Source organism: Struthio camelus, chromosome 18 (assembly GCF_040807025.1).
Source record: "Struthio camelus isolate bStrCam1 chromosome 18, bStrCam1.hap1, whole genome shotgun sequence".
NCBI classification, from domain to species: Eukaryota; Metazoa; Chordata; class Aves; order Struthioniformes; family Struthionidae; genus Struthio; species Struthio camelus.
The window spans coordinates 12240861-12380107 of record NC_090959.1 but is presented as its reverse complement, the minus strand read 5'-3'; the positions used below and the strand labels follow the sequence as shown (position 1 = coordinate 12380107).

General features: G+C 39.3%; 3 protein-coding genes and 1 long non-coding RNA gene across 8 annotated transcripts; 3 read left to right on the top strand and 1 right to left on the bottom strand.

The window, feature by feature from the left end:
* The first annotated feature begins 923 nt into the window (after positions 1 to 923).
* Positions 924 to 10453, top strand: LOC138061498 (uncharacterized). The gene is made up of 3 exons (XR_011135298.1): positions 924 to 1426; positions 1519 to 1602; positions 9708 to 10453. It is a non-coding gene; the product is annotated as an uncharacterized lncRNA (long non-coding RNA).
* A 13289-nt stretch (positions 10454 to 23742) lies between these two features.
* Positions 23743 to 112075, top strand: LOC104150028 (uncharacterized). Of its 5 annotated transcripts, XM_068912453.1 has the most exons (21): positions 23743 to 24029; positions 24876 to 25010; positions 28816 to 28988; positions 64550 to 64671; positions 65151 to 65406; positions 77898 to 78002; positions 80343 to 80429; positions 83528 to 83701; positions 84845 to 84993; positions 86934 to 87110; positions 87707 to 88133; positions 88330 to 88492; positions 92539 to 92650; positions 97241 to 97331; positions 97940 to 98026; positions 100514 to 100666; positions 102595 to 102724; positions 102855 to 102887; positions 104974 to 105077; positions 106245 to 106328; positions 108684 to 112073. In XM_068912453.1, the coding sequence occupies exons 5-21, from the start codon at positions 65371 to 65373 to the stop codon at positions 108786 to 108788; spliced, it is 2217 nt and encodes a 738-aa protein (XP_068768554.1). In that variant the 5' UTR covers positions 23743 to 24029; positions 24876 to 25010; positions 28816 to 28988; positions 64550 to 64671; positions 65151 to 65370; the 3' UTR covers positions 108789 to 112073. The 5 variants fall into 5 exon arrangements, with proteins under 5 accessions (XP_068768554.1, XP_068768550.1, XP_068768552.1 ...); XM_068912449.1 differs by lacking the exons at positions 23743 to 24029; positions 24876 to 25010; positions 28816 to 28988 and adding an exon at positions 80819 to 80977 and having other exon boundaries at positions 108684 to 112074; XM_068912450.1 differs by lacking the exons at positions 23743 to 24029; positions 24876 to 25010; positions 28816 to 28988; positions 64550 to 64671 and adding exons at positions 67585 to 67616; positions 80819 to 80977 and having other exon boundaries at positions 65201 to 65406; positions 108684 to 112075.
* On the bottom strand, positions 43766 to 45983 carry MC3R (melanocortin 3 receptor). The gene has a single exon (XM_009684007.2). The coding sequence runs from the start codon at positions 45573 to 45575 to the stop codon at positions 44598 to 44600; it is 978 nt and encodes a 325-aa protein (XP_009682302.1). The 5' UTR covers positions 45576 to 45983; the 3' UTR covers positions 43766 to 44597.
* A 12892-nt stretch (positions 112076 to 124967) lies between the features above and the next one.
* CBLN4 (cerebellin 4 precursor) lies at positions 124968 to 133085 on the top strand. The gene is made up of 3 exons (XM_068912825.1): positions 124968 to 125258; positions 126992 to 127108; positions 129873 to 133085. Exons 1-3 carry the CDS (start codon positions 124968 to 124970, stop codon positions 130068 to 130070), a joined length of 606 nt encoding a protein of 201 aa, XP_068768926.1. The 3' UTR covers positions 130071 to 133085.
* The last annotated feature ends 6162 nt before the right edge of the window (positions 133086 to 139247 follow it).

The window sequence follows — 139247 nt, the reverse complement described above, 5'->3', positions numbered from 1 at the left end:
CGTGTTAGTGCTACAGAACATGGTTTAGTATCTGCAGGTTAGCTGTTCCTCCGCACGATGCCAAGGCTTCCCACAGCTGCAGCTTTCCGAAATGGTGGCTCCCTGCCATCACAGACAGGGCCGCTCGCGGCTGGGGGAGGGTAGATGCTGTGTAACAACAGTGCTGGGTGGAAATATTTAATGACTCCAAATGTTTAAGGTCTGGCTATGAAATACTTTTCTTCTCTTTTCCTAATTACTAGGCCTTTCCTTTCCAAGCACATTGTTGTTTTTACAGTGGAGTAAGCATACAGGGCTCAGTACAATAGCAGAACTGTGTCTGATAAATAGGAGGTTTCCCCTCCGGAAGAGCTTGCCATTTAGGAGCACATGCTGGAGCTGCACAGGACAGCACTGATGATACCATGCTGAAACAGCACTCTTGTTGAGTGGGGTGCTCCACAGAACAGATGGGTTTGTTTCACAGAGTATCTTGCAGGAAGAGAGTAACAAGCTTTGCATGCATTAGAATAGAGTCTGTTCTGGGAGAGCAGCACGCTGAGTTCAGGGGTTTTATGCTTTCTTCAATTCTTGCTTCATAAATCTAATCTCTCTCCAAATGTTTTTTTTTTTGAGGAACAGTTTCCCAGAACACGATTGCACATATTTGTTACATTCTTTTATTACTATTCCCAAGCAATTTGCTAATGTGCTTTCTCTGCCTATTTATACAGTAGCACTTAACATCTGAGTAGACAATGATATTAAACACAGCAGTGCCCTCATCATAGCATGCTACAGGTTTGGCAAATTTTGTCTGAATTACAAAAAATACCAAGGACTGATTGTGGTTTCACTCAGTAAAGGAGATGTCAGTTGCATTCTGCTGGTGTGGATCATGATTCGGCTTTTGATTTAATAACTTTCTATTCCTTTAAAGGCAGATCGATTCTAGCAACTCTGCAGAGTATCAGCTGAAATCATAACTGTAAGTGTTTGTTATGAAGGAAGTGCTAGGAGCCTTATTTCTGTCTGAGGATTCCCTGAAAGAAATACGTGGGCAGATGCAACAAAATGCAGGTGTGGTAGGTCTGGCACATTTGGACATGCATTGGCTGTGCCTGTGATGTATAGGTGATCTGCACATGTACAACTGACGCTTCACTATTTTTGTCTTGCAGACCCATGAGAGCAATTGCGTAGTGGAGAGCGCAGAGCTGCTCTCCTCTTGCACGTGCTTTATGCTGCTGGACATCTAGAAATCCTGGGCAAGTGGAGAAAAGAGCAATAAGTCAGTTGATGAGGCATAAAAGTGCAGAGAAAAAGAGACAGTAGCTCCATCCTGCTCTCTGTAACTGACTAAGACAAAGGGGAGGAGATACAGCCCAAAATGTGCTTCCCCACAGACACACGTTTGCCTCATCCTGGATGTGAAGATCCCTCCGTAGTATGTACATCAACCATATATTCCTTGCATGTCATTATAGGCAGCTCTTTTCACCTGCAATAGTAAGACTTGTAGCCGTCTCCTATTTGCAGGTTCCACCCAGTGGTTATCATCTGCCTGAAATCTTTAGGTATTCCCAGGACACCTAAGATGTAATGATGAACCTGGAAGTACAGGTAATCCTGATGGTGCAATTGAAATGCAACTTGGCAGATAAAAAGCTCAGGAGAAGGCTGGTGAGCCCCAGAACTCACTTGAAATTTGTGGGGCCAGTGGGAGAACAAGACCTTTTCAGCCTTTTCAGTGCCTTTAGTCTAATGAAGGGCCACCTTGAACTTGTATTTACTAGTTGTTAACATGATAGAAACTGTGACAGGACTTGACATTATATCCGTCACCGTGGGTGCAATAGCAATTGAATGTGAAGCAATCCGTTTTTTGGTTACTGGATTTCTTTGTTACGCTCATATGGCACGTGTATCTTTCATGTAAATAAAGAGTACCGCTATTGGATTTAGTGAAGAACAGGACTGACCATGGTAACTTTCACTTTTTAAAATTAATTCAAATTGTTTTATTTTTCTTTGATAATTAGAATATCAACCTTCATACTATGTCCACTTTTCAGGCAGGTACATTATTACATAAATGTACTTTTTCTCTGTCATTCATTTTTCTGTAAGTACATGTATATCGCAATGTTTGATTTAAACTAAATATAAGATAAATTGAAAAAATAGTTGCTACAAAATTGCTACCTGCTGAAATATTTACAGATCCCCAAATTCTGTTTGATAGTTCTGAACAAGTGCACAGTGTACCAAGATGCGAACCTCAAATTGAGATAGTATAGGAATCCATTATTTTAAAACTGACTTTGTAGATTTATTGTGCATTTGTTCCGCTGCACTTATCTTCTGTCTGCACCGCTGCTTGCTCTCAGCTCATTGCTATGTAGATTTACTGTAATTTTCCTTTTGTAATTTTCCAGCAGCCAGAGAATGTTGCTCTGGTTTTGTGTTATTCCTGTTATTCTTACATCATTATTGTTTATCATCAGTAGGAGTAAAGGCAGGAATTAAGAGACTACTGAATACAGTGTGACCAGAAAATGCATTTGGAATTAAATGATGCAAGGCTTTTTGCATAAGGACTATTCTCATATAATTTGTCTCAGAACGTTTGTCATACTTTTATCAGAAAACGTATAATGAAGTAACATAGGGATATCTAAGCAAGATATCTGTGTTAAAACCCTTACATAACACTTTTTCTCACATAATTCAACTTTCTAAAGTCAAAATCTTTGTTGCCATTTTTACAGTGCTCTAGGAGCAGTGACAGAACATACAACAGTATTGTATGACCTGCATTGCTAAAACTAGAAATCCATGTTCCTTTTCAATTCAATCTGTTGTCTGCCAACAATGCAGCTAAGTAATGCAGTTCATGCTCTTGTGACCCTGCAATGAGCTTGTTCAGAAGTTAAGTTCATTTATAACAGTGAACATAATTAGTAATCCGGTAATAGCTTAGTTTTAATCTCTCAGTCAGACTACAATGATATTTTGAGGATGAAGAAATCCGAGAATATTTTTAGGTTTTATACACTGGACAAGAGCAAACGCATTACAGATTTTACAAATCTTTTGATCTAGGAATAATTCGGGGATTGTGAGTGTGATAGCTGCAAAATATAATGCCCTCTAATGGGCAATTGAGAATTAGTTCCTGTCTGTGAGTGAGAGGCAACTGCTTATGCATGATGGAAACTATATCTTTTAGTATTATTACAAATGTAGAAATGCTCTGTATCATAAATGTAATGAGAGAAGTTGGGAACTGATCATGAGTCTCATTCAGAAAAGAAGCTAAGGTAATTTTTTTTAATACTATAATGAACTAAGGGCATGGCATGTGAAGTAGTTTTAAGTGACCCAGTTCTTTAATACATTGGCTTTTTCACATTATGTTCCAAAGCTACGGAGATTATGAAGATGAGATAATATGGGTAGTTGCTAGGAAGAACAGAAATTTAAATATCACTAAAGCTTTTATTAGATCTCTGAAATTAAAATTTATATCTATACAGTGTATAACACAGTGCCTCTGCATTATTCGAGGAATCTGTGTACAGTTTATAAATGTATTTGGCATGAAATTTCTGTCATGAATATCTCAGTGCATATGGTTAGCTTTCAGGGATGGATCATCTTCCTTCTAAAGCAGAAACAGTGGAAAATCATTAAAAGTTGATATTCTGTATTCAAATGGGGGAACACTGCACTGCTAGGATAGCTTAAGCCAAATGAAGCCAGTCCAGGTATGCTTTTCTGTAAGAAAGGGATTTGGAATGAGATAAATTTCCAAGCAGGAAAACAAAGAACTCAGATGTTAAAATAGCACCTTGCAAATCTTTCATACCAAGAAAAGAGGATATGTTGGAGAAAAACGAGGGAGTAGGGGGAAGACGTTGGCACGCTTTTGTAGCAAAAAGGGAAATTTATCTGTAGAACTCGCTGAGCAGGAATAAACTTGGATGAACAGGACAGAGTGAGAAAGCAAAAGAAGAAAGAAAGGAGAAGGAAAAAGAGAGAGAAAACAAAAGAGAGGAAGGAAAGAAAGAGAGAGAAAGAGCCATGTGCTGGAAGGGAGGATCTTCATTTCTTAAATGACTCTGACCCACGCCCAAAGAAGGCTTAGGTCAGTGATGAGGAAAGTAAAGTAACTGTGTATAAAGCGTGTGTGTCTGGTTTGTGGTTTATCACATGTCCCTAAGTGATAGTAAATTGTGAGTGTGACTAGGGAATGGTTTCCTTCAGTCACTAACAAATCCTTGAGGAATGGGGCTGTGGGTCCGGTCTCGTTTCTGAGTCCTTGAAATACGTAGGACCCTACATAGCAAACTACTCATTATTCATGCTAGAGGAGCTGTGGCCTATGACTTCAACCTAGATCCCTTTAAAAGCTATTCTGAGGATGTAAGGGATGACTTTTGTGGCAGCCTCTGCACAAAGATGAGTTTCGCCTTCTAAACAGAGCTTCCTCATTGCCCAGTGATCCCCTGATCTTGTTGGGGAAAACAAGCTTAAAATAAGATGAAAATACAGATGTAAGCATTAAGATTCCATGTATCTATATGACCTGTTAATGATTTCATGTGCCCTCCTTGTCGTGCACGTGGACGAGCACAAACTGTTGCAGTTGAGCAGTGAGGTCTTTTTCTCATGGAGGAAGTGTAGTCCTTTCAAGATATTTGTGCTTTATTTGATGCAACAGGTCAGCAGCTTTAATTCTGTTCTCCACAAGAGTCCTGTCCAGTAGTCTTCTGATGAAATGCTTTTTCATTTGGGTGGTGTGATGTATAGTCATTTGGATGTGTATGAGTGGAAGTCACAGTCAGGGGTTCCTGCTGGGTATGGGATTGATAGCCTCAGCCATGGAAGCAGGTTATTTGTTGCCAGAACAGATAAAGTGCAGGGAGTGGCAGTACAAGCAGCTCCCTGCCACCCACTAATGTGTTTCACCGTAACATGGAGGGTAACTCAGTCTCCATGCCCAAATAGCTCTTGGCCTTTTTGCCCCTTCTTTGTGTAATGATGCTGCCACTAAAGGCACACAAAACTTATTTTATAGAAGTCACCTGCCGGTCTCACCTTTCAGTAACTATTAACCTAGGTTACATTTGAAGCAACAGTAGTTGCTACATCCAGTGCTAGTTCCCTGAAACCTCTTATCACATACCATTCACCATTTGGGAAAGAGTTTTACATTTACTTCCAGTCACCTTTTGCGGTTTTCAGCAAAGTTTCAGCTCCTGACGTCTGTGAAGAAGGTATCATCTTCTACTCTCAGCTGGATGTTTACTTTGCGGTGAAGTGCAAACAATTCATCCAGGTAGCTGTGATGTGGCATTTGGATAAGATTTCAGCAGGCTATTTGATTTATCGTTCAACTCATCCCACTCCTCTGAAGAGAAGTGTCTGTAGTGACCCACAGCTCGGGAAAAGAGCTGTCAAGCTTTTAAAGTGGATGAAGTCAGGCAGCCCAGCAAAAGTGCGGTGTCTTGTGTTGATGAGCATAACACAGAAAGGGATACAAAGTGATACTGTTTAGTGAAGATTTTGAATGTCTGCTGCTATTACAATGGTATAAATAGTACATTGTGGAATCAAAAAGCACAAGGCCAAATATGGAGGTGGAATGGCTAAATGGCTATACTACCTATTTCAGGCCTCCTGAAGCTCTGTTTTACACCTCTCCTGATTCCAGTGGTTCTTTGGGTGCTCAAATCTGCACAGAGTCCTCAAGCTTCCTTGTTGGATTTGACTTACCGGTAAACTCTACTGATTATAACTTAGCTTCATGAGAATTTAGGAAAAAATAGGCAAGAGACGTGTTTAGTGTTTGTTTTTCTAAGTGGTCAGCAATTTCAAGTTGTTTTCACAAATACAAAAATCCTCTTCCCCATCAGGCTTAAGAACTATGTAAATGGTTGATTGATAACATTCTTTTGTTGCAGCTTGTGTCTCAGATTCTCAAGTGCAGATTTACTGCCCTTTGCTCCTTACCAGTATTGCTATAAAGCAAATTATCAGCTTATTTAGACGAAACAAGTAACGGTAGAGGGCAGATTCTCTCTTTTCTACCTCTAACTACATAATAGCGAGGTGAGATTCTGGCCAAACAATTCACTGCAATGCAATATTCAATCTGCAATGTACTCAGAAAAGGCTGATGTGAATCACTAAACACAGTTGTGAGCCCCTGTTTGTATGAGGTTACTGGAAACTGTTCCCACATTTCAGTAGGTAATACTGCTGCCCTGGGACACACCCTTTTAAAGTGAGTGATACAACCAGTCTGTACTCTGATGCATGCCAGTGAGTGTGCCTTGTAGCTTGTGAATATACACCTTTAGTTTGCTGAAGAGGTTCTGATGTGGCTAGCTGTAGGGAAAGAACCTTCCCTGAGCTTCCTCAAAGGAATGGTTAAAGGGGGCAAGAAGGTCTCTAGCTCCTGCCTGCTGTGCAGAGCCAGCATTAAGGAGTAGTGTACTCATCAGGGCCTCTGGTGGAAAGGTGGGCCTCTGTGTTTGTACCTGTATCCCTTCTGTTCTTGCTTCAGCCGAATTGCATCAATGAATTTCCTGAAACCACAAGAGGAACAGGTGCAGGAAGAGAGCGTGCCTTCATTTGGCCCCTTCTTGTGCTCTTTTTTTCATCCAGAATTTGAGATACACCCAAACTTGAAGCTACTTTTAAAGCTCAAGCCCAAAATAAGAAGTAATATAAACCATAGGTGCATTAATACATGCATTTAGTAGATGTGAGTAGCTTATGAGATGAGCCCATGGCTAGAGAGCACTATAGATGATTATAAACTACAGTTACAAACCGTCTTTTGGCCTGCTGGGCTTTCTAGCAGTCCCTAACATTGTGGAATAAATTTTTTTGTAACGTAGCACTTCCGAGAGGTTTATGTCGTGTTTACAAATGTGACTTGGTATAATGGGACCACTATTAATAGAGTCATTCTGTATAGGGCTGTCAGCTGTAAGATCTTATAAAATAAAGAGCCTCTTCTTTGGCCCTGGACATGTGATCACCCTGGTGGTAGTTGTATTACTAGAGCCATGTTACTGTATCTGGTTCCGATCATGTCTTACGGTGCTGCCAGTTATATGATCTCAACAGGAGAAAAGAAAATAGCCAGTTCTTTGGCTCTGAGTGTGTGATCACCGTGCTACTTGTCATCCTCTTCTTGTAACACTAGTTAGCTGACACAAAAACCCATCCATCATGAGTCAACAAGTGTGAATGCAGATATTCTGCCTGTTTGAGTGAAATCTTATAACGTGGTTGGCAGCTGTTGCTTGAGAACAGGCGCTGTAGGAACTTGTTTGGGGTCAGAGCCCAACATATAAAGGCTTGCTTAGGTGAATTATCTGCCATGGTGAGAAGGCAGAAAGGAAGAAAGTTGCTTGTTGTCTGATGGATTTCTCCCCTGCCAAGCACATGCTTTACGCAGTTTAGTCAATGGATGGCACTGCTGACTTTTCACAGTTGAGCTAGTTGTAGGAGCTGCCGTGTGCAATGCCTTTATGACTCATTATTCAGTTTAAACCGTGTTTGAAAACTTGCTTTTGCAAAGTGTTTACTTCAGTAGTAGTTAGGCAGCGAGCTCCCCTGGAACAGAGGGGCAGGTGCTGTGGGCCGTCGAGGAACGCTATTGGCAAATCATAGCTGAGCCCCCAACCACTCTTCACACACCACTCCCTAGTTCTCATTAGGAAAAAGGCTGGCTGTGCTACATTTTGTGTGCGGTATAGAAAACGGAGTGAGGTTGTTTTTATCGAGAAGGCCTATGGCACATTTTACTGATAAGAGTGCAACCTGCTTGGGCTCTGAGATAACCAGAGGTCGTGTAACTGTTCTGTGCTGGACTAAACCTGAGCTAATGAGGTCTGCTGAGAAAAAGCTGTATTATTTCAGGCCTGGTGCCATGCTAATGTGGTTACCTGGCTTCTAATAAAACTTGGAACAGCTGCCAAATATGATCATATCTGCTGGGAATATTTGGCAGCTACCAACTAACTAGCTGAAAGTTTTTTACTGCTACAAGAGATTCTTTCCCTGTCCTTCAGATCTACATCCAGTTGCCAAAATCCACTTTCAAGAACCACTGTAAAAAATCTGCTACGGTAGCAAGTTTGGAGGAAGGAGGGCTCAGAAGGTATCCTCAGTACTAGGACAGAGGGAGGAAAGCCATTCTGCTGCACTATTTCCCACTTTCTTCATTATCTGTTGTTCTATGAGATAATACATGAGAATTCACTTATTTATGGATTTAGTAGGTTTATGTGTTTATTATTGACTGCACCTCTCCTGAGCTCGCTAAACTCTTGTCAATTAGGCTGTCCTAAACCCGGGCTTAGTCTGCTAAATGGGAGAGAAGAACATGGAGATCTAGCAGTTTGACTTGGTAGGGAATTAAAAAGGAGAGCAGACAAAAATCTAAAACAATAAAGGTCTTGGATTTTGTACAAAGATTATTAAGTGTTCAAAGAGAAGCTGAAACCAACAAAAAACAATAAAAGAGGGAAGTTAGAAGAAAAGCTGTCTATGAACAGATTGTCTTATTATAGCAGCCTGGATGTGTTTTAAAACACAGCCTGATTCCAAAAGCTCGTAAAGAAACTTGGCCTGATAACCCTTTCCTATCTAAATGCAGATAAGTGAAGTTAATGGTGTTGCAATAATATGAAACTGACATAAATCTGTGCCTTAATTACCAGTCTGCCATAACAGCAGATTCAGTCCTATGGAAACCCTGAGTCCATATGGACTGGTCGCTTGCCTTATGGAAATACTTTCAAGATAATTAAGACAAATAATACTTTACTTCTAATTGGAGCTCAGGAGTTAAGGTATTGAACCCTTTGAAATCTGAGGGTTTTTGCTAGTGATAAGCAATGAGCAGCATTCTACACTGCTACCTGCTTTGTTCGTAGTTGTTTTGCACTCACGTATGTGAAGTATCATATTTTCTTGAATACGACATACACCACAGATAGATAACCAAACTTTACAAATATTGGCCTGGTACCGGAGTAATCAGAGGCAGATCAGCTCCTTTGCAGAAGACCAGAATCTGGAATAAATGTACCCTTTCAGTATCTCCAAGGACAGCTGGATGTGTTGCAAACTTTGTTAAAAATTAACCTGCAGGTTTTATGGATGAAAATACTAGTATGTGTATGCCTCAGCAAGGACTAGGGGAAGCTAAGAGGGCAGAGATTCATTCCTCTTTCTCCCTACACACAGCCTTCTAAAACTCCTGCAGGATCCTTGAGATTCCCACACTCATTGCCTCCCTCCTGAACCTGAATCCTCTTGAACCTTCAAGATACCATTTAGGGAGCTCCTGGTCTTAGGGAAGCTGCTCTGCTGCCAAAGCAAATTGAGTTTTGCTGGCCTGAAAGTAAGATCTTTTGTTCTCATCTTTGGAGTTACAAAATCCAATTTTGCCTATGTTATTGGGAAGCCTTCAGCTGTCTCTGACAGTACTGCAGGCAAAAGAATTGTACTGAGGAAAAAATGGGCAAAATTTGGCCCTTGAAAAATGTACGTAGTGCCAACTTTCAGTAAGTCTCCTCCCAACAGTCTCCTTCCCACAGAGAACACTACAGCAAATAGCGTGCCTCGTATCCTGGCTTTCTGCTGGGCTATAGGAGCTACTTTTTAACAACTCTATGCTTTTTTTTTTTTTTTTTTAACAGTGGAAGGTACAGAAGGTGATGCTACTTCCATAGTTGGCTTTTCAGGATAAGTTGTCTCAAAGGAACCATCCCGCTTCTTGAGAGGCTGAAAACTTCAAAGATGATGGCACAGACATGGACCTGTCATGTCATAAGTTCAACACTCAGAATCTTTAGCCGTGGCTGAAAATCAGGGCCCCGAACTCTTTTTGTTTTGAAAAAGAAAGCTGTGCAAAGGGATTGAGGATCCCAGCTTTTGCTGCTATATTACTTGCTGCTTTTTTTTTTGTTTTTTGCGATACTAGACCCCTCACCACTGTTCTGAATCAATTGCATTTGCTTGAACTGGCAAAGCCTTTTTTGAACAAAGCTGTCAAACTTCTGCTTCTAATTATGGAATTGTAAATTTGGTGTCTATCTGGGGCATATATGCTCCACAAAGGGGTATTCTCCAGGGTTTTGGCATGTTAGCATGGGATCTGCGATTGTTTTCAAACACGAGGCTATTATTTCTACTGCTTTCTTGCAGTACTGTAGCACTGCATCACAGATTTTGCCAATGACAAGAGAGTCACCTACCAAAACATATGCTGGTTGCTACTTGGATTTCCAGAAAAAGTGATGCTATTTTAAAAGATCTAACAATATATGTTGTCTGCTATAAACTTCACCAGATTAAGCATTTCTATTCTGTACTAACTCATGAAGCAAATAAACAACATAAGTGTTTATCAGCAGTCATGTGAATTCAGCTTTTAGATGCAGCCTTTGGGGTTTGAAAAAGTTACTGGATAATGCGTGAACCCACAAACATTACGCATGTGGTTGTAAGCACAGTTTCCATGGGAATAGCATTAAAAGCTATTTAAAGAATGAAAGGAAAATAAACACGTCTTTTGTGGATTTTTATGCCAAAATAATTGATGTTAAAAGCTAGTGTGAAGCAGTTCACCTGCTGACATGATGATGCAGAGTGTGTTTAATTCTGCTTTTCTTAGAGATGAAATACTTATAAGTACTTACGGTAGGCAAACACTTTGCAGAGGGAAGTTATACGAACATTTGTAACTCTGTTCTAGCTTCACTTTATGTACAGATGAACTGTACTAGCGAACATGCCAGTCTTTCCCAAGCCAGTGATTAATGTTAGCATTTAACTCTGAATGAACAGAAAGATCTCAGGCTTAGTTCAGAGGGAACTGAAGCACTTTCATTCTGAAATATTGCTCCTTCTCCTCAAATTTCTAAATGCAGTGGTGGGTATTGTCCTTTTACTGAGAAACACTAGAATTCATTAAAAGGACAGAATTTATTACGTTTAGTTCAATTTATTCATCTTTCACCATGTTAAATTTAAAATAGCTTTAAATGTACCTGATTGCCTTAACAGTATTCATTTTTTTTCAATTATTAATCAAAAGCTTGGACAAGCCCTTTCTGCAAAAGCAGCTTAACAGAAATACTACCATCAACTCACTCCTATTCCCAGTGAAGTCAAAACCATGTGTCCCATTTTTGTCACCTGAAGCTAAAGGGAGTGACATTTTGGGATATCCTAATGGAGAAAAGAAAGATCACATTGGTCTACTCTTTAATATTCCCCAGCAAATCTGAAACTCTTTTAGAAAATTTATCAGAGTGTATAGTTCATTGTTTGTGACTTTCTTCTCCTGAGGGTTTTTGTGACGTCTAGGATGGTGTATTGTTATATTTCTTGGGTATGTAGTGTAGTGTGTGGATGGACTCCTTTTTTTTTTGTTTTATAGAAAATGGAAGGACATTAGAAATCAACCTTACAAGTAACATAGGGAAATAGTTTAGCTATGACATAGCTTGGCTAAGGCAGATTCTGTTTGTTTGACGTGTTTGTGATGCTATGCCATCTTTAGAGTGTCTTAGGTGGGACTTTCTAGAGCAACCGAGTAAGTATGCTCAGGGGAAAGGCATTTCCAGAGGATACAATGGTACAGGCAGAAGAAGAAGGGATCAACCAGGAGCAAGGAGCTAGGAGACACTAAGACGAGCAAAGATGAGTTTTTCTGGATCTGCGTATGCCCTCAAGAGTGTGGAGGGAATAATGATATTGAGGCCTTCCTATTCGGAAACAGCTGGGTTAGGATGTGGAGCCTCATGAGCAAGAGTGGCAAAAGAGGTTCTCTATTTCTTTTATTCCTTATGTAAGTCTTGCAAAATGCCTGCAGTTCTTTAATAAGCAGGTTCCAGGCAAACGCTGTAGGCCTAGAATTCTGCATCTAGCAGATAGCAGAGCAGGAGTCAGAGCCCACTGCATTTGGCCTGAATTTTTGATAATAACAAAAGAATCATATTTATTTTCATTTCAGATCAAACTGATAACTGTATTTTCCTTTTCTGCTGGCAGCTGAGCTAAAATGCACAAGCCTGCTCTGTGCTTCTCAGTGATTACCTCACAGATGACTGATATTTCCTAGATGCAATTTTTAGATGTTGATAGTTACATAAGCTGTCAGAGGTGGCTTGATCTCCAGAGTGGCAACGTTATCAGCTGCCCTTTCTTTGGTTACTAGAATAGGTTCTTTGATTACTAGAACAGGTTCTTTGATTACTAGAACAGCTTCTGAGGGCAAAGAGAAAGGGGCACTACACAGCACAGGCTCTCTCCGAGTCATCTGGGCAACCTGAGAACAGAAAGGGTCTCTGTATCAGGCAGCTTCTCTGAAAAACACTTCTATATTGTCTGTGGCTGAGTTCTCTTTGTCTTTGGACTCCATAGGATGGACGTGAGTTTCTGATCTTTTCTCAGAGATGAAGGTATTCTAAGGCAGGCTTCTGGCCTGTTGTCCCCTCCATCCTTTTAAAGGTGAATCTCTTAAACAGATTCTTTCTTCTTTTTTTGTATCAGAATAAAGTCAGGAATTTAGGAGGGAAAGAAAAGATAAACCCTTTGGTCTTTGCAGTTGAGGAGAGAGTGTATCCTTAGAGTAACAAATCAGGCGTTCAGCATTCACAAATATCCTACGTTAATAAACCAGCCAGTAATCTGACAATGGGCAAAAATGGTGAAAACAGTCTGTGCAGTCCTTCTGAGTAACTTTGCATTTATAATAGGTAACTATGAAGTGCAAAGAAGGGCAAGAAGAGGGTGGGAGCAGGGGGCAGAGTCGATTCAAGAAACAGGCTGCCAGGGAATAGCTGTTGACAGAAAATATAAATGGTGAATTTGACGAGATCTGAAAAATGCCTTGTTAGTGTTATTTTAAATTAAGCCACTGAGACTGCAGTGCTGGAATATCATGACCAGGGAGATGATAAAACGAGGAACAGAAACTAGGAACATTAATTACAACCAGATAGGTCGGCTGTCTTTTACTATTAGGGGCAGTGCCATCCAGCTGTCGTAGCTAAATAGACTTTCTCACATGTCTTTGGCAGGCATTAATTTTTAGGAGCTGATAGAGCCTAGATCAATAGCTGATCTAATACATTTTCTGAGCCGCCTACAAGTAACTACACATGTGAGACTGGAAAAAAATAGTCTTAAGTTTATGGTACTCTATTCTCTTACAGCTGTTTCCCATGGGATAGGATCCTCTCGCCAGGATTTAGGGGATGCATTTCTCTGGCTAGCTCTTCGAAGGTGCAGCTTCGGTTGCACCTATCTGCTGTGTGCCCAGCCACAGGTGTAGTGTCTGACGCCCGCTCATTTGCACTGTGCTGTGTGGAGCACCATCAGGCTGAAAGTGGTCCAGTGAAAAATCACTGATTTCAGAAACTTTTCCTTTTATTATGGAAAGATATAAAAATGTGATGCTTAAAGCACAAGCTAACATTTCCTCAGTACAAGCTGCCAGACAGGGCAATTAGGGCCTGACCTTGTGGCAAACTGAGCATGTCCTGCAAGAGATGCTTAAAAAACCTTGAGACTTTTCATATCTTTATTTAGAGGAATGAGGAGATGATCAGTTCACAGGAGGTACTTCAGCAGACAATACCAATCAAATTGAAATTCTGTGCTGTATATTCATGCTCTGCAATAGATTTTTTTAAACTTTTTTAAAAATGCTAGCTAGAAAAATGGTTTCCATCTAGATTTAACAATAGGTACTCTTTGCATAAGCTGCTGGAGCTTAAAGAAAGCTTAAAAAGCACTTTATGAAATCTTCTAAATGGAATTGACTAAAGAAAAAAATTGGAATAATTTCCTCAAGAACCTGCATGATGTTTAACCTGTTAATCGACATCTGAATCTCATTTTTGAGGCAACAAATATATGCGCTCACAAATTAGGACTTGTAATGCAAGCTTTAATTTCTGTGATTAAAAATGCTCCAAAGGAAGGAAGAAACCTTTATAATTAAGAAAATGCTTAATGATAATTAAAAAACCCCCAAATTATTATTTCCTGCTGTAGACTACCAGGTACCAGTTTTATATTTTTCTTCTGTAGCTGGAGCATTTGTATATTAGTAGAGTATAAGAATGTCCTGCAGGGAAAATATTCTGCCTTTCTGGGAATTTGCTGAAGATCATGGGACACTGCTAAAATATTTCTGAACTTCTAAATGCAAAGTGTGATTTTACATTTAATAAATATTACGGAATTTGTAACACTACCATACACAATCTACCTTAATATGAAAGGACCTGATAGTTGCAGATTTCCATGCTCAGAAGTTAAGATGCTTCAGTGTGAAACCTGGCAACTTGAAAACAAAATTAGATAAATACTCTCTAATGAATACAGTTTGTGTGTGTGTGTGTGTGAGACTATAGGAAAAAGCCCAATTAACAGATTTATCCCCTTCTGATTTCAAAAGGTTCATAATTCTTCTTCACTGTCTTTCAGAAACCATAGTGTAAAGTTACTGCATGCTCCCAGGCAGCTGTTTCCTTGTACCTGAGAGGAGTTTGGTGACTTCTTGCACATTTCTTGAAACATTTAAGATAAAAAGAATTATGTGGGTGAGCAGAAAATTTGTTCTTTCGTAGAAGCATTTGGGACTCTCTCTGTAAAAAGGAAACAATACTTGTCCACTATTGTAAAATATTTTGAACTTTGTTTCTTCTTCATTCATATAAGATGTTATTTAAAAAATCAAGTTGGTTTTGTAATATGTACTCCAGGCTGTTTTATGGTTCTGGGTTACTTTGAACTGGCTGCTTTAGCACGGGAAGTTGGCATAGCTTCTTACCAGCTAACTTCAGAGAATTAGTTCAATATGCAGATCCTGAACTTTCATTAAAGACTAATTAAGCCTCCTCCAATAGTGGCTGAGCCTCAGAAGTCTGACTGGACCTTCAGGCTTTTCAGTTAACCCCGTGTGGAAGGCAGCTGCCATTTTCACACTGCATTTTATGAACATATGTCTGTTGAGGTCCTGGCCTAGTATGCACACTTTCTTGTTACTGCTAAGCCCAGTGGGTGCAGCAGAAAAATGTCTTTTCATACTCCCTTAGAGTCCAATGCAAACGTCTGAATAGGAGATAGAGTTGCTAAGGATGGACCTAAAGGTGATTCATCCATTATCAGGTACTCTGCCTTCAGCTGAATTTAGATACAGTCAGTTGAGGACAAAGAATAAAAAAATCACCCAGAACAGAGAGAACTTCACTTAGAAATGAGCGAAATATTTTAAGCTAATTGAACACTTTTGACCTTTTTTCCACTTAAAGATGGAGAGCAATACTGCTTCAGTTTCCAAGAAACAAATGACACTAAATATTTTGAATTGTCTGGACACATTGTTAAACAGTAGTATGTTGGCTACTCTAGTATAGATGGAATTCTGCCAAAATTTTGCCTTTTGGGGACTGCATGGGTCTCACACTACTTTGAAGTGGTTTGTAAAAGGCGATTTAGGAAAACAAATCTACTGTAGGTAACCCTAAGAAAACATTATCACAGCAGGGATTGCGTGGACATTTTGGAGTACCCTTCAGCTACTGCAATTTCTGTAATGCCGTGTCTTATTAATGTGACAGGTAGGTTTGTGTAGAATTTATCCTAAGAAAATGCTGTGCCAAATTTGTTGGTGAAATCTGGCTGCTTTGGGCTGCTCTTTATAAACAAAGCAGGAGGAAATGTGGTTTACCATATATCTAAATGGGGTTTCCAGCTTTTTTGTCAATAGGGTGCAAAGCAGCAGACTGAGGCTGATAAATCTGACTTATTTTTAGCCTGACTTTTCTTACCTTCTACCCCAAATTGTGGAATGAACATTTCTTGTTTGGACATGTTTAAAATGGAATTTAAAATTAAATAAAACATGAAGTAGAGGAGCTAGTAGCTTAAGTGCTGGGAGCAGGCAGCAAGATCTATGGGCTAGTGCAACAGCTTTAATTGGAAGTAAATAGACTTTAAGTGGGCTGGGACCCTGACATTTATTTTCAAGGATTTCTTACTAATAAGGTTTTTTTTTTTTTTTTGCTTTCCCTTTTGGTTTTAGATAAGGCTGTTTTATTTAATGGATTTGTCAACTTTTCCGTCCTATCAAAAATCAGATACAGCCACCCATTTATAATGGAATCAGTAAAGTGAAGAAGTGTTTTATGTATTGATGTTCTGCGCACCTAAAATACCTTGAGGGAAAAAAACAAGTTTCTGATCCTGCAACTCTCTTCATTGAAAAACTTGTATTAAGTCCTAGCCACAGTCTTGCAGAATATTATTGCATAAATCATCTCTTCCTCTTACAGAGCTGACATTAATGGATGAAAAATTTGATGTCTCACTTGATGTATCTGGATAAGAATTTTATCTGGAAAGTGCTCTTAAAACTACTTCTATTTCTTAATTTTACACGTTGCTGAAGTTAGTTCTTACCATCTTGGTTATTTTTGTATTTAAAAAGGAATATATCGATGAGATTATGCTTTTGGAAAAACTAGTGATGATTTTAATGTGATACTTTTTTTCACTAACTTGATGTCTATCTTTGACATATTCTGGATCTGAACCATTCTCAATCTGAGGTTGGATATTATTCATGAATTCTCTGCATTGCTTGTGGATCATTTGTTTCTTTGTCCACTGTATTTGATTTTCTTATTGCATCAATGAAAACTTGTAGTAGCTCTTTTTAATTTGTGGTTATCCCAGTATCAAACTAACATAAGGAGAGGATTTTTCTCACTTCGCGTATTTGCTGCTTGTTCTTTAAACAGCCATAAAAGAACACCTAAGCAGGATATAAATGTCAAATGATGATCCCTACCTCCTCCACATCCACTTTTGTACCTTTCTTCATTTTATGTGCAGCCTATACTTGTATACCCTGTGGTGACAAAATAAACTGAGCTCAGCAGGTTGCCAGCTCTGGAAAAGTGCTTCACAATCAATTGCATGACGGACTGGAGAGGAATTTATGCCATGGAGTCCTTGATTGCCAACCTGTCTGCACAGACCAACAGCCTCTTGATGTTGGGGGGACACAGGAGTTTGGTGCTCTGGACATGGCGGAGAAAAATCAGAACTATTTAAAGAGGGACTCTTCCTGTGAGGAGAGACCAGTCCAGAACCATGGAGAGGAGGTGGGAAGGAATCTCACTGAACTTGAAGAGATGATTGTTCCTTTCATTGAAGAGGTAAGTTACGCTATGTGATGAGGAGGAAGGAGGAAAAGGATAACCCCTGGACTTCTTCCACCCACCCCGACCCCATCAGCAGGTTTTTTCTAGTTTCCTCTTCGGAAAATATCTATGATTTAAAAAAAACACCAAGAACAACACACCAAACTTCTCATCTAACCACCTCTACTGAATACCTGCTTTCTTACCGTAGTGCCTTTCTAGGACTTAAACCAGCTGTGCAGCGGAAGGCTTGGTGGAGATCTATGTGAACTGAGGAGTTAGGAAGGCTGAACTGCAGAAGTGTTCAGACAAGAATCTGCTTGGGAGAGTGCACCCCGTGGACCAGAGACCATGTCCAGACTCTGCCCAGGCCACCCTGGGGCTATTCACAAAGGCCGGGGATATCCAGAGAAGTGAGCTGAGCCAAGAGGTGACAAGAGTGGACAAAGAGAGTGAAGATGCAGCCGGTAAATGTTTGAATTAGTTGCTGCATTCAGTATATGTGTAGGACATTTGAGCGTCATGTTATTTCAGTCCTACAAATAACTCTAAAGTCCTCTGATGACATGATGCATTGTTACATAGTTGTATAGCTAATGTGACAGCAGGAATAAGTTAATACCTTAATGTAAGAGGTTTGCAAGTTACGCTAGTCTTCCATGTTGTGTTTCCCTCAATCTGCCGGGTAGCCTGTAAACAACTTTTGTAAACAACTTGTAATAATAACAGTTTAGTTATTCTCTGGTGGGTCTTGAACGTCAGAAAGAAAAAGCCCAGCTCTCTTGTGCCATGGCTGGAAAAGGTCGTTACTCTGTTCTGTTCCACCAGGTGGAGAAATTCACCAGTCTGAATGAAAGGAAGGGAAATACTAGGAAAATTGTGTAAAACAAGACTGTTCCAGGTTAAGAAATTCTTTGTTTTACTGTGAATTCAAAGATGTGCCTATTCTTTTAGGAAACTGAGCTGACCTACAACAGTTTCAAATGCAATGTGTTATTTTCTAAGGAAGGAAGATGACTTTCACATCCAAAGCAAGCACCATTCCACAACCCCCTGCATAATAGCATTGCTTATAACCAACACTTAATAGCCTTTCCCATCTCTAATTCTGAAAGTACTTTTCAAAGCTAGGTAAAATCATTAACTCCCTTCTGTAGATGGAGAAGCAGATAAAGGCCAAGCAGCTTCCTCAAGATGTACTGCCGATCAGTAGTAGAGAGAGTAAATCACCCAACCTCTTGTTACAGTTAACAAGACTAGAAACAGCAGCATAAGAAAACTGGCAAAATCATAAACTAGCATAGAATTACAGTAAATGAAAGTGCAGTTCATGAGCTGTCCTCAAACTGAGCTGCCTAATCCCCCAGCTAAGTGACTGTACACTGTTCATTCTGGTAATTTGAATCATGGGCAGAGATTGCACTTGCCAAAAGAACGTCTGTCGAAAACTTTACCGTGTTGTCTGATAAAGCAGATGGAGGCTGGAGGCTTGTTGAAATTAAAGGATAAAGATTTGTCTTTTTTGTTGAGATTGAGTTTTGAGCAGCGCAGCCTTAACAAAAGATCCTACTCCAAAGCTAATCTGCGTGTACAAGTGTGGGATTCTAGATGACAGGCTGAGATACGTCAACACTGTCAGGAGAAAACAGACTTGAGGTACCTCTAATTATGTTAACCCCGCAACTACAAACACAGGATCCTCAGCACCAGGCTCTCCTGAGCTGGCAGGACATACACTGCCTAAGTGCTAAGTGGTCTAGCTCTCCTAGGCTAAGGTCAGGGCTTCTTAGCTAAAACGCAGTGTGAAGCTAATGCATCATGCTCCGAGAGCGCTGGGGAAGCTCTGTGGTTAGAGCATCTCTGTAAGTGATCTGCTTGCAGTATGTCAGATTCGCAGGGCTTAGGGCAGTGCTCTCCGGAGCGAGGGGACAGGTTTATGAGTTGAAGTTCTGTTCTGTTTGACTTCAGAGAAATGCTTGACCTCAGTTTTCTCAGTTTACTTAAATGTAGGGTAGATTTTACTGTAACCACTTGGAGCGTTTCATCTGGATAGTTTAAGGATTAAGCCATACATATAGCAACAGATAGTCCAGAAGATTTCTTTTTTTTAACTGTCATCCTGCCCTTTGATATAGGTTGGCTCAAACTTCGAAATCCAAGCTCTGGGAAACTGGACTTCTACCCTGCTCACAGACTTTATTAATGAGTCCTGCCTGTTGAAGGCCTGAATCCCTTTAGCAAGTGTCAACTTTCTTTTTGTCTAAATATTGCTTTCTGCACAAATCTCAAGAACATGTTAGTATGAGCATGGTAGTTTTAGGCTGTATCAAGATGAACTTGGTGCTTTCAATCTATTATAATGTTTGATCTTTCTGACCCCAAATCAATGCCATTTTCTAAAGCATTACCATGGTGATGTACAATGCAGTGTATTGTCTGGTATTGCCAGCGCTCTTAAAGCTTTATTGAAATGCTTTTGGGCTGAATAAAAATATGTATGTGAAATAATAGCGTGTTATGTTGGCAATCTGTTTCCGCTGGGGTGCTATATGAAATAGTTAATAGATTCTCTAAAATTATAATAAGACAAGTTACCAGAAAATTAAGAATACCTAAGTATATAATGTTACTGTCATAGAAATTAGTGTGAGAGTATACCCAAGCCTCTCCTTCCAAAGCCTCAAAGGAAGGAATATTTGCTAAGAAACTGAGTAATTGTCTCTGAATGTTGTCAGCTATCTAGTTTCTAAGTAAACCTTCAGTATTACCTCTTCCTAAGAAACTCCTTTGGATTCACAGAGTGCTTACTGTTATGAAGCTAATAGACATGTTTTTGATGAATACGTTTTTCCATTTGAATTGTGAAAGCAGTAACCTTTAGCCATACACAGACAAGATCATTTCAATTCTAGGCTGAGTCCAGCAAAATTACTTCATTCAGAATCTGTTATATGCATTGGCTTAATTATATGTAAGTTTTTTTCCATTCTGATGATTCTTATGTGATGAACAGATTGTGAAATTTAATTTATAGGTATGGTAAATTCATATTAGGTCTGATGGATTTATTTATGCTCTGTTCTCCCTTGCTCTTTAAAAATATGTGGGATATTTTTTACTGCTTTTTAGAGGACGCTTTGTATTCTGTAGATCTAATGACATCCTCACTGAAGACAATGAAACCAGACCAAGAACAGATATCTAGTGTGAAATCCTGACCATATTCAGGATTCAGTAGGAATCTGGTGCCATTAACAGGTAGTCCAGACTACACTCAGTGCAAATGAGAGCCAAACCCCCTCCCTTTTTCCTAGGTTAGGCAGGAATCCTCAGGATTTCTTTCTGAGGTGCGCAAGGGCTGACTGCCCGCACCAGAATCTGTGTGATTGACTCCAGTGTACTTGCTCTGATTTAGGCTGATAAAAGTGCAGTTGACACTATGTATTTTAGCTTGTGTATTATTAATTTTAACATATTTTGTCATTTCCTTTCAAAATTCATTAAAAAGAATAGAATCATTAAATTTGCATACATCGATGACTAAGCAGTTATGTTTACTGGATTGTTAGAAACATCAATATTATTTGAAAGTAGGTCTAATTATACACTGCTGCACATATTGGGTGTTATTTCTGTCTGAATTGTAATATGGTTAAATTATTATTTTGATTAAGCTGATCAGTTCATTCTCGTGTATCTCCATTTATCTCCATCATTCTCATGTGTTTCATTCAGAAGCATTTAAACGTGAATAGCTGTCTGGTGTCGAGAAGCCTCCCACTAAGGTTAAAGCAATACAGTGCTATTCTTCACGAGGGCAGAATTATCAGAAATTGGGAGAAGGAAGGGAATGTGACAAGATAATCTTAGTCAAGTTAGTCTAAGTCATAGGACTGAACTTCCTGAGGGAATTTGGAGAATTGCCTGAGAACTTTAAGCTATTGCAAATCAGTGCAAATCAGTTCAGCTTTGCATCCAGAAGCCCGATAAATGGGTTGAACGAGCAGACTTGAGCTTGCTTTTGCTAACAATCACTGTGATTAGCTGCCTGTTCCGGGAGGTCCTTACTGAGTCTGGAAAAATTCTTTTCCCAGGATTTTTATTTTCCATTATATATGTCATTTTCTGAGACTGATGTCATTTTCTGCTACTTTATAACTGCTCTCTCTCCTTAAGGAGGCACCTGACATATTCTCTAGGCCATTTCCTAAATAATGGGAAAAATTGCAGAAGTTCTTTCAGATTGGCTCGAGTTCTCAGTGCTAGTCTGTTGCCACAAAAATGGCAGGGCTAACAAGGTGCTCCTAGTTCTTATCCTCTCCCCGCTCATATGAATAAGGGCTTCATATGGTAAGGAACAGTGAATGAAGCTGAGTGCCAGAAAACTCTCCAGTCCAACAAACAGTGTGTTTGTCTTATCTAAGGAAGTGATTCAGCTCTTCATTGCCAGATTCATCTGTAAAGCTTATTAACCCTTTGTCTTCCACAACAATCTAGAAGATGAAATTAGGAATCACAGGATCTGTGGCTGAGCATGGTAGCTCACCCGGTCACTTGTTCAGATTGTACCCAATCACCCATGTTTCACATCTTCTGTTTAGAATGCAAATACTTTGAATCATTGTACTTGTTACTTTATAAGCTAAGGCTTAGCAAACATATTACTCTGAGTACAGGACAGCTCTTATACATAACTGCGGTTTGAACCGTATAGAGCTTCATCTGCTATAACCTGAGGCAGGTTAGCAGAGATGGTGCTGAGTAGTATACAGGTCCTGTGATAGTATGGCAGATTTGAAGGAGAGTGCCTTTACTTGCTGCTGATGTTACGCTGGGTTGGTGCTACACAGGTCCTGTGATAGTATGGCAGATTTGAAGGAGAGTGCCTTTACTTGCTGCTGATGTTACGCTGGGTTGGTGCTACTCTGTGCAGCTCTGCTTTGTAACCACAAGATGCCTCAGAGATTGCTGACTGCTTCTGAGCTTTGCGGGAGTTCTCCCCTTTCTGGCCGTGGTGAGCACGCACCAGCAGCATGCTACGACAAAGTGACACAGCTACGCTGACTTGCCTTTGCACGCGCCACGTCTGGCCTTTGCACAATGAGTAGAAACAAGGAGAAATATGTTTAGCAGATAGCAGTTTGCCCAGAATGTAGGAATTAAAGGCCCCGATTTAAAGATTAAATACCAGCAACAGTAACAGGTTGAATAAACCAATAAAGAGATTAAATACCTGTGTTGTCCATATGTGAAAAAATTAATTCAGCTAAGCAAAGAGATTTTTACATGTTTTTTTTCTGGATATGTTGGACCCAGTCCTGTTCACACTGTTATCACTGGTTAGTTATAACTGGGTACTCTGTGGGTGGAGGCTGTCTTCCTGCACAAGAAGATGTTTGCCTACTCTACGAGGGTTGCACTGTTCTTCAGACTATCTAGCCAGTCTTGGTTTTTGACTTTTTCCATGCTCAGATGTAAGCCGTGCGCTAATTCTACCTTCCCCTCCCATTGCAGTCTGGCTGCAAAGCAAAGTAATTTAATTAAGAGTGCTCCGTGGGGAAAAAGGTTGAGAAAAGAAGGCTGCAGCAGCCAGAGACGGCACATAAAAACGGAGCATCAGCTGCCACCAAATGATCAATTCTATTGCAAAAAGAATAAAGGGTACTGTGACCTGCTGGCAAAATGACAGGTTATACAAACTCACACAGATCCTACACTACACTCAGATTCGAGAGACTACATATGCCTTTCTGAGCTATTGCTGAAGGCAGTATGAGTGTTGTATCTTTGCATGCTGCTTAATTTTTTCTAACTAGGTCATGACATTAATGAAACTGTGATTTTTTTCCCCTCATTAGTAATGCAAAAGTTTTAAATGATATCATGCATCGCTTGTAGAGACTGTGCTGATAACTTTTATCCCTGTTAGTAGGATTGGTTAGTCTCAGAGAAAAAGGACGATCTGATCATTTGTGTGTGGGTCTAGGAACTAGAGACCTAGGATCTCTAGGATCGTAGTCTTTGGTGTAGTCTTACTTGGGACTGAGCAAGTTACCTGCATGAATAAGCTGAAAAGCATGTGTACATGTCCACTTGCCTTACCCCTGCTGACATACTGATTTTGGTAGAAGTTAGGTATTCAGGTATCCCCCTGATAAAATCTGCAAAGAGGAATATGGTAAGTTATGATGCTTAGTGCAATGATACCTAAGATTTAAGTTTTCATCCGTAATACCAGCTTTAGTAGTGAGGTATACCCTGAAGATCAGGTACGGTTCAAAGTGAACTGTGAGACTCTAAGCTATGCTGGGTTTAACAGCCGGGGTGTTAGCATCAGAGCCAGCACTACTGGAGACAGACCCTGTCAAGAGGCGATAAAAGCAAAGTGGAGGGGAAGGAAGGAAGACAGCGAGGTGGTTCTCGTGCAAGTAAGTGCAAGAATGCAAACCAGGGAAATCCAGAAGCTTAACACATGCTAGTAAAGAAGGGCTCACCCTGTAAATCTGTTAGCCATACAAAGAGAAACCTCACAGCAGCTATAGCATCCCTGAAACGTTACCCTTGAAATGAACACAGCTTTTACCAGTAGGTACAGGACTGGGCTCTACAAAGCTCAATTAAAGTCTTGGAAGACTTAAACAGCACTGACTTCCAAAAACAGGTGATTCTCCAGATGGCACAACTGGATCTCTGTGCATGGAATATTCTGACAATGAGCTGGTGATGCTGCCCATTCGTCTGGACTGCAGCTCATGCTCTGCTCCGTTGATTCTGCCAAACAATTGTTTTTATCAGGTAGGTTTGTAGTTTTCCTCTCCTGAATGTGAGGAGACCTGGGAAAGTAGCAAAAGGCAAGCTGCTTGTATTGTTTGCAGGAGTGTAGATTAATATAGATCTCTGACTGAAAACTTAATGTTCAGTTGCAGTGCAGTGTGAAAGCGCAGAACAAAGTTGGTATAAGAGAGTCCAAGCGTATTTACTAGCTTGCATGAGGCACTTAGTGCTGCCTTGGAATTAGCTTCCTGCCTGTTAAGTAATCATTCACAGAAAGAAATGCATGAAGCAAAAATCAGCTTGGGGGTATATAACTCTTATCTCCTAGCTCATAACACTGTAATCAAATAATTTTAATTGGCTAATTTGCTTGATCGATTATGTAATGTGTTCTAGAATAAATGCAGCACGATCAAAGGATCTTATGAGTATCTTTGAATTAAACTCTCAATGTTTGTTCAGTCCTGGCAGTACTAAGGGGAATAGAAGCCTCTCACAACCCTCTGAGAAAAAAGATAGTTTTGTAGGTACACAGGTATTTTACTGTTACCTGTAGCAGCTTTGCTGTAAAACAAATATGTTTTGGGCATGTAAGTACTTTGGGTTTATACTGGTTTAACACCACAGATTTCATCACATACTCTTGATTTACACCAGGCTAGGACCTCAATCTTAGAACTGGATTCAGTAGAATGGAGCTATACAGACTTTTCCTATCAGCTCTCTATCTTACTGCTATGCTGCCCTGCTAGACTTGCCTGAATTAATAGATCCAGCAGGACTAGGATCGACTGAGATAAGAATAAACCTGAAATTAGCAGTGTTAAGTACAGTAACAGAAGTTAAGCTTCGTGCCTGTCCTTGTAGGTGTGAGACTCCTGTAGAAGACTGTGCGATCCTGATTATGGACCTAATTTTCCTGTATGTTGTATAAGGAACTTAGCTACCTTGTCAGCAAAAGCCAGCATCCTGGATGAAGAGTCACCTCAAAGGAAACCTCAGGTAGGAATGCCCAGAAGCAGCATACATATGTTCCACCTTAGCATGTATTAATCTTGTCTTAAGACTTGTCTGTGTGTGTGGCACAGGGTAGTGAGCCAGAGGATTAACATGTCTCTGTTCTGTTGCTTCGCTTCTCTAGAAACACTTTCTAATTCCCTGAGTTTTTTCGAGGAGGGTCTAATAATTTGACCTTACCTTCAGATAAAGACAGAAAATCAAAGATTCATGCTCTCCTCCTCCACTTTCCATGACAGCATCAGGGAAACTGTCATATCATTATTAGTGCTGCCCTGATGCTAGTGGAAAGAAACCTGCTTCAGAGCTTCCCCGTTCCAAGGGGAATGGGGAGACTTTTAATGCTTAACCAATTTGAAAGTGAAGTACTTCATGCTGTTTCAGGAGCTGGCTTGAAAAACTATGAACCCAAAGTCATTCTAATGTTAATTGCGCTGACCTACGCATTGGGCTAATTGCAAAGCTTTTAGCAATGTTTGTTGTCCACGCACTCCCTGCTTCCCTGCCCAGGAGTCCCACATGACATATTATGGAAAAAAATTAAAGCATTAAATGGTTACTGCAAGTGCCTTAGATTGCAGTCTGCTGTAACATCTCCTACGTCATCTGCACAGGAAATAAAAAAACGTTGCTGTTTGGAATGTTTCAATTCATCTAAAAGAGATCAGGAAGGCCTAGCAGTTGACTTTTATATGGTAAATTCTTTATCTTTAGAAGCTACAAAGTAGAAAAGGGAGATTTCTTAGAATGTATTTGTGATTCTGAAAGACCTCAGAACGTTATACTTAAGCATTATAGATTTGTGAGTAAACATAGGGGTTAAGACTGAGCAAAATAGCAGAAATTTCTCAGTTTTGGTGGCTAACATTGTAAGTGTCATATCTTGAAACAGTATTGTATTACTTTACAGTGGAAGGTCTTATCACTGGAGGAAAACAAGGACAAGAGATTAAAGAAGTTTGTGCTTCCTAAAGGTTCACAGCACTCAGAAAAAAAAAAAGAAAAAAAAAAGAAATTTTATAAACTGTGATGTCTGGCTGGACACTGACACTGGAAAAGGTGGATTTTTCCTTTTTGTATTCCTCCTTATTCCCTCTCCATCTCATCAAAGAAGGGGACTCACATAAGGGAAATGGTGAAGAAGCTTGTTGAAGGAATGCCTCTGTAGATGCAAGAGGAGCTGGAAGCTTTTCATAGCAACTGTTTACCTAATAGGGAACACGTAACCATTTGTCCTTTTCTTTTGTAAAGAATGATGGACATATTCTCCAAATGCAGTCTACAAAACAATTCCTGATGTGTTCCAAAGCTCCACCAAAACCAGGCTCTGTTGCAGTATGAACAGGGCCACCTAAAGTTGGCAAGGCTGGAATATATTTAATACATTTTACTTGTATCTGGGACTGTGAGGACCCATCTGATTTTCCAGTTATTAGGGCCATTACTTGTGTCATGCAACAAAACTAAATGGCTGCAAATATTTACTCATCCTTATTTTTTCATGATTATTAAAGTAGTGCTTGACTTGAAGCTGCCATGAAAAATCATGCCTTCACTGCAATGAAAAACAGCCTGCACAAAAGATTTTTATTTGCTTGTTTCTATTTCTCATATGCTGGTGACAAACTGTTATTTGGTACCAGGTAAACACCCCAAATCAACTTTTTCCTGGGACTGCAGCAAGCCAGAAATGTTTGCTAGTGAATTATATCCAAGGATGATATGAGCATCCTCAGCACCTGCCAGTGAGCAGAAGCCCCTGTTGGAGGTCTGTGCTTGACTAATCAAATCAGCATAACCAGAGTGAGTGTATTCATGCTGCCCAGCAGGTAACTGAAAACAAGTTTGCCTTGAAAACACTGTTCTATATTATGTCCTCCAATTACCTCCTCCTACGGAAACTGCTGGGAAAAAGATCTTTGCTGCTGATAGTAGAGGTGTTCAAATCAAGCATACACTCCAGGGTTTTGCTTCAGTAGGTCTTAGATAAGAAGGGAACTGAGTCTTCATAGTTTTTTGAACTCCTTCGCCTCTCCTGAGTGTGCCACTCTGGAATCATGTCCTCATCTCTGTAGCACAGAAATACCTTCATAAAATATGAATTTATCTCCTGGGTGAGAAGGAACAGAACGGGAAGAAACAGAAACATTAAGATAGCTACTACAGGATGAAGCATATGTGCTTTGCATGCTCCATCACTCTTTCCTTGAGGCTGGCAACTTCCCCTGTCCCCATCATAACTGCATCCAACCCTGATCTGAACCTGCTGGTCTTTGACACGAGCTGCATTGTTAATGATAGCCCAGGAACAGTCTTACTTTCCAAACAGGACATAAGCCATCTGAGCCACGGCTGTCAGGGTGGAACTCATGATTTCAAAGACAATCAAAAGCCTTGAAAAGTGGCAGTGAAAAGGTTATTTCCCCACCTACATGGCCAGAGAGCCACTTCGTGCCTCTCTGCTTGCCCCTGGGCGCTGCAACAGGAACTTTCCCGCAGCTCCTCTTTAAGTGAGTTGTCTTGAACTCTTATGGAAAAGGGATGATTAAACTGGGCTGGTCTTTAACTGATCAGTCTACCACACTATGTTGTTAGGAGTGATGCAGAAAGAGAATCTGAATGCTTTGTAACTCTTGCCCTTGTTCTGCAATGGCAGCTAGAACCAGATTTTGAAGAAGACATCTCTAAGAAGACCTTCAGCATGAAATATTCACCATCTATAACACAGGCCTTCCTCTTTTAAATTGCCAGTGTCCTGGAGGTCAAATCCTACATAACTTGACAGTCCTACCAATTCCCCCACTCTATACTATTCTCAAACATTACTGGTTGGTAGCAGTGATAACAAAGACTTTCTGTCATTATTTTTAAAAATGTCGTGTGGTTTTGGTAACAGTGTAGGAAGTTTGTTTTTGTCTACAGAAATGGCAGTACCTTCCAAGTCTTTCTTTCTTTAATTATCTGGAGGGGGAAAAAAAATCAAGTCCATTGTGACATACCTTTAAGTGGGAGCATCTCTGAGATGAGTGTTATACAGATTGGCACAGTGAATAAATTGGAGTGAGCTTGGATTAACTTCTCATTCAGAAGCAACACTATGAGCCTCACAGCATCTATTTTTTTGCTTTACAACAGCACCCCAGAGAGAAGAAGATCATCTATTGTCAAAAAAAATAACACCTTTTCTAACAAGAACAGTAGAATTAGAAGCACGAACCTGGATTTATGGCAGCATGTTATAAATGAGAGCAGCCAGGAGACAACCAATGCACAAATCTTTGCTTCCTGAAGAAAGTACAGGAAAGATGCAGTTGATATCAATGAAGAGAGTAAAAGCTGCACAAAAAATAAGCTATTGGTGACTAGGTAACGCCAACTCCTTAAAAAAATCCTTTTGCTTTCATCCATTTCCCATGGGCATCTTTTTCAACATGTTTGGCGATTGACTGCAGGCAGTTTGGTTTTATTCTGAGGAGGCAGTTCTAGATACATGCATTGCATCAGCAAAATTTAGAAGAACCTGTAGAATGGGCCACCTATACTGTTGTTGCATCTTCTAGCTGGTCCCACTCCCACTGGTCAGTATTCCCAGAATGGCTCTTCTCCTAGTGAGGCTTCCAGAAGAGTTCAGCACGTTGAGCCCTCTAAAAAGCTTACTGGCAGCTTTTGGAAGTGGTGACATGTTCAGTATTGAACTTGATGTGTTACCAGTGTTACCATGTTTGGATCCCACCTCCCTAATTTTGTGTCTCTGTTTCCAAGCGCTTCCTCTTGTCTTTTGTTCTTTCAGAGTTTAACAGTCTCAAGTGGTTATATGATATGAGTCCATGTCACCACTGGTGCCTATCCTGTCTGCCAGAAAGAGTTTCCTTTTCTTCATTGGGGTGGCTGGGCTGGTGAGAAGGTGAAAGGCTGACTGCGTCTCTCCAGAGCAGCGCCGGTTGATCCCGAATTCAAGCAGAGGTACAAATATGAGTTTTCAATGATTCCTTGCTGAACAAGCTTCTTTGGCAAAGAGATGGAGATGTACAAGACCACTAACCATGATATTTTTTCAGAAGAGGATTTTTCATCGTTAGGACTTTTCCCACCTCCATTAATAATTCTCCCTAATGGTATCAGATAACATTCTCGAGCATTTTTTTTTTTTAAAACTGTTGTTGAGGGTTGTTTAGAGGTCTGAAGCTGGCCAGCGTAATGAGCCACGGCTTGAAGCTTTTTCTTATATAGACTAAAAAAAACCCTGCCAATATCTCAGAGTACTGGGTTAAGAAACCCTTAACTTTCCTGTGTTCAACAGTAAAAGGTAGTTGATTCATAATTCGTTTTGCTTTTTAATAAGAAACTTCTGTAACTATTATTTGAAGTACAGTGTTTCATACAATGATCATCTTTTTCTGTTTGAGTGATGCTTTCCCACAGCAGTTTCCAACACTATCTAAAACTGAACTTTTTGTCAAAGCTGGATTCGTGATGGCTCCATAACCTTCCTACCTTGAACGGGAGTAATTATTCAACTGAAATGTATACATTCAGTTATTATGTCGACATACCCACTTCCTGCTGGGTATTAAACGGTTATTCCCAGACTCTAGGACAGGAATATGACTGATAATGGGCTCTGACACAGAAGACGGCAAATGAAAGCAGAGTAATAGTAATTTTTCATTTGAATCACAGACAAATTGGCTGTTTTGCAATACTTGTCTCTAGCAATTATATGTTGTTTTGCTTCCTAACACTGATTTCCTTCCACAGTTTATTAATATGAATATCAGGGAAACACTAGCATATTGCTTTTGTCTATAAACACTTCTGACCAGGTGGAGAAGGCAGTCCTGTCTGGACTGCTGATTAGAGCTGTTTGAATTCAGACGCTTCTGCAAGATAATGCTTTTGCTGAGCGTCTGAGAAGCTGCCGTCGCATGGCACCGCAAGCTGCTCTCTGTGTGTCGGTCTGGTTGTGGCGGCTGGAAAAACAACCCAGCCATCTGTGAATGGCCTGATTTATTATGACAATCTGGGGAAACAAGTACAAACCTTCTCCAGATACAGTGCATGCTGAAAGCCCGATCATTCTTGTCGGGCTTGTGCAAGCAACCCTGCTGAGCTTAAACTGCGGGTTCGCCTTCTGCCGTGGAGCAGTGCCAAGCTCTTTGGAAGGCTTGTCACATTTTTTGCTATTCCCAAATAGGATGCTAAGCTCTTCAGAAATGCTGACCTGCTGGCTTAGATTTGCAAGCAAACCCCCAGCTAGATTTGCACAAGGGACATTCAGCAGTTCCAGCTTTGTCTTCCTTTTGGTCTAGCTCCTATATCCGTTCAGGACTCAGTCAGTGTTTGTAGCTCTCTGAAAAGATTTGGCCCCAGCATGCCTCTAAATACCCAGAGGAATTAAAGAGGAGAAAAATCAGTGCAGGAATTGCTTTTGTTTTCCGATTTCTCAGCTAGAAGAGTTGTATTTTGTATCTCAGCAAAATAAGATGCTAGAAATCAAAACAGCAGTAGGGTTAAGCTGCCAGAGCCTCTGTAAGACAGCAGTTCAGGTTTAAACCTCTCAAAGAAGTAGGCAGTGTTAAACTATCCAAGTACATTGCTTGTGGTTTGCCTTGTGCCAGTTTATCTTATTACAACCATTGTAAATTCATGATTCTCATTTGTTTTTCATTTGAATTCAAGCTCGCCAGATGTAACTGGTGGCATTTAGAACAGGGGATGTTTAAATTCTTACTAAGAAAAAAAAATAACTGTCATACATATGAAGAATAAAATTGTATAAAAACTAATCGATTCCCCAAATTTTCGGATCTTCTGTGAGTGGTCAGTGGTTAATCCAAAGCATACCCATGTATGGAAAATGAATGCACAGGCTTGTATGTGCGTGTGTGTGTGCATATATAAGAACAATATGTATAAATGCATACATATTTTTTTAAATATGTACACATTATATAACTCATGATGAAAACAGGGTTGTTAATTAACTGCTATTTTTTTCCCCCGTGAGCTACTTGTTGTAGGATGTAAAAATACACATTTCAGCTACTTAAACCTCATGAATGTACAGCTAGTGCGGGTCTGATTACACAGGTGCTGACACAATCAGTAATCAGATACTGTAAGATCCACAATATAAACAAAGAGATTTTTAAAATGACCTTATTACGACATTAACAGAATCATGTAACTATGCTAAACAATATTTTTCAAACAAATACATATTTTCTAATGACAGTTTCACATTAGGATATGGTTTGTTTCTAGATTTCCCCCCCCCCCCCCCCTATAGAAATGACTTTTTGCTTTGAACACATGTTCACTTATTATGCAGATGGCTCAATGAGCTCGTATTCATTGCTATAATTGTGGAAACTATTCTTGGTTATGTTAACTCTATGCTTATTCAGAAAACCTTATGGCTGGAAGTTCTTTGAAGTGGTGATTTTGATCATGAAAACCTTTCACTCTCTGCTCACAGAGCTGCCTTCATGTTCTCCTCTCTTCAGGAAAAAAAAAATTAAAACACTGTGTTAACGTATTCTGCATTTACCATCAGAATAATTGTTCCATTAAAATAAGAATATGGGTAATATATCAGTGAGAATTCATTTTCTAAATAGCAATATTTGTGCATATGCCTAGGAAGCAATTTGCCTTTCCTGATTAGTAATTATGCAACAAATTATGAGTAACTGTCACATTAGAAGCAAAGTATTACTTCAGTATATCAGAATAATTTTTAATTAAGGAGAACTACCAAAGGGACTGCATTTAAGAAAACAAAACACAAAACTGTCACATAGCTCCGTCTATCTCAGAAAATTGTGTTCCCTGAGCTGTCCCTTAGCTGTTACAATCTGGAAAATAGTGTTCCCCGAACTGAATCTCCTCCCAACCAACTCTGTTACCTTCAATATTTCACATTAATTAAGAAACGGTCCCCCTACATCTTTCTCTCCATCTCTTCCCTAAGCTTTATAGGACCTTCAAAGATGAAAGCTTATGAGCAACATGTTTTGATGGTTAACTAAGAAATCCTATTCATGTAGAAGCGGGCAACAGCAGGGAAGTACTGCCCATAGTACCAATTAAGTTTTCTTTTGGTCTATGAGCCAAAAATAAGAAAAACACAGCACCTCATAGTCTAATTCTTTTTCCTTAAGCAAAGTAAAACAAAAACATTCAGTACAGTAGTTGCTGCCTCTTCACATTTTGCTTTTCAAGTGAGCTGTTTTTGAATATTTCTCATACATTCAGACTGTCAGTAATTTCACTACTCTTAGATGCTGGCAAGCAGCTGCACTTAGGTCAATAAAACGATATTTAAAATCCTCCATATCTGGGCAATGATTAATTCCATTTTGACTATCCTGTCTCAGTAGCAGAGAGACTATTGAGTTTCACTGTATTTGTATTACCACACAGAATTTAGGTTGCGGATATTTCAACTCTAAATGCCGTTGTTATTTGGTCCCGATTTCTTTAAACTTCTGTATTTTGTAGGCTGTAGGTTTTAAGGATAGTGTTGGGTTATGCAATGATTAACCCTTACTAATACAATATGTTTTTAACTAACACAAGTTAAGGATACTTAAGCATAGAGGCTAAAGTTGCAGGGCAGAATTGTCAAGGCTCCACAGGAGGTTTTCTCTTTCTGCCCCTCCGAGAGTCAGCAGAGGTTAGCGTTAACTCCCATCAAGCCTGTTGGAAACTGCAGTCCCCAGGTAACAGTGTATATAGACTTCTTGCTAGCCGAATTGGATGGAGACAAATTTTCCTTTCTCTCATTTATATGATTGCCTTTGGAAATGCATATCAGCCTGCTAAGTGCATCTGGCATACAGTTTTCTGCCAGGCAGCAAAGAACATTTTTTAATACAAACATCTTTACAACATGAGGTCGTGGTGACATGTCCGCTCCTAGTGACACTACACAGTAAGTAATCAGAAGTGTTGGAAATCTAACTTATAACACTTTAATACTATATGAGAGGAGAGAAGGAAAAAAAGCTATGAATTGAAACTCTGAGAAGAGCATGTTTTTCACTTGGCAAATTCATTTTTAAAAGAATATGAAATAAGTTAAATGTGTGCACCATGTGATTCTATATATGCATGATTTTATTTCAATAGATTTGTATAACTAATCGCAACCTAGCTGTAGAAATTCTGAAAAACTGAGAAATATAGTCCTATTTCTTTTGGTAGAAAGTCAATGCACTATGAAAAAAATAAAATTTTTTTTTTTTGTTTCCAATGTCATTCCCATTTCTGCTAGCTTTTGGTTTTAAAATTTAGGTTTTCATAGTTATTAACTTTGTAAACAGAAATCATGACGTCTAGTTTATAATTTAAGACGATTTTTAATAACAAAAGGAAATATGCATTTTAGATAATAACAATACGATAGAATTATCAGCTTGCATGCCAGGCCATCCAAAATAAAGCTAAATTATATGAATCAGTGATGGAAACAATGCTTGCATTGTTATTACACCCACAGCTAACTGCTTGTGTATGATCTCAGTTTCAGCTTAACTTGCTTAGTAGAAAGAAAAAATGTTGTGCTTTTTAATATAAAAGAAGCCAGCACAAGAGAACAATTGTTCATTAGTAAAAGCTTTTTATTATGGAAATATGCAACTGTCACTTTTCCATAGAAATACATGCGTGCTTGCAAATTTAACATTCTCAGTATACTTCTTTCTGCTTCGTCTAGTCTGATTTTAATGAATGAGAACTTCTTTGATTTCATAAACATCACATTTTGGTGTCTTATTGATTAATTGCATTTACCTAAGCTGATTTTAAATGTTTACTTCTGTGCACTCCAAAATATATTAGTCTGTATTAATTTTTTCAGAGTTACTCCTGTGCACATTCCTCTATTCTTTTTTGGACAAATAGTAATGACACACCAGCATATGAACTCTAGTCACACATTTGTAGGTTTATTTATAGAAACAGCAGATTTGTATCATGGATTATTGATTTTTCATTTAAAGTTTATCCTGTAAAATTAAAGGACAATTTCTTCCGGTTTGCCACATGTGACGTAGAACAGCGAAGTTTTGTCAAACGCTGCTCTTGAAATGGGGTGAATTACTTGTCTGTTCAGCTATGATGTGAGTGAAAACAGCCCTCAGTCCAGAAGAGAAGGGGTAATGGCTGAGAGGTTGCATTCGGTGCGTACTTATGAAAGCACAGGGTTGACAACAGTGTGGCATAGCTGACAAGGAGGCACAGAACAGCAAGCAAATCGCCCAAAGAGCATCTTTTAGTTAGATTTGTTTGTGGCTGTCTGCTGTGATAGATGTCACAGGAGGCAGTATGATCTTCCCTTAAACAAACTTCAGAGAAACTTGAGTTTAGAGAGTTTAAGCTGACTCTACTTAAAAAAAAAAAAGCCTGCCCTAAGACTGGTTTAGTGTCCACTGATGGACACACTGCTGCTCTTTGCTGTTCCCCTCCCCTGGAACTGAATGGTCAAGTCATCACATAGTGCAATAGTTGATATTCTCCTTTGTTTTGTGCTTTTAAATAACAGCTACTTTCACGATTTTGGTACTGAGAAAGCTACTTGTGTCTTTCAGAAGATGTAGGCTGGGCTCATAAATATCTTTTTAAAATGGCAAGAGCTCTGATCTGCGTCCCAAGATTGTCCTTATCCTAGATTCTGACCCTTGCATGAGAAATGCCAGGATCAATCTGATAGGAAAATTCCCTCTTCACTTAGAACACCAGCCTTCTCCTCAGCTAAACATTTTTTTCTTGTTAATCAAAACCAAAAAATTTTTTTTCACTTATTAAAAGATGTCTGTATGTTTGGATATTTAACAGCTTGCTCCAGACCTACCCAAATACTCTTCCTTTCTCTTCACCTTCATGCTGCTTACATGGCACATTAACCTAAATTAAACTGCATATTAATTTACTTTACCTGTGATCTCTTAGAAAAATTAGATTATGAATATCTCATAAAGCTTATTTAAATATTAGGCTTTCATAACTTTTTCAATAATGCAAATACTTTTGGTTGCTAGACTTGTACTGGAGTTGTGATAGCTGGTTTCCGAAAGGAGGCCTATCAAGCTGGTAAATGGTACTTGTGATAGCTCTTGAGGAATACCTGATCACAGTTACTGATTACACCTCCCAGGTTCAGAAGGAAATGAAAAGCTGTGTAATCACAAGGCAGAGAGCTAAGCCTTCCCGCTTTATCAGGTGGCAAACCTGAAAGTACAATAATAGGGTCTACATAACACTTCTTCCTTTAAATTTAGGAGCATCTTTTCTGTTAAAGAACCACCTTTGCACAACATTTCAATATTATATAACATGCCTTTTCAATTAAGGGCATTGTTTATGACATCAATATAATAAAGTGTACTGCATTATATTTTTATGACAGTAGTGCAGTGTTTGGCTGGATTTTTGTAAATCTAGTTATTCTTTTTTTGATTGTTGTGTATGCAAAACTGTGGATTATTTTCCTAAGCATGCAGGTAGATTTAGTCTGTGCCTTGTACTTGATGTTGTTTCCTGACTTTTTTTCCAACCAAAAATTTTGAATCCCTAGACACATAAATTGATTTTGTGCAGAAAATCTGAAAAAGAAAGAAAATTTTTGTTTTGTTGCATATTCCACTTAAGAACTTTAATTTTGAGGTCCTTGCTTCGGAGCACATTTCCAAGTACATGTTATACAATTTGAAGATTACTAAAACTAAATCTGTTCCAAAGTATCATGTAATTGACAGCAATGAGTAGCGGGTAATAAAAAGCTACAAAGATTAGTCTCGTATTCAGCCAAAATGAAGAATATGTTCAATCTCATTTTGAAGGATAAATGATTTGCAAAGGGCTGCTCTGTTTTTAAAGAAACTGAAGACAGGAATAGCATGTAGGCTTTGTGAAATAAGACATTAACAATGAATCAGATGAAGTCCATACCAACTGGTTTCAGATTCTTGGAATTCATAGTTGATGTTTCTTATCTGCTTTGGATATGGACCGCACAAACACCCATCCTTGCACCTTGTCCTCATTCATGCCTGAACTTCACTACATGCCTCCAGTAGCTATTTTGCATAGCTGTTCAGACTTTATTTTTCATCCAACTTTATCTTGCCTCTTTTTTTTTTTTTTAAACCTAATCTTTTCTTAGAGCTATTGGTCTTCATACTGATGAGCAAAATCTCAGTGGCCACTGAATTGCAATGACTGGTAATTAACTCATTCTATCTTGTAATTTCTGCATGCTGGTCATACTACTGATCTCAGGTCTCCCAGTGTTTTGGCAGTTCAGGAACCAGACTTTTCTGTGTGCTCTCAGAAGCTCACGATAACTTGTGTGGATGGATGTACCTCTGTGTGACCCTTTCCATTATACAAGCATTTCATAAAAAGCTGCAGCTTTGTGTGCACCATTTCATTTCAATTTTGGTAAAGTCAGGATCTATAGGGTTGGATAGAAATTTACTACTTTCTTTGACTGAGATAGCACTAAAAAGATTCCTCAGTGTCCCAATAAAGTTATTTCCAAAATCATGCTTCATCTCTCTTTTTTCTCCTAATTTCATTTGTGTGACCACTTACCTAGACAAAACTAGCAATTAGATAAAAACATGTAAGAACTAATACTTAACAGTCTCCATCAGCTCTCTCTGTAGCCAAAGAAGAAAGGTATTTCTGGAACAGGCATGGCAAAGCAGTGGCCTAACTTGGCTTTTCTAGGCAGCGAGTACGGAGAGCGTCGTTCTCTTCAGCAACTGATGAGGAAACTAAGAGAAACAGCCCTGCCTGCTAAGTTAGCCTTTGGGGATGCCCAGCACCATGCAATGTGCTATTGCAAAAGGAGTGAAGGAGTTAAATACACTTACAGCTCAGGCAGTCCTGAGATGACCTTCACAGCTGTAGCAGAGGAAGTAGTGGCGGAGATGGCAGAGGAAGCACTCTGCTTTGTAATGCGCTTTTTCTGAGCCATGCTTCAAGGCTTCTCTCAGCACACATTTGAGCGGGTAAGCCATATGCACTGACACTTACGGAGAAGCCAGGTAAGGTATAATATGAACCCCTAATGCAATGAGTGCTAATAGGCCCTCACTGCCTTTCATCGTTACAGTAAATACCTGTTTAGACTGATTCTCCCAGCTGTACCTTTTCACTGCTTCAATTATCTACTCACTCAATATAATGGCTCCTTTGGGACAAGTTGTTTTGGTACAGCAGCTTCTGAAAGTAGGGAAATGCTGAAATTGCACCCAACTGCTTGCATAAAATGTGACTGTGTTGCATGAGCAAACTCTAATGGGAAAACCTGTAAGAGCAGGTGCACGTAGGCAGCAGGGCTGCAGCTGTCCTGCATCTCCTGCAGCTTCTCGTGCTTCTGGGAATATGTGCAGCTGAAAAGCATTTAATCTCTCAGAATACATATGGGTTTGCCTGTGTGTAGAAGTTAAATTCACGCTCTACTTTAACCTAAAGTAAGGAGCTGCAACTGTTTGTGATTCACTGTATGGAGGTTTATTCTGAAAAAGGAGCCTTTATTATGTCACTTTAAACTACAGTTAAAGTTACATCAATTAATACCTAATTACAATATTTATACATTAATATAGAGCAGCCTCAGATCTAACATATTTATCCTCTGGCTTTGTGGCTGAGTTGCAGCTTAGCCCCAGTGTTCATTATTACAGTTGTGCTAATTATATCAGTATGTGTTGAAAGAGTGTCACGCTGCTTATTATACTTATTACAGAGAAAGAGGACTCTGATATATGTTGATGTTTTTTAGAGTATTTATTTCTGACCTTGAATCCATGACAGAGAACAGAGTATAGAACAAACCAAAATTGCATCAGTTATGCTTGAGAGTGAATACGGACTCTGTTTATTACTAATGGAGGCAGTTTGAACGGCAGGATTATTATGGATATTTTAAATAAATCTAGCTTCAACAGTGCCTTCTTCTTTGTAATCACGAAAGAGAGGAATAGCCTCAGATAAAATCTGTGCTGTTTTTTATAAATAAAGCAATGAAATCAAATGTGTTCTGTGTAGCTGCAAAAAGGAAAACAAGGTAAAAACCCTTGGAAATTCATAATTATTCAGGGCAGATACTCTGATGTGGCACTATGATCCGCAAAATAGTAGATATTAAACCTTTAACCATAGGTTTCCATCACCATCCAGAAGCACAGAGGTATGCCCTTCTCTTGTGCACGTGGACTCATGTGAATGGATAAGAAGAGTGAGTAGATCTAATTTGTCACTAATGTTTTTCAAATGCTGCTAATATTATATAAATTTCTATTAAATTTTGAAAATCCTGGTCATAAGTCATCCTGAGAATGTATACATTTCTGGTCTTGCATTCTGCCCTGTTGATCAATATAGCATTGCACAAGCACCAAATCTAACGTATTCCAGTTTTTCTGGCTTTTGTTTTGAAAATATTTCTGTCCAGCCTATGAGACACAAACCTCCCCATATCAGGCAAGTGTAGGGGTACTTTGCACAGCATTGCAGTCGCTCAGATTCGTGGTGTGAGCTGAATTCAGTCCTCAACATTAAAAGAAAGGAAGGATAATTTTGAAGGACTTCTGTACTGTGGGCATGAAAAAGAAAATGAACATTAGTGGATTTTTAATCACAGAATCAGTCCAGTGTTGTTCAGCTCAGAACACGAAGGAGCTTTACAAGACACAGTTCTAACAAGCTTACTGAATGTTTTTGTGTTAGCAAGGTAAAGAACTATAAGTGAATATTTTTATCTTCCTTTAGAAGTAATTGCCGAGTTTCTGCTATAGAAAGTTTGAATTCATAAACTACCTTCTGTGCAAGTATTTATCTAGAAGAAGCAATGCTGTAGAAAATTCATCCATGGAGAAGAGAATTATTTTATTCTTCACATTTCAGATTAGAGCAGCTGTGGGATAATTTTACAGCGCAAGTGAGGGAAGAAACCCACCTTTCTGCTACCTTGATTCAAGGGTCTGTTACGCTACTATTTAGGACTACTTGGCATTGTGGCAGCCTCCTGGGTGCTGTGCTGCAGCCTGGAAAAATCTACAGCTTCTGAATCAGTGAATGTGACAGAAGTACACCTTTTCCCCGAATCAGCACTAGTGCCAGGAGTAAGGTTGAACATTGGTATGTTACCAGGTGATTTTAGGTCTGCTATAACAGGTATAAATTACAAGAGTGATGCACTTTAACTTAAATTACTTATGAAATACATAATGGCTGTGAGGTGTTAAGGCTGTGGATGGTTATGAAAAGTGGATTTGGAGTAAGCTTCTCTATGCTTGTTATTTCTGGGAAAATTTAATTTAAGTAAGCAGGAAGAATAAAAATTGCTTTTTTCTAAGCAGATGTAAAGTATCAAAAGCTATATTTTCCTCTCTGGAGCTAATCCAGTGCAGCATTCATCAGCGTAAAGTCTTACTTGAACTGTGACCCCATTATATGCCAGCCTAGGCAAGAACGCTGAATGAATGTGCAGCTGCGATGCTGCACTGCTCCCAGAGCAGTGAGCTTTCCTTGATCGTATGGGTTTCATTCATAGCTCTGGCCTTAAGAACCTGCTTTATCTTCCTTTCTCCATGCCTCTGTCCAGTTAATGTGCATAATTAATTGAACTACTTAAAAATAGGATCCTATTTTAACCTTTAAAGTTTTAATCTTTGAAATTGAGCAGGACAGCGCATCTGAATGTTCTTCACAGAGATATATGGGTGGGATTTTATTAACTAATTTTTGTGATGTTCTTTGAAAGCTTTGTTTTCCCTCTGCCTTCCACCTGAAAGCCTACTGAACACAAGCATTGTATTAGAGTTGTGATAAAGAGGTAGAATCATGCCTGTACCCAGAGCTCTTCTGAGAAGAGAACATCTAGGAGCCCGCTGTGACTTAGTAGTGATGTTCACAACGATATCTGGAGCTGACCTTCAGGTTTTCCACAGGCGGTCTAAGCTATGTGAACCTTCCTGCCTCTCCCCTGGCTCCTGTAGCCCACTGATCTGTCCACGTTTCTGTGCCTCGTTTTAAAGGAATCACCTTGCATCAATCGGTCTGAATGCAGCTTGTCTCTGGTTTGGGGCAGCAGAATGAGAAAGAGGTGAACAAGGTGTTAAGGGATTGCTGCTCCAGCTGTACCCATGCTGGATGTTTCTGTGCCCAGGTCACCTAGCTATCTGTCGTTTGAAGAGACAAATGGAACCGAGACTGGTATGAAACTGAGATTGGGCTGGGCTGCCCAGCAAAAGGGTTTCCAATGTACATTGTGAAGCGGGATTCATTTGTGGGTGAGCTTAAAAACCATAAGGATTTAGGTATAGCTGCTAAACCAAACAGCTAGCTCTGGTCGCAAACTGAGCTTCAACAAGTAGAAGCATCATACTGCAGTGAACAGGTTTCAATTCAGGCAGTCAAGGTATTTGTAGCAATGGCCCTATTGCTCACCTGCAGCGTGACCTTGGCTGACTGCAGAATTCTCTGCCTGGGTTTCGTTATTTTATTCATTAAAATAACACTTTTGATGGAAAAATTGCATGCAGAATGTTGAATATTATATGAAGGAACCAAAACTGGCTGAAACTTGCAGAATATAATGTGGAGTCAGCTTAGCACATTAACTCATGCTCCTGACAATCCAAATATTTGTATGAATGCAGGAGGTCTTTTAAAATAAATCTTTGAGTAAAGGATAATCAAAATGAAAGACAGAGTGCTACAGATGAATGGTCTATTTTTCTTGCAGAAAACCAAATCAATAAATCAATAAGCAGCATCTTTAGATGGAAAGGATATTTTCTCAGTTTGCTGTTTCTCTTGCTATCTAAGGGGAAACTGCATACATCTTGTTCAGCCCCATGTTCTTACCAGGGAGGAAGTATTTCTGTTCCTAAGCAGATCATACACTGTGCTTAATAGTAACAACTCTGAAAGTGTTCACATTTCACTGCAGTTGTAAACAGAGGCAGATTCTCAGCAGATAAAAACATGCTCTAGTGTCTAGCATGTGTTAAGGGCTGTTGCCCTGTGCTAGCCTGTATTGCAGTCACATCTTTATTCTGCAATATAGACGCATCTATAGGGTGCACTGCTGGGAAATAATACTATGTTTGGGAACTTTTGCTGATGTTACAGTCCTCGTGTGTCCCTTAATCAAGTCCTGACTTGAGCCTTAGCCCTGCCCCTGAGGACTGAGGATGGCTAAAAGCCAGTTCCTTGACTCCTTTCTCCTCAGAGAAGCATTAAAACCCGGCCCAAAGCAGGTGATTACAGTGGTATTTACTGATAGTGCAGCCCTGTTCTTCCCTTCACTGGGAGCTCTGGAGGTATAGCTGTTAGTACTCATTCTTTGCCTCTTATTCTGGGTTTCAGTCCCGTGGAAATCGTTTTTCTTTTTTCAGCACAGAGGGGCTTGGGATGGCTACTGTTCTGGCTACATATAGGAGGCTGAACCTTGGATTTCCAAAGCATGAGTTAGAGCTGGGACTTTGTAACGGGGGCTGGACGCACCCACGTTTCTTGTGGGGAGGAACCACCTCTGGTGGATTCCAGGAGCAATGGGAGAGATCTTTGAGGGATTTTATGGACCCTCTCTCCATCATGATTGCCTCGGGATGGAGAAATCTTTTTTTTTTTCTTTTTTTTTTGGGGGGGGGTGTAATTTCTGTGTAGCTTTGTGGACGGCATGAAGAATTAGGAGATCTCTGCTGTATATTGAACTGTATTGCTAGTTCTGTGCACTGGACTATACAGACCCGTGGCTTGACACAGCATGGTGCTCTGATAGGAACAAACGGGATTCTAAGCAATGCTTTCAGATTATTTTATTCAACAGACGTATTGTTTGCTTAAAGGCAAAGCACAGTATGAATCAAAGTCCCATCTAAAATCACTTTTAAAAAGAGAACTAAATAGGAGATCAGGTACAATAAAAGCTAAATACACAATAACCTGAGGCAGAATATCATAGCAAACCGTGCTCCCGAATGTAAAGGTACATAACGTTGACAAAGGCAAGGTTTTTTGCAACAAGTAGGTACAGTGTTTCCATACTCTAAGAAAGGCTGGCTGGTTGTGTGGTTTCCTATGACGATTTATTTCAGTGAGTCTCAATGTGCCACATCAGGCATTGCAAACGTGAGACAACCTGAGCTAACAAAACTTGATCCTTTGTCAGGGAGCTGCCAAACTGTGATTTGTGAGGCGTAAGTAAGCTTGAAAGCAACTCAGTTTTAGCTTACTTGCCAGCTGTTGGGATTTCTTCTCTGTTCTCAGGTCTCTATGTGGAACGTGGGAGAACTTTGTTGCGGATGGCAATGTGTCAGGGAATAAGGTGAGCAGGCACAGGTGCTGGGAGCTGCTGCTTTGTGTAGGAGCAAGTCACTATGTCATCCGAGCCTGTTCTGCTACATGCTCCACAGTGGCCAAAGGCTGGAGGTGTCTGTTTATTTTTATTTTTAAAGAATCATAAGATTAGGTAAGTGGTGGAACAGTGGGAGGCAGAAGCCTGTAGTGTGGGATTATTGAAGGAAATGAGAACTCGATTAGGGAGATTAGGGTGTGATCAGAGGGAGAAAAATAGGGAGCATAAGGCTAGTTTTGGCTGACTGAGCTATTTGGGCAGAGTGCTAGTGGACAGGGGGAACGTGGTTCTTGGCAGCATGAAAATTATACACTCTGTAGGATTGTGAAGTTAGCTCACTCCCTACATAGGCCATAGGATGCTGAAAATATAACACAACCACATAAATATCCTCGGCCAGCATTCACACAGTATGGGGCATCTCTTCCTCTGGTCAACCAGAGCTGGGTTCTGCAGCTGGAAGCAGTAAAACAGCATCAACACGGAGTTGTACCAGGAAGCAGAATTGGAGGCAGGCTAGACTGGCTCTGCTCCAGGTGACTGTCCCACACCTGACAGAGGGGTGCCCCAGAAATAACTAGTAACTCCACTCAAATGAAAAAAATGCTTAAGTCAAACAGGAGTTCTTTTAGATGTTTGAAAACAATAGACAACATTTGTGTTTTTTTTTTTTTTTGAATGCTTCAGGTTGCTGCCCTTACTTTCTTACTTTAAAAGTGAGATAGCAAAAAGGTGCTAAGTAGCCTTCAGAGCGACTTTCAGTTTTCCTAGTCTGGCACAGTCTGTGTATGCTGTATGTACAATTGTACTATATACAAATCAAGTCAGCCTTTGCTCAGTATAATATGTTACTTGAAGGCCGCTTATGTGGTTTATTCCTATAAAAAACAGGGATGAAGACTAAATTATTGTAGCTGAAGTGGTGCTTTACATGCTACCAACTTGCATGTACAGTTTGAAAATGATTTGCAAACAGCATGTTGCTTTCTTTTTTCCAGTATAGGAGTGTCCACCCACTGAATTCAGTGTAAAGCTGTTTAAATATAAAGAAATTGACCTATGATATATATTTGTTAATGCATGGAAGTCATATCTATCATATATATCTTATTTCTTGCAGATCTCTAACTTAGCCGGATAGCTCTCTAAAGATTCTGTGCAGCTTAACACAAAGCTAAATTCAAACTATTTTGCATTTTAGCTATTTCCTAGCTTCAGCTAGGAAAATATTATTTGATATTTGATAAATATTGATTTAGCTCCTATTTAGCTATTTCCTAGCTTCAGCTCCATGTAGTCTTCAAAATTTTCTAGCAATGAGTCTCATCAGTAACTAGTTATCAAAAAGTGACTTCTGTGATTTATGAGTTTATTAACATACCAAACACTACATTGATCAGTGCATTACAATTAAAACATAATTACAATTAAAACATACCTTCTGAGGCTGGAATGCTCATTTATCACAAGGAATGCAAAAGTCTTTTTCAGATGACTCACTTCTATGGGCCAGCTGCTTAAGCTACCCGTCACTTATACAGTAACTGCTCCTTTTCACTTAGCTGACTTCTACTGAAAGAGTATTTCCGTGTCGGGGGAGTGTTTACTTTCACCATTTAAAGCCTTTCACAAGTTTGTTTATAGCAAGCAGCATAAATGTCAGTCTTTTCTTTTACGACGAGGTGGAGGCATGGGAATGACTGCAGAGCAGTGCTGTTACCTGTCAGTGTTTTGATTTGCCTGACAAGTGAATAGCTTTCCAGAGATATCACAAATGGAAACTTCTGGAAAACAGCGACTTTGCTGATGACGGCGCAGAGATAAAGCAGCAGGCACAGATGAAGGGTAGAGAGAGTATTATTCAAGTCTCTGTAAGTTGGCATTCACTTTCAGGATTCATTTTTCCAATAAATTAGTTTCTTGAGCTATTTTGCAAGCCACACTGGTTTTGCTTCTGTTACAACCATTTAAATAACTATTTAAATAACTTCAAATCATTCAGTTGAATTTAGTTTTCATTTTGAAAAATATAAATCAAGGCATCAAGTAAAGGATTATTTTTTCTTTCCTGTGCCCTTCCTTCAAGCACTGCTTTTAAAGTGGAGTTGCTATGTATATGGATACATGAATATATATATTCATACTCTCATTGTATGCATCCTCTTCCTGTTTTCAACACAAAAGCCAGCTGTTTACAACATGCACTGTCCCACGCTCATGCCATAACAGCAGCACACTATTTCTTTGAAAGTCTTTCTCATCTCCAGACTCCGGAAAGCATAAATGAGTGGATCAATTACGGAGTTGCACATTATCAAGACCAGATAAGTATTAAAGTGTGAAGTGTAGCAGACACAGTAGGGGTTCATTGGGCATGAAATGATGAGAATGAGGTGAAGGAAGAAAGGTGCCCAGCAAACAATGAAGACACCAAGTAATATAGTGATTGTCACAGCTCCCTTCATGCAGGTACGCTGATAGGGCACCCCATCCACAGGGAGGGCTGCAATCCGCTTAACATGCAGACGTGCAAACAAGAACATGTGAACATACAAGGAGGCCATGAGAAAGAGCATGGTAAAGAACATGGTGATGAGACAGACAATGACAGTTTTGCTTTCTGAGTAGGCAATGAATATGATGCCGCAGATGATACAAGCAATCCAAATGACAACAATCAGGGTTAAAGCTTTCTTCACAGTCATGATACTGTGGTAACGGAGAGCATAGAAAATAGTTATGTACCTGTCAATGGCTATAACCAAGAGGTTGCAAATTGAAGCTACCAAAGAAATACAAATCATTGAGTCAAAAACATTGTCCATATGCTGAATAAAGTGGTCATCAATGATCAAATAGCCGTTGCTCAGAATTGCAATCATAATAGTCTCCAAAGCGTTTGATGTGCTCACTAACATATCTGCCACAGCCAAGCTACAAAGGAAGAAGTACATGGGAGAGTGCAAGTTTCCATTCTTCAGCACTGCAAGAATGACAAGGATATTTTCCAGCAGGCTGATGATCCCTAAAGTCAAGAAGACCTCGGCTTTTATGAAGACCTGTTCACAAAATCCATCACTGCTTCTGTTGTTGAGAATCGAGTCATTGAAGTCTTCAGTGACATTAAGCAAGCCAGGCTGAAATAAGAGTGTAAAGTAAGTGGTATTCATTGTCAGCAGGGGACTCAAACTCACAAGCAATTATGGACCTGGCAGAGCACAGGATAAAAAAAAAACAAAAAGGAAAAAAGTCCTCCGAGTTGTCACTGTGCACAGGGAATGAAATCAAGCAGGATTTTGCTTTAGTTGCTTTTACAGGTAGAAACATATGAAATCTTCATTTACAGTGCATTTTGTGTCAGTCATAGGCTGCTCTTCTCCCTTAGAACAAGGTGAACTGCAAATTTTGTAGGCTCAGACAGTTTTTTCTGAAGGGAAAAAACACCAGGAGCACATTACTGGTTCTGGTTCTCCTGTTGATTAAAAGCAGGTAGTTTTCTCATCTGTTATTGTGAGCTGGGGCCAGTGCAGGTTTGTTGCAAGTATGTTGCAGCTCAGTGAAGTCTCTCTTGCTATTTCAATGGCAAGGAGAGAAAAAAGAATCAAGGGATTTATACATTCATGAAAGAAAAACAACTCCTACTTAATCCTTCGCGCAGTGCAGTGGCCATTAGAGAGCGAGCACCTTTTTGACTGACAGCTACAAACACCAGGTACAGCATCCCCACCGCTGCGTCCCCGAGCAGATCTAAAACTGTCTGGCGCCCTCTACAGATGACAAATACGATCGATTTCCTTTACAATTCGTCGTACAACAAAGTGGAGTTTTCATCCAGCAAAACTTTATACCTGACCTAGACGGCCAGCTCAGATGTCCCTGTCCACGGGAGCAAGCAGGTAAAAGCAGCCAAAAACGGTGGATGTTAAGTGTATTCCTGCTTGGTAAAGGGGCTGTCAGATGGCAGCCGACGTGTGCTTGCCATCCTGATCTGTACTTCATCTTCTGCCCAGGAGCAAAGCTCCTCTTGCTCCTCTTGTCCAGCTCAGAAGAACTGGCTGAGTCCTGAGCTGAGCCCAGACTAATACCTTCCCTGAGGATGTGAAGGTGTTGTTGGACTTTGGACCTTATCGGTAAAGGCAACAACCTGAGGGTGAGCTATAGTGCAAATGGGACCGGGTAAAAAACAAATACAGCCATGACAGTTGGTGAGATGCTCTACAAGGTGTCATTAACTAGACGGTGTTGATTTAATCAGATGTAGGCTCTGAGAGATTTAATTCATTACCCACAATGGGTTTGGGTTTAGGTTGGTTGGTTGGTTGATTTTGATTCCCAAATTCCATGCAGTGTGGAGGAGGCATGAGTTCCCATATCGTGCTCTCTCTCCACGCTGTGACTCTGCAGCCCTGCTCAAGGCTTTCGCCAGTCAGTCAGCCTGAAGGCTCAACCAGTCCTTGCAAGTTAATCTTTCCTTTTCCTGATGGTGGAAGTGTGCTATGTTATACCGACAGGGAAGGGTCATTCTAGGAGGGCCAGAGCCAGAGCCAGAGCTGGTTAGGGAAACAGTTACCTGGAAGTTAGTTTGTAGCTGAATTCACCTTCTGAACTCTCTTTGGCAACAATAATTTCAAGAGTAGGGTTCCTCAAGTTCATATTCCCCGGTTAATTTTGTTTGTTTTGTTTTGTTTTGTTTCTTTTGAAAATATTATTCAATTCTTGAGCATGTAAGTTTGACATTACTTTGATTTCCTTGACAGCATGCCCAGTAGTCTGAAGTATTCTTTCCTTCTGACCTAGCTGCGCTGGAACTTTCTCATCCTTCCTAAAATCTCTGAACATTCAAAAGACTCTCCTAAGAGTAAGTACCGGGTGCATGTGACTGCTCTGATATCAGGTCCATTTAACACTCTTCTAGTAGCCATCAAGGGCAGTTCCTGCGAGCACAGCTCTGTGGGATGTGTCATTCTGACCCAGCCAGTTATTGGGTTACTGAGTCTATCACCAATATTTCAGCAGGTCCAAGCACCCTTCAGCACCTCTACTTAAAGAACTATCCAGCTAGGTATCTCTTACCAGAGAAATGAAACAAACTTCCGTGTGCTCTTACCTTTATTTGCTCTTTAAAAATAATCCATTCTTTCCCCCTAGTAGCTGCTTTTTCTCATAAGGACCTACTACAACTACTGATCTTACCTGGAACTGTACTGATTTTAAGCTTATGTAGGACCAGAGAAATTTTCAGTTATCAAATATTGACAGGTAAGCCTAAGATAGATTTTACCTGCACATCATTCACTCACACGATATTCTTGTAGTGAATTTTCTTAGTCTGATTTTTTGAAAGTACTCACTGATGTCCGTATACTTTTTGACTGGTGTTTCCCTAGACAGATTTTAGAATCAAAGAAATACAATGTCGCATATACTAATATATGGAGTTGCTATTACAGGATTGTTAGTCCAGAAAGCCACACATCTTTTTTCAGTTAGATGGCCAGTTTCATTTTAGCCCACAGAATTATTACCATACATCACAATTTAAGGGGTAAAAAACCTCAAGTTCAGCTCCAGAGGATAACTTTACAAGGACAATATCCAAGTGCAGGAATTTTAATCTGCAAAATAAGCTGGGGACTTGCCTAACAAGCTGTCCAGTTAACATCTTGCAGAACTTAATTGTTTTTTCAAAGTCTCTCCCTAAATTCTCATGGATGTCTTTCAAAGCAGATAGCTTAAAACAATAAACTCTCTCTCCCATCCCTCTAATCTCATGGCAAGGAAAAGGTAGTACCCCCTTTCAAGTGTAGCATTTTATGGATTTATGCCTAGAGCAGTTAGTGTTTTACTTCATGCAGCGAACCCCAGTTGTTTGTCTGCCAGTGCTCTCGAGCAGATGGAGCGTACCAAAGGTAGTGATTTAAAGATGCTGCGACTGCCGTTAATTGGCACAGGCACCACTAGGCAAATGTGAGGAATACTGTGTTCTGGTTACACCTGTCCTGAGCCTAGCTTTGAAAGAATGGATGGGACGTATCTCTCTCCTCAGGTACTCTCTTGTGAAGTGGCAGATGGAGGTTGTATCCTCTCAGGGTGGGACAGAATCAAAGGTAGAGGTCTCATTCTTGGAGGAGAGTGCTGGCTGTGTAGTTTCCAAAAGTGAGGTAGACCTTCCTGGGCTTGGCTCTGAATCACCTCCTGGTGTAGGACACTTAGCTTTTAGGCACACAGATCTGAAATGATGCAGAGGAGTACATTTGCCATTTAAATCACAATCCTGTCTTCCTCATTTGATTGGTCACAAAATGTACTGTACTGCTGTCTTTAGTGTATTACGAAAAAAAAAATCTCTTCAGTTCAAAGGCGAAGGCAGAATTGAGTAATAATCAGTATAACGCATGAGTAAATCATGTTATATAATTTATTATTTTGGATATAATGTGTTGATCCATAAATAGCTGTTAGCTGGAGAAATGACTGAAGGGAAAAAAAGAACACACAGAGCTTACAGTTGAATCTTCAAGGGAAAACTAGCAATTTCTTTGCAGGCATTTTTTGATAAGAAAGATAGCAGCTTCTTTCTTCTAGAAATACATACCTTTTTTGTAACCTATGATTAAAAGGAATTTACTTACAGGCAGTAGGTAGAACATAAAAATTGTAAAAGACTTGGGCGTGTTTGTCTAACATCAAAAACCTTCTTGGAGAAACAGAATGGCAAAGGGTGCTTATTTAAATCCACTTATGCCAGTTAGAATGAGGCACTGGACTTTTAATATAAGATATAGTATTTACAGGAAACATCCAGATTGACTAAATCTGATTTATCTAGTCATTATTTCAAAAGCCTGTTACAGATTTCCCCACCTTTGGGCTGAATCTGAGAATAAGAAGTCATTAAATGTGTTGCGTCATGAACTTCCAGATGTATCTGACAGCTGAAATCAAGCGACCATTTGCACTGAGTTGCAATTTGAAGTGGAAATTGAATGCTATATTCCAAAGTGGATTAATGGCATTATTAGCTTTGCCATGAAATGCTAAAAATAGCGAGCTAGAGCTCCATGTATCTGATTAGAAGCTTAAGCTGACTCTAAGGTCTGTGCAAAAATGGGAAGAAACTGTGTTTGCATAAACAACAGTGGCACCTTAGGCCTTACTTTCTAAAGGTATGAGAGGTTGCTCTGCTCGGTATTGGAAAACCTACATGATCTTGAATTTTGGCATATATTGTACAATAATATGCTGTAATAAATTGTTGCTCCTCAGCTGTTAGTTTGCAGTGCAAAATAGAAAAGTTGCTCTAGCATCCACCATAGTGCTGCAGTGGATTTGCATCCTGACAATTACTGCATTACTTTTCAGGAGTGGCAGCTTATTAAAATGTGCTAAAATGATGGTAGACATTCATATATTCAACTCTCTAGATGGCGAAGTCCATCTGTCTTGTGTAGAGGAGCGATCTGTGGCAACTGTTGTAACTCGGGACATAAAAAATGAAATAATATCTGCTCCTGTTCCTTCCACCACCAAAATCTGATGAAGAGAAGATTGGAAAGTTAGGGCTATGAGACACCTATATGTACTCCCCAAATTTTGCTTTGTGGGTAGCTATTCCCAGTGAAGGAAGCCTTTACACTGTTCCCTAGCACGTCTTGATGACGGCTGTTTGGAGGACATCTACCTTATGAAGCCTGTAGTGGAAGTAAAACAAATTGAGTGGGACCAGTTAAGTTTTTGGGTTCTTTTAACTTGTTCTTTGGTTTTGCTGGTTTCTGGTTAGCCCGGAAGCTCATGGAGCACATCTGAACATTTCATTGCAACTCTGTTAATGTACAGAAAGTATCATCTCCTATTTTAAATAAGTGAATAAAATACTCTTCTCATCTCTTGTCTTGGGCTCTGCAGTCCATGAGTAACGCTGCATTTCCTAGTCTAGTCTCCAAGAGTTTTCAGAGTGAGAGTACATTTATCTGACGCCAAGGGAGCAGCATCATCTTTCTGCCGTGTTCTGATTTCTTCCCTGGACTCAAACAGCAAACCCGCTGTTGAGATTATCAACGTTATTTTTTAATCTCCTGGTGTACTGAATGAGAAAGTCCTTGGTTTCTGTCCTTTTAGTTGCTATGCAACTATCTGTTGCATACTCTCTGTTCAGTTTTTTTGATGCCATCTTTAAGTTATCTTTAACTGGGGCCATAGGTCAGAGGGGAATAGGTAGGGAAAAAGGAAGGAAAAGCACATCTTGCATCATTAAGTTCAGTTCGTTGCTGTATCAGTATCAATGATAACTATATCACCTCCTTCTCATATTTTCTTCTTTCAACTCTCAGCCCCCAAACCCAGAGATATATTGTCCTTGTAGATGGAAATGAATCACCTTCCTCCCCTGCACAGGATCTGTATACGTTCCCATTTTAAAAAGTGCCATAAGGGTTCCATAGAAGCTTCCGTGTGTTTCACCACACTGCCTGACTTTGATTCAGATTAGACAATGATATTAGTTATGATTAGTGGGTGGTCGGAAATCACTGCAGTTTTGGCCCCCCAAATTACTCTCCTCCCTTTCTGATTTTTTTGTTAATATATTTCTCGTGTTAAATGTTCTCGCAGAGAGAATTGTATAGCGGCAAGGAGTGATTTTTATGTTTGTTTTCCTTTGTATTTTACTGTTAGGGCTTAACCTCCTATACCCTGATTCTGAATACAGCAGTTGTTTTCAGCCTTCTGGAAGAACTTGAAGTTTATAGTTAGCTGGAAATAGAAATCTTTAAAAATGAATCTAGAGTTCAGAACTTGTATCAGTTCTGTATAAAAATACCAGCACTTAGGTACACTGCTACAGTTTCACTCTTTAAGCAAGGACTACCTAACTAATATAGCCTTAAATGAGAGAAATACCCTTCTGTAATTCTATAAATAATAATTTAAAAATCCATAAAAAATGAATAGTTTTAGCAGCCTGAAAGTTAGATTGCAAAAATGAATACTGAGTTTCATTATGAAAGTCTTTGCCTAATCACAGAGGCCTCTGAACTCAATCTGCAACAGCATTTTAACCGTAAAGTCCTCTAGAAGCTTAAAAATTCTGCTTTTGGGCTTGTGCATTTCTCATGTTTGACCAGGAGCTCTAAGCTGGCTAGACAGACACCTGCAGGTACTCTCTACTCACTGCATTACACTTCTGGGACCAGATTCTACAGTCTTTAGTAGTGGCCATTTCTTTCTTTTAAAACAGGTTCAGAGGAAAATGCATCTTTGCCATTTAATATTCTAAGCTACTGATTTGAACTTTTGCCCAGGATATGAGATTCCTAATTTCAGTTCCTTTCTTTACCTGAAACTATTAGACATTTTGTATTTAGGTTCATGTTTTCACATATTGCCAGTGTAAGCTTTGATACGTCAGAGGCTTGCCCTGTACTTTCAGGGCAGTACGGAAGTCTGTGAAACAGTAGACTGATTCTTTAACGGTGTCCTCTAATACATACTGGCCATCATCTTTGCTTATCTATCAATGCCAGGGCCTTCCTTTAGTATCTGAGGCTTCCAAACCTAAAACTATTGTCTAGTCCATGAATCTTTAATGTTAATAATAAATGTTATATATCCTTCATTTCAAGTACATAGTCCTTTTAAGGAGTAGCCATTCTAGAATGTGAGGGCAACCCACCCCAAGGCCACAAGATGAAATGGGTGAAAGGTGGAAATTACACGTGTCAGGATGTTCCTCAGCGAATAGGCTTTCATTCACATCTCTTTTCTCACCATTTTACCCTAAAACACCTCATTTTTCTAGAAAAGTGAAGCTGTTAATAAAGAGGACATCAGCACAACTAATAAAGTATTGGCTGCAGTGAAGTCAGTGAAAAATGTTTAGCTGTTTTAACTACCAATGGGAATGAACTGTTTTCTTTGGTAAAAACCTCAGTCCTATTTTATAAAGCAGTTAATATTTGTAAGGTTTTTTTTTTTTTTGAAGTTACTACTGTTATTAATCAGTTATTTCTTCACTAATTAAATGATTTAATTCTCAGAGAAAGGTAAAGAAAAAGGTAACATTCACTGCTGAGTGAGTTTTCTAAATACATTTCCCCTGTAAGGTTGTTGAGTGAAAAACCTTTGTTTAACATTTGCCAGGAGACTCAAGCCCTTTCGTTAAGGGCTGATAAATGCCTATGATTTTACTTTATTTTCACTGTTGTTTCAAAGATAATTTGTCCCAGACTGAATTGGAGATTTTAAGGGAGGTTAGAGGATAGCAGAGAGGCAATTACTCCTATGCAACAAGTAATAACCACTCTCTTGCCATTCCAAGTAGCCAAAATAATAATAAGGAGCAAAACACCCTTGAGAATCTCTCCTCAGTTATATTCTTTTAGTAAAGGATTAAAAATAAAATACTTTCCCTTAGCAAAACAAAAGCAAATAGGTTACACCGATACACATTTCTAGACTGTCCATTACTTCGCAGGCTTTGCTTTGGAAATATCTGTAAACATGTGCTTGAATTCATCAGCTGGGTGCTTCATGATGGTTACTCAACTCTCTATTGACATACAGAATTATTTTATACTGAAGAGCTGTCTCAGTAGAGGTTTAGTGCTTGATAATAAAATACTTGACAAATGCAGTAAATTAAACTTCAGATCGTATTTATCAAAGGACTTGTAGATCATAAGTCTCTTGAGTATCGACCTAGTTCAAGAAAAAGAGTAGAGTTTTTTGCTGAAGTCATGAAGATATCACTAGTTACTACATAATAGTGAGAATCTGACTGGGAGGTGGAGTCTTTTGCTTTGAGATTATTGGTCAAACTCCAACAGAACCAGAAGTAGGAGCTTTGCAAGTATCCGTCACTGTATGCGCTCAGATGATTATGCCTTTTCTACTAAAATGCTGTATTTTTTCATGAACCACTTAGAGTGAAAGCTTAGCAAAAGCATTTTTAATATGCTGATGGCCCCTAGCACTATCAGAGTCACAGACTGCAGAATCACTTGCAATATTAGATATCAAAAGCAATATTGGAAAGATTTCAGTTGTGCTCTTCCAAGAAGATGCAGCTCACATACTTCATAAACATGTCTATAGGTAATAAAATTATTTTATAGTCTGAGGTCCATTATGATCTGAGCAAGAAGGAATCTGATTTCTGTTTAAGTCAGTGGCAGTTGCATATGTTTGTACCAGATTACTGGAAGAGGTTTTGAAATCTCAAGACCAGATCCTCACCTGATAAAATAAATTGAATCTCCACTGGTATAGAGCCTTAGCAGTTTGTGTCTTGTAGGATTTGACCCACTGACTTTCCTTTCAGCCTTGGCTGGATGAAAAAGTACTAGTACTGCAAGTGAACAGATGATCTGCCAACCTTTGTGATTAGTGAGGAAAAGGAACATCTAATAGTGGTTGTGATGAGGTGGTTCCCATATGAGTATTTCTGTAATTTCAGCCAGTTAACAGGTTAATTTAAACAGACTCAACTTTTGGACGTTACACACAATTTTTCTTCTCATCTAAATGTAAAAGGAGACAAAGCAGACCTGATTGCAAAACACTTACCAGCACCTGCAGGTGCTTTGTCATATTCAATGGATTGTAAGTACTTTAGACTAATAATACTGAGTATCAGTTTTGTCCTCTCATTTACACAGAGTGAGAGACAAGCAGATATGATTGAGCCAGCTGCATTTTGCTATTCGGCTTCATCAGTGCCAAGAATCCCTGGACTATCTTCCTCCTCTTTCTGGAAAATATTGCAGTCCTTGACTTCATCAGCCTCACTGCCCTGTGGTGCCGGTGCTGAGCGGTAGGAGCCTTTGGCATTCTAAAGCTTAGTAACCTAATGCTGCTGTTGACCGAATTCCCTGGCACTATAGGCGTGTATAAGTGACTCTGGAGAAAAGCAGACTTTAAAAACTATTTTACGTAGATGTCAGATGCTGTGAGTGGATAGATACTGGGGAAGATTTTTGTACTGATGTTTACAGTGCCTCAGTTTGCTGCTGTTTGTGGAGTTCAATGTTACTTCCTTGCAAGAAGGACAGAAAAAACCTCCAGAAAATCAAAGCTTTTTTCTTTTCTGATGCAGACAGTCCTTGCATGCTGGAGATGGTTTGCGTGTTGTGGCTGTCATCAGTCACTCCTAGACCTGGAAAAGTACCAGTTTCAGGCCATTTAAGATGTTGCTTTTATCTGGCTCTTTGTGTGTGGGGCCTCACAGGACTGTTGCAAAAAACCCCACCCTTGACTAACTAGGCCATCCTGTTTAAAAAAAAAAAAAAGGGGAAAAAAGAATGAAGCGGAGAAAAAAGTTCTGCAAGTGTTTATCTGGTTGTGAGTGCACGTTCCAGAGTATGGGACTTCCCTGAAATCAGTCAGAAGGGCCATGAGATGGCTGCTTTCCTCTTTCTAGCTCGGGAAGAGTGCCCGGGATAAGATTGCTTCTCTCACGGAGACTGTGATAAGAGGCACCAGAACCTATCCCTTTATTTTAAATACCAAGTAGGTCTACTTTTTCGCTTGCTAATTCGGTCCAAGGATTTCTGCTTCCACACTGTTTGTGTTTGGCAGGTAGGATCTAAATACTATCCTGTGGTTGTAAAAGGAAACTATATGTTTTGACTAGTTCAGCTTCAACGTTTTTGTCTGCATTGCTCTTTGGAAATAATTTTTAGGATGGCATGAGGCAATCTTTTTCACTTCTTATGATTTAACCATAACTGGGAATATCAAAGGCCTGTATCCTTCTATTAAACCAATTGTGCATGCACAATCATACTGTTTTCTTTGGAGATGATGCCATTTAATGTTAAAATAGAACTTAGTCACTCTTCGCGGTTAGAGTGGTTCCTTTTTCTGGATTCTGAAAAGCCAGAAAATTGCGATCTAAGCCAGTTCTTGCTACTAATGTTAAATTATAGTATGCAAATAGGGAATATTTTCTGCCGGAAACAACGGACAAAAATCTTGATTTGGAAAGCAAAAGACATTTGGAAAGCAAATTTGGTTCATGAACTCCTACATCCTTTTATTATTGAAAATAGAAGTGACAACTGTTGAAATTCATACCTTTTCTTGCTAAGTTATTTCCTTCAGTTCAAGTGCACAAGGTTATTTACACATCCTTCTTTGTCCATGATAATAATGTATGGTTAGGTATTTCTGAATAGCACATTTTCATACTTAATAGAAAAAGCAAGCTGACATTTAAGTTTTTGTTTGTACTGAATGTTGTTCTGACAACAAAAAGCATCGTCATGGGAAGGTTGCATCCTTCAATCATCTTATGTAACATCTGATGTTAGAAATAATTAGATTTCAACTGAATTCACCAAGGTCACTTTTGTTGACTGCTTACAATTTCCAAACATATTCTACAACCTCGCTCTTCTGGGCCATATTTTCAGAGGATGCAGATGACTTAACCCTAAACTGATGAAGCTTGATTTCAGGAAGTCCCTCATTTATAGTTATCTGAAGGATATACTATATACATGCATACTATATATGCCTACCTATGACTAGTGGGTTATTGTTCCTTCACTGGCTAACCACATGTCAGAGCAGAAAGGGGAATAAAATACCGCTTTTACTGCTATCTCCATTTTACAATGGAGACGTGATGAGATCATGTGAGTGAGACTCAAACCCAGGGTGCCTCATTCCTGTATCTTAAACACAGGATCCAGAACGCTGCAGTTCTTCTTTCCCTCTCACCGAAGTGTCAGTTCATGAAAAGCAGAGAAGCCCACACATTCAGGCTGAGAGTCTGAGCTTCACATTTTCTCCTCCATAGTACAATGATCCTGTGAAGCTGGGCAGGTATTTTTCTTGAGAACTGTTCCTTCATTTTCCATATTAAGTGAGAAACAGTGACTGAATATGACCAAATTCTGCAAATTTCCCCTTGCCCTGTCCATTTCCCAGCAAATAGCCTGATGATGAATAACTCAGTGACACTGAGGCTGGGATTTCAAAAAGCTCTTTTGTGATAGCCTGCCACTGGCAAACATCGGTGGCTAAGGTTTCTAAATAACAACAATGGCTAAAAATACAGAAGAGAGTGCAGCTGAGTGCTCCCTACGTTGTAAAATAGGGGATAATGATGAACATTTCCTGGAGGGAAAATTGACAGGGCAGGATCTAGATTTAGCTCATTTCAGTTGCTGCTGCTACCCAGCTCTGATCTGTAGGTCTGTTCTCCTGGGGACACTGTTTCAGAGAAAGTGCCAAAAAGAAGCTGCCAAAGGCAAGTTTTATTTAGATGAAATTCCTCATTCAAACATGAATTTTGTTGATCGTGTTTAGAAGCCAGGATCTAGGGATATGACTTGTATTTACTGAGTTTAATGACATGTGCAATGGTCCACTCTTTAGAAAAGGTGGGTTTACAGCTGTGCTTACCAAAGTTTTCGTGATTACCTGCCTTGCTTGAGCTTAAAATTACACTTCTGTATGTATAAAGAAAGGTAAGCATTTCACTGAAAGCTTGGTTATTGCATCCCTGCTGTCTAAATACTGCAACAGAGGTAACGGTGTGTATAGCACAGATGGACAAACGCATGCATAGCTTCAGCCAAGCTATCACATAAACAAGGCATAGTAATTGTGCTTGGAAGCCTGTAGTTTTACTCTTATTCTGTTACTTGTTGACTAAGACTTTAAACAGGGTAGATGATTATCCTAGAGCTATCCAAGTAGATGGATACTTGGTGCAGCGGCAAGAAAGAAATGGTGGGAAAGTAAGGAGGTGGGTGCAACCTCGTGTGTTCTTTTTTGAATGTTTGCTTTTGTTAAAAGCAAAGTACCCTTTTTGATTGGTCAAAGGACTAAGGTCCCTAAAGCAGGTACCCTCTCTGCACTTAATTAACCGAAGTGGGTGTTTCACCAGTGTTTCATAGCTTTCAGAAGAGTGATCTGGCTTTTGGCCTCCGAAGTTTCTAAGAGCGTGCGTCTGGGATTGTCCTAGCTGTCTCTTAGATTCCACAATTAAATTTTTGCTGTTTCAAACTCTTCAACGTTTACCACTCGCCCCTGCTGTGCCCCAGTCATTCCCATGAGCCAGTGGATATCCCGGAGGCAACCTCCGGAGAGCCGAACGCTTCGTAACTCACATAGTTTAAACCCACAGATACGTGGTTCTTGGGTTTTAAACTGCTTTGCTGGCCCACTTTTTTGATAGCCTGAAATTAAGGTAGTGTCTGGTGCCATCTTGTGTCACAGATATCTAAGTATATAGGGCTGTCGCTATTTTATTTTTTAGCTTGTTATGAAGTGTGTTTTTAATGCTCCTCTTCTGCAGTAACTCAGCGTTAGGCATCTGGCTCTGTCACGGGACGCAGTGTCAGTATTAACAAGGCCAGATGACTAGTCACACTCCAAGGTCTGGCAGTTTACATGAAATGTGGTGTCGGCCGTTGAAAAATGAGTTAAAATGAGTTAAAATGTGAATCGTTGTAGCGTCTTCACAAAGCTCTCGTGGTTACAACAGTGCGGGCTGTGAGGCAAGCGGGTATGAGTGGTGCTGGCAGGAGGGTGTCACGCTTCAGGTAAGCTCGAGAGAGGAACTTTTCAAGGCAAGCGCTGCTTGTTTTTATGTAAAGTTGATGAAGTTTTACAAAGGCATCCTTGTCCACTTGCCCAGGATGTGAGATCTCCATACGCGGGCTACATCCCTGGTAGGGTTAGAGCACCCGTTTCGGGCAAGTGACTGTCCATCACCTCCCTTTCCCTGTCGTGGCCCTGGCTGAGGGAAGGAGAGAGGAAGAGGAGGATGTTGCTGGGATAGGGGCAGCTCTCACTCTGTCCTCTCCTGAGGCGTCGGGTTTGGGGACTGTGCCCCGCTCACACCCCAGAGCTGAACCACCAGTCATGCGGCGGCAGGTCCCCTCCTCACTGCCCCGCAAGGGCTGGGGGTGGTGCACCAAGAGAGCACGGCTCTGACGCCGCCGTGGCTCAGGTTTGTTGCACGCGGTGGGGAGCTCCGTGGAAATTCCTTGAGTACATGCAGGACTACTATCTTTAGAAACATGTGGGTTGTTTCCTTTCTTTTCTTGACAGTGACAAGGAGCCACCATCAAAGGCAGAAGACTGAGAAACATTTTGTTGTTCAAGACTTCAGCGCTGAGTAGTCTGTGCGTTACCAGTTCAAAGAGGGATAGCCAATAGCTCCATCACTAATCTCTGATTTGCTTTACTTACGTATCAAACTGCCACTATTCTCTGCACAATGCGGGCATATACAAAAAACAGTGTCGAGTAAGAAAAGAATATTTGCTTTCACAAAAGAAGCCAAAAAAGAACCCCCTGTCCATTAGGCACCGTATACTTATTTCTTTGTTCTAATGAATAGATATGATCCCCATCTTCTAGTCGCTAGCCTTTTTTTGCTTTTTTTTCCTCCGTGCCAGGATGACTACAAGATTTTCTCACTGTTCATACGTCAATGCATACAAATGCATTCATTGCAAAGTTACCTCAAATTACCAGGAAAAAGTTAAAATATAAGAAAACAATGTTTCATGGGAATGTATTTCTTTTACAGTATTTCTGGTGAAATATATGGCAACTGTTTAAATTTGCTACCGTGCCAGTCAGCGTGACTGGCAGATTACTGTGGAGCCTGGGTATCTGCCATGGGCAGCTCCAGCAGCTGCTTGCCGGGCTGGCAGCAGGCAGGTGTCCGGGTTTCTCGCTCGGGTTCAGACACGCTGCCGCACTGAGAGGCTCACCCTAGCTCCCCCTTTGCCCCCAGCGCAGCAGAGGATGCTCCCACCCCAGCCCTCTGCCCCAGTCAGCGTTGCCCAAGCGCGGGCACGTTTCAGATCTGGGATTTTCTGTGGGTAGGTTTCAAAGTCGGAGCAAGACTCATGTCTTAGCTCAAATGAACTCTGCAATGAAAAAACCCACAGACAGAGAGATTTCAGAGCTTTTCATGTAAATTCAGCTGATTTTTCCCCTTACAACAGTTTCAAGTAGTCTCTTTCTTGGGCTTTATTGTAAAATTGCAGCTATGAAATAAATGATAACAATAAAATGAAATTGATGTAGTCTGGCTTTCACAGATCTAAAGTCTTTTCTGTCTTGACCCTGAAAGGTTGGTAACATTGATACTCCTCAGAACTGGATTTTCGATGTCACCTAGTCTAGTTGCAACTAGGAATAGTTGAACATAAACTATTTTTTTTCATATTTAAGTGTATTGTTTCTACTCACAGTTTAAGAAATTAACACAGGCATAGACGTAACGAAGCAGTATACCTTGGGGTGGAATTCTGCAAATCCTGGCAGAGTTTGTGGGGGGATTGTGTACTGAGCATCTGTGTCACTAGATGTCACTCTTGACCTGGATTTAATTTCATGGACTCAATCACTCAGCCAGAAGTTTACATTTTAAATTATTAATCTCCCATTCGCCTCCAACCCTCCCCCCACTTTTCTTTTTTGCATTTAATGCACAGGGGATCCTTAAGTTCAGTGTAGCATAACCTGTTGTGCATAAATATTTTTCTTGCTTAAAACCAGGATCAAAATCAGGTCAAATAAAAATATCTGAAACTTGCAATACCATCAATTTCTGTGCTAGATTTTCACTAGGGAAAAATGTAAAGGCCAAAAAAAGAATGCAGCAGGGTTTCCTTCTAGCATGTCTGGTTGGTTTTCCAGTTTCTTTCAGAACTTTTTGGCAAAGATAGTGGATCCATCATGTGAAATGAAGGAGAGAATATCAATTTCAATGCAAAATATCATCTACTTGGCTTCAAAATACTGGATTTCTTTGCTTCTTTTAAAAAGTAGAGTAAATAATTTAATAATTTAATTTAATAATTTTGAATTGTAAAGGGTGTGTTTCTGCATAGTTCTTGACTTCTTCATTGGGCCAGATTTCTTCAAGGAATTCAAAGAACATTTCAAGGAATTCAAAGACCATTGAGGTAAACGCAGATTTCAGCTTACTTTTGTTCATCATCTGTGTCTATGGAGGCAGAAGATTTAAAAAAAAAAATTTCCCCTTGCCCTTCCTTCGGTTCTTGCAAGTCCTTGTTTAGCTCTTGGATCCGGTCCAGAGTGACGCCATGTGACTCCCCACCCTCGCTGTTTATGCTGCTGCCATGCCCCTGAGCTGCGCTGCAAACGTGCAGCCCGGCCCTGGCGTGCCAGGTTCTGCACAGCCCTGGCCCAAAGCTCGCAGCGCAAGCAGGAGCCCCGGCCAGACAGATCAATCCAGTGTTTTTTTAGCATTTTTTTTTACTCAGAGCTGAGGGATCCTTAAGGAAATGAGCAAGCGGTTTCCTTTGCATTATCCCCTTCCCGTCGCTGATTCCCAGCTCGGTGAATTGGCATCACGGACTTCAGCAGCATCTGCAGCATCTGACCAAGGGTGCCTCCAGCTGCAGGCTGAGGCACGCTGTCAGCGCAGTGTCTCTGGGAAACTCTCATAGGACATAGACAGTATCAGTCTCCCCAAGCTGCTAGCTTTGAAATAGCAACTACAATAAAATAGTTAAACCCCTGAAGCTATGAAATGTCCATAGCTGAAGGGGTGAGTGGGAGGAAGGACATCAGTGTTCAGCCAGCAAGCAATTGAGGTAAAACATAGGCCCAGCATCCTGCAGGTTGTTTATTTTTCTGCTGGCCTCCTTTGTACCTATGAGTGTTTCTCGCCCTGCCATCTCTTCTCACTGTGGAGATCCATAGCTGTGCTGAATGTCTCGTTTTTCTCTTTCATGTGTTGCAGTTCAAGGCAAAATCTCTTCTTTGGTTGCTGAGCAGTACCTCCAAGCACTTTGTTGTGACACTCTTCCTGCTTACCCTTAATGTCAGATGTTTCTTATCCAGTGTCTCAGTTAGTTCCTTGATGTACCCATTAACCTAGTCTAAGAAATGACATTTATAATTGCAGTGTACTTCCTTTGGTGTAGCTACTCTACCCACTTACGGTCCTTTCAGCTTTTTCTCTCTTTCTTCCCCTTTCCGTTAGAAAAGTGAGCTGTACTTACTTCAGTTACTCCTCCTTCCCCACTACCTCTGCCCCCCAATTATTTTTTCTTGATGTACCATCAGCATGTCTCCCCACATCACCTTCTGCTGATTAATACCCTTGGTATACACTCTGTTGTACTAGGTCAAAACCCCCCGTTGCACAGTGGAGTCATCAGGAGTTCTGACTTCCTCACTTTTTCAACATTACTCTTCTACAGAGAAAGGAAAGAGCCCATTTATAAAATCGGTTTAGCCAGTAATTTTGATGTGAAACAATTTCCAGTGAAAGACTTTATTTCCCAACTCTAAAATATTTTGCAAGAGCATTCCAGCCTGGCTGAAATGTTCATGCTTGAGAGGCAAAAATATTTCTATGAAGTTAATGCATTCAAAAAAAAAAAAAAGTTGTATTTCAATACGTTGAGACGAAACTCTGATTTTTCAGCCTTAAATGACTTAGTTCAAGATATCCCTTTCTTAGATTCAATTTTTTAAGGAAACTTCTTTAATCAGACAAAGAACGAACACCAAGCCTTTTTTGACTTTTGCCTATTAAAGAAATGCTTCAGATTGATATAAATGCACAGAATTTTTTTTGAACTTTCATAAAACCACAAAATAATATGTTCACACAGTGTTATTCACAATATGCTGTTGGAAAACTGGTGGGGATTTCACATTTTAAAAAGCAGGAAGGAAAATATCTGAATATCTGGAATGTTAAGTCATGCCTAGCACTGCAGGGCCTCTAGGTGAAAATATGAAGTGAGGTAATGCAAACCAGGAAGCTGAGGGGTAGGTCACACAGCTTGTGGTTGAACGTGGAAACTAAAGAAGTTTGGAAAAAGCTATATTGAAGCTTTCTTTGTAAATCTGAGTAATCTCAATTGTCTTTTTAGGTTTAAAAGCTCAAAAGCATTTTTCCATGTAAAGGAAAACCCTATTTGGCCACAAACACAAAGTTTTACTACCAAGGAAGAAGGAGAAGGGACTACAAAGTCATCTTTGACACCTGCTTTTTTCCCTCTGCGCTATGATAACTGGATCACTGGCATTTATGAATGTGAAACACTTTTTCCCATGTGCTTCTGTTTTGCCTCTATAGTAAGGCAATCGTTCTTTATTTTCATCTGTAAAAGAAGCTAGCTGTTACATTGTTAGTATTTATTTACAGGAACGGTACTCCTTGAGTAAGGTACTTCCCCAAGACAATCTTGGTGTGTAAGAGCTCGCAGCCTAAGCACAAGCAGAAGCTAGGGGAAAATGAATACCAGTATGCTCTTTATACATCAGTCGGCTTAGTTCAGTGTGGGCAGAACATCAGCAGTGTGTTTTAACTGATATTTCAATGGGGACAAGAGTGGTTAAGCTTAGGGTTAAAGCACAGTTCTTTATAGCAACCCAACAAATTATGCTTAAACAGAGAGGATGGAAGGGGTACCGAATGGACTCTTCCTCCAAAGAGGGGTCATCATGACATCTAGGAGGAAGCCAGGTCTCACTAAGATGAATTTTGAGTGCAGAAATGGGAGGGCTACGGTACCTAGCTTTTGTGTTAAACTCTCTGAAATTGTCAGAGATGTTTATGTCTCTCTGAAGGAAAATATACATTCCCGATACAACTCATTTACCTTGTGTGCCAGTCACACAACACTTAAAAAGTGGTCTTGCTCTTCCATCTTAGGTCAAAACCCTTTTCTACATTGTTTCCTCTTCACTGGAGAGTAGTTTATTTAAGTATAGAATTTTCCCATGTGTTTTCTGCAACACATGATCCTGGCATATGTTTGCATTGATTAACTTAGAGAAAAAAAAAAGAAAATTACACCAGAGCCTTTATTAAAGGAGAGTGTAATTAATGACTTCAGATTAATTGAAAATGTTTGCTCTGAAAGTAGCAATTGAGCTCTGTTCTGATTAACTGTTTTCTCACATACTTTGCAACCTTGCAAAAAGCGCTATTCTGCAGACAGCAGAGGGGAAAAAAAGCTAATATCCCTGCAAAACCTTTATAAAAGAAACCTGTCATTTTTCCATTCTAAAAAATTGTGCAGTGCTATAATTGCGTTATAGGAAAAGGTCCATAGGATTCTTTCACTTAAAAAGAAAAATATATTTCCACAAGGGCTGAGGACTATAAAGGGGAATAGGTCAGTACTGGGAACTTACTCTTCGATGAATTAGTTTCTGTTTGTTTTTTTTCTTTTTAATGAAATATGTACCTAAATGACTTAAGATAGCTTTAGAGAAACATATGTTCCATGATTTCCAGTTTAGTAAACAACTTCTATCCTATCACCCTGGACATAGAGTATTCAGACTCAAAAGTATTTATAAAAAACCCCCACTATTTTGCTAAATATTTCTTCAGAAGGTCTTGACTTAATCATATCCTGCTATGTTACTGGCCACTGTTAAGCTAACAAGTTTTCAGAGAAGGTACCTATTTTTTAATCAATTCAAATGATTAAAAATTGTTCATATTAATATATATTGACCTTCCTTTTCATTTGTATTACCCTGAGAAATCCTGAGAGTACTAGTTTCTAATCCCTTTCCTCCTACACATTTCCTATGTATCAGTTATGGTCTTTCTGGGTACCTCTACTGTGTATAACGAAAGCAAGCCTAAAGGATCTTGATCATAAAGCTGGCGATCCTCTATCCTGCACGGCGATCAGGCTGGTCTTTGGCACAAGTTTCAGGCCTGTGGAGGAACGCCTGCCAACAAGGTGAATGGGTGGCCAGGTCTCTGTCATAATGCTCTCTAGAGCTTGTCTCTGGCTGCCAGCCCTAATTCAGGCTGCCTGCACCTTCTTCTTACTCTTGCAGTGCAGCCTTCTGGCTGGGTTCTGGCAGATAAATCAGTCTAGATCTTTCCCTAAGAGTCCACAGCAAAGTCACCTGAAAGAGTGGGTGAGATTTATACACCTCCGGGCATAGGAACATGCGGCTGGGCCGTGCTGCTGGCCTTGCTCCTACAGTGGTCAATTTGCACCTTTTCCGAACCCAACTTTTCAAGTTCCTCTCACTGTGTTTGTAAAATGGCATGTTATTGTAGTGGAAAAGCTGAACTGAGACCCGTCATTAAAACAAAATATTTCAATTCCTGACATACTTAACGACCTTTAATTTTCCTCTATGTTGCTATTTGGAGCAGAGTGAATTTCAAAATATGAAGAACCCACCTTCCAGCCATGTCTATTCAATCCATTTCATCTCTGAATTGATTTCTGTATGTTTTTGCGCCACGAGTCACAATACACAGATGGGGAAACCGAGGTATGTTTTTCCCATAGCTGCCAAATAATTGCCAGAACTGGGGTTGGATTTTGGGAAAGCCTTACTGTTAGTTCCCTCTTCTTATCTCCAGACTCTCTTTTCCAATATAGATAGCAAAGGCAGAGTTTAAAATGCTGTTGATCTATACAGAAATCTCCTATGACGTTAATGTGCGCATTCATTTGTGCCTTGATCTAATGTGCACATACTCACACTGGAATGTGAAAGCATATAAGATTGCTGCTGCGCATAGAAATATTGCTGTGAAAATTGAGCATTGTATTTACAGTTCCTCAGGGAAACTTTGTTACATTTAGTATATTTTGGTAACTAAGACGTTGGGTGTTCAGATAGAACCAATGTGTATTAATACATCATAATTTTAGCGTTTATGACTCACTGATTTCAGGAAGTAACTAAAACATAAATATTAGTTCAAGAAAAGCAAACAAGGAACTTATTTTTTTGTCTTTTCACAGAGCTGCCATAAGGAAGCAAAGCATCATTATTGTTTCTTTCGGTTCTCAGTATAAAAGGAAGTAACACTTGATAAAAGCCATTGGCTGTAAGATTTCATGAGAGAGAGAAGGAGAGAGAGATAAAGAGAACACTGCTGTGGAAAAGCAGGTGTGATTCATGAATAAACTATAGTTTGTAACCCTATGGGATACTGATGAAACAAGCAGAATTTTCACAGACATGGATAATACAAGGACACAAGACACTTTTTCACAGGTAAAGGCAGAAACTGTTATAGCTCATGTGAAACTGCTATTTGTTGTACATAGCCGAAGAGATGGCATATCAGAAACTGAAAATGGCTTTGTGTTTTATTGGCAGGAAATTTGCAGTAGATTGTTTAACGTAATTGATTACTATGTGATATGAACTCAGACTGGTTTATATATATTATATGAGAAAATGTTTGCAGAAGGTGGTTATGAAACAACATTCTTCTGAGCTGTGCTTTATTCTTAAGAAAGTTGAAATGTGCAAGGTTTTCCTGATATGAAGAAAGGGAGAAAGAGAGAAAATCAATCTTTCTATTGCCATAAGTGAGAGGATGTATTAATCCTATGCATCATCTGCACTAAAAATTTTATAAGGTAATTGGAGGGAAAAAAGTATTTTATATTATACGCAAATACAATCTTTTGATAATCATACTCAAATTTGATGTGACTGATATGCCTGAATTGAATATGCATCAGTTTATAGCACTACTGAATTTGTCTGGGAGGGTCTGCCAAATATATATTATTTTAGCGTTCTGCTTGTTTCAATACTCGCATATTTGGAAGTCTACTGAGCTGGGGAATTAAGCGATAGAAAATTCCCTTCTAGCTAGAAACACTGATAGCATATATTGGCAGAGATTTTAGGATATACAGCTTGGTATAAAGAGCAATTGGAAGAGACAATGGGTGTGTTAAGGGTAGAGTGGTGGGGCATGATGAAGTAGTCTAAATTAGTCCAGGCCAGATACTGAATGTGGGCTTGGCTAGCAAGTATTATGCACACTGAGCAGAACTTGAGAGCTGGGGAGAATCAAGTGCTGTTTAGATGATCTCACTTTCTCACTGAGAGGTATGAGGTGCTCATTGAAAAGGTTTACTAGACAAGGCTCTAGACAAACCCAGAGCCATCGCATAAGCCAGCATGAAACCTCTTTATTGCTCTGGTTCATGGGAAGATGGGAACAGGACGACATTGTGCCTTTGGTTACCTCCATACAGCATCAATGTTCATGACCTTCAACGGTTTTGCTGAGGACAGTGTAACAGGTCACGCAAAGATGAGTCATTTAGCTTGACAGATATTAATTGCTTAACATAAAGTAATAACCCTTGTCGTCTAGTTAAATTGCAGGTCACAACCAGCACTATGCCGCATAGCAACATGCTGAGGTGCTGGGATACATTCAGAAAATGTTTGATGATGGTAGTACTGAAAATTCACAAATCAAATCTGGAAGATTTTTCTCCTTTCTTTGCTGTCTACAGTTTATGTCTTTATTTATTAGCATTGACTCACAGGCTGGCGTTCCATCTTATGAATCATTGCTCTCATTTCATATATCATGTACTACTGGGGATGTCCAGGACAACACACATGTGGAAATAACCAAATATTTGCTACCAGAAAGGATTTACATGAATGAAAATCAGAAAGCATGAAACAGTAACCAGATGGCACTACTTTTTTGCCTTCTTTCCCTTCTCAATGCCTGCAGTAAAGCATATGCACAAAGCTCAAGTTGTACATTCAGCAAAATATTTGCAAAACTAAAACAAACCTGAGAAAAATGTATGTTTGAAACTGCTTGTGAACCTCTTTTAAAATTTGACCGTATGTCCTCCAGAGGTTTTTCTTCCAAGTCTTCTGAGAGCTGATAAGATCATGGTGTAAACTGGAATGGTTGTCAGACCCTTCTTTTCCGCCCTGCTTTACTTTAATCAACCACTTTCAAGTACTTTATCCCCATGGCTTTCCCGTACATTTTTTGTTAGACTTTTAGTTAATGGCCACCTCTCCTAGGTGATTGATTTTTTCTGGTCTTTTCCAAGAAGATTTCCACTGTATATTTATCAAGGGATCAATTCCATTTAAATAAGGCCAAATGAATCTATATCTTCTGGTATGTACATTCATGAACATGTACCCAGCCTCAGGGTAGTAATTTAAGAGATATGCTATTGTCATTACAACACAAATCAGAAATCTGATGTTCTCCTGATCTGTGGAGACTCCTAATGACTTGAATATACATATCAGGTGGTGAATCCACCACAGATGGGGATTCAGAACAATCCACTCCTTACAGTTAACCTCAAACGTTAACCATAGCATAGGGCTTGAGAGAGAGTTCAGCTTCCTTGCTCCTGCTGGTGATTTAAACCTTACTGTTTGTAGGTTCTGCAGAACTGCTGGATGAAACCTGCTGTGTAAGTACATATTACTTTGAGTCTGCATCTGTATTCAAAGTCATTTAATCACTTTTAGGCACACTAACACATAAATATGGAAATAGTCTGTGTGAGACCTTTCTTCAACTCTTTTAAAAACACCCTAAAACTTGGGAACGTGTGTTTCTTGTATAAGGCAATATCAAAAGACCTAGAGAGACTGCAATGAATTTTTATATATTTGCTACTCAGTGGGAAGTAGCCCATCAAACAAAGAACAGAAGAAATGCTGTAGGACAGGGATGAAGTACAGTCTGAAGTAGTCTTCCTCATCATCCACGCAATGGTAACTGCTGAAATTCCTCAGTAAAATTTCCTGCCACTGAGCCATTTAGAACTTTATCTGGCTTATTTCATTCTCAATATTGTACAAGCTCTTGAAACTGGGAACATAATTAATATTGTCAAGCATCTTTTGGACAGGAAATTATATCCTGCATTTAAGAAAGGACTTAAAGACACAGCATAAATAGATGTCCAGCTAACTGACCCTGAGGAAATCGACCTTATTTGAAAAATGTAATCTACTTCTGTAGGAAAGCATTAAGAAAATAGCGGATACATATATATATGAACAAGGATTATATTCTCCTAAATTTGTCAAAGTATAGGAAGAGGATAGCAAGGAGGAATAACCCCTTTTTAACTAAATATTTTGTTAGGATGATTCATTAACAAACCAGGATCCTGAGGGGAGGAAAAAAAGATTCAAACATTCTTTTCAGTCGTCCTTCTTTTAAATACCCTTCACACGTGGGTAAAATGACAGAAGATCCTGAAAAATATCATTCTGACTGGAATTTCAAATGTCTTTCTGGTCTCTGCTTTGTCAATACACAGGCAGGATCTGGGGTCAAATTGACCGTAGTCTGCATCTTTGCACAGCAGTTTTAACGAGAATTCCCTAAAGCCCAAGCTATAAACTGATCCCCAAATTTGTCAGCAGCTCACTGGGCTTTTTTGTTAGCTTTCAGGTCTTACCGTGATTAGACCATAAAGAGCAGTTTGTTCATCAATTTTTTCTACTAATTAATGTAAAATTCAGAGACAGCCAGGAATACTGACTTCAACATGCATGAAATCGGTGTTGCACCATATTGCACTTCATGCTCATCACTTAGCGGGTGTTAACCAGTATGACCTATATAATGCCTGATGAATCGAGCCTTGATCAGCTTTTAAGAATTTTAGCAGCCCAATTCTTGCATGATATGCATCTTTCCTTTACAAGGCATTATGTTGCAAGATGAGATTGTAAGCCTGTGAATAGAAATATGCATGCTTTTCTCTAAAATAATTAGATATCACTATTTAATAGTCTGATAATCATTGTTTCATCACAGAACTAATTGGACTTTGATGTTAATAAGCAAATATGGTAATCCTTAATAATTCTTATCACTGTGGGTTATTTTAATTGCTATAACTAAAGGCACAGAACATTATTATTTTAGTAGCAAACTGAGATTTTTCTATGCCAACTACCTTCGCTATTCTATTACAGTCCATTGAGTAGTATAACATTGAAGCTTTACCTGCATACGCCAAGAAAATAAGCCACGAATCAGGTTCTGTTTTGAAATCAGAAAGTATTGCTCAATAAATTCTGGGCATATACTTCATGTTTGTGTGGTGGCAGGACATTGAAATCAATGAGAGTCTGCGTCTAGTATAAAACTGTTACTGAGTGCTTTTGATAGCCTTCCTGTAGTAGCTACTTCAAAGGCAATATGCGTCTACTTAGTTAATTCAAATTGCACCCATTTAATTCATTCTAACTGATAAAAATATTCAGCAAGATGTAAAACTCTCTTATTATGTAAAACTGTTACTTTTTTCAAAGGAAAGATCCACTTTATTTATATTTATTAATGTAGTTTGTGTCTGTGGACATCAACATTTTGACGGAAAACAAACTGACAGTGGAAAATGATGTATAAGTGATTGAATAATGGTTTAAGTATGAAGCTAAAAATAAAAGCTGAGTAAACCTGTACTTCTGTGCTAAACGTGCTGGCCATTCATCATGCAAACTGTTGTTAGAACAAGCTGGGAACTAGTTCACACTGGGAACTCCTGCATTTTTAGCAAGATGTCTGCTTCCAGCCTTTGTAATACCAATTGTAACGTGAAGCTTTCCAAAAATGCTTTCTCAGCCCATTCACAGTAGCAGTCTGATCAAGTGTACTTTTAGCATGAAATAACTGGTGCAATTAGCTTCTTAACCATTGCAGTCTGCAGGAGAAACTGAACAGTTTCACTGCTCATTGCATGGTGTCTCTCTCTCTCTGCACATATATACACATGCAGAAATGTCCTAGTGTGTCTGACAGTATCCAGACCAGCATCAAGTATAAAACTGTCTCTTTGTACCCCAGGATTTCCCCTGGGAAACATACACCTCAGCTTTAGTTATCAGTACTAAGTAAACTGCTGGAAGACTGGCACCTAAAGGGTATGAAACGGAAATCAAACTCACTGCTAATGTGGCAGTCATATTTGAGCTCTATCAGTATTGCATAATGTGCTCCGCTTTTTTCTTCCTCTTCTTTTTTTCACGCTTCTTGAGATGAGAGGACTGTTAAAGGAGCTGCTTAAATCACACTGGGCAAAGCACCGAAGTCTTGGCTGTGCATAGCTGAGGGCATCCCCTTTCCTGCCTCAGGTTGCCCTGGCCGTTTGTAAAAGCATGCCTGAAACAGGATCTAGGCCGCGTGAGTTAGAATTTGGAAAACCTCGTTTTATTTCTTACGAGCTGAAGCTTGCTGAAAAAGGTTTCTTTAGAGGTCTTGCTCTTTGGTACTTCATCACAACAGTAACGCTGAGGCTGCGTAATGCCCAGCCAAGCACTGTCATTTCTGATAAAGTAGCATATGCTCTCTTGAAAGGATGGGTTTTCAGGGAACATCTCTCTCTGCCTTGAAAGTAAACTCTCATCATAGGCAGCATGAAGTTTTTTAAAAATCTCATTTGAAATCTGTGAAATCTCTGACCACCGTTTTCCCTGAAAGTAATGCTTGAAAAAAGCAATGAAACCATCTGTTCCTTGCATTCGGGCTTGGACTTAATTAATACGTAAAACAAACGTGCAAAAAATGTGAGTCAAACAAGTATGAGATTAGGCATGACACAAACCTGGTAAGGGATCTATCGAAACACCATGCAAGACTTTTGCATCCCTCAGTGTCCATAAGGCTTTTTGTTTAATTCTTCTTAAAAGATCATCAGTGATGGGATATAATCTTCCTTAGACGGCTCTTTCCTTATTGTTATCCTTGCTCTTTCTCCAGTCATCTAAGCTGAATCGCTTTTGCTGTAATTTAAATTCTATTTCTTCTTACCCTGTCACACAGTGAACAACCTGCTCCTTTCATATTCTACAGCAGCTGTTTATGTGTTTGAACACTGTGACTCCCTCCAATCTTCTCTTCTCTAGGCTGTGAAATCCCAGTCCTTTCACCCTTTCCCTGTAAGCCTTGTTTTTCGTTTCTCTGACTATTCTCATTGCCCTGATCTTGACTTCCTCCAACATGTCCGTATCTTTTCTGGAGACGTGGCAAACTTCACACAATAGTCCACCAGAAGCCTTTAGCGATGCTGAATACTGGAAAGATCACTTTGTGCGTTGCAGGCTATGCTGCTGTTTATAACCTGCCCCGGGATGCTTGCCTTTTGTTGCAACAGCATGACGTTGTTAACTTACATTTGTTTGTAAGCTTCTGTAACTTGTAGCTCTTTTTCTAAAGGGTATCTGTTCCTCAGCCAGTCTTTGTGCAGCTGGTAATTCCTGCCAACGTGTAGACTTTTTCACTTGTTGAATTGCATACTATTGTTCTCTAATTTGTCAAGTTTGTTTTGAATTTCTATCCCCTTTTGCTTGCAGTTCTTTCCACTTTCATGTCAAATTCTGCGAATTTAATAATCAAAACCTCTAGTCTATCACTCGGGTCGTTAATGAAAACATTGAGTAGTGCAAGACCAAGTCAGTTGCCTGTGCAACACTGCTCAATATATCCTTTGATTTTTGACAGTGAAACTCGGGTAATTACTTTCTGAGTATAGCTTTCTACCAGGTTCCAAATCTGTCAGTACAGCAGGATCCTGCTGAGAGCGTGCAGGTCTGTTAAGTGGTGATCCAGGGAAACACCAAAGTAATTGCTTCATATTAGACCAGTGATTCGTCAGTTTTTCAGAGAGAACTTTGTGAAATATGTCGGTATTGAGATTCCTCAATATAGAGAAATGTTCAAAAATGGAACTAGGTAGATTTATACCAATAAAAATAATAAATTATAACATAGCTTTGGGCTTCTCCAGCTCCTATTGAAAGTCACAGTTTCCAGGGTTTTCGAGGAAATCAAGCTATTGTTTGATGAATATCTTCTTCTTTGAATAAATCTTGACAGGTATTATTCAGCCAGATATATAGATCTGAACAAATAATGCAAAACATTATTACAGATGGATAATTTATTTGATGAATAGCAGCACTGTTTGACAAATAATATTAGTCTATCTTTATGACTGGCTACAAAAGATGGTTTTGTCACATAAAAATATCACATCAGTCATCTGTATTAATATTTCATGTAAATTACAAGTGAATGCTTTTCAGATACCCCAGGTCCTAGAAGAGAACCACTCCTCTGCAAGGGGGAGTACTCAGTACGCTTTGGGCCAGGATTGGGGCTGGCATAAGTGAGTACAATAGAAGATAAAAGTTGATAACACTAGACTGGAACTTTTATAGCAATGCAAATTGTGTCCATTTTCTTTGAAGTAACTAAAATGGCATCTTCAACATACAGACAGAATATAATTCAAGGCAAATGTTCATAATAAACTGAGCCAGTGCCTTTGATTAAAAATAATTTTTTTTGGAAACAATTTGAAACAAAGAAGTTGCTACCTGAAATTTCATCACAAGCCAATCACTGCGTTGCATCCTGGCACTTATTTTTAAGTTTCTCCATTGTACTTGCTTTGCAGAAAGCGTTGTGTACTGCACTGAGTCAAGACAAAATACCCAGAGGGCTTTACCTCAGAGTCCCTTTATCCTGCTTTGCCAGATACAAAACAAAATCTTCTATTATTAAGAGCCATTTAAAAAAAAAAACTGGATTGTAAAATGAATGAAAATATGACCCTTTGCTGGATATAAAATTCAGGCATATATGTTAAAATAGCATATTTATGTCATGCGGCAACACTCGCATTCAGTCTGATCCCTGGCCCCTTTGCCTTTTGGAGCATTGATCCTATTCAGTGCTAAAAAGAAGATGCTTCTTTACAGTGCAAAGGATGAGGAACAAGTTGTCTCGGTCCAGCCTTCCCTCTGGGTCCCACAGCAGCCAGAAGCTGCTTGTTTTATCTCTTAATCCCTGGGGCAAGCAGAAGAGAACGTTTAGCTCTGCTAAGGCTTAACAAAGACAAGGGTGGGGAACGCTTAGCAATGAATGGCTGCACTAGCTTAGAATAAAAATTTCACCTCATTTGCACAGGGAGCAGGATTTCTGCATGACTTGGCTTTGTTGTCGCAGGAAATGATCAAGCTCAGTGCATGTTAGATACGATCTTCACCTAAGTAAACCTGAAAAAATGTCTCATGAATTGTGCCAGTATTAGTAATAATTGAGATCACATGTATAAGCTGACTGACAGCCAGATTTCTTGCTCGACATCTCCAGGGGTGCATGTGCACACATTCCAGGAGTCTTTTTATTTTAGATTGCTGTCATATTATTGTGATTCAGGTAGGATGGTCCACAGAATAAGAATAAGCTGAGCAAAAGCTAATGCAAGTAGTTCAAGTTCCTCTATAGGTAAAGAAAGGAAAGAGAGTTCAGGTGATTAGACAGGTCTCACAGGTGCTGAAATGCCACTTAGAGGTGCCTAGGTACCTCCACTGACTACTCAGGACCTGCCTTGGGAACAGCGTGGTGGGGAGGAGGATCGGAACCAGCGTGTTTTACAGGACCAGTGTTAGAACGAACGGATAAAGAGAGGCGATAGCCTGTTTTCCCTGAACTGTTTCCCTTGGTTCTGCACACCTTCTGCCACCTTGTTCAGTCAATTTTAAATGGCTCAGATAAAGTGGCTTTAACCCCTTTTGCTCAGCTGGTGCTCAGGAAGCCTGAAAAGAGTCATTAGGGTCATATTTACCCCAGCGTGGAGGCTACACGCAAAACCTTCCAGACCTCTCAGGGCCCCTCGTGAGCGTGGGCTGGGTACCGCGAGCATCCTGCGAGGGCTCGTGTCGAGTACGCCACGGCAGCGATCCAAGAACGAGCCGCAGAGCTCATACCTCTCCATTAAACGCATTTTATAACAAGTCCAGGCCAGAACTAGAAACACCTCACCCTGTAGGATAAGGGACATAAGGAGATTTCCTGGAGCCCTGCACTTTTCCTCCAATTGTGAGGATTAGTTTTTTTTTCAAATGAGATATACATCTATATGGAGTTTTGGGTGGGTGATGAAATGTTAATCTGTACTAAACAAACTTCTTTAATCTAGCAGATAAGGAAATATATTATTAATGGAAACTCATGTATTTCCCTAATGTGCGCTTTTTAAGAGAAAACATTTAGTTTTTTCTTTTTTAACAGTTTTGTTATTCAACCTTGTATAAAAATGTTCTGTGGTTGCACCAGTCACATTCTATTAGACAATATAACACAATCTGACTTAGTGGCATTTCAGTGGATAATTTGACAAAAATCATTTCTCTTAAAGAAAAAATGCAGCCAAAACAAACACAAAAATGAGCATTACAAAAATTGTGATGTGCTGGGAGAAAAGCCCCACAGATACAAAGCCATAAAGGTCAGGATCTGCTACTCAAGTCTTGTTTGCAAGTAAAAATACCATGTTAACGCATGACTGTCAAAAACCTAAGTGAGCCAGACAGACTTCTGACAAATAATTCTGACATATCTCATAAGCTGAAAAGTGCCTTTTTTTTGCCTCTCTCATCTTTTGAAACGTTTCCGTCCTGCTTACAGATGTGCAGAGAGAAAGAGAGTTAGCAGAGGCATCAGAACAACAGGGTGTTGTTAAAAATAACCTGTACCCAGCACTATCTTTTGTGTGCTCTCTGGGGAATGCATTAACTGTCAGCAGTCTAACTTACTAACTAACCGTCCTGAATTTGCAATATATAAAATGATTTGCTTCGCTTTTGCAAACATTTGTTTTGATACATTATTAAGAAAATTAGAAGATGTTCCCTGTTGTTCTCAAGTCTTAGGCAGAGCTCCATCCTAGTGTAAAGGAGACTTTGGTGAAAATAAGGAAAAGAATAAAGAAATGAATTCTTTGCAGAGCCAAAAATCCATTCATTTCTGCATATTTCATATAAAAAGAAAAAAAAAGATTGAAAAGGCTGAAAATTTTCAACAATGCAAAAGAGAAATCTGTTTTTGTCACAGGTGAATTATAAGAAAACGTCTTGGTTTTGTTAGATGTATTGTGGCAAGGTTCCTTGGTCCAGGATAGACTATTTGGTCAGAAACGCAGACCTTAACATACCCAGCGCTTCAGGCGCTGCAGAGCATGGAGTCTGCCTGCACGAGAACAGGGGTGGTAACCTGAGTCACCTATATCCTAGAAAAAAGTTCAAAATTTCTTATTTTGCAAATTATAACTCTTGGTTTTTTGGCCACTCTTAGGAAACAACCCTTCAAATTTGCACAATATGTTGTCATGTCAAACAATGCAGTCAGATTCAAATGAAAATTAAACAAATACATTAAATTACTTGTGCACTAAAGCAAAGGAGATAAATCCTTCTCTTGTTTACACGAATTGGACCGTGCGGTTGACGTGAGGCTATGATGCTGTCTTTATGTTATCGCTGTCATCCTCGTGCAAAATCTTTGAACCTTTTACCACGAAAAAGGGTCTAACAATTGTGAAAATGCTAACAAACTTCCCATCAGGAAATGCTGTCTTGTATAAATAGGATCTTGCACTTTAAAGCTGGCAAAGTTTAGCCTTAAGGAAACTATATTTTTCAATTCAAATGTATCCGTATTCTTGTTTGCTTATACAGGGACTGTTCAGTGGGGAATTATCTTGTTAAAAGCTAATCGTATACAGTGTGTGTGTGGTGTAAATATATGGCCATTTAAAATTCAAAAACAGAGTGTGGAGGTCATTGTACAAACCTTATGTGCCTCCGCAAGTATGAATGAATTACCCAACCGCTTTTATTCTTTCCTCGGTGCTCACATTACTATTTGCAGCTGGGAGCTATGCCGTAAGTTACCTTTATATTAGCACGGAAAATTCCAAGGCTTTGAAAACAAAATATTTCTTCTTCTTTTACTCCTGGTTTTATTTGTAGGCTGTAAAAAAATACAGTGTGTCTGTCGATCAGAAGCTGATTCATATGCCAGAAACTTAGTAAGCTTAAGTGTATTTAATGTAGTGTGACTCTCAATAAAAGGTAACCTGTGGATGTAGCAGCCTCTGACCGCTGTCGTCCGAGAGGTTATTTGTATGTTGCCCGTCAGACTTGTGCCAGGCGGCTCTGCTGCTCGGATGGGCGGAGAGGTCCCTCTTGCTGGGGTTTGTTCTGCCGCAAGGCTGCATTGCTGAAGGTTTTTAGCGGCGGCGTTGCTATGTCTGCAGAGAGCTGTAGGCGTAGGTAAAGCAAACGGCTGCTTAGGGCAGGAAGCTGCTGAGGGTGGCAAAGCAGCTGCAGCCCCGCCGCCGGCCGGCTGCGCCCTGGGGGAGGACTGGAAAGCCAGCCTTGCGGCTGCCGCGGAGGGTGACGGTCGCCCGTCTTGGGCAGCACAATTGGCAGCTCTGGGTAGACCCTGTCTCTGCTCACCCTCCTTCCTGGGCGGCAGCCAGACGGCACACCTAGCTCTCTAGGGTCTTTCCTCTAGCCCGTCCCCTTCTTCTTCCTACGACAGGAACCCAGTCTAGGTCTTAGTGCCTCATCCTGGGGGTAGCCAAATTCAGATTTGCTTGCAATGCTGAGATGCGCTGAGCTGGCTCTCTCTGAATGTACCAGTCTCCCCAGGCAGCTCCGCTGGTAGGGTTGCAGGGGGAGGAGCGGGGATGCCCCTTCCCAGTCTGCCTTTGGCTGCAAACTGTCGCCATCGCAAGGAAACTCTCATTCCCTCTCCCCTGGGTAACTCTCGTGGGGAGGGATATTCACCTAGGAGATGCCCAGATGGAAGAGTTTTAAAAGGATGATTTAAAAGAAATTACAGCGTGGTAACTAATCTCCTGGTGGTGAAGTCGATCTCCAGGGCAGTAGGAGACATGGCAGTGGCCAAACAGAGGAATATTCTAGCTAAGCTACTGGATAAAGGAACTGCAAGTGTCTGGGCTCGACCTGAGGATACCTACTGGAATTAGCAACAGAGGCAAAAATTTAGGCACCTGGGGAGCGTGTAACTTCCTGTTGTCTGGGACGCTCCTGGCACAAGTCCTGTGCTGTGCTGGTAACATGTACATGTTCCTTCTAAATGTTCAGTTCTGAATACTGTTCAGGAATGGATATCACACTAGGGAACCGTCTGGTCTGTCTAAAACGGTAATTGCTTATTCCTTCTACAAAGTCTGTGAAAAAGCTTTACCAACCATGTAAGGCACTGTACTTGTAGGCATCTGGTTATTCCGCTTTCCTTTTTTGCCTTGCTTGATTCTTATTTGACATTACAACCCACACCTGGTGCACTTAAGAGCGACATACATTTGTGTGTAAGCTTCTTGACAGCACACCCTCTTTTTTGGGTATTTTTGATTGTTAACATATTTTGACAAGTTCATGTGACAGCTGTACCTGGTGGTACAGGCAGACATTTTTCTCTCCTTCACCCTGAAAATTTCTAACAATCCTGATTTGGCTTTCACAGTGTCTACACGCAGTACTTGACACTAAGGGTAAGGCACAGGCGAGCATGTAAAGGGTAAGACACAGGCAAGCATGTAAAATTGATGTTTTCACTTCTTGCCAGATTTTCTAACTAAAAAAGATTTCCTCCTGGCAGTTCTGTCTCCAGATATTACCACCCCATCTTCTAAAATTGTAAAAGCTCCTGTATATTTGATATCTTGTAGACTCTCACCCAGTTTCAAAGGGAGATTATATTTGCTGGGCAGGTTGTCAATAGAAGATAAAATATGAATGAAATTATAATTTTATGGCAGATACTGTAGCTGTAGCTGTCACAAGTACTCTGTATCCTCAATAGCCGCATGAAAAAACATTCCTTAACAATATTTGATTGGCTTTTGTTCCAGCTAAGCCAGGAAAAAATCCTCAAAATTATGAACATGGTGAAAAATAAAGAAGTGAGCATTGAAGGAGCTTTGCATTTGGCACAGAAAGAGGTGTATGCTGAAAAGGTAAGGTCACTCCTTTGATCTATTTTGCAAGACATTCAAACGTAAGAGCATACTCTGGAAAGCCTGCTCGTGTGTTAGGAGCATATCTGTACTTCTTTCAAAGATGTAGTCCCAATTTGTATAAACATATACACACCAGTTTATAACCAAACAGATCAGGTACTGGTGGCTAGACTCTGCTGCCACAGTTTTGCTGCCAGTAGCCTAAGGAATCGATATCCCCGTGTAAACGCTGAGGCTGCAGTGATATCATTACCTGGGCTGAGTAGTTTAAATCTAGATCAAAGGTGTTCACGTATTCATTAATCTCTGAATGCAGCATAAAAGCACCGTAACAATAACAGTACGTAGGGCAAAGTCCTTGGCTACTCACCGATGCTATGAAGCACCTCGGAAAACCAGTGGATCTTAGGGGACTCCTAGTGTTGCGTTGTCCTTGGACGGCGTGTGGTTATCATAAGAGGTTCTGTGATGGCTCATTGTTATGCATCTCCACAGGAACGGCCACACAATGCAAAGCCCAGGCCAGTGTGACTTGAATTCCAAAATTGCCCGTGGTTGGCTGTTACCCTCTGTCAGCCAAGAGTAGGATCAGTTTGAGAGCACAGCGTGTACATGAGATATGTACAGCAGTGCATGAGCCTTGTCCTCCGCTCGTTACTCCCAGTATTCCAGTATCTCTTTTATGGCAATCTTCCATCCTTTGTTATCAGAGAATTGCCAGAAGCGAAATCCTTAGAGAACCTTTCACTTTCTATTTCCCCTTCTGATCTGGATTTTTGAACCTGCCTCCCTTTGGGAGCATCTGCAGGAAAACTTGAAATCTTATGATATAAAAATGGCTCAATCTTGACAAGTTTTGCACCATAGGAGCTGTTAGTGATTTTGAGATGATCCTGATGCATCTTTCACTTTTAAAAATAACTTTCTAAACTGCTCATTAACCATTTGACAGGAAAGAAGTGGAAGTAGAATGAGAAAGAGAAGCAAAAATAAGTACTAATAAAGCAGCAAAACTTTTGCAGGAAGGCTGCAGCCAACAGCAGATTAAGCTCAACAGTATAAGACTATATGGACATATATTCTCAGAATAAGAAGAAAATGAGTTCAAATGAGAAAACTGAAATAGCTAAAACTAGCTAAAACTCAACTAGCTAAAATTAGCATTACTATCATTTTTTTGGTCTTGGCTCTGGGTGCTTTCTACTGATTTTCATTCTAAGCTTATACTGCAAGGAAAGAAATAACTGCCTGAGAAACAGGTTGTGATGCTTGCAGTTATGTGACATCTTCACCTTTTCTATATATGGCAGCTTAACGTTTCTGGACTTAGCCATCTGCAGAAGTGCCCAGCATTCACGAGTCCTATCACATGTTTGAAATCAAAAGTAAAGATTCTGAAACTACAGAGTTCCTCTTTAGGGTACAGGAGGAAAAAGTAAGCTGATAGCAAGACTTTAGGAGATAAGTGTTGGTTTTAAGAACTTACAGCACTGTTAAATGAAGCAGAAGAGATGGAAGAACAACTACAACGTAGATTTCAGCTTCCCCCTAATTTTATGACACCAAAGAGGCCCTGTCACTGCAGGTGAAATGAAAAGATGCGCCTTTGTTGCAGAGGAAATGTCCTGATTAGCAAGACAGTTTTGTATAGATTAACTATTCTAGAAGCAACATGATAGAAGAGGTTCCTTCTCTAGTTCTGCTATATTAAAGTTGTTATGATAACTAATTATTAGAACAAAATCAAATATAATATAGCTGTATCATGACCTTTCCTTCACTGCGTCAACACTGAGTGCGCTTTCCTGAAGAATATCAAATTAGTTATTGGCCATGCATGCGGTAGAGCTGGCATTAGAGACCAGATGACAGATTGCATACCCTCATACAGTGTGAACAAATATCTATCTGCCTTTTTACTGCACTCTGTTCAGGAGTTTGTAAATATTTTTCTTTAAAGTGGATATGGTCTTTTTTTGCTAGTCAGTCTGTTTAGTAAACCGCTTATACTCATCTGTTTTGAAATGTACTTAGTACAATTCCAAGGGCTCTGCTCTTCTCTCCCTGCTTGAACCCTGCCATCCTATTTTCAGCTCTCCCTTTGCTTCCCATCCCAAGCTTTGATCCCTTCATTAGTTCAGCAGAAGTTGTGGATATTTTACAGTTGTGAAAATCAGGCCAAGAAGGCACTTCCACACATCGCCACAGCTCTTCTACAAAGCCTCCAGCATTGCTTGAACACTGTTCACAGAGGGAGATTTCACCTAAGAGCATTACTGAATGTAATGGATAAAGATAATACAGTGTGGGCATATTGCTTTCTATTTTGTTTTTCAGGATTCGCAGGATTTGCTCACTGGCTCACAATTTAACTTCAGTATCTACAAATACAAACACTATCGGTGGCAGAAGCGAATTTTGCAGGTAATTTTATAAATTCTTTCCTTTGAAGAAATACATAAAACTACATTATGCTCCATAAATGATAAAACTTGTTTAACATGTTCTGTGGTTCAATATATGACCTCAAATAAAATCTACCAGAGCAGCACAAGATACTGAACCAGCTTTCTACCTTCAAGACCAAAAATATTCTGGAAGTAGTAGGTGAAACTTCCTCTACAGAGCCCCTGACAGAGCTGTAGAATGGACTTGAAGATCTAAGAGAAGATCTTTTCACCTCTAAATATATGATTCATCGCAAAGATATTTGACTATAATAGATTCCACCCGGGAGTTCTTATTTATTAGTTATCAATCGTAAATGCATATATATGATTTAAATGTGCTCAAACATTTGTCCCCTTTGACAGGGCGTCACCTCAGCTGCAGTCTCCGTGCACTTGAAAACATGTTCCTCGGGATACTCAGAAACGCAGGTCTCATTTAAAGTAATTGCAACCCAGGCATTCCTAATGCCCACCCACATTTTGCAAATCTGTCCCAAAATGTTGACTTCGCTAGTCATTAGGGTAAGATTTAATAACTTGGTTTCTAACACATTCGTTTATTTTCAAAAATTAAAGTAGATTTTTTAACAGGTTCACAAACCTGCCATACCAATAAGAAACTGTGTCACATCCCCTAAAGAGATACAATTTGTTTTATTTTTCATAGCCTAGACTAGGCTCTCATGAGGTGTAAATTGAAGCAGGTTTACTGACTTCAGTGGAGTCAATCCAATTAACTTAATTCCAGCTAAGAATGCAAAGCATTGTAAATAAAGTTTTAATTTAAAAATAAGTCTTTCTTTGCCGTAGATACCTATCCATCACAGCTTTCATGTTACGTGCACTTCACACATAGTATGTTTCTCAGCTAACGGTGCTATGTGAGCTGACTAGAAGCTGGGGACATCCTCTGGGAAACATTTAAAGATTCCGATAGGGGTTTTAAGGAAATTTTCCTTTTTGATCCTCGAACTCAGTCCACCAGCATACAAAGGAAGAATTGCGGTTTCGAGGGCTGACAGTCTAGGATCTTTGGGAAACATTACATTCCTATGTATGCTAAAATAAAAATGTAGATTTCAAGTCAAATACCTTATTGACTTACTCCGCTCATAAGGTTATTAGGTTTTTTGGTTTCACTCAGTGTTGATGATTATCTTTCTACTGTTTCGCCAAGCAGACATTCCTTTCTACTCCTTCACTGAGATTTTATCATGCATGATCAGAATTTTTTTCCAGAGGAAGGTTTATTTTACAGACTATGCATTTCATCTCTGGTTACTCTATTCTGTGATTTTTTTTTTTGACATTGTGAACCAATAAGGCTTTATTAACTCATTGTGTTGTAATGGGACCACATTTGCACCATATTAGAACAAACATTTGTCCGTAATACCTGACAGCGATTTCCTGATTCTGTAAAATCAGTGACTAAGACCTCATTTTGTTTCCAGGAACCTCTGTTTCACACAATTTTTCCTACAGTTTGAACAAAATGTGGTAGTGATTATGTCCAAATCATATATGCTAGAGGGTTTTTTTTGTTGTTTGCAATTGTTGATATCCATAAATATCCACCAATGTTTGGCAATCTCTTCTCCGTGGTGCCCAGCGACAGGACAAGAGGCAATGGGCAGAAACTGAGCCACAGGAAGTTCCATCTCAACCTGAGAAAAAACTTCTTCACTGTGAGGGTGACAGAGCACTGGCACAGGTTGCCCAGAGAGGTGGTGGAGTCTCCTTCGCTGGAGATATTCAAAAGCCGTCTGGATGTGATCCTGGGCAATATGCTCTAGAGGTCCCTGCTTGAGCAGGGGGGTTGGACTAGATGATCTCCAGAGGTCCCTTCCAACCTAAACCACTCTGTGATTCTGTGATTTAAAAGATTATTTGGTTAGACATAAAGCTGATAGCAATATGGAGTAAGTTATAGTGGGTGTGGAAGATATCAGTTTGGAAATTTGGAGTAGTTTAATTCTACTTCCCTAGTTACCAGCAGCCTTCAAGAGTTAGAGGTGGCAATGAGAATGGTTCTGCTCTGGAGATTTCCCACGATAAACAGAAATGAGGAAAAGGCCACAGCAGTAGCATTTGCTGGGCATAGGCTGCACTACACGGATGAAATGTGCCAGGAATCATTTATGACCAAAGGTAAATATCTAACTGAGGCAAGATCTGGATCTGACATGCTTCTGAATTTGTCTTCTCTGTAGGCCAGGTTCACTAAAGTCAGATAATATTCACATCTCATCGTATCAACAAAGCTGTTTCTGCTCAGTAGGGACTGACATACAGAATATGTACTGGAATCCATCTATACCAGTATTTAACACTAAATATAGATTGTGCACTGGGAAAGGAATAATATTCTTTTGGAACAAGAAACTTTTAATTGTTACAACTGTGAGACAGCAATAAAATAATTTTATTGACTTTTAATATCACTCCCTTCACTCTGTATACATAGCCATACCATATGTCTATCTCTATATACTATATATATGTATATGTATCTATATATAGGCAAGAAATCTGTGTGTAGGTCACATCTAAAGCAAAACACAATAATGGTTATGTCAGAAAGTCTATCTCACAGTAGAATCCTTTTTTTCTGACACAGAAGCTGCTCGTATAAAAATAACCAGCTTCACTTCATTTTAGTGCTGGGGCATAGGTTGAATCAGTTAGTAATTGAATCTCTGCTGAAATGGTCATGCTAATAGTTTGTGCTGCCACTACTGCTGAATGGGAAGTTTTTACACTGGGTTATATAAGACGAGGGAAATTTCAAAAGCAATAATACTTCAGAGTGATAAATTGATGCATATTTATTGAAAGAGATAGGGAAACACAGTTACAATGAATATATATTTGTTTTGTAACTAAAACAAATATAGTACAGTATCTCGGTGATGGAATGCCATTTTTTATTCTAATCACTGGCAAAATAGATACATATTCTGTGCTGGTCCTTTATCTAAATGCCCTTGCATGTTAATATTGGAGATGCTCTCTCTCCCTTTCAATGAAGAGAAAAGATGGAATCGAGTAATGAAGAACTTTCTATTCCAGATTGATTTCAACACAAAGACCATTTTTAACATTGAAAAAGGGATTATTAAGAAACAGTTCCCCTTCTCACAAGTCAAAGCCTGTGAAGATACTGAAAGGAGACGCTTCAGCATTGTGTTCCATGGGCGCCAAGATTATGAGTTGGAAGCAGTGTCTCTTGATGATAAAAGGAAGGTAAGTTTTGACAATGCCATAGACAGATAATTAAAACAAATAATATTTTGGTAGTAGCCAGCAGGTCCCAACCATAAATGAACGTTGTTATGCTGTGTATTGTGCAAGCACAGAAGTATGTAGTCGTTAGTCCGTACGTGTTCGTTCATAGAACACACAGAATGTGAGCTCAGGATAAAGTTTGGCCTTAGGATTTTGCTAAGGTTCACTCTGTGGCTGAAGATGTGTGGCCAGCTAGGGATATGATACACTGAAAATGGATACATTTCTTCAGCTATACCTTGAATGTAGTTGTTCTGAGACTATGATTAAAACAAGCAAGCAAAACTGATGATGACATTCACAGCTGAATTTTAATTGAAGTTTTCTAGATGTCTCTTTCCTCTTTATATAAGATATATTTGTAAAAATATGTTCATTTAAGAAAAATGAATGAGGCCATCGTGATTCTGTGAAAGAATAGCGAGGAATTCATCAGTTACCATCAAAATACGGAGAAATTGTAAAATTATCAGAGGAAGATAGCATATATACTATTGCTAGATCTTTGTGTAATTAAATGATTCATTGTTGGTTGGTTTTGAGGCACCTTGTGGTTAATTAGGTTAATTTTCAAAAAAGATTGCATTCAGCAGGAATACTCATAAAGGTACTTTTGTTCTATAGGAAGAACACTCAAATATGGCCCTGTGTAACACTTCAAATTCACACCCAACCTCATCTATGTTACTTTCAATTGTAGGCAATTTTTATACTGGGTTTCTTTGAGATCTCGAGATAAATCCGTGAAGTACTAGCTAGACTTGAACTGAGTTAAACAGAAACTTTGTCTTAGATTGCTTCGTATATGAATTACAAAAATAAAGTTACATTTTGCAGTAAGCCCTCCAGAAGGAAATTATGGTATGCTTCTCCATAAACAAGTTTAGGAGTAGAATAACAAATTACAATTAGGTAGCCTTGCATCATAGAAATGCACTATTTACTTTACATTAAATTAAATTATTCTACCTATTCGGATGCTTCTTATAATGTTGTTTATAGTTTTTATGCTTAAAGAAAAATCTACCTATTAATGCCTACCTATTAATGTCAAGGGAATTACCATGTGAAATATGCTCTCTACTGTCATTTCTTACATAGATAACATATCTTCTGAGCAGAGTTATACAGAGTAATTCATACAAGAGACCGGCAGAGTCCTGTACTGGAAGACCTGCAGAATGTGATGTGATACACGAAGGAGTGTTGGATTTGCAGCAAAACGGTTTTACGTCCACTGAATGGGTGAAGTACGAAATTTGTCTTTGTGGACTTCTGGGCTGTGGATTTTGCTAAAATCTCTGATAAATATTTTAAATTAAGATTTAAATTTTTTGATAATTATTTAATTATTTTTTAATTAAAACTTAGATGCCCTATCTATAGGAGATGAAAACATGGAAGTTAGGGTTGTTGTTGACCTAATAGCAGTATGCAATACAGTGAGGTTCTGGAGTGTGCCAGAGACTCTGGTATGCTTTCCCAATACAAACATATGATCGTAATGGTGCCACCATTTCTTGCAGCCCCTAAACTAAAACAAATAAGAATGACTTTGCTTCCTCTTAGCCTGTTACTGAACTAGTGAACTAGTCACAGTGATTTTGCATGGTTTGCTACCCATCATATAAACAGCCTGCTCTTCCCTTGAGCCAGCTTCTAAAATACTCATTCTGTTTTTATCCTGGTCAGGCATTTCTTGTACTGTCAAAGGAGTGAGAGAGAAAGAAAATCTCCCTACCAAAAACTAATGAAAAATATTAACATTGTAATTATCTGCACAGGGTAATTATCTCAAAAGACTTTACAGTTCACAGAAACTGTTTTTAATTGTCTTTAAAAGGCTACCACTGTATGTCTCGTAAACAATATCCTCAAGTGTGTCCCAGGATTTGTTACCTTGCAACATCTAACAAGTTGTTAACAAACAAAAATTGATTTTTATTCATCTTTTGAAGCAAAGCCCTGGTTGCTTTCCATTTGATATTAATCCTTTCTTTTTTTTGCAAAGTAAATAATGGTGGAAACATCTGAAGATCAGATTAAACTGTAAGTCCCTGCTTTAGAGAAAGGAGAGATCAATATAACTGCCAGCTCCATTAAACAATTCTTATCACTTTGACTGTTTATGTGGGAATAGATGCAATTTATATTTTATTTTTAATTCTTCTGGAGCAGCTAAGCTTATTTAAATTCCTCATATAACATCTTAATCAACTAGCCACACCTTGTACAGAAAGAGGAGGGAAATAAATGTCTGATAGAACTGACAGAATGATAAAGAAATGCAGTAAACCTCAAGATAAATGAGAATGCAAATGTTTAAATAAGAATAAAAAACGCACATAGTAAGCCCCCAACATTGTTGTTGAATATGAGGCCTTTATATAGGTTATAAGGAGTAGAACAGAAACTTAGAAGAGAGACTTAGGCGGAAGATGCTGCTATAATAGAAGCTGCATAAGGTCAGCCAATTTGTGCCAGGAATATTTATCAATTAAAGAGTAATACCTACACTTTTGGACAGTATGAGCCAAGTGACTTCTGATGAAAGCCCTCAAGGGCAGAATACTGTGACCCCCTTCTTGCTAAGTGACTCTTGGCAATGAAGGAGCCCAGGACCATTCAAGATGCACGCACAGAGGCATTTCCAAGAGAGAGAGTTACTGGACTATAAGACTGTGCACTAAGTTATATTATGGAGACTTGTTTGTAGCTTGGTGACAGTAAAACCTGGAAGACCTAGAAACTCCAAAGCCTTGTCATGTTATGTGCTACTCGGTCACATAGTAAATTCCTTTAAAGGCTCACAGTCCAAAGACCATCCGTAACAAGCAAATGAGGGTAATAAATAGAGTGGGAGGGACAGGGTGTAGATAAGAAATTTGCAGAATGTCTGTAATTTTTAGTCAATAGTCAGATCTTGTTCTTAATTCTAGCTCTCTCATTAGATCACAGGAACGGCAGGCAGGAAGTGCATATTTTATGTTTCAGTTTACTTGTGACAGACGAGACTAAGTCCTTATCTCAAAGGCTTCGTGCTTTAGATTGATAGTTTGAATTGTTCCATGGAAGATGCTATAGCAATGTGGAGACTTACTAACATTAGAAAGTGCTTTAACAAAGGCAAGACTCGTATAAATAAGTAGTCAGTGAAGAATTAACTGTGTCTCCATTCCTTGTCCTTCAGGTACTTGGTGCAACTACGTGAAGGAGAATTGACTTTATATTGCATAGGTCTGGGAGGAGAGAACAAGAATGCAGACCCTGTAACAAATACAATTAATTTATCAGGTGGTAATGTGAGTGTCAGCAAGGAGAATGAATGTGGTACCTTTTCAGTCCACAACAAAGAACACAATTATTTGTAAGTATAGTTGGTAATTAATAACTTGTTAAAGCAGAGCAATTGAAAAACAAGGTCAAGCAACAGAGAATCTCAATGTCAGCAGCGGAGAAGCTAGGCCGTCAAAATTATACAGACAGCCCCTTCCGTTGCTGTGCTATGGTTTGTTGGGTATTTCAAGGCAGAATTAGAAGTACCACAATATGGAATTGAGAAGATACATTGAAATACTGCCCACAGAGACTGTCTAGTGATCACATCAGGAGCCAGTGCAAAGATGCATCATTCGGCTTGATAAAACAGATGTGTGAGCAGTTTCTGACTCGTTTGTATACTAAGCACAATAAGGCTTTATTCACCTTTCCCCAAGGTAGAGAAGAGGAATTACGAGGTAACTGCTTCACAAAGTCAATATATGGCAAAACTTCAGCTCTCTAACCTTAGACGCCTAAGCAATTAACTCGTGTCTGAAAAGGTCAGAGTCAGCAGCACTGGGCTCCTTTGACGACTAAAGGTTTTGAGCATAATTCTGCTTAAATAAGACATATTTGTGACCGTATTAGTCAAAATGTTATTTACACTTCCTTGTGTTTATATATGACATTCTTAAATTTCAGGTTTCGAATACCCTTTACTGTCCAAAATAACAGGACGGAGGATGTTAGCAAGCTCCAGAATGAATGGGTATCTCTTCTAGAAAAGTACTGTCAGCTGTGGAAGGGTGGTTCACTGCCTTGGGAAGGACCTCAGGAATGCAGCTCCTCTGAGGCTGATTATGAGGAAGTTAGTGTGGCTCCGAATGAGCCCAGAGAGGACACCCTCTACACTGGTGTGAGTTCTGCAGCACCCAGTCCAAAGAAGTCTTCAGTCCCTGAGACAAAGCCTGCAGAAGAGAAAGTAGTGATAGAATCACCATCTCTTCCGCTTTCCATAAGTAAAGCAGGGGTGCCACCAGCTCCACCTGCTTTCCTGCAGCCCAGCAGCCTCTCTCCATTGACAAAGAGAACCAAAGCCTTTCACTGGGATGTTGTTCCTTGGGATAAGGTGAGGATGAGACTGATGGTAGCTATTAAAGAAAAGAAATGTAAAATTCCTAACATATATTAACTTACATATATAGTTATCATAAAAGTACAGTTGTGTCACAAGACAAACTGGATGCCCTTCTGTATGTTAGGATGAAACAAAGTGACTTTGTTCTTTTGGCCTTTTGTTTACCCTGTTGTGCCTGTATTTTTAGATTCAAAAATCCATCTGGGGATCATGTGACCCACACAAGAAAAAAATAGATGTATCTAGACTCTGTGATCAGTTCCAGATCCAGGATATGGCAGTATTTTCTGGCAATGAACCTTCAGTGAATCAGCACATCATGTTGGATAGAAAAGTTGCACATAACTTCAGTAAGTTATTAATAAGAACTGTGTGCTCCTGTCTGAAAACCTGAGGTGTGCACTGTATGCATTTTGTATTTGTAATTTCTACCATTTAATAGGCAAAGGAAGCAAGCTCATGCCTAAATAATCTTTTAACTTCAGTGCCTGTCTGCTCATTTATAAAAATAGACCTAATGGCTCAGTTGCTCTAAATATGGTCCTTAATGATATAAAGTGTAGAAGCACCAGGTGAGAGAAGCATTTTTAGAGTAGCATGTTATAATCAATAATAACAGGATGAAATAAAAAAGGGAGGTAAAAATGTATGCTGAATATTAGGAAAAAGCTTCCCAAAAATGCTTTCCATTAAGCTAGAGAAGATAGTTTCAAGGAAAATTTTTAAACCCAATGCTTTAGATATGGAATCTAGACAAGGTGAACAAGTACCGTAGGACAATGTTTTTATTTAAAAGAGCATAAACCAGACAACCAGAAAACTTCTCTATCCTTAGTTATTAATGATCTAGTATATCCCTACTTCGTGAGGTTTCACTCATATCATTAAAACCATAAACTTTTAGTTTTAAAAATGTTAAAACAAGCTCATTAGCTGTATGTAGACCATTGATCTGGCTTCCTGTAAGACATCTTGTTACACAGTAAAGTTCTCCTCTCCTTGTACAAAATGTATGATTATGTTATCAAGCAGTGATGCTGTTATTTTAGGGCAGGCATGTAAGATTTTATATGAAGACTATGAAATTGATGTCAGGACTCTGACTTCAAAGGCTTTTCAGCCTTTGGGGGCTGGCCAGGTGAAATAAGTAAACAGAAGCCAGTTCAGGAGTTAGCACTCTGAGCCCTGAGTTTAAGAATATTCATATAAGTGGAGATGGGTTGGTGCAAGAAGCCTCTGAGACACCTACAAACTGGGTTCCAGGAACTCTGCTGGCCTTTCTCTAGACAGGCTCAAATAGCTCAGGCTGTGAATTGGTCTTGAGTGGGTGATCGTGAACCAGATCCTTCCCTCTTATATCCCAGGTGTGATTCTGCCAACGGGCTAACCTACAATAGTCTTTCAGAGCTAACGAAACAGTTCAACATATAATCTTGACCTTATTGATAAATTGATGAAAAGATCTTTCAGTTACCCTAATGAGAAGTGATAGATATTAAAGGAGCAAGAGTAATTGTTCTTCAAAGGCTGCTGTGCTTTCTCAGAGGTGTCTTGCCAAAAAATTCTATAATCTAACACTGTTTTAAGAAATATTAGCTGTGTAAAGAATTTGGGGCAGTTAAGATTTTGAAGTTGTAACAATTTCATCTTTATGCATATTGATAAGAAAGAACACATTTGGAGAGCCTATAAAGTTTTAATTGGCAACTGTAAATGGAAATAACTTGTTGAAATTATTACATCCATTGACTAACCGTTTGAGGGGTTAAAAGGAAGTGAGCGATACAAAAGTGAAGATGTAGATAAAAAGAATCCTGTAATAGCACTTTTATCTGCTACATTATTGCAGTTTCTTTTAGGAAATTTCTTTCTTTTGCTTTGCAAATAGCACCATTCTCCCTTTTGATCCTTTTTCAGTTACAGTTTTTCTCATTGAGACATTCTACATCCATTTCTTAATCTTATCCTTAAAGTCTCATCAGTGAGAGTTTTGGCATGTACTTATTATATTGGACATTACTTAGATCAAAAGTTAATTTCATTCTGAAAATTCTGATTAATCTTCCAGCAAGTGCTGCAAAACATAGTCCTTAAATTAATGAATAAAAAGATGAAGATACAAAATGCCAGCAAGTTAAAATTTGTTGAGAATTTGAGTGGGTTTTAAAACACAAGTAAAAAATGGAAGAGTTCTGAGAACAGAGAAAATGTATACACTAAATTTAAGCCCAATGTATGCAAAAATACAAAAAAAAACCCCAAACCCTAAGCGATTTAGTGCCTTCTTTTAGACAAAATAATTTTCTGCCATATGGAGAACAATATATCAGAGAGACAAGAAACATCCTCCGGTTACCAAAGAGAAAAAATTTGGGAGACAGTATAACCTGTACATTAATCCAAGAATGTGTGACCTAGTGGGTGGAAAACTGCCTCTGGAGTCAGGGTACCAGCTTGTGTGACATAACTGATGCCTGTCACTCTTTCTGAGCCTCAATTTCCTGTATGTAAAATTCCTATTTTGCTTAGAAAATACTTTGAAATTCAACATCATGGTACTGTTGAGAAAAAAACTCAAGACACTGTTAGTAACTGAGTAAGGAGTAAATATATTTTAATTTTGAAAAAAAAATCATTGATAGTTTTTTTAGAATGAAGGAAAGCTTAGAATGAAGACCTGGACTCATCTGTTTCTAAGCATGGGCAAGTGGACTTTTATTAGAATTAAGGATATGTCACTCTATTCATCCATTTTTTTGCCAGAATTTCATAAGTATTTTGGAAAATGGGTTCAATAGCAGTATCATTTACAAATACAGTGAATTACAAATTTATAGGGGAGACTAGAAAACTAATTCTGAATCTGTGCCACAAATATTTTCATCAGCAATCCAGTTGTCAGAATATGCGTAACCAAGACGAGGAACTACAACAACGCTGTGTGACCTTTGTCTAACCAACAGAGAATACTTTGAGTTTCATTTGTTAAATATTTGTAGCTGATTACTTTTATAAAATCTGAAGACCAAGAATTATTCAATGGTTAATTTCAAACACTGAAAATGATCGAGAAAATCGTAAATGCTTTGAGGACAGTTTGTGAAAGGAAAGCACCTCAATTTTAAAATCAATATTTTATTATGAATTATTCACTCTGTTACAATCTACACATATCTTCCCACCTGAAGAAATACATGCTTTAAAAGGCATAAGGAGGCGTAAGGCATAAGAAGGCAAATGATTTCACCAGGCTTAGCACTAAAGCTGGATCTTATAACAGAATTAAAGGGGTGGAAGGTCTGTGAGAGAAAGAATAAAGGAAATACACTCCATTGGCCAACAATTTCTGAGAGCCATTGTTATATGACTTAGGCCACAGCAACTTTCTATTAACTGAAAAACTCTGAACTATTTTAGGATTGCAGAAAGAAATAGTAAATCATAGAAATCCTTCCGGATATCTCCTTCCCAATCCTTTAGTGCTGCCCAGAAGAGTTCTGCTGGCGCAGACTCTAGGACGATTTCATGCCGACACTGAGAAGCATGTTAAATTTCCTGACTTTCTCTGTTGGTCCCTTGAGTTCACTTCCTTATGTTTTCTTTTTCACTCCTTTGTCCTTTGGTAATTATGACAGAGATAGGTTAAAGAATAACTGGCATGACAAAGTGGTCTTTTTTTGGAGCAACAGACTTGATCTTTGCCTGCTTGGGAAAGAGAGAGCTTATTTCCGTTTGCCTTTTATACTGTGTAATATGAGCCAGCCCCATGTCTGCACACAAGTCTTAAAACATTACAAAAACTGCTCATCAGATATTAGAATGCCAGGAAAGAGTATCTGTCAATGGGGTTTGCCGTGGACAATATTGAAACATAGTCTTTGGGCAGCGTGGAAGAAATGAGCGTTTCTGTTTCCCGGGTTGCCTTCATTTGAGATTCATTTTTGTTGCCAGGACTCTAGCTACCTTCTTTTAAACACTAGAAGTGAAACAGAAGAAGCAAATGAAATCAAAACAAATGGAAGATTTAATTTCTTTAACCCTCGAAGTATTATAATATACAAATACATGACATTTTTATTCAGAAAAAATAGAATTTATTTTGACTACTAAGCTGAGTGCAGGAGAAATATATGGTAGTAAATACTTGAATCTCTTCCTATAACAGTATTTTGATAGGTCTGTCTTAAACATTGACTATATTTTGGCAGAAATATATTTTTGCTTGATTACTGCTATGTATATTTAAAGAAAATGTGAAGACTGAGTTTTCACCTTAGCATTAGCAGCTACGAAGTGAAAAACGAATTTTATCTGGGAAGTAAATATGAAACGTTTTGGTATTTTTCCTTCCCTCGAGCGTTTTCCTCCAAGTAATCTAAGAATCATTTTCCCCCAGACATTTTTCTTAAAAGTTTCCGAATAAAACCAAGCCAACTGAGAGAAAAATTATACATTATACATGAAGAGAGTGGTGGACTTACAGATGAGCAGATTACAGCACTAAGAAGGTAATCTTTGGGGTTCAATTGTTTGTTTATGATGAATGGTACCTTTTGGAAAAAACATAATTTTCTGCAAATAATGGGAAATTCAGGAAAGATGCTGCTATGGCATTGAACCTATCCTGACTGCAAATAAAGAGTAAGGGTTGTTACAACTAAGATTGTACAGTGTTCCCCAAAATGTCACTCTTCCCCATGTTGTTTAGGAAAGTGCGTTGCAAGAAATAACAGCAAGTCTGACATGATTTTGTGAACGGGTTACAAGGAGCAGAGTAAGTAGAAGAGTCGGTTGTGGCAGTGAGCGGCTGTGACTTAACGGGAACGCTTCGCAGCCTTACCTCCTATCACGGGGTCGCAAATCAGAGAAACATAAGAAGTTCTGTTCCCCTATTTAAGTATTCATTTGGAAAGGGGAAAGCAAATTGCTTTGGGAACGGAAAGGATATTAAGAGTATCTGTATTTCTTAGTGGCAGAGACGTTGCGTTCAAATTCCTGTATCTTTAAAAAAATTGAATTATTATATTGAGAGGAATAGATTTCAGGAGTGTAAACAAACTGTTGACATGTGAAATTTGTAGGATATGGATTGTATCTCTTTGAATAGTTTATGACCCAGGAAGGGAGCGGGTCCTAGGTCCCCGCTGTATCCATTATACAGGCAAGTCTCCATTCAAGGCATGTGACACCTGTGCCATTTTATTAAATGCATTCATATGAAAATTTGATGTAAAACTGCTTCTCATTTCAAAATAAGAAAACATTTGAATGTTTTGCTAAAGGCAGCCTGCTAAAAGATGATGCTGGTGAAGGAAGTCAGGAGGTAAGTAACCTATTTTGCTACCAACATCCCTACTTCTCGTAGCATGAAATTAATCTTGCCTTTGTAATCCTAATCCTAATCTCTACATCAACAGCAATTTTTAAATCCTTGGAGTTATGTCTGCACTTAGAAGGTAATGGGAACATGAAAAAAAGACGAGTAACACATATGGAGTAAATGTCATTATGTGAGATGGCTTGTACAGAGCTTGCTTGAACTATGAAAGGATTTGGAAAAGCTTGTGATAATTCAAAACTTTTAAGTGTGCCGGTGTTCTGGAGGAAGTTTCCAAGGAGCCTGAGTTGCTTTATCATTTATACTGACACTAGCAACACATCAGATTTTGAGCTAGTGAAAGGTGTATAGCTCCACTGAAGGCATTAGAGGTATTAGAGCTCTGCTGCCTTTCAAAACTGGCCCTTACTACAGTTCCTAATTGCAGTGATGCAATTGGTCAAGACATTGCTGCAATGAAATATCTATCAAGGGACAGTCTCTGGGAAATAAATAGGTAGGAAGGGGTAGGAAATGTCCTGAGTCCCGTAGCTCAGGGTAGCGCTTGTGATGTGGTCAGCCCCATTTGTGATGGCAGGCACTGCTCACCTCTCAGTCTGAAGGACAACAGCTACAGGTGCTCCTCTGAAATCAGTTTGAACCACTTGGTGTGTGAAACCGTCCCTGAGGCTGCTACTTATAACACATTTGACTTACACTGTGTTTGCAGACATACACAGATCCACAAACATGCTCCGTGCTCGAGCCCTAATACAACAATGCAAATTCAGGCCAGATCTACGCTCTGTTGAAATTAGTGTAATACCGTGGTCATCACTGATTTATGACGTCTGTGCTCTTTGCCGTCAGACAGTAATAATGATGATGATAGCAAACCTTGAAAGAGTTTATTTTTTACTTCAAGATTTCAGAGTCTTCCTTTAGTAGCAGTAATGCTGAGGAAAATTTTCTAGCAAGGGAACATGTAACAGATACTGGACGTTATATTGCTAGATGCTATATTGGATCAAGTTTTTTGTTCCTGGGATTCATATTTATTGACAAAATCGTGTGTGCAAATTTTGTCATGCAAGGAAGCCTACTTTCCCACCCCAATGGTTTTCAAAATGTTACTGAAATTAATGAAATGCATTTCACAATTGAGGGCTGGATCTCCAAGATAGTTCAGTGTCTTCCAGCTCCCATTCAGACATCTCACTTAGCTGGCAGACTTTTATTTGAAAGTGTCAGCACTGAGAAGTTTCTCTTATACAACGCACTGTAATAAAGCTGGCGTGATACGTGTAGCAGGACACATAGCATTTTGAAGACCTTTCCACTTGATTTAGGTGCCACAAGGGAAAACTTTACCATTGAAAACTATGGCTTCCAAACAATTGAGAACTTGTGGCTGCAACAGGAGTTTAAACAGAATATCCAGGGACTGGAAACTTACTCTGTGTGCAAATTATACCTGTCCTATTCTTTAAGCCTGAGCAAGAAGCTTAAATTCTACTATCATAAAATGCAAGAGTATTTAAAGCCAAAAATATGATTATGTTTTTAAGACTGTGACCACTGAGCAAAACGTTCTGCTAATGTATCCAGTGAATGTTAGTGGAGGTGCTGGAATATTATTAGGAAACTTCAGGACTTATTTTGATACAGAAACCTTTCTGTAGCTCTCTGAATGAATTCTTTATCCTGAAGTCTTAAAATAAGTAGCAGAGAACTCTTTATTTCTATAAACTTTAATTTTTCAGGATGGAGTGTGAGATTTAAAATTACACAAATTCCATTCTAGCTGCATCCATGTAAAAAGATATTCATGGAAGCACTCACATAGCCATGTGCTTTCTTTTCCATGGCTTCCATTGCCTAATGCTTTAAACTTTAAACTTTCAAGATAACCTGTTAGTTTCATTTCATATACATAATGCTTGAAAACAATTTGATGGAATATCAGACTCCTGATTAAATGGAGATATTTTCTGTCAGCTTTTTAAAAAGTGTTCTTTGAATTTGCCTAAAAAATTAAACTCTTTTTAACAATGAATAAAAACTCGCTCGTTTTACAGCAGATAATGTTAGCATCCAGCAGATGTTATTTTTAATACAGAGAATTCATTTTTTTCTTATTGATGAAGGATGATAAATTGAATATTTTGTAATCTGCTTTAGTATATCTCTAATAATTCAAAACCTCAATTGAAGTATCAGATTAAATTACTGACAATGATAAAAAAAAAAACCTTAATGTTTAAAATGCTGAAATCTTTGCTTTATCTTTAACGTGTTGCAAATTATTTTTTAATAAATTGACTTACTTTTAGTGAGAAATGTATATCCCTTATATCCCTCCACGTGAATGTTTAATCACACTTGCTACAAATTTAGTACGTAGTTTGCAGAGAAAGAAGAGATGATAGTAGACCTGAATGCTTATTTAGTATTCTTAACAGTCCTTCTTATATATCTTATATATGTTAGCTATAAGGTCTATTTAATTTTTCTTCTTTAAGATATCTTACTAATTCCCAGAGTGTGCGTGCTAAATAGGTAGAAAAATCTCCAAAGAGGGGAACTGTGGTGATGTGAATTTATTTTTCCAAGTGGAGCAATGTTTAAACATGTCCGTTTTCCAAAAATTTCCTGCTCTGGAGTACTGTGGGAGAACAGTCTGTTACCTCATTCCCAAGGAAGAAAGTAACAAGTCTGTGTTACGTGTCATAACAAAAACGAGAAGGGGATCTCAGAAGTGATGCAATGTTTACAGAGGCAGAAACACAATTACCCGCTTTTATTTCATGGGCAATTAATTTCAGACATAGGAGTCATACGGTGGAGCCCATTGCCTAATCACATCATAGCATGCGTATGCTGTGTCTTTATGTTAATTTTTCAAATCGGTTATTGCTGGTTATTGCTAAATGGACATGGCCTGCCCACCTGATGAGGTTTGTAATGCGTGAGTCTTGTGTACAGGGCACAGACTGGTTGACAGGTGATTTATGTGCACTGCATTTTGTTTATGAAATGAGGCCTTTCAGAAGTGGCAAACTGCTCCTTAATTTTTAATGAAGTTTCCTTCACTGTGGACTGGAGTTCCACCTACGGATAGTTTCATGCGCATCTCGGAGCATTTCTCCCCAAATATGCACATTGCAGGCTAGTGTCCAGGGTCATGAGGACCCGACTAGATTGATTATTAGTCCGAGGTTGTCTTCTGTTGTCTACAGCTGTGCTTTGGGAAGCCACTTTGTCAAAACTGCTGAAAATTGTATGCTGTTTTCAGTGCCTGACCTGAAATAACGGCAACTGGCTTTCACAGGAGCACCCACGTTTTTAATGGCTTTTGACAGGTTGCTGTATAAGTTCACTCCATAGATGAGAATAAGGCGCACACTTATCAAGTGCAGACTTAATGAAACTCTTTGCAAATTGTGGGCGTAACTCCTTTGTGCCCCAGTTTTACCTTTTCCAGAATAGCCCATACCTTTGTAAATTGTCTGTATAGCTAGAGATGAATGCTACTGAGTGTTATTTTCAAGCCGTATGTATATGCAAGTATTTCTATACATATATGTCTCTGCAGATCATTTTTACTTTGCATGTCATAGTTGGCTCATGGGTCTATAAAGTGTCAATGATTAAAAAGTAAATTTGCAATACATGAAAAAATAAACAGTAAGAAATCCCAATGCATGGAGTAGACTTATTATTTTTTGCTACAATAATATTCGAGAAAAAGGACATCTAATATTCACTTACTGTTTTACAGATATATGCCAACACCAAAAGATGTAGAAAGGTACCAGTCCTTCAGGGGGTCCCCTTCAGAGCTGCACGTAGTTGATCAGTTTATGTTAGAGGTAAGAAAACACAGCAGCCATTAAAACACACCACAAAATTTCTAGGGGCACCCTGTTCTAGATAAAACTACTACAAGGAGTGGTCATTTGGAACTTAAATTTCCTATCTTAGGCTGAATCAGTTTAAGAGGATTTATCCTCTTAATCAGTTAAGAGGATTTATCTGACAAAGAGATCAGATATATAAAAGTTATGAAGAGAACTTTTATCCCTTTGCATCTCTGAGTAGCACTCCCTCCCCTTCCTTGAAAGTAGGAACTGACTTATTCTGAGCTAGATTTCCAAACACTTCAAGTGTAAAGCTGTGTGCATTTAACCATACCTGTTCACAAGAAGTGAGTGTCACTGGTTTTAATAGCATCTGTCCCTGTGTGCATACACAGTGAGTTCTTGAATTTATGTGTGCAAACCAAACATGTTTCTGACACGAAATTTTTGTATTTGCCGTCATATATCTATGATCTTAAGGCCTAGAATAAAATTAATAAATGAGTACAGAAATTAGGAAAACTATGCTACAACCGAATTGCTCAATATATTATGAGAGATATATGCATGTTTGAGTATAAACATGAGTTTGGATTCCTTTTCTGTTCTGTTCTATGCAGATGTGTAAAATCCCACATTTAGGCCAGAGGCTAGATCTCCTGCTTTCCCTCCGTGAACTCCCTGTGAGCATGAGGGATCTGGAGCCTGTAAGTAACATGCATGTTTCATAGTTTGTTTGTAATAAGAATCTGCAGGGTAGATAGCAGAGGGCCAAATGGCCTCAATGCAGATTTCAAATCTGTGTAGCTGGGGAGATTTTTTTTTGTACAGAAAAACAGTTCACAGAATCACAAAATGGTTGAGGTTGGAAGGGACCTCTGGAGATCATCTAGTCCAACCTCCCTGCTCAAGCAGGGTCACCTAGAGCATATTTCCCAGGATCGTATCCAGACGGGTTTTGAATATCTCCAGCGAAGGAGACTCCACTACCTCTCTGGACAACCACAAGCCATAATGTGGACAATTCATACTATAATAATCCAGGAAGCCTGATGTATAAATATCATTTTACTACACTATTCAAAAGTAATGGGTAAAAAGGTTAAAAAACTTTAAAAAGTCAGTGTAGCTCCTGGCTTTGCTAGCCAAGGAATTGTAAATAACATGAAACTAAGTTAGAGATGAGTTATATTAGCAATGTAACATGGACTACGTGCTGGTGCATTTGGAATGCCTTTGGGAATCCAAAACTTGGGATGATTTAATAACACAACTGCCTTCTACAAAAAGCAGGACCTGAGAAACACATGGAACTGAGCTCAGATCAATCAGTGCAACCCTTTCGCTTGGGATGTTAGAAAATCTTTTTTTTTTTTTTTTTGAGACATTAGCTTGCAGAATTTCTTTTATTATGTTTTATTAATGATACAGTATCCATAGTAGTGGTTCTAAACAGAACACAGTAAAAAAAATGGAGTCATTGCAGGGCTGTTTTATGCATGTACATGTGCATGTATGCATTTAATATCATCCTTCTTTCACTAGGGTGTAAGGAGCAGTTGCTGATGGGTCTGGTAGTGCGATAAACACCCACAAAGGAGTGGAAAAGGACAGGAAAATATATTCAAATATTTATTTATGTATTTATCTATTTATTTTTATTTATACTTTCCTCATTGTTTGACAAATGATAAGACAGAGGGGAATTTCACCATTAAAATTTGTTCCCTTATGTGGGAAGATTCTTGCCCTACAAGCCGAAGGAGTTATTCTAAAGTCATAGATATTTACAGTGAGTTTATTGGACTGGCATCTCATAGAAAATTACTGCTTCCAAAAGACTGAAACAGGCTCTCCGCCCTAATGATTACATCATTAAACTGAAGGATGCAAAACTGACTTTGGGTCCCTCTCTGCCTAGTTCAGAATGACCTGGGTGGGGAGAGCAAATAAACAGTGTTTTGAGTCATATGGAGCTGGATCTCCCTGTTCCAAACTGCTGCCTTACCTGCCAGGCTTTACCTGTCCTTTGATTCAAAACAAATTATTTCGAAATAATTCTTTTTTTGTCAAAATGCTTCAAAGGTTTTGCTTTCTTTCTGCACGGGAATGAAAACACATTTTGAGAGTTGCTGCAAGTCAGAGTTGTTACCCTTTGTTTGGCTGTGATCAAAACCATAGTAACAGTGAACAAAACTCAGAAGGGGAACAGATGGAGAACACTGGGGAGATGCATAGATCTCTGACCTGCCTGGTATAATGTGACACCTTTGCCACCCTTCTCTGAAACCAAACATTTGAAAATTTGGAAGCTATAATATACTGATTGCTTTGAGGGATATTTATTGTTCATCGAACAGCTGATTAGTTCTCGAAGTACTTTCTTACCTGTGCACACTAATGCACATATATAATGTGTAGATTATACACCTAAAACTTCATTGGACAATCTGAATATTAGCTTTCAGTGGTGTTTGGTCCTGTGATGTGCTATGAATGTCTTAACAACGGCTTTCAGAGCTCCCACAAGTTTTGTCCTTTCCCTGTTTTTAAATTTTATATGTTGGTGGTTGATCAAGATAGGTGTGGCAGTAGAAAAATACATTTCCTAATTTAAAACAAAACTACCTCTTGTAACTATAGAGCTAGAAGGGAGGTGGCTTCCCTGGGGAAATGGAAATTGATATTAAGCTTGATTATTATTATTCTTCCTTGTGGGGAAACTGTACCAAGAATTTCGATAGCAGTCTTCTAGCTGGCATAAAAGACAGGGAAGAGGTGAAGGATGGAGAACCTTACACTGCACTTCAGGCTATCTGCTTCCCCTGCTGCCTGACATTTGGTGCAATGTGGTGCATTCAAACAGCAAAGTGTTTTTTATTCACAAGCATTTTTAAGAGTTGAGGTTGAAGTTCTTTTGGCAAGGCTGATTTGGCAGCCAGAAAGGATGTGACCTCCAACCAAGGCAGGGAAGCTGGGCCAACACTCGCTTTATCTTGGCGGCAGAATTTTCACTGGTCTTTCCTAAAAACCCCTGGCCTGTTCTCCAAAGGAAGTTGAATAGAAAGATATCAGCTCCAGTATGACTTATTTACTCCTGCTAAGAACAATGAGGCCTGGCAAAGGGAGGGTAAAGACATCATTGTTTTACTCATACTTTCAATCTGAGCTGAAGGAAGATACGTGTATTTCAGCTAATAAACCAGAAAATCCAAGCAAGTAAGCAGCTGCAATCCAGCCAGAAATTTATTGCTGTCTTGGAATACGTTTTAGCCATTGGGAACCTTTTAAATGAAAAAGCTGGAAAAGAGAAGGCTAGAGGATTTCGACTGTCATCTTTGATGAAAGTGAGTAAATATTTTTCTTGTCATTAAAATCATCATATTATAATGTATGTTAGTCATTAACATTAAACTAAGTTTTGCCCTGAATGCAGAGAAAGGCAATCATTTTTAATGAATAGCTAACTTTTTAACATCTGCTCTTGGTTACTCTAGAAACAAAATCCTGTTTAACAATGTGTTCTTTAACAAGTAGTGTAACAAGATGTCTTTCCCCATTTTAGATGGGGGCACTGTGCTGCTGAATACACTGTGTTTCTAATAAGGCAGAACACTGAAATGCTGTTTGCTCTGATGTTAAGATGCCATGGCTAGAAAAGACATCTGAGCTGCAGGCCGCTGGCTAGGCTCGAGTTTGGGTGAGGTGTAATTTGCAGCCTTGTGCAGAACACTGTCATGTGGATCTGGTTTCATTTCACAGTGGTCAGAGGCCGTGACTATGGCATTTCTTCTGTGAGGGTTGTACTTCTATGGCAATGGAGCAATTCCTTCTTAGCCCTTCAGCTTTTTACTTCAGTGCAAAGGTCTCTTGCAAGTGATACTACCTATTTTTTAAGGTAAAAATAGAGTAAGGTAAAAAGGGTATATTTTAAGGTAAAATATATTCACAAGTAGAATATAAATAAAAGAATGAATTCAAACAAAATGGACTTTGCCTGCCAGGGTTTTAACCAACGAAATGTATGTGAATCTATGCAACGTATGTTGCTTTTGGAGCAAGCGCCAGAGCCTTGGTGGATTGTGGAAGAGGAAGCGTTGTGTTGGGAGGTTCAAACAATGGACTTCACAGCCCTAAAAATGCTTTCTGGAAATTGGGAATCCTACTATACCCTTTAAAGTGGACTATTCTATTCCCTTCTCCTTCTCCTCAGCTTAGCTCTTTAGAAGATACAAGCTGATGTAAAAAACCAGCAGGATTATGTGTGTGCAGAACTGTTAAAATCTGCTGGCCATGTCAGAGTTCCCTCAGTCTCACCAGCTGCAGGCGTGCTCTGACGGATGATTGAATAGGGGAGGAAATGGCTGTTCTGATATTTTGTCTTTCCTGACACAGATCCGCCCTTCAAAAACCATCATTTAGCTCTTAGTTCTTTAGTTGTGTCTTAGCTGACCCACCACTTGCATGACACTAGGCTGAGTTTTCTATTAGCTTTAAGGCAACGGCTTTCCCCTCCTCATCAGAATTTGCCATCAGAAAATGTTGCCACTGAGCACAGGGATTTTTTCCTTTCCTCCACCGAGCAGTGGCAGAGCATGATCTTCCTATGCTAAAAAAATAAGAAACGGATACAAATTTCCTAAGCTACCTGGAATCTTTAAGGCTGCTATAAAATTATGCTTGATCTGTAGATAGAAGAGAGAAGATCTTCTTTGTTTTGTTTTATTTTTTTGCTAAGATATCTTTTCCATCTGGAGACTTCAATATATGAGTGAGTGATTTATAATACCAGTGACAATTGTGAGACACAACTTGTATTTTTTTTTAAATGGCTGTGATATCACATCTATCATAATGAAAAATGTCTACAAAATCATTTTCTGCCTCAGAGCATCTTCCTAAATTCAATTAAGGAACCTTACTATCTACATGAATACAGCATAGTGTTTTAAGTAGAAAGGGGTACATGACTGTGTTTGGAGATCCAAAATCAGTTGCAATCAATTAGGATACCTGAAGTTAAAAAAAAATCCCTGTGAATAAAAAGGCAAAAAAGAAAGGTCGGCGGATATGAAAGCATAAAGCTGATCTTAATCAAGAATGTCTGCAAAATGGCAGATTGAAAAGAAGTTTAATTCCATTGTGTTTTCTATCCTTGTCAAATTTACCTAGGAGCTATCAACACTCCTGCTGTTTCTTTTTTTTTTTATTTCTTTTTCTTTCTTTTTAAGTATAATAGCTCAATCTGTCAATTATTGCTATATTCTATTTGTAGTTGTCTCAGCTGCGAGGTAAGGAGAGGACGTTCACCTTGCTTCATGCCCTTGTGGAACAGATCTTCTTACATGAGCCTGACGTGGCTAAATTTTCTCAGGAGCTGACAGAATTTGAAGCTGTTCCTGACGGTAAGAGGATGGAGGGAAAAATGGAGGGAAATAAAAAATTAAGTCTCTCAGTCCTTTCGTGGAAACTCCCATCTTCACACTGTGTGAATGACATTTATTATCATCTTTTCCCCCTTTTTTTCCTTTCCAGCTTCCATGAAAGGACTCAGTGCTGAAGTTGATGGTATGTAAATGTGGTTTTTAAATTCAGAGAAAGATTTTTATGTGTTGTGCAGTCATTTGGAACAGGTTTTCATTGCACTTCTGTAGTTTGTAAAGAGAGATAAAGGTTCAAAATATTGAGGTGAAGTATTGCTATGGTGATATTTAACCAGCCATGTTACTGTGAGGAATTTTAAAAAACAAATATTAAAGTGCTTCCAGGTGGTTTAGAAATATCAGAAATATACTGCCCATGGTAAATAGAATTTATATTAAACTACAGATATTAAGCAATACAGGTACTCTGTCAAAGTTACTGCTGGAAAGCAGTCACCAGGTACAGGCAATACAGCAGGAGAAAACTTAGTACAGTTAAGTAGTGAAGTTCAAGAACTTTGAACCAAACTGATATCCGTCTCTAAAAGGAATGTAACACTAGTGAAGTCAATAGGAGAGAACAGAATAAGGTTGTTCAAATGTAAGGTAGGCTTTTAGAGACATTTAGAACTTGCCATTTTGAAAATGTGGCGTGGGGATTGACTGTAACCGTGGACCAGTATATCCCATTTCAGCTTTTGATAATATATCAGAATGACAGTAGCTCTCAGCCTTCAGTGTGAAAAGCCTTTGCACCGTTTTGCTAGGCCTTTGGTAGTCAGCCAGGCATTTAGCTTGAGGTTAAAGAAGTGTGTTTTTATTTTGTTCCAATAAATTCTGGTCAACTTCTTAGGACACATAAATAACTAAAAATCACTATTTCCCTTCAGTTATTTGTGTTCTTTGGGGAAAATCACAGAATGGTTGAGGTTGGAAGGGACCTCTGGAGATCATCTAGTCCAACCTCCCTGCTCAAGCAGGGTCACCTAGAGCATATTGCCCAGGATCACATCCAGACGGCTTTTGAATATCTCCAGCGAAGGAGACTCCACCACCTCTCTGGGCAACCTGTTCCAAAGCTCAGTCACCCTCACAGTGAAGAACTTTTTTCTCAGGTTCAGGTGGAACTTCCTGTGGTTCAGTTTCTGCCCGTTGCCTCTTGCCCTGTTGCTGGGCACCATGGAGAAGAGGCTGGCCTCATCCTCTTGACACTCCCCCTTCAGATACTTGTACACGTTGATGAGATCGCCTCTCAGTCTTCTCTTCTCCAGACTGAACAGGCCCAGCTCTCGCAGCCTGTCTTCATAGGAGAGATGCTCCAGTCCCCTAATCATCTTTGTAGCCCTATTTGGTAGCATTTATATGGTACAATACTGGTAGCATTTCAAAATCACTAAATATTTTAAAGCCAGATTTGTAACGTCATGGCTAAAGTAGTACAACAGGCAACACCAGAAACTGTTGGGAGCTATCAAAGGAGCTATGTTATGGGAATTGGAGGAGACCGACTGGGCCCTTCCCTCCATGGATTCATGATGGACCGAGTGCAGATCACTCCTTTGAGTCCCAAACTGTCTCCATTCACCAGGGCGGAGAAGGAAAGAGATGGTATGAATCCTGCAAATTCTCAGCATGTAGACCCAGAGACACATCCTGGGGCTCATTTGCTGCAAGTATTGCATAAGTATGAAGGGAGGAAGATCCTAGATTGAAACCTTGGTCAGTTCAGGAATGAACCCTTTGATCCAAGGATGAATCCCACCTCTGGAGTAGTTCTCCACCAACCATTTCATACAGTTAGAGCTCTCATGGTAGCAGTCTGGTGTAGTGCTGTAGTGGTAAGTGACAAGATTTCCTGCTGTTACAGAGAGTAGAATTTTTGTTCTTTTATCTTTAAAGGAACGCTGAAAGTTATGCACAAAAACTTAGGTTAGATGAATGTTATTTTCACTGCTGATTCAAATGCTCAAAAGCTAGGAAAAGTCAGATTTATGACTGCTGCATAACCAGATACGGACCTCTTCATTATTCTCCAGTTGTATGTGATGTCACTATTTTTTCCATAAGACTCATTCCTCTTCTAGGATTTCTATTTCAAAATAGCAAGTTAATATTCCTAGATAAACACACTATAGACCCATATTCCTCTAAATTTTCCATTAAACATTTGCAGTCCTTAATACAACTGCATGCTGGTGAAATTTCTCACTTTCTTCCTCTTTCATTGTTAGTTTTAAAAAAAGAATTGGAAAATGTTACTCAGTGCAGGCGGCTTATCAAACCCAAGACGATCAAGGCAACACCGCAGGAGTCACAGTTCTGCAAGGAACTAAAGGTAATGTTATCGCAACGTTATTGTAGGCTGGAGATAAAAGGTGAGTAATCTGCTTGGTTTGTGCTGAATCCTGCCCTGACAAGGGATTCGGGAACATTTCAGATGGAAAGTAACCTCTGATAGCGTCTCATACCGCAAGACGCAGCATGAGAAGGGCTTTGCAGAGTTTCTACACCTCCTTTTGCTTTACAGGAAAATGAGCTTGAACGAATGAGGAACAGATAGACCCACAATCACCCACAATAAACAGTTTGGAACAACAGCAGTTTTAGAGCATATATGAATTTTATTAACTTCCTCTTCCCTCACACAGCAGGGAAAATAGTATAGAGAAACATCATCCAAAAACATGCCTAAATTGTGAGTATAGGTGGGCCTAAGGGGATTCTGCCCATGCGAATGACAGATCTCGATGGACACAATGGAAAAATAGTGAAACAAACTGTTGGCAAGCCAATTCTGGTCAGGAGTCAGCAGAGCCAAAGAGAGGACTTGTTAGCGCAGGTGTAAAGAAGCTGTGCTCTCCAGAGTACAGTTACACTGACTCTGGACAGAGCTGCTTCTAGGAAGTGCATTCCCCTCTACCAGCATGTCTACTTTCCTGAATATCTTTGTGCTATGCTTCATTGGGTGGTGTAGACATCTGCTAAATCAGCACGTTCCTTTCTGTCCTGGAGCAGCTCAACAGTATGTTTCTTCAATAAATAGCGAGTTGGGTAAAATGAATATGTTACAAAGGAACTACGATTAAGAATTATTATTTTAAAGTTTCTAGGGCCTTGTTTCTGGCTCTTTCTTAAGAAATAGCAATTGGGAGTGTTTGTGTTGCATGCAAGTGGTTTAGGTTATGCCAAATGAGGATACATGTATTGCCATGGAAATCAACACTTTATCGTGCTTCTAACTTTGTAAATTTTTGATAGATTTAGGTAGTGTTATTAGATGATACTGTGAAAAGTTCTCTAATATTGATGTTTGGTTTTTGCATTTCATGGCTTTATGCTAGCAAGGAAATATATGTGCTTGATCTGTGCTTAAATTTTGTGAAATGTGAAATTTGTGTGACATGGAAATTTTGCCTCGAGTTTTCTTGTTCTCGCTGTTATTTCGTACTTGCTTTAATATTACACTCTTATGCTAAATTAAGAAGTTTTATTTTTATTACAGGATCTAATTCAGAAGTATGAAGGAGACCTATCCTTACTGTCAAAAAAATGTGATGAAATGAAGAAGCTTTATAGTGACATACTGGTACATATTATATTAAAATGCAATTTGCATCTTATTTGCATTTGAAGATGATTTCATTTTCCATGTGGCCAGAAGTTGCCTCAACTTTTAACATAGTTGCTTCCTCCCCAGCCCTCCTTATTCTCTAATGTTAGGCTTTTGATACATTTCTCTCATTTAGAAAGGACTTTTTTTTTCTTCTGAACAATGCTAGTCCCTAATAGATACTTTTTGCTGCTTTATAGATATGCAAATAAAAAGTCAATACTTTACTTTACTTTTACTGATGAGTTATCAAAGGCTGAGGCATCATCTGAAGAGCACTGGAAAGGAATAGTGCAGCTTCCCTGGGGCTGGATATCTGATCTGGAAATATGTTGTAGATAGCCGTGGAAAACATGTTGCTCATAAAACAAAAATTTGTGGGCTTACCTTCGTAATTTTTTTATTCTGCTTATAAAATCAATAATGACCTTGACATGTGACACTTCCATAGAATTAACAATAAATTGGGGATAACTGCCTGTGGTATAGCTGTGGGCCATCAACTTCTCACAGATGGTCATTAGCACCAGAAAATGTCTCTCATTACTGTTTTAACCGATGGTACACGGTGGGTGAGTGGTGAGGCGTGCCAAAGATCAAGGGCTTGTAGCACCCAAGAGGTGCAATTAGGAGTACAACATGCAAAACTATTAATCAGGTATCACTGGATAAGGTTAAGATTTTGTGACCAGATTATATCTGAGTGGTTTCTGTTACTGTATTTTTTGAGCTCTAGACAGAGGATTTACTCATAAGAACGTTTTAGATGATGTCCAGATGACTGTATTTAGATAATGACAGATATTAGAAAATGTTAATCAACTGAATAAGCAATAACTTCTTGTCCAAAACTTTCCATATTTTCAGTTGCAATCTGAAACACTGAAATACTAGTATGTTGCTATTGAGCCCTGGGAGAGCGGTATCTTCCAATTACAATATAGCTCTCAATTAGAGGCAAGATAAGTACTTGTAGCAACACAAGATGCCTTTTAAAACTTTTTATTGAAGTATTTGGAGCTGTTCTCTAGATTTCTACTGGTTGATTAGAAAGCAGTTTCAGGCACCTCCTGTTCCTTAACTCATTGATCTCACTAAGGAGAAATCCATGAAAACAATGACAAACCTCTTGAATCAAACCCCAGCAACAGATTTAGTACTAAAAATCGTCTTCTGTCCTAGAACTGGAGAAATTACTTAGAAGTGATGTTAGTTAATGCAGGAATCCCTCTCCTAGTAATGAACTTTGTAGTGTGACTGCCTTTCACACATTTCATAGTAGAGTGTGTCTGATGCCAATACTGTTTAGGTCTTTTTGAAAAACTTTCTCTTGGATTAGATTTTTTTTTTCTCCAACAGCGTCTGCCTCCCTGTAAATATTTGGTGGTTGCTGTTGTTGTTATTTGCAAAACAAAATGCCAAAGAATGAAAACATTTTGATTTGGATATGCTGCTACCATGTCCACCGGGGTATATAAACCATTTTCCTTACGTACTATTTTTCTTTCATGAATGAGGTTCCTCTAACAAACTGCATAGCCAGGAAGCTTCATGATTTACTGATTTTTCTTTTCTTCAGCTAGAGAGACTGAGCTATAGAGACAAAAAAAAAAAAAAAAAAGGAAAGAGGTCATTCAGATAATTTAATGACAACTAAAGGGGCCACTGTTGCCTAGGATGTTTTGGTTTTCAGCTGGCTGGAGTTTTTAGTCAGCTTTAAATTTCCTTGGTTGGCTACTTAAAGTAGGAATAGGATTTCATGCTTAAGTCGATCTAAATTGGTACTGAAAGTGAAAGAGCATATCCTGCCCCGAGACATGTACTCCCACAGCATCCATTGGGCCAATGCTCGCTAGCCCTTTCGTGGCTGCGTGGTCAGCTGGATCAGGCTGTTGTGGCTGAAGGCTAATCGTTTTCATGATGGGTTGGTGCCAGTGCCAGCCCAAGGAATCAAGGAGAGAGGTATGTTCAGGAGTGTAGGTGAGGGAGAGACCGTTCAATGTCAATGTGAATTCTAAGCCTTACTTTGAGGAGTTTTAGATAGCCGACATATGAACGTTATTCTTGAAAGTTAATGCAGTTAGTGTGTAAGATGTGAGATTCTACCTACACCCACATCAGAGACGACAGTAATATGGAATACCTCGTACTGCTTGGATATGGACCAAAGATAAGGAGAGGAAAACTCCTAGCATTATGTGTTAATAATTAGTAATAATAATTAAGGCATTTAATCTTTTTCTTGCTCTTTCATTTTGTTAAGATCTTGGACATGGCTTAGCTTATCTGGGTAGCATTAATGTTAAATATCTTTCTCTTTCAAATTTACAGGTAAAGTTTGGTGAACCACAAGATCTAGACTCTCAGGAACTATTTGGATGGATATCTTCATTTATTTGTGAGTTTAGAAAGGCCTGTGTTGATGTCATGCCATAAGGACAAAACAATTCTTATAAAGAGAAGTGCAAGAAACATTTACGTTAATAAGTTTGAAAGTTTTACTAGTATGAAGTACCACATAGTAGTATATAATCTTTATAGCAGTATACTTTGAGTTTAAGAGATACTCAGTTGATACTATATAGTTTTGTAAGTTGTACTTGACCTGTAGAATCGCAGACGATCTATAACCCTTGTCCTCGTTTTTTTAATATGTGTGCTTTTGTACCTTGAGATACTTGTGTATTTGGAACAGAGACATTCCTGACATATTATGAATTCTCTTCTAATCTTCTTCTTTGATACGTGATTTTCTGACTGAGCTGTAGCTGTCACTCTCAATGACTAAATTTCTGCATGGTGATCTAATTTTTCACTGTTTTTACTGTAATTTTTCAGATAATATTTCATAAGTTTTATAATAAAATGGGGAGCTGTTACCCACTGAGGAGAATACTGAGCAAAAATTCATGTTCCTGTTAAAGCAATGCAGCTTTAATGTGTAAGCGAGGAAGTGTTTGGCTGGATTGTTTTTTTTTTTTTTTCCTTTTTTTTCTCCAAAGAAGTACAATAAAGCAATGCTTTTTTATGGCTGATGTCATGGATTCAGGTAAAATACTACAGAAGTCAATCAATAAATGAGATTTGCATTGGCAGGAAGAGAGCAATATCAGAGAGGCAAGATAAAAACTTGTCATGATGCATTTAAGTAATGGATACTGGAGATAATTATCCATACTTTTTAAAAGAGAAAATACTTCTGTTGTATTTGTTAACTTTTCCATGTTTTAAATTAGAATAATTATCTGGAGTTCAAAAATGTGAAAGGAAAAGAAAGCCTATAAATGCAGAGACAAAAAAGGACGTATTTAACCTTGAAAGTAGAAAACAGCTCTGTGAGGCCATTGATAAAATTTGGCATTTTCTCGACCGATGCTGAAAACAATGTTACTTGGGGCAAACTGTATTCCTTGACTTAATTTAGATCTGACAGCCCAATTCTCAAGAAGTTTTGGACTTTGATGGAAATGCTGAACGCTCTCCCTGACTTAAGTGCTAAAAGGAGTTAGGGCTAACTCTGAAAGGCTTAGATATACTTAAATCCAAAAGTTACATCATCAGAACCCTCTCTCATCGGGCGTATAAAATTTCTCTACGTCTAACGTTTCATTTGCTGTTGCAAATGTTGCCAGTGCTGAGCACCTAGGTATTTAGAAACGACTCCAGTGAAGAACCCGGGCAACCACCAGTCAGGTGCTGCAATGCCTAAATTTTAAGTGCTTGTTCCCTGTCACTCTAGACAGTAAAAGCCCTTTAAGACAACCACCAAAGATATAGAAGCACCAATGCACTGGCTGTTCTGTCTGGAAAGCAGAGATGCAAATGCCCAAGACTTTTTCTTGGCCTCAGCACTTTAAAGGTTGTAGCTAGCTGCTGCTCCTGGACCCTTAAGAGAGAACTTTTGATACTCCGTGACTAACAGCAGACCCCTATGCTAAAATAAAGAAAAGTGTTCCTGTGGATGGTGGGGCCACCATCGCAAAGGCGAGAGATCTATTTCACACCAATCACAATACACCTGCTGAGGGAAGGGGATGCAGCCGAGCTTCTGCCCACCTTCAGGCATTAGGTGCTCCATTCCCTTTGGAACCTCGCATCTGCTTCTTAGAGTAGGTGCACGTATCTTCAAAGAAGCAAGCAAGAATCATAAGTGGTCTTTTAAAATGTGAGTTTGCACTTCTAATTCGAGTAGTCGCTCAAGATGTGGAATCCTGACGAAAAGGACTTGAACCTTATAATCCACCTCTTAAAGGAGTGCTCTGGCCACCCACTGCTTTGAGATGAAAGGTGTGCTCACCGGCTGGCATTTCATTTCTGGTCAATTATTGCAAGGAAATATCTTCAAGAGGTGGTATCAAATGTTAAGAAAGTGCACTGATGAATAAAGAAGCAACTGCTCTTCCAGCTGCATCTTGTAAGAAACAAACCTAGCATCTCCTGTGAATGTCAATGGACCTCTCTGCTTAGTTTCTATGCTTTAAATCCATCCCTCCTCTCAGGGGATTTCTAAAAAGATCTTTGAGGAAGAGGCTCTAAAAAGTCTGTGTTCAGTACGCTTAATATCATTTTCAGGCACCTACTTATATATGGACACCATTTAGTGTTAGGCAGAGGCTACATGAATTAGGGGTGTGCACTTAAGCAGGCAGAAAAATATTTAGAGGTTACACATAGCCCCCTCAACCTGTAATGTCTGTCTCACTTGTGTACCTAGCACCTGGCATCCGTAAACTCTTGAATACCTACTTTACAGAAAGTGCATTGTTTTGTCTTCTCAACAATCTGTTATATCCCTAATACTAATAGTTAGTATCCCTGATACTAGTTTTACAGAAAAGTAGTTACAGAAAAATACATGGGTTTAATTTTACAGAAAACACAGTGGCTGTATTTTTCTTAAGTCGGCATCAGAACGCTGAAATCAGGTTGACACTGAAGTCAATGGGATCTATATATGTATCAGAAACTGCAGCTTAGGTCACTCTTTTCTGTTTGAAAGAGAAAAATTAAATTCCTCTCTATTTTTCTTGTGTCTCTATATTATAGTGCACTATGCAGTGCATATATGTGCACTGTAAACAACGCTTGCATTTCTGGATGTGTGGCATTTCCTCTCCAAAATCTGAGCCACCTTCATTTATATGTGAATCATGTAAAATAATCCTGAATACAAGTGCCATTTCCATGGTATCAAGATCCCTGCATCCCTGAACAGCATTCGTGATGGTCATGATCAGCTTCATGTTTTTCTACTCTTACCTTAGCTCAGGAGTCCTGGGAAGTCTCTTTTAAATAAACAGGGTTTTTTTCATGACTCACTTTTTTCCTCTAGTCTTTTTTTCACTATTATTATATCTAACAGCTTGTACTTGTTTTATAGCTCAGCTAGCATAGCCTCTTCCAATTAAAAATATATTCTACACAGTAGTCAATATCTACTTCTTTGTGTGAATATCCTAGAGCATTAATTTAAAAAATTAATGTCCAAGTACCTTCTTGGCAAGAAGTTCTAGCTCCTTTAGAGAGGGTGAAGATTTCCTATTGAGTGGGAGCTTACTGAGGAGACGAGTTTCAGTTTTCTCAAACAAGACATTTCTTCAATGCCTGTGAGTTTTAGAGGCCTCCTGATTTATATATAAAAATAAAGAAAGAGACCTTGTTCCCCTGCTCAGTTTTTTCTTTTCTTTTTTTTTTTTTGAATTTTATTTTTGCAGCTGTATTCATTGTATTTATATTATAATATAAATATATTGTATAATATAAATATATATTGTATTTATAGTATTTATTTGTAAAGAATGCTAATTGCCACACCTCAATATTTGTTAAGATTTATACTTATATAGGCAAAGATTCCTAGCTTTTTAAAAGTCTAAATCTCCCTGTAGATAATTTCTATAGAATTCTTCCTTAGATGCTGACAGTTTTATCCTGCAGTCCTGTAGCCAAAGCGTCAGGTTAGTATCCTGTTTTGTGGAAACTAATACCATTGGCAGCATTTCTACAAGTAACAACTTACAATAGCTTTAGTATTTTTAAGTCTGGTTATTTGTTGCCCTAAGAAAGCCCCAAAGGTTAAATTTGGCATATTATGACATAAGAAAACTTAATGTTATATAATGTAGTTCTGGGTCTCATACCCACTAAAATTAGTCTCAAGATTTCGTTAATCTGAAATAAGGCTGTGGGTCAAATGCTAGACTGATTTTTTTGTTTTTTTGACAACTCAGCTGTGAAAGAACTTCTTGCTAAAAAATGAAATAGAAATCTGTTTTGATAGTTTGTTTTCTTAAAACGCATAGTACTGGTCATATGTATAGTACTTTGGCAAGAGAAAGAGAGTGTAATTTTAGATTCACACATTATGCATTAGTTATCCCCAGCAAAAAACTGACTGAGAGAACTGCTGCAGAATTAGAGAACAACTGTAGGAAACTCTGACTTTATTCATCTGCCAGTGTATTCAAATCTGCTCTGAGAAACACCATAAGAAATGCAGCTCATAGAGGTATGGGTCACTTGACTTAAAGCCGTAAAGGAGCCTGCCTTACACATGTACCAACACTTGTAAGGGCTTTCCAAGTATTTACAGTTTGAAATACAAATGTTTTCCCCAGAGGCAGAAATTTCCCAGAGCTTACTCAAACTAAAGAACAGATGTAAAAAGCTGAGATTATCCAACACTAGATTCAGTGGAAAAATTCAAACTAAATGAAATCAACAATAACAACAACAACAACAAAATAAACAAGCAAGTAACTGCTAGGATGGTGGCTGAACTTTGCTTTCTAGCTTTCCTATTTCTTTCCTATTTGGTCTGCCAGCAGACCAGGCGACAGGAAAGGTGGTCCTGCTAATTTGTCCTGACAGCACAGATAAAAATTATTGTCACTTGGAAGGTGTTCTGTGCGTAAAAAGCTTTGCTGTCACGCAGGTATGCTAGTCTTTTAGCTTGATCTAACGCCATTCAAATGCAAACACCAACTGTAGGAGAAGAGAAAAATTATATTAGACAAAGAAAATAAAAACATGGGGTGTCTAAAAGGGAACCTGTTGGGCACTCACTGTAGAACTAAAGCCTGAAAGTATTCTTAGAAAATATTCATTCCTGTGCTTAAGAAGTTGCTGCTAATGATGACTCAGAAGAACCACAAACAAATTTCAAGCTGCTCACCTTAAAGATGAACGCATTAAAAAATTCAAACTGTGGGCTGCTTTGATGGAGTGCTGAGGGGCTCTGACTCAAACGGTGGCTCGGAAAGCTCTTGGTGATATGCTGCCCTGCGTCACTCGCTGGAAGTTTTGCTGTGGGTATTAGCAGAAGCAAGATTTCATTCCCTGATTCCAAAGAAATTTTCAGATTGCCAAAATGCTAAGCTATTAAACTCTCTCACTAAAGTAAATTAAAATATTCATTTTTTCACTGTTGCTGGTCACTATCCATACTAAAGCTTGAGCTGTCTATTTTATTCCAGGAGTAGCAACAAAGGGAGAGCTTTTTAATGAAAACTCAGACTCATGCAGGTATGAATACTCCATGCAAGTAGGATTTTTTTAGCGTTGAACGTCTATATTTCACTTCATGGCATGTTAGTGCAGCTAACATGATACATCTAGCGAGCTGACTGCGCCTTTTTGGGTATATAATAAGATGATTGCAGGGGGTGCAAATCATGCTTAAGCCTTACACTTGCTGCCTCTTTGCCCAGGGATGAATTTTACCCATTGAGAATATTTTAGTCAAGGACAGTCGGCAGTAATTAAACAACAGAAAACTACGAGGTAAATATTTCTTTAACCTCATTTTACAAATAGGATGATTGAAACAAAAGGTTTCAGATGTAGATATTAAGTCTCTGCATGCAATTTAAAAATGTAATGTGTATAGATGCATAAATATCTGACACTCCTTAATTTGTACAAGGATAAATAATTGGTCATATATGCTATGGTGATGTCATTCACTTATAAGCATTTAACTTAAAAAAGAAAATAACCCTAAAGGCTGTTGTCCCCAAAGTTCAAATACTGTTGAGCATATTTAGACCAAAACTCTTTTTGAAGCTTATAGAAATTTTCCTGAATAAGCTCTATAGGACTTGGCCTAAAACGATGTAATTATAAATAGGAATTTATTTGACTCATTTTCAAAACAGGAACTTTTCTCAACCAGTAAATAATTCCCAGATAATATCCCAAGCTGCTGTCATTAGTGCTCAAATTGAACTTTGTGATTTGGAATCCTGCCATTTAAAACGATCTGATGTCTCACTTTGTTGTCAGAAATTAAGCTGATTAAGAAAATTAAAAACAAACAAAATCTTTTTGATTATAGATTTACTGAACTTGCCCTACGGAAGGACAAAGCGGCTGTGATGACTATGCTCTCCAAGTTAAAATACAGTTCTTGCTGCACTTGATGAGACAGCCATGTGGAGTCTTCTGTGTGCCAAGCTAACTATCATTTTTCTGGCCCTCAGAACGTATCATTTAGACGACTAATTGTAGTCACATCAGTAGGAGTATACTGTGCAATGCAGCCATTCCAGGGAATGAAATTTAGAAAACAGTTGTGATTTATTCCAATTGCTCCCACCTCTTCCCCATGCAGCTGTGCAAAGCAGTCGAGTTATTGAGTTGCACGTGGAATATGACTGTCTAGAGATTAGGATGGTCAGGCGGAGGGAGGAGATCGAAGTTCCAGTCCCTATCTCAAGGAAGGTTCATATATTTTTGCATTGAAGACTTATTGACTAAAATAAAGAGCAGTCATTGGTACAGAGGCCAGACCCCAGATCTACCTTTCTTCAGGAGAAAGGCATGGCTATAGATTGTAAGGAGACCGGAGCACCTACCAGTGTCTGGTCTCAATGAATGTGCTGGTTTTACTTGGCTTTTTGGATCCAGTTCTGGGAACAAAATGCCTGAAAGCTATGCACAGCATGTGTTTTAGGGGCCTAAGCCCTTCATATATATTTGTCTTTCCCTTTCTGTAACCCATGAGCTGAGTTCGGAGACACTCAGATGGTTACCATGAAGGCTGTTTCTGACGCTCTCCTTAAAGTGCTGGAATGCATGTGAAAAATAGCTTCTATTTTGCAGGTTTTTTTTTTTAATCTGAATCCTTTGGGACTCAGATAATTGCTCATTAGCATTCATCTTGATGAAGTCATCCAGTAGATAAGCTCTGAATACCCATTGAGAGAAAGCTCAACTCACTGCAGTCAGTGAGATTTTGCTATTTGGTTAAAGAGAGGCAACATTTCAAGCTGAAAATCCCATAGCTTCTAGTGTTGAGAGCTGTAACGGTTAGCTCACAAGCATAAAGGTGGGAAGCAGGAAACTACATGTTCATACATTTAATTAAGAGAAGACTTCTGGAATGGGAGACTCGGGGAAGGACATCTCTGTCGAGTAGTTTGAACTCAGAGTGATTACCGAATGCTGTAATCTCTTCAGAAGTGCTTAGTGTTTGAGCTTCTATATTAGTCTTTTTCTGTCTTGCCTAGTATTTATTTACATAGCTTTATTAAAAAAAATAAAGTGAACAAGAGTTTCAAACAGAGGTGTTTCACACAGAATCACAGAATGATTTGGGTTGGAAATAAATTGACTGTTTTCTTCCTTGTGTCTTTTTAAAGCATTTACTAGCATAAAGATAGACAATCGATATTTACTGTTCTTGACAGCTTTGTTTGGACAGAACTAGAAAGGTCTGGATAAAATTACTCTGTGAAATGTCCAAGAAATTATTCAAACTTAGCAGAAAAATACTATTAAAAGACTCGATCTTTTTTCATCCCAGAAGTGGCTACAGTTCAGCCACGAGGAATCCTAGACTAAATATAGTTAATTGTACAGTGCTGCGGATCCTCTGGATGAACCTGCCTTCCTAACAAAGTTTAGAGGGGATTTGAAGGAGGACTTCTAACTCAGCTCTTGCGATGCTGCAGGTATCCCATTGTGCTGGCTGATCAGCTTCAATGGTGTTGTCTTGGTTGACACTGGATTGTACATACGTTGTTTCAAGGATGCATTCAGCCAGCATGATTTGTAAGGTATTACATACGTTTACAAGGGTGTCTAAATAATAGCAATGAAAAGTGCTAGTCATAAACAATTATGAAAGTTTACCTTTTGGATTAATAGACAAGCTTTGCAAGACGTATAGGGAATGTGTTTTACCTTCCATGCTGCTGCCACACTTTTCAGATTAAAAACAGATTTAGCACTGAAGAGGGAAAAATTCATTTAATACCGCTGCACTGAAGTAGTGATGCATGCAGAGCGCAGAGGAACGCTGCCTGTGCGCTGTCAAGCCTTACAGAGAGTGGAGCGCGTTGAGAAAGAAGAATGGATCTAGCATGATTTTCCTAATATTCCATTTAAGCCTCAGGGTTTGGGGATTTTTTTGTCCTTATCCACATCTTATATTTTAACAGAGATATTCAGAGGATTCTAGTATTAACATCTGGGGAATGACTGTTTATATATGACTATCTCTTGCAAATAAGCAAACAAAAAAACAAAGCAAAACAGTGCAAGTAATCGCCACCCTTTTTCTTGCCACAGCATTTCTGTGACAAGAGCATTTTTGAATGCTCATTGGAAAAAACAAACAGAAAGCTCAAATGTGGATATCGTTTAAACTGTGTTTTAAATACGTGACCAAAGAGAGCAATGTCTTTCTGTCAGTAGTCTGTCTTAGGCAGGTGCAGGAGAGGCACTGGTTAGGCCTGCTAGAGGCAAATAAACCTTGGAAAAAAATCTTGCATTGCTTTGCTTTGGTTAAAAATCGTTACACTATTTCACCAGATATTAACCACTTCCCACCTTTTACAAAGGCTAGAGTACTCATACTGTATATTTGTCTCTAAATAAGTTGCTAACTTACAGCTGAAAAGTATTACTCCAACCAAAGAAGTGAAATAGAATATGGTCAATGTGAATGTTAAAGGCATGTGTTCTACAATGCTGAGCGCTAAGGCAAATTTTCACACGTTCACAAAAATTATCACACTTACAGGATATATAACTGTGTGTAGTGTAGCCAGAGAGAGACTTGCTGTGGTCACCTATCAGTATTAGAGCAGAGCTGCAGCGCTGCAGGTCCGAACCCCGCTGGGCGTGTGCTGGGCAAACACCACCACCACAGACACTTTGCCATTGGAAGTAGGTGTCCCCATATCTCAGAGATGTTTGTCTAGAGAGAAATAAAAAAAAAGAAAGAAAGAACCACCCGTTCTTCCAAAATTGTCTATGAGGATTTTCTTCTGAATCATTTTAGATAAAGGTACAAATGCATGAGAAAGTGAGGTTTAGTCCTGAATCCTCAAGCAGCCTCCCGAGAGACACCATGGACAGTAAAAGATTTACTGATGCTTGAATAGTTAGATAAGTTACATAGTATTATTTCTTTTCTCTGATTGAAAAACTCATCTATTTGTTTTCCAACCCACTACCAATTGTGAACTGCAAATATTAGAACTGAATAGACACTTGATATTAATTATTTTACAGATTTGTTACACACATTACATACACATCATAAATTAAGCCCATAGCTTCTAGAAGTAAAAGTACATTCGGATTATAATATTTGCTATCCAAATGATCTCTTAATCAAAAATATAAAGTTGAGAAAATTACACACGCCTTTTAAAAGATGGGTGACTTTGGGAAGACAGCAGAATCAAGGGCTGAGATACTGTATTCTGCCTCTGAAAGGGCAAAGCATAACTTATATGTTGCAATATGAGTTTGAGGCACCTTTGCACATTCCCAAAAAAGAGATTACTCCTGAGAAGGTCAATTTTTTAGAGAAAAGTTCTTAAAGAAATAGGGTCATATTTTCTTCACCCCCCACCCCTTTAGCCTTGGTGATACCGAGGAAAGTAAATGAAAGAGAATGGAAAAATGAAAGGAAAATTGCAATGTCGAAACTATTAGAACAAAGCAAAACTATCAAAACAAAACAAACAAACCAAAGTTGTGCCTAACTTTGGAGATTTGCCCATATAACTTTCATTCCAAAAGGAGAGGAGAGAAGCCAGTTGGCTTAATGGTACTAGAATGGGATTTTTATTTATGTTTCCCAATAGCATGTGAATATAGCAGGACCATCTGATAAAATCCGTGCTGCATGGAGGGTAGAGACTAGTCTGAGCAGTGACTGGATTTAATGAAAGCTGGTAACTAACAAAAGAAACCTAAAGTATATGCAAAAGCAGGGTTTATTCTTCTGTTTATGTTGATATATCTCAATAGATGTCGCTAAAAATCCTATAGCAAAGCCATTCCCTGTGGCATGGTTTCTGAATGTCATCACAAGTCTTCAAGTACATCTGCTCCCTTTTAAATATGAAACAAGCAATGGACAGTCTCTTAACTCGCTATCTTAGACATTTCTTTCCACACCAATTATTCCCACAGCAGTGCTATTTTTAGTTTTTCACTGGGCTTGGCTATGAAAAACACTCAAGGAGAAATTTATGTGGGACAAACTCTCCTGAGAGGAGGTAATCTGTGTACCTCTATTGGTGTCAAAGGAGATGCCTTAAATTACTCCACTTCAGGGTCTAATTTTTCTGTGGTTTCCTTGACGCCAAATTAGTGAACAGTATCCACAAAGTATTGTCAACAGTTTAAGCTAAATTGGCTGTCAACAGGTTTCTGAAGACCTTGCAAACTCCATTCTGAGTGTATTGTAAATATGTTGCTTAGTGAAACCAGCTGTTAAGCCCAGAGCAAGTGAAAAACCAAGTCCCTTCCGTTTTCCTCTTGTTGAGGAAAGATTTTCCTGCTAGGTTATTTTTGTGGCTTTCTGACCTTACCATGGGATTTTATTCCATTTGAGTAAAAGCCTCACTTCTTGCCAAGCGAAAGTCTGTTAAAACCATTGCAGAGATTATACAGGGCAGCGCTTCACAAAATCATTTATTTCATAAAATTACAAAAACATATCAGGTAAATTAGATGTAAACATGAAAAAGATAGTTTTTTTTTTCCTAGAGGTGAGCTTAACTGCAGTATTGAAACAAGAACTATATTTTACTTCATAATAAGACTAAATACCTTTTTAAAGGCAATCAATATACGTAAGTGGATTTTACAGTCTTAGTCCACCAAGCCATGCTCTTACAGTTGAGTTAAACATGTAAATTAGTAAGAGATTTATACAAAATATTCTGAATAAAAATTAACTCAAGCAATATTAAAACTATTTGAGCAGAGGCCCCAAGCAAGGTTAATTATGAAATTCATTGGTCTATTGATGTTGCCAACGATTTACTCCTACCTAGAAGCTTTGAAGGAGTAAAAAGAACCTGCTGGGTCAAATTTTGCTTTAAGTTTTGCACAAATGTAAATCCCGACTAGGTATATTGGACTCAGTATAGCAATACAAGTCTGGAGAACTTCCAGTTATCCATCAGAGAGTTAACTGCAGAAGCAGACTGCTGTAAGTAATAGCAGGGTCTGGCCAGTTAGTCTGTAGCAGAGCCAGAAGACTGATGGAGATGACAGCCGGATCAGGAAGTACAACACTTAGCCTGAACGAATGTCAAAAGATGGTAAAAAGTCTGACCAGACGAGCTGAGCTCCACAAACACAGCCCTATGTTTTGGAGTCAGCATCTACGTTCTGCCTTTTATTTTAGTCTTTCTGCTCCTGTCTCCCCCTCCTCTCCCACCCCAGTTCACCTTGTACGTCCTCATTAGGAGGAGTTCAACAAAGAGCCAAAAGGAGCTACGCCCGAGCTAGGTTTGCAATCCTGCGAGAAGGCTGATGGGTACTCCACCAGCTCTGTACAAAACCACAGTACGCGTTCAGCAAACAGAAAGCTCAGCTTGACAGAAGGGAAATATAATTAGGATAAAGAAAAAAGGGAAGGGAAGGGACGGGGGCTCCTGTTACCGAGAGGTTAGTAAAATTCTTAAGGCCTCTAGACACAAACAAGGAACTCAAAAGCGAGAGAGGAAGTCTGAGGTAGATTATTTCTCCCTTTTGTAAGGCAAATGAGTAATTATATAAAGCAACATGTTTTTTTCCAGAGAAATTTGAAAGGTATCATGCAATATTGATAGAGTAACTGTATTTAATGCAAGTTTACAAGCCAAGATGTAAAAGGAAATGTAAATATAAGAGTGGCGTTCTCTCTTTATTCTTCCCTTGGCTCTTGCCTTTGTCAGAGAAATGTCTAGGACGCCTTCTTTCCCTGTGCAAGGGCAAAATACTTCCAGCTGACGCTGACTTCAGGTCTCTGTATTATATATCCAGAAAGATAAAGAAACCGCGAGCTTAGTCTCACTGAATTTCCGTTCTTGAACGTTGTTGCTATTTATTTTACTCATTTTTCTTTTAAAGGAAAAAAAATTCTTGTTAGAGGGAGCTGGATCAATACTAAGAAATTATTTGTCCGATAGAATAAGAACAGTCATTAACGTTACTGCTTATGAATTAAATGCAAACCTCACTTTTCAACTTGTCCTTCCTGTATCATCCCTAGCAAACTTCCCTTATTTTATACAGCAATTAAAAAACAGACAAACCAGCTAAACAAACACTATTTCTAATAACTTTTAAGCTTTATTTCCATTGCCTGGGCTGGAAAAAAAAGGAGATATTTTGCGATATGGTTCAGATATTTTGCTGGTAGGTGCTCTGCATCCTGTTTACTTGGGTGTGGATTTGAGGCTGGATTATGTAAATTATTTATGGAGCAGAGCTCCCTGGGAGCAGTGTGGGAACCTGGTTCGCAGCTCTGCACCGATCAGCCCGTGGCTGACGGTCAGGCCCTGCTTTCTTCAGAGCACTATTTGCCGGATCAGCTGTAACAGGCCAGTTATAAACCTGGAAATTATTGATAGCAGGCCGTTTTCCATTTAAGTGCTTGACCCATAAGCCCCAAGAACTTTTAACTGCCACCTATACCAACTGAACTGGGATTTGGTACCAGACATGAATGTTTAAAGAAGAATTTATCTACAACATTGTTGAATGTATTGCTTTGGATTTTGACTGTCTAAAAATGCTAGTTCGATGCAGTTTATACTAACTTTGTTCCAAGAAGAATCTAATTTTTATTTCAGCCATTCCTACCCCTAAATGCACATTTGCTGGTGGCGTCTGCTTTGCTTTCCTTTTCCTGGAACAGAGGAAATGTATTAGATGCACAGTTTTCTCTTTGCTTATAGGACCTGGCTGTTAAGGTGATTGATGGGTAGAGTTCTCTTTGTCCTTTTATTCTGCTGCTTTCTCTCTATTCTACAACTCATTCATTGTTAACAAAGTTGCAATAATCTTATTCACCTCTTGAAATCATATTGTTAATAAATGTCATCTGAAATCTTAATACTATTTACCAGTTGGGGAAAAGGAATACTTTACTGAAACTTAGTACATCCCAGTTTCAAGCATGCAAAAAGTGTGTACAAATTTGTTCCTAACTTGCATTTAACTTTATAATGACCGAGCTCCGAAATTAAGTAGCTGTGTTCACAAACGACTGTAATTAGCTAGCTGCATAATTACTAACTTGGTTGCATACATAAAGTAACCTGCACGCACAAAAATATATGCTCTGGGAGAAATGCACAGGACTGAGATGTACGCTTCTCACCTTGAGTTTGTCTGCACCTGTCTGGCTGCTCTGTGCAAAACAGGCCTTTAGATGGTCGAGTGAGAGAGCTGGAATCCGCTAACTGTGTGGCAAGGCCAGGCTTAGCAGGCTCCTTGTAACTGCAGACAAGGAGATAGGAAAGTTAGCTTCTCAAAATCTGATTCAGTTTATAGCCCCAACTGTTTCGCCCATTCCTAGAATGTGCATATTTCAGAAAGCTGCAGCTTTTTGGAGTGTTACAGGAGCTTAAACTGACCTTGGCTCTTGATGTGGCTTCTGTTACTCTTCTTTTTTTACTTTCTTCATCCGAGTTCTGGTTATTTTGTTATTCTTCCAATTTTTTGCACTACAGAGAGAACTGATGTCGTTGTTCGCAACAAAAAAGATTTAAAGGGTTTGTGTGAAATTATTATAAAATTTTGCATCTCTGACAAATGATGAAACAATCAACTTTTTCAGCAGTTTCAAATTTCAATATAAATTCACTATAAATATGTTTACTAATATTTGTCCACTGTTCAAAGGCAGTGCAGCAGGATGAAGTACAAAGAACTTTTTAAGGGAGAGATGTTGAAATAGTGAAATAGTGTTGAAATAGTGTGGAATTATTTATACATTTATATTTATATACAAATTATTGTGATACAAAATATTTTCCTGTTTTCGTAACCAGTTTGTTTTGCAAGAGTCCTCCAGACAGGTATTTCTATGCATTGGCATGAATCTTTTAATCTGCAGATCCAGTTTCTATGAAAGGAACAATATTGTGATTCAAGTCTTCATTTCTTGTTTCCTCCCTTTGCTTACAGCAAGTGGTTCTTCTCGACTTGACTTTTCTTTTCATCTTCGTCAGTGTTGCTATAATAAGAGGATATTGATGCATTCCTAGAAAACTAGCATTTCTTTTTACCACTTGTTTGACCAATAAGATTCTTTCAAATCTGCGTCTGGCTTTTGAATTTTATAGGGTATTGTATTTGTTGCTGGCTAGCTGAGAGGACTTTTTAGCTGTGTTATGGCTTCTCAAAGACTTTGCTGAATTCTGTGGACGTCATGCTCTGCTCTCTGTTCTCCACATCAGCTGAAAACAAATCCCAGCTCACATTTGCCCACATGAAGCCTTTGCATTCAGCAGGCAGTGAGCTTCAGTGCTCTTTATTACTCCTCCTAGTCTCCTGTTGCTTCTTTAATTTCTCTGGTCTGTTAGTCTCAAAATTTATGGCCAGTATTTGTTAGTACATGACGTTAAGATACTATGTAAGCTATTTCCCAAGCTTCTTCCTCTACAGAGTGGCAGTAAGCAAGCTATGCCTACATTCACAGCTCCAGAATGTAGCAGTATCTTTCCTGACTGTATTGAAAAGATAGGAGAGAGACCCAGGTAGAGATAGCTCTGGATAAGAAGAGCTGCTGATAGCTAATAGTTGACATGGGACATATTTGTTGCAAAGGCATTATATTGCACAGAAATTCATTGTATTGAGATTTATCTATCTAAAAATCATGCTCTCCATTTCTTTGGGCACTTTGCTGCTGTTATGGAAAAAAGTCTATTTAGGTTATTCTGCTTCTGGGAGCACTGTATCTTTTACCAGTCCCTGAAGGCGGGATAGGTTTGCAGCAAGAGGCTATTTCAATGGATTATGGGACCAGGTGATGCAGAAAAGCTCTGCTCTAGAAGCAGAGCCAAACCAGCCATGCTTTTAACCATCTGGAAATGTATGAGGGTATTAAACAATGCTATACGCTCATTTTTCCAACCCTTTTGGCACATATCAAAAAGAGAAACTACCACTAGATTGCTTGAGAGGTGCCTAATCAAAACATTAGCAAGAGCAATCATTTGGCAGCATCACGAGGCAATATTAATCCTCAAAAGAGAACTGAGTAAAGTCCTTTCAATGATTCAAGTGTCTAAATGACTGGCTTTTAGGATGGCTGCTTCCCTCCTTGCTGCGCAATGGGGAATCAATGGCAATGCACACAGGGTAGGGGTGTCATGTCAAAATGCAAGCAGGAAATACATGCACAGTCATAAGAAGAGGTCTGCGCTCTTGCGTACTTCTCCACGTTTGGATGCTGCCTTTCAATGAGACTGCAGTTTTTCCCCCTGCTTTGGAAAACTAGAGACAAGTTGCAATGGTTTGTTGGTTTCCCCTTGGCTTTGTAGCTGCTTAAAAAGTTGTCTGGGAAGACAAGTGTGTGTGTCTGTGCAGGAGGCAAATCCAAGATGAGGTTATCTGTTCACAGAGCCTCGTATCTGTCCAGCTAGAGGAGAGCTGGGCACGTTTGTTATGCCATAACTGTTGGGAAGAAAGAGAGGGAGAGGGAGAGGGAGAGGGGGAAGAGCACTCCAATCTGCAGCACTCTAGCAGTGATACCAGACCCAGGATCTCGGCAGCTTTAGGGTAAGCTCCCACTTCTCCACTCGCCGCTCAGAGCATCCTGGTGTCTCCAGCCAGAACGGGAGAGCGAGCCAGCGGAGGCAATCATGGCAACGTCAAAGGGTTTTATTTCTTCATGACCTCTCTCTTCTCTCTCTCATCAATAATTCACCTGAGGGCTTTTTTTCTTTTTTTTTTTTTCCCCACCCACCCTACTCCTTCTCACTCTCTTTTCTGATGCGGAGAGAGAGAAGAAAAGGGGACACCGGCAAGCGTTTATTTTCTTGGCTTGCTTTTTGCGGCGTGTTTTAAAGAGCTCGTGAAAGGACGAAAGAAAAAAAGACACAAAGTGTGTATTGGCGGGGAGGAGAAGGGGGAAAAAAATAAGAATAATAAAAAAAAGAGAGACAGAGGGAAGAAGCCGGAGAGAAAGAAGACCTCCAGAGCCTCGCCGCCGGGAGGTGCGGGGTGTGCGTGTGTGCGAGCGTGCGTGCGCAGGGGGCGCGGCGGCCGCTGCTGCCGGCGGTGCTGCCCGCCGCCGCCGGTGCGCGGGAGGCGCGGTGGCCGGAGCGGGGCGCGGAGCGGCTGCGCGGGCGGCCGCGGCTGCCGACCATGGGCTCGCGGCGCCGGGCGCCGGCGCTGCTGCCCGCGCTGCTGCTGGCCCTGGCGCTGGGCGGCCCCGCGGCGCGGGCGCAGAACGACACGGAGCCCATCGTCCTGGAGGGCAAGTGCCTGGTGGTCTGCGACTCCAACCCGGCCACCGACGCCAAGGGCTCGTCCTCCTCCCCGCTGGGCATCTCCGTGCGGGCGGCCAACTCCAAGGTCGCCTTCTCGGCCGTGAGGAGCACCAACCACGAGCCCTCCGAGATGAGCAACAAGACGCGCATCATCTACTTCGACCAGGTAGCGGCGGGGGCAGAGGCGGGGGATCGTCCCGGCGGGGCTGGGGGCGCCCCCGCGGGATGCGCCCGGGGCGCGATCAACAGGTGCCGCGGCGCTGCCACCTCCCCCCCGGCCCCGGCCCCCCGGCAGCGTCCCGGCGCTGCGGCGAAAGTTGGGGCGCGGGCGGCGGCCGTCGGGGACCCCCGCGGGGGGCCGGGGCTCCCGCTGCCCCCCGCGAGTTTCCCGTGGGCAGCCAGAGGCAGCTGGGTCGCCCCCGAGCAGCGCGCGTCGCGCCCCAGAAGTAGTTTCCCACGCTGCCTCCCCCGGGGCATGGGGCGAGCAGCCGCCCCGCCGCGGAGGGGGCGCGGAGCGGGGCCGGCGCCGTCGGGACCCCGCCAGCCCCGGGTGTCCGCGCCGGGACCCCCTCTAAAACCTGTTCCCTGGGGACGGCGCTCCCCGGCACCGCCGCCTCGGTGAGGGTCGCTCCGAGAGAGCGAGCGAGAGGCGCCGGCAGAGCGGCGGACGGGCTCCCTCCCGCCCGGGGACCCCGCGGAGCTCCGCGCTGGCGGGCAGAGGAGCGCAGCGGGCTCGGAGAGGGGCCGAGCCCAGGGTGAGGACCTGCCCCCGAGAGGCTTGGGGACTGCCTGCTCCCGCGGACGAGCGATGCACGCAGGTTTTCGGTGGCTCGGGCAGCCTTTTTCGGGCGGGGGTGGGGGGGAGGGAGAAAGAAATAATTTTAAGGGACAAATGAAATCTAACTTTTCTGTAAAATTCACAGGTTCATAGTATAACCCTTCTCAGCTCAATTAGTTATACAAAACCACAGATGCCAGCACACATTTCCTGTACCAGCTCCTGTCCTAGAGCAGATCCCAAGAAATTGAGACTGATGGTTATTTTGCTTCCTATATCATATCGCAGTGAACAGTAAATTGTCATGACAACTGAAGCCAGATATGTCACATAGCTTAATGCTAGCAATCTAAATTACCCTAACTTCATGGGTATTCCTTATGCCTTTATAGGCTGAATCTGGCGTAAAGGAGCCTAAAAATGTGAATTAAGAATGAAACCCAGCTAAGTGGGAAGTAAGAAAAATATAGTCATTATAGAAGATATTTAGCATACAAAGGATGCACTCATTTAATGTGTTCCCCTCTGTTGCTTGTCTCTGTTTAATCAAACTTAGATAATTATTAGTGTTTTTTAAAACAGATAAAGCAACAAAGGCACAGAGCCAGTTCTTGCTCAGATATGACAGGCGTTTCAGTAACTCAGTCTGACTATAAACTGGAGAACAAATTATATCATTCACGCACATCCTTCATCACAGCTTGATACTTTCAGGAAAACAGCATTGACTTGACCATTACTTTTTAGTCAAAACTAATATATCACTTACAGAATTTTTAGTGATTTGATGAGATTTTGGATTTTGAATGATTAGCAAACGTGCCTTCAGCTAATACTCACTAAACATGATGTAAGAAAAATCTCTGAGGTATAGCAGAGTAGCAAAGTAAGAAAGATTTCTCCCTCTAGTTTATTTATAGTAAAATTGTACTATAAATACAACTAAATACCCATTTTATGAGAAATATTCCAACTTAACTGAACAGAACAATAAATAAAGGAAGCATAGATGTAGATGGAAAAATATCCTTGGGTGAATGGTTTCTGAAGTTAACGGTATATATTTTTCATTTGGCATTGAATACCTGTACTAATTCCCATGCTATATTTTTTGTTTGTAGATCCTAGTAAACGTGGGCAATTTTTTCACGTTGGAGTCTGTCTTTGTAGCACCAAGAAAAGGAATTTACAGTTTCAGTTTTCACGTAATTAAAGTCTATCAGAGTCAAACAATCCAGGTATGTTGATCAAGTAGGAATCAAAAATATTTTCCTTAAGAAATTGTTTATTTAGAAGAATAGAATCTTGACTGAACACAATACTGTTTAACACACTTCAAAGCAAAAAATAGCTCAGCTTAAAACAACCTGTGACTTAATTGTATACAGTCCTTATCAGCAAAGTGAATATATTTAAACTGAACAGAGACAGAGAAGCAGGATCCTCACCTCAGACAAACTGCCACAGCTTCACTTCTCTACCATAAGAGCTGAACATGTCAGATAATGTAAAGTATTATATAGAATGAATCATCAAAGAGTAAAATAAACCTCTAAATTTCACTTAATTGCATAAATATCTTTGAAGAATCATATCTTCTTACAGTGTAAACTCACTGTCTTGAACCTAAGAGTTTTGGGGGCACATATCATATTTGCTTATTTTAGTAATGTTTTGTGACTTTGCTATTAAATCATGATGCCAGGTATCTGTTTATGAAATCACTTTGCTATGGACCAAGGTTAGTTAAGGTAGCCTGTTTGCTCTGCACTTGCACAGAGATGTTATACCTCTTTAGGGATGTCTTATGGAGAACTCCTGTAGCAGTTTAAACTTGTTGCACCATATAATAAAGATATGTCATATAATATCTAAAAATATGCAATCCTACACTTTTTTCTGCAGTTTAATAGCAGCAGAACTTAATTAAATATAAGCTGGTACCAGCTTATATTTAGATGAAAAGCTTATATAGATGAAAAACCTCTAAGTTCCTGAACAGTGAGCACTAAGTTCCTTAAAGCAAATTCCTTAATATTTACCTCACATCAGACTATTCGGTACATCTTTTATGACATACTGACATACTGGCTTTCTAGATCTGAATTAATCCTTCCCTTGTTCCCACTTGTGAGACCGCTGGATCTGTCTTGCTCCTGAATGTACTCTTCAGTGTGCAAGACTGAGATGAAGCTGATTTCTGCAGGAGAAGTGATCAGTCATTTCTTAGTGGCACCTCTGGCTTTGGGTTGCCAGTAAAGCTCCTGAGAAAAGTACGAATGGTGCAGAAAGTTGGTGCGAGACATATTCATATCCCTGGTGAAATTTGCCTTCAGCTTACAGCAAGAAATCTTGGTTCCATTCAGGTCAACAAGAAAAATCTCAGATGAAATATTGACCTTAATATGCTCAGACTTCATTCCTTTCACTCTCTTACATGATGGGGGTTGAAATGGCCTAGAATAATTTTATGTCAGTCATCTTCATTGTATTTAAAATATGTATTGCCAAGAAAGACGTCAAGGCTCTGGAAGCCCAATATAAATTCTGGCTGCTCATGCACCAGCACTCAAACATGGGACCTTGGGCTTGTAACAGGGAATGTGACAACATGCAACAAGACCTGGAGTATTGCATAGTCCAGAGTTTCAAAAGTGGTGAAGGAGTTTGATTAACTGTGTTTTGGCATGGTTAACTTGAGACCACCCAGGGCAAACCTGTGACACGTCTGCTACTGTACGGAAACAGCAGGTAGATGATCTGCAAGGAAACTTTACCTAGAGAGATGGTACAGAAAGAATGAGATAAACCAAAAATGAGCAACGAGTATACTCTTGATACCCTTTTTTGCATGTTTCAAAGCTAAGGGAGAGGACCGAAAGCCCTTGCAAGGGAGCAAGCAGAGCAAACCAACTTGAGTATCAGCCACATGCAGACTTAAACATCACTAAATCACCTGTAGGCTTCCCACATAAGTGATATTACTCTGCCCCTGAAACATCTGTTAGTTCCATTAAGTATCATTAAATTGAAATTGGTTCCCTGGGGACAGCTGATTAAGTGGATTTCCCAGATAAGCAAATCCCAAATAAGGGCCAGATTCTGCTGCCCTGATGTATGCTGAACAGTAATTTATTCTACTGCAACTCCCATTAAAATTAATGGGTGCATATGCAAGGCCAGAATACTCAATATGAATAAGCATTTCATAATTCACCCCTCTGTGACTGCATTATAGCTGCTTAAAAAAGGAAAAGAAAAGAAGAAGCTAACAGTTTGCCTTTGAGAAAATGAAAACACCTGGTTCTGTCCATTCCCCCAGTTCCTGCCCACCTTTATTTATACCGTGTCTCTTTGTGTAGTGTTGCTTTCAGAGCAGAAGCTGTGCTGCCTTTCAGAAGTATATTATAGAACAATGGATTAGGTATCAAAACACAATGTAGTGATTCATAAAGATGAAGGTCTGTGCTAGACTAAAACTGAGTCAATAATGGAAGGGATGCATGTTTTGCTCTCAATGAAATGCAAGCTCCCAGCATACTTAGGGAACTTTGAAATGTCTCTGGGTATCTAAGTCTCTTAAAAATGTCTTCTTTGCTAATATGTACCTAAATAATCTGTGAAGCAGGCAAAATGAAGCAAAAGACATATAGCTCCTAGCTCTGTATTACCAGAGTGTCAGCATGGACAGGGCTATCTTATCAACAATTAAAGTACCCATACAGCTGTGAAAGGAAATGTCATATTACTTTTCATACCATCTGAGCCCAAACCGCTGCAGTCAACGGACAGTACCCCACTGAATTCATAAAGCTGCAGCTCAAGCCCATGAAACGGTAATATGGTTGTCCACCCCTAGTAAAAGTAATTATTAGTTAAAAAAAAATAAAAGTGATAAATAATAGGACCTTAAATGGCACTCTTACATTGTGGATGATGTTCAGTGATGCCAGCTGATGTTTTTTAGTTAATTAGAGATTTTCAGTGGTTTTTCTCTTGTAGGTTAATTTGATGCTAAATGGAAAGCCAGTCATTTCTGCTTTTGCTGGAGACAAGGATGTCACGCGTGAAGCTGCCACTAATGGAGTCCTGCTCTATCTAGACAAGGAGGATAAGGTTTACCTGAAACTGGAGAAAGGTAATCTGGTTGGTGGATGGCAATATTCTACATTTTCTGGCTTTCTGGTCTTTCCCCTGTAAAGTCAATTTTCCTGTGACATCCATCCAGGTGTGGACTGATCATTGCCTCTGTTATATGAAGATCATTTTTATCATCATGGGATTGATGTTTCGTTATTGGTTTTTCATGGGTGAATATGGATTCTCTTTATGGATTTTGGCCCCATCTGAACTACTCAGAAGTTTCACAGAATTTTGTGTGTTTAAATACAACATACCTGGATTAAGACTAAAGCAGACAATAAGTATCTATGCTTAATGTTACAGTCTAAAGCTGCCTGCGAGATTTATTCAGATTTCATTACTGAACTTATTGGATTCATGGGAGAGGTGGATTTTCTTTAATTATGAAAAGACTGGCAACCAGGTCTATAATTTAGGAGAGTTTGGGTTCAGACTTCAATCAAGAGTTAGTGTGTTGCTGCCAAAGAACTGTATGTTGATATATTGGTTTTACATGTTTTTGTTCATTGGGACTCAACTGACATGATTTATTCCATTGTCTTGAGAAAGGTAATTATTATTGATAAGTGATTGACTTTAATTCTCCTCTGCGTGTAGTGTGTTGAATGGTTCACCCATATATTTACGCTCTGTCATTGGTCATAATGAAGTCTAGCATACATAAAGCTAAGAGGTCATGGTTGTATTTTAATTGGATATATAAGGTATTGCTATTTTCCACATGGTGTTTTCTAACAAGAGCAGATTATAACCATTAAAAAAGCCCCACTCCTACCAGGGTTAAAGGTGATCATTCAGGCACAACATTGCAAAACAGCTTTGTCCTGCAGGAAATCTCAAACTTGTTCTTCAGCTTTAATTAACGTGATCGATAATAACCGCTCTATTAAAAACCTAAGGGATTCCTTCCTTAGACACAACCACTTTATTAGCTGGAGATGAGACCCCCTGGTTTGTAATTATGTCTATTTTTCAAACCTTCTGTTATGTTAAAGTTATCATCTTGTTTTGCCTTAATTCCACAAATGTATATAATTTTAGATCATACGTTTAACAAATATTAAATCAAAATAGCCGGTACTTAGCTTGGTGCAATATCTTTTTGGCTTTTTGTACAGGTCATATGAACTCATAAATTTATTTATTATGTCACTGTTACATAATAAAGATTAATATATGTTAGCTGAATTTTTGACCTTTTGGAATTTGGAAGCCACTTCATGCTATTTTTCTATTGGATGTAATTATTATATGCAAAGTATAAGCTTTTGGGATTCACAGAAACTGTCCTGGGAGGCAGGCAGACTGTCATAGTTTGGTCTGGCAGAATCCTAGAGGTAATCTGCATGATCTAGAAATAACCTATGCATTTTATCTGGAAACATTTAAACAGATATCCTGGCTACAGTGGAGTCAGTGCTAAGAATCACATTGATTCCTGAGGATTTTGGATGAGACCTATGCTTTAAGTTTTGCCATCAGCATTAAACTCCAGTGCAATCAAATTGAATATCAGTTGAAAATGATTTTCGCAGGCAGTGCTAATGAAACCTGCATTCTTCATGCCTGGAATATACACTGACTTTGATGGAAATTTGTGCTTTGCCTATCATGAAGCATGCAGTTCTAATTAGAAAATATTAAATAGTTGAGAGACATTTTGGATGGAAGAATTTCTAGCAATCTAGAACCTTCTCTAAAACCCATTAAAATAAAGAAAATATCTTCTTGATTAGCTTTAGGCTTGGATTTGCTCTTTTCGGTAATCTCTTGCCAACTCTTCTGTGTGTTAGCCAAGTGCAATGTCTTATATCGCTCTTCTTCTGTAAGCGTGCATCTCACTGATATAAAGCCTAAGGCACGGCTCGCTGATAGTCTCAGTAAAACTGTCATGGAATCAAGGGCACGGAATTGTGCCCAAATGCCTTATTTTTTCAAAACTGGAGCCAACGTGTAGGTATCAGAAGGGTAGGTGGGTATGTTTGCGTTCTTGTAGAAGCCAGGTGAGCAGAAGGTCATCTGCCAGATGCAGTGTCGTTTCTGTATAGAGAACACTGAGGTGCGTGGAGTACTGGGAAGGCATGGCCAGAAGGCAAATGATTTGCATCCTGGAAAAATATAAACAAATTTCCCATTACGGTTAATCAAAATATAACACCAGTATACCTAAAGAATGTATATATGCACATAATAAAAACAAAACAAAACAAAACTGGGATCACAGTGGGTGCTATACATGATATTTTTTAAAAAGTGGTGATTTGTCATAGGAGCTGATTTCAGAGAGGAACATCAATATTTCCTAGAAAATCGGTAAAATCTGAAAGCTCACCTTACTCTTTAATATATACATAATGTGAAAGAAATATTATTTCTAAACAAAAGGAAGAAAAATGGCATTAAAATGCCAGTATGCTTTTGAGAATGACCAAATGTATCTGACTTCTTTAGTTTGTAAACATATAATCCCCCAAAGCTACTGTTAGCATTCAGCAGTGATACTGAAATATCTCAATATGCTGTTGATTTTCCCTTGGCAAAATGTTTCTGATTGCTTCAGAGTCTTTAACAGTTATTTAAACTTTAACTAGAGAGTCTAGGAAGTTATTCAGTTAAGGAACTACCTCTAAATTAAGAATTATGAATTATCGTGCTAATGAAAGGAACAAAAATTTACAGATAAGTCACTGCAAAACAGTTTGTGATTGGTCTTTAGCTGGTGTTAGGGACTGACTTAACTCAGAGGTGGCATCCGGAGATGAGCAAGCACGCACCAGCTCCCTTAGGTCATATTTAAACATTTTAATAAGAAAGATCTACGGTCTTCAGATTAAAACTTGGGCTAACTTCCAGATCTTGAGCTCCTTTTCATGGTATTGTCCCATATGTCAATTATTTCGGTAGGAATTTCTCCCAAAACAGGCAGTCGGAACAGAGTCTGGCCTAGCTGGAGCGGTGTTTGCAATCAACAACTTTTCTTCTCTCTTTTCTCATTCCTTTCCTCTTTGTCCTCCCATGTTAATGCTATAGGAACTTTCTTCTGCAGCAGAAGCAGCAGATCAAGAGACACTTAAAATGTCAATGGATATTTAAGATATATATATATATATATATATATATTTATATATTTATATATATATATATAAAATATAAAATTTATTTTTTAAAAAAAGTTAAAACCTAGCAGAAATAAACACTGATAATTCCCACTGTGGCTACTGTACTGAGCTGCACTGTAAAGGTTGGAGTCGAATTTCTGGTCCTGTTGAATTTGATGATAGCCATACTGATTTCGATGAGGGTAAAATTTTGCACTCCATGTGTATCCATGCTGCAGCATGTGGAGAGGATGTAGACTCATATCCCTCAACGTATATTGTCTTTGCAGTCAAGTGCTTAGACAGAAGGGTAAGCAATCACGAAAGCTTTCTGGCTTTCCGTAAAGAAGAAAAATGGTTACTTTCTGAGAATAATGCATCTTACTTATTTGTGTGTGTGTAAATATATATATATATATATATATATATAAATGAATCAGCATTTTTACCTCTATGTGAGCTATATTTTTATTTATAGTTTATCCATATGTTACTATACAATTGAGGAAAAAAGAACCATATTGTCCTGCTCAGACAATTGAAGTCTCTTTGGTAGAGCCAGGAATATGCAGGTCTCCTAAATGCACCCTGTATACTAAGCTGTTCTCTCTTTATTTACTAGGAAGAGTTTAGGATATGTCAAATGATTCTGGAGCCAAAAGTGGTATCTTTCAAAAGGACCTTGGTAGCTTAAGCATCTTTGGAAAAGTCACTGAGATACCTTTGAAAATTTCACCAGCAGTTTTCTCTTTATAAAAAAAAAAAAAAAAAAGGAAAAACTAACTTTGAAGTATAGATAAGGAAAACACAAAGTTTCTCAGATTGGTTTATCTTATACAACATTTGATATTTGTGAGCGTTATGTCATTTTGCAGTATCATTAAACCATTTCCTGAGTGTTAATTAAATTAGGTTCCCTAGGTCATGGCAGAGCGAATACTGTGACCTCAGTGTTACTACTGAGTAAATTGGGAAAGCGGTTCAGGAAAAGCAGTGGCACATCTAGAACGCAAACTCATCTGCTACTAGCTCTCTTTCCTATTCAGTTTGCTGGATTGTTCCTTTTTCTGATATAAAGCATTTTTTGAAAGAAAGGACGTTTTCAGAATGGATGACATGCTGCTTTATTTCCTTTTCTTTATTATTTAGATCTCTGTTTCTAGAAAGGTGGATGCAGTGAAATAGGACAGTTTTAACTAATTTTGAGTTTCAGAGGGTGCTTATCAACTGTCTTTTTTTTAAGCCCCTAGAAGAATGCATCTGCAGTACATGCAGTATTATTTACAAGCTGGATTTAGGATAGAGAAGATGAATATAAGAAGCAGTATGTTATAATCACAACACGGAAGCTGAACCATTAACATGAAATATGGGCTGAAATAGAAAAACAGATATGTTCTACTCCTTTATAAGAGTTTCTCAGTTAGTAACATCCTTTACCTTAGCAGTTCATTACAGTTGCCCTTCATATAGTAACAACATTTTATAGCATTCAAACTCTTTGTCTCTTAAAGACAATGTTAACTAGAAGACTCATGGTAAATAAATGAAGATTCCCAGTGACGGAATTTATTGGTTGTCACATGCCACAACAACATATTTTTTGTACTATTGTCCAGAAGGAAAAGGCTCCTTTGAGAAAACACCTTGTCTTAAACACTGAGCTGAGAAGTTATTTATCTGTTGCTGGTTAGCAATGAGGAAAAAAAAAATCTTTCCTACTCTAGAGCACTAAGGGAAACGTATACAAAGAATAATGATAAAATCAGTCACCGTTATATAAGTGATGATGAGAATAATGGAAATGTGGCTTGAATAGTCTGTTTAGTGAAAGCTGTGATCTAAGGCGTTTGATGGAAGCAATCACTATTTTAATCTTCACAGTGTGAGGGAAGGGAAAAAAGCCAGTTGCATCATTTTTTAACAGACTCTTTTCTTTCTTCCTTTTTTCCTTTTACCTTGTGGTTTAGCTTAGCTGCAAAAAAAAAAAAAAAAAAGATCAGAAATGCTCTAAGAAAAGTTCAGTTCTGTGGGGGGACAGAGGGAATTGGTTTTAACGCTATCTGATGTGGGGGAAAAAAACAAGCGAGAGTGGAGGAAAACGACGGAGTTGATTTCTACACAGCTTGACTTAACCTAAATGCATTCTTCACCTGTTGTCCAGTTTAGCTGATTTGCCTAAGTATGTTCTGCTTATATACGTTAATACTTTTCTACAATGCATGATACTGACCCATCCTGTCAAGGCCACCATATTGTAATCTGATGGTTTTTAATCCTGCTGAAGGAAACTAGATGTAGAAGCATAGTGCAGAGCACTGGACATTGGCAAATAAAACAGCTTTGTCTGTATTTATACGTGTGCCTGGTGTTACTCCTACAAAGCAGGTCTCCTTCTTCCCTGGGGCATTTTCAGTGCAAAGGGCAAATGTGCGTATGAACGTTCACGCACTCAAAAACAAGCTGAGAGTGTGGATACTTCTGAATTACAGCTGATGTAGGAAAAACTGTGCTCTGATCTCGTTGGGAGGGCATTTCCCGACGAGAAACACAACTTTCCCACATAAAAGTGCTATGTGGCCCTCATGCCGAAAGGAGGCAGACCTCAAAGGTGCTGGAGGGTTACTGAAGCTCTGAGGGCACAAGACCTGACTGCAGAAGAAAGGTCTGTATTGACCCAAATATTGCTGTTTCTTTAGAATTTTTGGAGCAGGGTTGTGGCAGTCTGGCATGTCTTTAGTCATGCTAGGGGTTGCACTATGTATGTATTAGCACTATGTTTAAAAACCGGTGATTTGGGTTTTATTTTACCTCTTTCTAAGTGAAGGTCTATTTACAAGGAACACATGGGATTCTCAAACAGAGGTAATCTTTAAAATTAGCACTGTCTGAAAATAAATTTAAGAAAATGGCCTTCAAAGCATATAGCGGGCTAAATTTCTCTTAAATTGAAGGCATGCAATTAAGTAGAAAAGGAGATTAAAATAAAGATACATCTGTGCTTTACCATATAACTAAACAGAAAGGAGTAAAATTGATTCCAGCACCTATCCCATATACCTGCAAAGCTCAGTACAGCCGTACAGCAACTCGTTATGTTGGCTATTCCCACTGTGCAGTAGGAGAACCTGCCACTGGGCAGCCTCAGCTTGTGGGGGCGAGATGGCTCCTGCTAAGAAGATGCCTTTCCGCGGGGCAAAGCTGAGCTCCAGAGTCTGAACATTTCCTAGGAAGCACAGGGATCAATGTGGCTCCTCTAGAGCCTCTCAAGCACCCTGACTGCCTTGACCAGCCTTCACGATGCTCTGAGAGCAGCCTGCCAAGTTTTACTTGAAACAATTCCCTATCTGGAAGTGCCATTTGAGTTCTATTACTGTTTGCAAAAAGCAGGCATACTTTAAGAAATGATTATTTGAAAACTAAAGGAGAGTAGAGATGTTTTGGACTAAAAAGGTTCAATATTTAATTTTAAATTTGCTCTTCATGCAAAGGTTTACCTGAATGGAAAGAAGGAAAGAGTTAGAACCGAAGCAAAACAACTGAACTTTTGAAATAAAACATTTTGACTGCTCTAAAATGATTTTTGTCACCAGAATTTCATGTGGCTAAAAAAACCGTACAACTCTGGAGTTTTGTTGGAATGAATCTATTTCCAAATCTTTATTTTTTTTATGGATAGAGAGAAGAGGTTTTCCAACAAGCTTTCCTTTCATCCTGTTAACTGATTTACTAAAGCATACAAAAAGCAGTAGTTTACAGCCTGCTGAAAAGTCTGCAAAGATTTCACAAACTGTGGTTTGTGATTTCAGAATATACCTTCAAGTTTATCTGCTATCCTTTCTGGGGAGCAGAGAATCAAACACCACAAATTTCCTCTATTGAGACAACTCGAATCGCGTTAAGTACACCTGGATTAAAGGTTTTACTAGAGGCTCAAATTAATATTAAAGTTCAGCGAAAGCTTCATGGAGACCTTCGGCAGCTTAGGGTCAGGGCGCCACGGAAAGGGATCTGGCTTTCGCACAAAATACCGTTTCCTTTGTGCCCACAACTTGACTCTACCGTGGTCCTCGGCTATGCTAACCCACAGTCATAAACTAGGGCACAATGTAACCTAGTGCTAAAGACCGCTTCTCCGCAGTCAACAGCAATGAGTGTGACTGTCCCTTTGTCCCAATCTGTGCCAATCACCTTTTTAGCTGTGGATATTTATAGCTTGACCATGGCAACAGCAGTATGATAAATTACGGCTGAAAGGTTGGAGAGCTGCGGTGGGCATCTCGTGTCAAAATGGCTTAATTTCTTGAAGATCTATGGTTTTGCATAAAAATCATGCACAGCTCAGCGTTCCCAAATGTTTCACTCTAGAGCACAGAGGCGCGTAGCTGAGACTGAAGAAAATTTTTGAATTGCACTCACTGAGTTTCATCTAGAAGTGCAACCTCCGCTTTACACAAAAGTACAAGCTTGTATGCCTAGAGATGTATTCACTGCAGCTGTGCGGCTGCTCCACCAGCCTATAGAATTACAGGGATTAATGCTCAGGAATTCAAAGACAAAAATGCATCTGTTCCTGCTTTTATTTTTTTGATAACCAAAGCACAATTGTTTCCCTTCACTGTATGTGTGTGTTTGTGTGTATGCCTGTATTTTTAAAGTCGTACATGAAAATCTGATATGCACACACATATACTGTTTGTATGGCTGCCTCTCAAACCCACATATATACACATAAGCATATATACTTACAAACATATAACTATCTCATATAGACTGAATTTCAGAGGTACTTCAGAATTTAAATGAGATCCAAACAAGGTAGAAAGCTCCCCTAGACAGTCATTTGTATTTGTTTTGTAGATGTAAAGGAAAAAAAATTAATTGGTTGTAAAGTTGTAAAAATTACCGGTGGCTTTTGGTTCATTATTTCTACATTGCGTATTTAATAGATACTATTTCTGACTCCATAATTTTTCACATTGTTTGAGATTCTTTCTTCTGGAATTACAAAGAAGCAGAATTGACAGCTGATGGGTTTAGGTACTAGTTTCTGCACAGTCACTCTGTCACTCTTCCTCCCATGGGATCACAATTTCATTCCTTCTGTTAAATAATAAAAAAAAAAAAGAAGTTAGCCTGCCTCTTCCCTGCTTACCTAGTTGGAAACAGCATAATCATTAAACATGTGTGTTTAGATAAAGTGAGACCAATCCAAAAATGAGCACAATTTTCATCTAAATATCTTTGAGGATAAATATATCTATTTATGTATCATATCTCATAAAGGAAAAGTTAGCCTCCTAGTCTTTTTTTTTTTTCCATTTATATAGACTACCTAATACAATGTTAGCCAGCCTATTTTATTTGTTTATTTAAGTCTCTTTGTAGGTTGGAATTTGGTTAGTCTTGCCAGCTGCCCAGATCTGGCTGGGTGTTAAGTGTCTGGCTGAGAAGGGCAACCAATTCCTTCAAAGCTTAGGAGCAGTGAAATTTGTCCATTCAGGCTTTGCATCCTTTGCTCATTACTTACAATGATGTAAGACAGCCAGATATCTCTATAGGCACTGAAAGTAATGAAGAAAGTAATAAACTATCCTAGAAGGGATTCAGCACCAGGCAGGTTGGATTCTACTTGGCAATTGCAAAAATGCAATACTACAGAGTAGCTATTCTAGTCCTCAGTGTACAGCTGGGACTACCTCCTGCAGTGGAGATTTATAGCTAAAAGAGTCAAAAGATAACCTGATGTGCATGTTTAAGAACAGCCCATCTCCAATTTATTTGGAAGAAATAAGCTCTGATTCGTTTCTAGAAAGCAGAACTGTGATCCAAATAATGAAAAACTTGAAGAAAGATTACCTAAAACACAGGAAAGTTAGGCCGGTCACTGCTGTATAAGAGAAGCGAATTCTGTAATGGCATCACGCATTTTTGCTTTGTGGACTCTCTATATGGATTCCTACAAAAATAATAAAGGCTTCTGAAGAAGATAAGTACAAGATCATCCATCTTTGTTGTCCTGAATTCAATATAGGTTAAGTAAGATAGTCTAGATTTATTCTGCTATAAACAGTGATTCACGGGGCATGATTCAGCTGTCATGTACTTTCTGTATAGGAATTACTTAACTGAATGA

Coding starts and splice junctions, on each gene's coding strand:
- MC3R (XM_009684007.2), bottom strand. CDS start 45,575: ATGAATACCACTTACTTTACACTCTTATTTCAGCCTGGCTTGCTTAAT.
- LOC104150028 (XM_068912449.1), top strand. CDS start 65,371: ATGGATAATACAAGGACACAAGACACTTTTTCACAG. Junction 83,702..84,844: donor CTCTTGATGATAAAAGGAAG/GTAAGTTTTGAC, acceptor TTTCTTACATAG/ATAACATATCTTCTGAGCAG. Junction 98,027..100,513: donor GCATGAGGGATCTGGAGCCT/GTAAGTAACATG, acceptor CGTGTATTTCAG/CTAATAAACCAGAAAATCCA.
- CBLN4 (XM_068912825.1), top strand. CDS start 124,968: ATGGGCTCGCGGCGCCGGGCGCCGGCGCTGCTGCCCGCGCTGCTGCTG. Junction 125,259..126,991: donor GCATCATCTACTTCGACCAG/GTAGCGGCGGGG, acceptor TTTTGTTTGTAG/ATCCTAGTAAACGTGGGCAA. Junction 127,109..129,872: donor ATCAGAGTCAAACAATCCAG/GTATGTTGATCA, acceptor TTTCTCTTGTAG/GTTAATTTGATGCTAAATGG.